Source organism: Leopardus geoffroyi, chromosome B3 (genome assembly GCF_018350155.1).
Source record: "Leopardus geoffroyi isolate Oge1 chromosome B3, O.geoffroyi_Oge1_pat1.0, whole genome shotgun sequence".
Lineage (NCBI taxonomy): Eukaryota > Metazoa > Chordata > Mammalia > Carnivora > Felidae > Leopardus > Leopardus geoffroyi.
Window position 1 is genome coordinate 109745001 of NC_059337.1, and position 112153 is coordinate 109857153.

At 41.9% G+C, this 112153-nt stretch overlaps 1 protein-coding gene and 1 long non-coding RNA gene across 2 annotated transcripts; both read left to right on the forward strand.

The window, feature by feature from the left end:
* The first annotated feature begins 25705 nt into the window (after positions 1-25705).
* RHOJ (ras homolog family member J) lies at positions 25706-111621 on the forward strand. The gene is made up of 5 exons (XM_045451191.1): positions 25706-26607; positions 85726-85784; positions 96466-96630; positions 98961-99056; positions 109437-111621. Exons 1-5 carry the CDS (start codon positions 26364-26366, stop codon positions 109581-109583), a joined length of 711 nt encoding a protein of 236 aa, XP_045307147.1. The 5' UTR covers positions 25706-26363; the 3' UTR covers positions 109584-111621.
* Positions 86281-91766, forward strand: LOC123583965. The gene is made up of 2 exons (XR_006705083.1): positions 86281-90329; positions 90564-91766. It is a non-coding gene; the product is annotated as an uncharacterized LOC123583965 (long non-coding RNA).
* Positions 111622-112153: the final 532 nt, after the last annotated feature.

Here is a 112153-nt window from a genome sequence, read left to right on the forward strand (position 1 = left end):
CACAAAATCTCCCTGACCAGAATGGAGAAACAAATTCAGATTCCTGGGCAGAGTCCTATAAGCTCTCTGGTTTGCAGTCAGGATAGAGATGTGGATGTTGTTAGCTCAGCAACTGAGAGGGTGGTGGTCTCAGTTTGAAGGTCTGAGATGGCGTCAGGTTGGGCTCTATGCCCATGTAATGCTTTATGCTAACTAGGAAACAGTATCCTGTCCACGCAGAGGTAAATATGCGGATACAGTGCTTGGGAAGTGCACAGCATCTTTGTGTTATCTATAAAAATATACGCCTCCCAGTTGGACACAGATCTGTGCAGGGCACAGCCTGGTGTGTGGAACACAGGCTACATTCTAGCCTCTGCTTGTTCCTCAATCAGGCATCCTTGGGCAGTAAACAACTCATCCAACCAGACCCAGCAGTTCTGGAAAGCACAGTGGCTTAATATAGAAGATTTGTTCCAGAAAGTCTAGAATCAAGGGCACTGCAAGTGGTTTCCTTCTCTCCTCTAAGGTATAACCAAGCCTCCTCCTCATACCCCTTGGGACATAAAAGGTAGAATCAAGCAGAATGTGTATCAGCGACTGATTGACAGACTTTTTCTGCCAGAGAAGACATTTCAATATGAATTCAAGCTAAGAAATAGGAGAAACTCCAAAATAAGTGCTTTGGCAAAAACATATTTCATGACTTTCTTTTCATAGTCAAGTTATGCTTCTTCCTTGTTTTTTTCCAGGCTCCCTAGCAGAGTTTTCATCATCTATGACCAATGGAGATAAGTTGGACAGATGCACCATTCAGGGGCCAAGTTCCATAGCAATTTTTTTTTCTAGAAATAACATCTGGCTCTATGGCTCTTTTCCCCTTGGAGACTCAGTGACTGTGGACGTGGCTGGCTGCTTGACTTGCTTCACAGCTGTGGCACTGCATCCCAAGTCACTTCTGACATCAGCTACAGATGGGCACGTGGCTTTGTCCTTCCACGTCCTCCCCTGTCCTTTTACGTGGAGCAGAGGCCAAAGGAGTCAGGGCAAGAGATTCTGGATGGTGTCTGCACTCTGGCCCTGGGCCCTGGTAGCCATTGGAAGTGAGACCTGGCTCACGCCCTAGTGTGGGGACTGGTGCTCTGTACCACGTTATGGTTTAGGAAAGAGGCTAATCTCTTCCTTCAGGCAGAACCTGGGGTGGAGGGTAGGGGTAGTAGGAGGGATGAATTTCCACTCACAGAGGAGCTGAAATGAAGAGTGGGGAGGGTGTGGCCTTTTCTGTCAGTGAAGCCCAAAGATGAAGAATGAGGAGAAAGAAAAGCTATAAAGGGATTGTTGTAGTCCCTAAAGGTTCCAGAAATACCTTTGAATTGGAAGGACTCTGGTCCAACAATTCTTTGAAAACAATGTTTTCATTTTCCAAATACTACATGTTCATTAAAGGAACTATAGAAAAAAAATAATGCATACCTAGAGAGAACCATATTTCTACCATCCAAACTCAGCCCATTTGGGTTATTTCCTTCCTGCCCTTTTTCCTCTGTATGTAGAATGCTGGGGGCACGGTGGGGGGGGCGGGGGATAGATTTAATCATACACGATGTATGTTTTTATATTCATGATATTAAATTATATAAATTTTGCCATGTTAATATTCTTAACAATTTTAGTGGCTACATTAATCACGTAGTTACATCAATTTTCTAAATCATTCTATCCTAATTTAGGCTCAGTGAACACAGAAGAGACATTTTAAAAGATGAACAGAATCAGTAAAAAAAAAAAAAAAAAAAAGATTGGACTAGGCAATGAGAAGGAAGAAAAAGTTAAAGGGAACTGCAAGATATATAGATAGCCTGGGAAACTAGAAGGTTGGTAATAGAAACAGCAGAGATATTGAAACTAGAAGGAGGCTTACAGGTTGTGTGGTTCCTTCCTACTGGAAGTGTGGTCCGTGAACCACCTGAGTCAGCATTTCCTGAGAGCCTGTTGGAATGCAGAATCTCATCCTCCACTCCAGACCTAAGAAATCAGTCAGCATTTTCAAATGATTTACAAGAAGTTCATATGCACATTAAAGACGGAGAATCACTGGTTTAGGACAATTCTTTTTCCTGACCAGAGATGCAAAGTTTGTCCACAGTCACACAGCTAAATAGTGGCAGACCTGGTCTCTGCTTCTTTCCATTAAAACAAAATTTATCTTATTCAACAAATAATAATAGATAATATTATCAGTGACGATGTACCAGCAATTATGTCTAATTGATTTACATCTCATCCTCACAATAACCCTATTAGTGTCCCTACTTTACAGATCGAAAAACCAAGTTTTAAGTAACTTGCTCAAGGTTATATAGTAACTGGCAGAGCTAAGACTGAACCCTGGTTCCACCACTTGTGTTTCTAACCACTGACCTGGACCAGGTGGATGGATGGATGGATAGATGGGTCATGGATAAATACATGCATAGATGGAGTCTTTTGCTGTATTTAGCCCAGCTTATCTAACAAGTATCACATTTAAATACCCTAGGGACATACTTAAATATGCTAGGGACAGTATGTATCAAAGAAATCTAGTTTCCCACCTGCTCTTTTTAATTTCTTTTAATGTTTATTTTTGAAAGAGACAGAGTGTGAGTGGGGGAGGGGCAGAGAGAGCAGGAGACAGAATCCACAGCAGGTTCCAGGCTCCATGCTGTCAGCACAGAGCCTGATTGGGGGGGGGGGGGGGGGGGGGAGGGGGAGGGCTCAAACTCACAAACCATGAGATCATGACCTAAGCCAAAGTCAGACATTTAACCAACTAAGCCACCCAGGGGCCCCTTCCCACCTGCTCTTAATCAATCAGTATGCCTGTAGATCTGCATCAGTCAGTATGCCGTTTACATCTACAAGAAGTTGACTATAGGTTAGGCCTCCCTCCTGATCGGATTTTCTATTTTCTATTTGCCCAGGGGCTCTCTCCCCCAATCCACTCGTGGAGGTTAATCTTTATGATGTTCATTTGTTCCTTATTAGTTATTACAGCCCTGCTCAGGAGATTATGATGGTCAAAACAGGCAGTTTGTGCCCTCATACAGTCTGCGTTCTAGAGGGAAAGATCAGGATCAAATGAATAATTGCACATATATATGAATCCGTGCTAGGACGGAAAATTACAAAGTGCTGAGAAAACCTAGTATGGGGCCATGACCTCATCTTGGAGTCACTCTCTTTCTGCTCTGCCCCTCCCTGCAGTTCTCACATATCATACCTTTCTCCATCAGCATCTCTCCACCCAAACATCAAACTCATTTTTCTAACTCCACCCTTACATTCAGCACCTGCCTAACTTTCCTAGTGCTGCTGTAACTAATTGCCACAATCTTAAAATTGTGACTTAAAATAATTTATTACCTTAAAGTTCTGGAGGTAAGAAATTCAAAATGGATCACCCCTGGCTAAAACCAGAGGGTTGGAGGTGTTGCATTCTGTTTGGAGGCCCCAAGGGAGACTCGGTTTCCTTGCCTCTTCCAGTTTCTAGGGGCTACCCCCTTCTTGCCTGCAACTACACCACTCTGACCTCTAATTCTGTTGTCACTTCTTCTCTGACTCTGATTCTCCTGCTTTCTTCTTTCACATAAAGGTCCCTATGAGTATTTTAAACCCACTGGACAATCCAGGATAATCTCTACCTCAAGTCCCATAACTTAATCACATCTGCAAAGTCCCCTTTGCCACACCTATTAGGGAATTAGGATGTGGATGTCTTTTGGGAGCTATTCTGCCTCCCATATCAGGCTCATTCTATCTCCCCTGCCCTGTTCCTAGATTCTGTCTTTATCTATTCCCTTCATCTTATTACCCATCACCTCCCTCTCATTCTTTCCCCTCATAATACAACCGCGTAATGATTCCAGTAACACATCGACCAAACAGGAAGAAGGAAGCATAATGGGTCAACCTGTGAGCCACGATTTTTCCACTGGACCATAACCTTTCTTCTTTTTTTTCAAAAAAAAAAAAAAAAAACTTTTGTCTTGGGTTTGATTTTCTAAAAACGAAAACAGCACATTTCCTGGTTCAGAATGTGCCTACAAAACAATAGAAAGACTATCATTTTTTCCAGGTAGATTTTGTAAAGGAAAAAGTTACACTGAGGTAGTTTATTGTATTGTTACTGACACTGGGAATGCCAATTAGTGTATATCAGAAGGAACAATTCCAAAAATCTATCCTAAAAATAATTAGGGATAAGTACAAAGATGCACAATTGTTTATCATGATGAATAGAAAACAACCTAAATATTCAAGATTACAGGATTATAATATTGCAACAGTTTACTATGTAACCTATCAGATAATACTATAACACATATTAAGTGACATGGAAATAGTGATTTCAATTTTCAGCTCAAATATCACCTACTTGGAGGGCATCCTTCACCACCTGATCTAATCTATTTCTCCTCTTATCCCTCCTCCCAGGCAGTTTTCCTTATGGCATATATCTGAAATAATTGTATCCGTTAAATCATTTATTTATAGTTTTCTTCTCCCTCCTGCACACAAACACATCCTTTTACCTTGCATAAAATGTAAAGCATATACAAGCCAGGCTCATCTTTGCCCTGTTCACCAATTCCCAGGACATGCTTCATACACAGCAGGTACTCAATACGGTTTTGTTGAATGAAATAATTACCAGCCCAGGTTAATTTTGAAGAAATTTTATCAAAAAAAAAAAGAAGAAGAAATTTTATCCATGGCATTATAGAACATGGGCTACAATGCCTTTTCCTTTTTCTCTGGAACATTCAATTCCTTATCATGATTCTGGGTTCTTTAACTGAATTATCATTTACATACAGTGAAATGCACAGATCTGGTATTTAACTCTCGTAGAACCATGGAACCCACTCCTATAAGAATATGTGAAACAATATGATTTCTCTCTGCTTTTCAGCTCCTTGCACACTGTAGTTTTCTCAACAATCTTCAAGGAGAGTGGGAAAGGGAGGATTTTTGGATCATGCAATTTGCTTTTGTCTCTAGAGCTTTTCCAAATTTCAGTCCACCCCACCAGCCCACACAGTCATCTAAAGCTTGGCCAATTTCTCCTCATCCTACAAGATTTCTACATCTACGCCAGGTCTGCAACTCCATCTGCCCAAACCTGGCATGGGGACCTGCCTCACGTATGGAAGCTGCCACACTTCTCTGTTGTCCACAAAAGGCTGTCTGCTGGCTTACTTTCATTCTTTCTTTCTCTATCTCTTTCTTTTTACATAGAATTAGGTTCTTCAAGGCTTCCTGTGTTCACCTTTCTTCCCTAGCCCCATACAAAAGAATAATTTTTTTTTTAATTTTTTTTTCAACGTTTATTTATTTTTGGGATAGAGAGAGACAGAGCATGAACGGGGGAGGGGCAGAGAGAGAGGGAGACATAGAATCAGAAACAGGCTCCAGGCTCTGAGCCATCAGCCCAGAGCCCGACGCGGGGCTCGAACTCACGGACCGCGAGATCATGACCTGGCTGAAGTCGGACGCTTAACCGACTGCGCCACCCAGGCGCCCCCAAAAGAATAATTTTAATGTATCTGAGTTTTTAGTTGTTATCAAGGGAATAAATAAATATTTTTCCTAGTCTTCTATATCATAACCAAAAGTAGAAAGTTTTTCACTCTTATTTGGACATATGCCCTTGTAAGATAGCATATAGGAACTCCAAAAATATTTTATTCAAAAACTCAGGAGCTGCATTCTTGGCTATGTGTCCAAATTCAGCTCAAACATACAGAAATTTTGGATATGATCAACAAATCTTAAACAGTAACAATTATAGTTAAGAGACAACTAACAGTTGCTGGCATTGCTACTGACTAAAACCCATGGAAATTTTTACTTTGCCTAGAATGATAAACCTCGGTGACAAAAAAAAAGAAATTTACAAGTTAGATTTGATTTCATGCTTGAAACCAAGGACAGAAAAGAACTACGGAATTAATGTTAAGAAAAAGCCTTTTTAATATTGCCATAATGAAAGAGACTTTAAAATGTTGAACTAGTTGGAAATCAACAATTTAGCACAATTAGGATCATCCATCTTCAAGATTTGGGAATTTAGCTGTACAATTTAGGAAAACCTCTTTAAAATTCTCCACTATTTCATGAATTTGTTTTTTATTGGAAGTCAAAGTATGTCCTACAACTATAGGCATATAGGGATTGTATTTCCCATCAAATCAGAGGCCAGAGCACAAAAGTACCATGGCTCTTTTAAGAACCCCTTCCCACCAAATGGGCAGAGACAAATCCCATGTCGATTTTCAAAATCACAAATTCTGAGCATCTACTACTGGCCTTTTTGTTGGCATCCACTACTGCTTGACTTTATTAGGAATTTTCTCACTTCTGCTTGGGTCTAAAATTATTTCATTCAAATATACATTTAAGAGTACCTACCGCGTGTTTAACACCAAGTCCGGCTAGGGATATGAGGATGAATGGGATGCACTTACCACCCTTGAAGATTTCAGGACTAATTATCTCAGGTTTCCATCTGAAGTTTTAGTTTGGTTCAATCTCCTTCTCTTCCATGTTCCCAACCCTAATTAATCCCCTCACGCATCATCCCAGTGAACTTTATTTCCCACTATCGACTGCCTTGTAGATCCCTCACTCCTACTTGAAGCAACTCTGGCCCCTTTACTTTGCCCTACAGAGCTTAGATACCCTACTTCTCAGACTGTCCCTCTAAATTCAGAGACATTATAGCCCCAGGATCCAGGTCTTTTCATTCAGAGAACATCTCCTCCTGATTTTACCCCAGATGAAGTCATTCCCCACCTCAAGTGCCCTCTGTGTATATCCACACATCAAGCCTCCTAGTTCCTTGAACACACCCCAAAATGTAATACATTACACCATAGAAAGCTAATGGTGTGTATCACCCATTCAGAACCAGACATATTTTCATAATCTCTTAGTTCCATCCTAGTATGCTTCCTATCCTGATTGTCCCTTAGGGCAGAATGAAAATAGGAGACCACAAATTCCGTATATCTATATCTCTTACATGAATTTCAGACCTGGATCAGAGGATCTCTCAGATTTCCCCAGGTGCTCTTCAATCTAGATTATTAGAAGTAGAATTGCCTAGTATTTGCGGTAAATTGTTTAGAAAGATGGACACAACAGTTCTCATCCCATACACCCTTTGCAGTTAGAGTTTCCCACCCTTTTCATAAAGCTATGGAGGTTCTCCTTAAATCTACACTGGCCCTCTGACTTGATTTTACCAAAAGAATGCAGTAGAAGTAAGGATGTGTGGTTTCTAACGCTAGGCTTTCAGGGACCTTGTAGCTTCTATTTCTATGTTCCTAGAACAATCCCCGTTGGAATGCTGCCTTGAGAATGCAGTGTTGTCAGGAAGCCCAAGCTAGTCATGTGGAAAAGCTACAAGAAGAAGAAGCAAGGTGCCCCACTTGCAGCTCCAGTTGAAACCAGTCTTGAGCCAATCTGCCAGCCGAATGTATTCACATGAGTGACTCCAGGCAACAGAAGAACCACTCAGCCAACCCACAGAAGCATAAAAAATAACTACACTGGGGATGGCAACAAAAACTAAAATAATATTCAAGGGCAATATTTATAGAACAAGATTGCCTGGGTATGGCTCCCACTTACTCTTCCACTTACTAGCTATGTGGCCTTCGGCAAATTATCCAGCCTCTTGGTGGAGCTAACTATCTACCCGTTCTTCCATAGTAACACAATATTCACTGGGTACATGACTGCTCAGCTAGGTTACATTTCCCAGCCTCCCCTACACTTAGCAACCATGTGACTAAGGAACATGAACTATTTGTATATCATTTCTTGATCTTAAGACATTGGATATGCACTCTTACATGCTCCCTTCCCTTCCTGAGGAACCAGAAGATGCATGTGCCCACAACCAAGCTTCAACAAAAGACAACATTGCCTTTTTAAAAAATGTATAACTTATTGTCAAATTGGCTTACATGCAACACCCAGTGCTCATCCCAACCAGTGCCTTCCTCAATGCCCATCACCCATTTTCCCTCTCCCCCACTGCCCGCCCCCCCATCCAATGCAACCTAGCTTCATGACTTAGCCCACAACCTAGCTTTAACTTCTAGACAAAGACAACATCTGAGAAAGTAGAGGAGAAACAAGATGAAAGGAATGTGGTTCCCTGAATCAATCCATGGAGCCCACTGCCCCCCTGCCTAGACTCATTAGACTACAGCACAAGAGAAGTAAGCTTCCCTACTCTTACAAGCTACAGTATTCTTCACTTTATTATAGCATCTTAGCTTTTATCCTAATATACCCTCTGTGCCTTAGCTTTAAATAATGCTTGAGGTCAATTTGAAATTGTTTGGTATTCTTTTCATGGAGAAAAGATGATAGGAATGTCATAATAAAATTATTAGGGTCTTTCAATATTCCTTTACAGGAAAAGTGTCTTGCTGCAATTGAACACACTGTAAGACAGTCTGAAAAATGCTATTCAATAAAATGTCTTATAACTTATTATAAAGCACAATGTACTGAAGGCTACAAAAAACTTTTCTGGCAATTTTGACTTTAGTTGAAAAGTATTCTAAGTGCATTCAAAGTATTCAGTCTCTTATTGGGCTAAGACAGGTTGCTCATGTTAGCAATGCATATTTTTGAAGTACCCAATCTCAATACCTGACCAAATGAGGAGAGATTCCTGTTTCAACTTGGATTTTCATAGTTTTAAATTTATTAATGGTAAATGAGGAAATTGATTTTTACCAGATTTGATACACTACTTAACAGCATGACACATGCTTTCCTTTCTATTTTGTGGCCCACTCCATTACCTAGGGGGTCAATCATGGAAATAACATGATTGAACGGAACCAATTTTTCCTTATTGTTTTTAACCCAGTGGAACTTATTGGTGTGTTAAATAACTGGAAACAAGGCTAAGAAGCCAATTTTCACGGGAGGGTATTAAGGACAAATGTCTTATTTAAATATTCATGCTTGAAAGGAATTATTCTCTAAAATCTCTTTCAGTTAGAACAGTCCTTATACAGCAGGAATTTTGATAAATTTGTTACAAGCTTTGAGCAGATGTGGAACAAAGGCAAAATGTGACCCAATGTTACCAGGGTCTGAAAAATCACGGAATTGTACTATTTTACACTAGTCTGCCAAAATTCATACTGGATGACTCATTAGAAGTTTATAAAATGTGCATAAAGCCTTACCACAAGTATGTAGTTTTTTCATGTTTTCATGGTTGTTGCAGAATTTGTGTTAAAACTAATGATTGCAGGGGCGCCTGGGTGGCGCAGTCGGTTAAGCGTCCGACTTCAGCCAGGTCACGATCTCCCGGTCTGGGAGTTCGAGCCCCGCGTCAGGCTCTGGGCTGATGGCTCAGAGCCTGGAGCCTGTTTCCGATTCTGTGTCTCCCTCTCTCTCTGCCCCTCCCCTGTTCATGCTCTGTCTCTCTCTGTCCCAAAAATAAATAAAATAAACGTTGAAAAAAAAAATTAAAACTAATGATTGCAGGCTTGAGAGAATAACCATTTAAGAATAAAATGAAAATAATTTCAGTGTACATTTCTTCATATTTATATGAGTAGATTCTTAGTGTTTTAAGGTTCGTTTTGGCATCCTAAAGTTGATAAGTGCAGGAAACAAAAGACAAGGAAAAAAGCCAATACCCAATACCAGGATTTAGGAATATTGAAATCCTTAAGGGGGAAGATAATCCAATGGTAGTTTATGTAAAATAATTCGGATGTATATTTTGAATAATCGTCTGGCAACTCTCTTTAGTGCTGGGTTGTGAGCCAAAGTAGGTACTACTTTGGGTAGTAGAGTAGTACTTACTTTGCCTCACAGTAGGGAGGAGGTAGGACACCAGATGTTTTCATCCATCTACCAGAATGGGCTGGAACCACATCACGAATATGATCACATACCAACCCTTTTCTAACTTAGCCCTATGGTGTGATTAGGAGGGCTAATTTCTTTAAATTTTTTTTTTTCAACGTTTATTTATTTTTGGGACAGAGAGAGACAGAGCATGAACGGGGGAGGGGCAGCGAGAGAGGGAGACACAGAATCGGAAACAGGCTCCAGGCTCTGAGCCATCAGCCCAGAGCCCGATGCGGGGCTCGAACTCACGGACCACAAGATCGTGACCTGGCTGAAGTCGGACGCTTAACCGACTGCGCCACCCAGGCGCCCCAGGAGGGCTAATTTCTAACAATATTAGAAGCTGCATGTTAGAAACTAAACAAATTCACAGGGATCCCCATGGCAGATTCAGTTAGCTGGCTCCCAGATTCCTAAAGGCACCTCCCTCCTAGGGATGTGGCAATTAGAAAACCAAGTTTTGGGGGCGCCTGGGTGGCACAGTCGGTTAAGCGTCCGACTTCAGCCAGGTCACGATCTCGCGGTCCGTGAGTTCGAGCCCCGCGTCAGGCTCTGGGCTGATGGCTCAGAGCCTGGAGCCTGTTTCCGATTCTGTGTCTCCCTCTCTCTCTGCCCCTCCCCCGTTCATGCTCTGTCTCTCTCTGTCCCAAAAATAAATAAACGTTGAAAAAGAAAAATTAAAAAAAAGAAAACCAAGTTTTGAGTTGTGGATTTAGTTAACTATCACCTTAACATTTAATTCTTTCAGATTACTTGATATTATAAAGGAACAACTGATAATTTTATTATGAGGGAATCTTAAAGTGGTTAAATACCACTTTAACCAAGAGACCAAAGTTAACACCACCAATAATCAGGTAAACTGGCATCATTTGCTTCCTGACATGGTACACAGAACACAACCCTAACTTTTATAGTATCCCTACCCAAAACACATAACCTGAATCTGATCCTTAGGGAACATCAGATTAACACAAAGTGAGGAGTATTTTACAAAACATCAGTGTATATTCTTCAAAAATCCCATCTTGAAAGACAAAGGCTGAGTAACTGTCCAAACTAAAGAAGACTTAAAGAGACATAATGACTAAAAGAAATGCATGATCTTCGGTTGGATCTTCTATTGGAGGGAAAATTGCTATGAAGAACGTTGAATACAGACTGCAAATAACAAAGTGGTATTACAAAGATGATATATTATTTTCTGGATTTGATAATTAGACTGTGGCTATCAATGAGAATGAGCTCAGTCTCAGGAAACACGTTTAAATATTTAGAAGTAAAGGAATATGATGTCTGCACTATAGTCTCAAAGATTCAGGAAAGACTATATATGTATAAAGGGAGAAGTCATGATAAAGCAAATGTGGCAAAAATGTTACTAATTGGTGATTCTGGATTAAGGATTTGTGGGAGATCTTTGTACTATTCTTGCAACTTCTCTTTAAATTTATAGTTATTTTAAATTTTAGAATGTTTAAACTTAACTCTTAAAATATGAGGTTATTAAGACTTGAAAGATGAGAAAACTTGTCATTGTTTTCAATATGCACCAGCTTGGTTAATAATGCTGGTGAGTTCTAGAACTAAAAAAGAAAAGTTTATCTCTTAACAAACTAAGAATGTAGATCATTAGAGCTATTCATTAAACAGATAGTTTTAAGTATTCATGTACAAGTTCAAAACAGATATTTTTTCAGAGCCCCCTTCTTTCCCACTCACTTCATGGGAAATACCTGAGAATGTTTTGAGTGAACACTCTTAACCATCTAACAGCCAGAAAGCAAACTTCGTGAGCCAGTACTATGTGTGGTACGTTCCAAATCCAAAGATCCATGGCTGCTCTACAAATCCATGCCTTCAGCATTGCTGGCCCACGTTATGCATCAGATACTGTGTTGTTTGTGGGTCAACTCAGAGCACAACCATAGTTTCCAATGAACCACCAGTCCTCAGATATCTCCAGCCCAGACCTCCCCTGAGCTGCCATTCCACATGGAGCACAGCCTACTGTACATCTTCACTTGGATATCTCACAGGCATCTTAACCTGTACCTGCCAAACAGCACACTTGACATTCTCCTCCAAATCTACGTATCCTCCATTCTTTCTCTGTTCAATAAATGTTTAATAAATGTTGTCACCTCTGCATCTTCCATCTTATCTTCCACCTTCTACCAACAGCCAATCAGTTATCAAGTCCTGCTAGCTCTCACCTCTAAATGTCTTCATCTACTTCCTCATGTCCATCCAAGAGAGGCAAGTTAGCTTACTAATTAAGATCATGAATGATGGAATCAGAATACTTGGATTGAAATCCAAGTTCCAAACTCATAACTGCGTAGCCTTGGACACGTTACGTTGCCTCATTGTGCCTCAGTTTCCTCATCTATAAAATTGCGACAAATAATAGTATCTACTCCATATGATTCTTATAGTAATTACTCAATAAATATTAAGTATTACTGTCTCCTTTGCCACCACTCCAGTCTAAATCACCATCACCACTCACATAGACCAGCCTTTTGTTGATCTCCCTAATTCCACATTTGTACCTCTGTAACCAATACAAGAGCTAGGTGATCTTTATTAAAAACACTTGTAAGTATCTCACTCCTCCGTTTAATGTGTTCCAGTAGCTTCCCATTGCCCTTGAAGACAATTCAAACATTTTTCCAAAGCCTACATGTTTCTGCATGACATAGCCTAAGGTTTCTCCAACCTTTGACAGCTGAAGACCACATAATGGGCAGTCAGCTGACACAGTGCTACAAATTTTAGGTCAAAAAAAAAAAAAAAGAAGAAGAAGTGAGGGCATCTGGTTGGTTCAGTTGGTTGAGGGTCTGACTCTTGATTTCAGCTCAGGTCATGATCCCAGTCATGATCCCCATGGGATCAAGCCCCGCATCGGGCTCTGTGCTATGCATGGAGTCTACTTCAGATTCTGTCCCTTTCTCCCTATGCCCCTCTCCCCTGCTCATGCTCTTTCTCTAAAATTAAAAAAATTTAAAATTTTTTAAAAATTAAAAATAAAAAAGCAAAGACTTAATCCAATATTAAAAAATAAAAATACAGTTTAAAAATAAAAATGAAAGTGGTTACACGTAAGCAAGAGGTAGTATAATTGTTTGCAATTTTTCACCAAAGCATCTAGCTCTATGTCAACTTACATCAGTTTCTATCCACATGGAAATAAGATGGGGTTTTTTCCTATTTTCTATTTCTAAGAAATTTTAAAATTCCAAAATACAAGTGTAAACATCAGGAATGGCAATCTAGGATGGATCTTCAGATGGCTCATAACTGAATTAAGGAGATGATCCAAAAAATTATAGGATGATTTTTCACCAAAGATTCCTTTAAAGCTCTGTCAGATGCTGAGTCAAGGAACACAGCACACACAAAAGCAGAAAGGTTAGCAACTTGATCCAGTTCTCTCAACTAACTCTGACAGCATCCAATTCTAACAGCATTTCTTCAGGTAGCATTTAGATATGTTTTTCAGATATACCCCTATAACACATAATTAGTTTTTCCTGGGACTAGTGAAGAATATTATCATGTGCTGGGAAAAAATTCAAATTCTCAGCAACAGAGCTCTTTTCACTGTAGGTCAGTCTTAGAGCAAACTCTGTCATTTTACCTTCAACATTTAAAATCTTGATATGCCAGCTTTCAAATAATGGATCAGACTGTTTAAGATTCTGTTATCAGTAATATGTACCATTTGAGCAAACCACTTGAAAACGTATGTCAATGACATAAAGCTGTCATTATCAGATCATCATGAAGAAATATTTTTATCTCTTCCCTCATTGCAAATGCTTGTGAACACCTTCCTTCTCACCAACAATTCTCCCTCTATCTCCTGTATCATTTTTCCCCTTTTTATTAGGTCATTCACATTAGCATAAAAACTATGCTGGTATTCCTTCCTTTCAAAGACAAAAATCTGATTTCTCTTTGAAACCTCTCCAGTCAGGTCCAGTAATGTTTATTTACTTTTGAGAGAGAGAGAGAGAGAGAGAGAGAGAATGAGCAGGGGAGGGGTAAAGAGAGAAGGAGACACAGAATCCAAAGCAGGCTCCAGGCTCTGAGCTGTCAGCACTGAGCCCAATGCGGGGCTCGAACTCAGCAAACCTCGAGATCATGACCTGAGCTGAAGTTGGACGTTTAACCAACTGAGCCACCCAGGCACTTCCAAGTGTGCAAAATTTCTCAGCACAGCGCCTAACATATAAAAAGATCAATGTCTCTTTTCTTCTTCCTCCTTGATCACAGGAAGAGTTACTTGCTCAATCTGGTAAAGGTTGAGCAGGGCTGGAAAAGGATTTTACTTCACATGCTACCCAGTTTGTGGTAGATGGCTGGAGCACTGGGTTGAGAAGGTTTTGATGGCCATGTTGTCAGCTAGAACTTGCACCATGATGACATCTACCCTGGCATTGGGTGGGGGAGGGGTGGGGATGGTGGTGTCTGAGCAGAACCTACCTTCTTGGTTTTAATGGCTTACTCTACTGCCTCATGGAAGAACCCTCTATTTCTCAAAATGCTTGTGTGATTTTTCTAGCATAACTGTGAGAGGAGCTATGTTATACCTGCATCAATTGTAGAATTATTTCTGAGCTTAAGGAAAGACATAAGGAAAGACAGCAGAAACCCTATATTTCTACAAAGGCTTATCAAGACAATTGAGCTGTCACTCCATTTTATGGAGTCTGCCTCTTTCAGCATATTTCAGTATATTCAGGGTCTAAAACCATGGAAGGTTAGCTAATCAGGCTTCACAAATACCATCTCCTCAAGCAGATTTTGAAGGCCTACATTTACTCTAAGGGAGCTTTTTCCAACGACATAGAAAAAATTTCAACATTTTTTTAAAAAGATCTTCAATCCAGAATAATTTAGGATTAAGCATTGTATTGGTTCCAGTTGGGTAAAAGAAATACTAAGAAAAGTGCAGGAGACAGATGTTAACTGAAGAAAAGAACATTAGAAATGAATATAATTATTCTCCCAAGATACTAGGTTATTCATCAAGTTGACTTGGCCTAGTAACAGTATCTTACATTTTCATGGCATAGAGAATGTGATATCTAATTTTTTTAAAATATGTATTATGCCCAAAATATATTTTGGAGGAAAGAAAGAGGGGGAAAACGGTACATAGTTCTTTTTTTTTTTTAAGTTGGTATCAAAGACAGCAACTTATCTGACAATAAGCTTTTATATCCAGAGTAGAAGGAAATAAATGTTTCCTATTATGTGCCAAATTTATCTACTGGAAAAAAGAAAATGAAAATTAAACCAAATAAAGTGTTACATGGCTCCTGTTCTATATCAAATCATGAAACATGTAGCTAAAGATATCATCACAACACCCAAGTGGTTTTCCAGTTTTACCCACAGTCCTGGTCCTGCTGTGGTTATACGAACAATAAGCATGAACACATACAGGGGAGAAGGGTATTTAACAGTCATCTGGATTCAGGAATCATTGAAAACAGCTGCAGAGATGATACACCAAGAGGTATGGTGCTTTATCAATACCTTCAGTAAGAACAAGGAAGTATTGATAATGACCTAAAGTGCGAGAGTTCAGAGACTGATAGGCTACTCCACATGGTTCACAGGATCACCACAAACAACCTAAAGGAGGCTTGGATTGGAGGGCAGAGCACTGAACATCACTACAGCTTTACAAACTCTTAAATGAAAAGCCAAAGATTATCATTGGAGGGTGGAAATCGGGTGTAGGACACTCCTTGTTTGTGACTCACCATGATTCTAAACACATCCAGGTAAACAGTGTGGGTTCTATGGCCAGAGTGCTAGTGTGAATCACAGTTCTGCCACTTCCCAGCTGTGCCAACTTTATCTCTCTGTGTCTTGGTGGCCTCATCTGCAAGATGATAATTTAATGGTACTTATCTCATACCGTTGTGGTAAGGATGAAATATGCTAACATATGCCAATATATAATATGTACTGGATTATTAGCCATTATGATTATTGTCATTACAACTATAAGTAGTAATATTACTATTACTATTTTTTTTACTCCCCTTCCTAACCAGGTATGGAGCCCAACTGGCTTAAGCCCATCAGCATACCTCACTTAACCCAAGTCAGAGAGAAGCTTGGGCCCTTGTATAGGAAATACTGAGGTATACACTCTCTTCCCTACCAGGCTAGGTAGCTGAAGAAGTCAAATTCATATCCCTTGTGGCTGGAGAGTGTCCTGGAGATGCTAGAGGTCAACTTATAGGCCCTGAGGATAGAGCCCACCAGAAGTAGGAAGCCAAGAGTGAATCCTAGTGGCAACATTAAGTGCTAGGTCAACCAAACCCAAAACCAGCTTCCCTAGAATATTGGGTTACATAACTGTAAATCTTTTGTAGCATACACTAATTTGGATCGAATTTTGTTTCTTAGATCTTGTATATACCTATGATCAAATTTATAGAGATGTTATTAATACATCTTTATTTAGGGGTACCTGGGTGGCTCAGTTGGTTAAGCGTCTGACTTCGGCTCGGGTCATGATCTCATGGTTCGTGGGTTCAAGCCCTGCATCGGGCTCTGTGCAGACATGCTCAATGTCTGGAGCCTGCTTCCGATTCTATGTCTTCCTCTCTCTCTGCCCTCCCCTGCTCATGCTCTGTCTCTGTCTCTGTCTCTCTGGGGAGGGGAGGGGGAACATTTAAAAGACAAAGAGCTATTATTTGATGAGGATTCTCTCAGAGTCTACACAAATGGGGGCTTCGTGACTTGCATCTAGTTCTTAACCATATATCTTAGTCCATTTGGGCTGCTATTACAGGATACCATAGACTGTTACAAACAACAGAAATGTATTCCTCACAGTCCTGGAGATTGGGAAGTCCAAGATTTAGGCACCGGCAGATTTGGTATCTGGTGGAAACCTGTTTCCTGGTTCATGGACCGCTGTCTTCTCTCTTCACAAGGTAGAAGGGTCAAGGGAACTCTGCGGGGCCTCTTTTATAAGGTACTAATCTCACTTATGAGGGCTCCACCCTCATGACCTAATCACCTCTTAAAGGCCCCACTTCTTAATACCATCACATTGAGTTTCTACCTGTAAATTGGGGGTGGGCGGGTGGTAATAAACACTTAGTCTGTACTTAATGTAAACATGGAAAAAGGCACAAATTTGAAGAGCAACTTTAACTCAAATTATAATCACATGTGCCCCGAATGCTACTCCAGCATTTCACAGCTTTGTTAAACAAGTCTTCTCTACATGCATTGTCTGAAATATCACGTGCCAGTTTATCCAAGACTTCCCCACTGCTTTCAGGCCCTAGTCAGGGCTCTTGCAAGTACAAGTAATAAAAATCTATCCCAAGTCAATTTAAACCAAAAAGATAATGCAATGGCTTGTTCAAAAGGGAAATTCAGAGCTATGCTAGGAATAGTTACATCCAAGAGCTCAAGTTATGTGATCAGGAATCTGTTTTTCTCTCTTTCACCCATATTTTTCTTTAGTATAATGGCAAAAAGCATGAGCTCTAGAAGCAGTCTGCCATATTTAGAATCCTGGATCCACCACTAACCAAATCAGCTGAGTTCACTTTGCCTCTGCTTTTTTATCATAAAAATGGAGAAAATAATAATATTCACCTCATAGATTTGGGAGGAGGATTAAATGAGTTAAAAATATAAACTACTTTATCATCATCATTATTGTCAGCATCAGGTGGGATCTTTCCACCTGGTAATCCTTATGTGATGATTAGTGAGAGAAATTCCAGAGGAGAAGAGCACCTATTTCCAGAAAGCATCCATCAGTGACAGCCCCAGAGATCATTCTTATTTGCCACACCTGGATCGTGTACCCACTCCTACACTAGATGGTGGGGTTAGCCTGAGCTGAACAACTTGGACTGAAGGTAGAAGGTAGAAGGAAAATTGGAGTGCCATTACCAAAAAAGGAAAGAGACATTAGATTGGCAAAAGCAACAAATGTCCACTACAATGTCAGCTACACCCTAATTATTCAAATAGTAAATAATAGTAGTTGCTGTTTTATACAGTGAACAATAGCACTCATGAAAAGGGCACAGCCTCTGAGCCATGTTGTGAAGAAAATTCCTTTATTGTTGAAAAAGTTGGATTTGATAATGATAAAAAGCCCCTTCCAGGCTCGAGATTGAGGTCTTGAAAGATTTTGAGACATAATAAAAAATAAAAGTAAGACAGAAATAAATCTTCGGGCATCTACAGAACGGGCAGCAATTATCACGAAGTCTCCACTTTTGAAATAACAAATAAAGGACGGTATTGAGTGTTTGCTTTAATTGGAATTAACCATGAATGCTTTAGAGATGTGGGCAGTTTTGAAGGATCACCTTCTTTTCAATATGAAAGAACAAAATAAGGTTGGATAAAGGCTTGCATATGTGAAATTTACAAAAACAAAACCATTTTAAGCATATTACCGATTTTCTCATTATAAAGTCGGTCAAGATTATATTCTTTTATCATCAAAATTGCAGTATAAAGAAGTTACCTTTAGACTTTCAGAGTAGACAAAAGAGATATACATCTCACGAAATGGATTAAAAATTTTTTAATTTTCCCAAAAGTGAGGTAAAGTACAAAATAATTTCCAAACATAATATGATCGAAAACAATTGAAGCAAATTAAAACCCACTAACATTGTTGAAAATACCCACAGTGCTTTTAATAAAGTCAGCACAATAGTGAATAGAAAATTCACAAAGAAGAAAATTTCATAAAATTGTCCGGAAGATAAACACTTTGCAAGAATCTCCATCTTGACAATAAGAAGGGAGTCTTTTCCAGGGCACTCAACCTGAAAGCCCTGTGTCTTCTCACATAATGACTCTGCCTACCTTCTTCTGCCCCTGGTTGCTGGGGTAACAATCACAGAAGACATTGTCTTCCTTCCTTGGTCCTGGGGGTTTTCACAGATTTGTTTGAAGCTGTCTTCTTTCTCCTGTCTCTTCCACTTATCCTACTGGGATTTGGTTTCCAGATCTTTCCTCCCAGGCCCTATCACGCACAAACACCAAATCTGAGATCTGAGCTGAGGTCTCATTTAAGCACTGGTAGTCTTTCTGTCTCTCTTTATTGATGCAGGTGATTTCTAGATGCAAATTAATTAGCCAAGGAGCTGTTGAGGAAGTGTGATCAGACACATTAAATACACAGAGTAGAATCACATTTCCCTCTGTATTTAGTGTCTCACCCACAAGGAGTTGATCGGTAACCTGCAGGCTCTCAGGAGGATTCATTTATGGGTTTAATTCAGTCACAACAACCAAAACACCTCCTTGTATACAGCAGAGTCCCATGTCCCCTGCTGTTGTTGAGGTGCCCTTCAAGTCCTCAATCTTTGTGTTACTTTTTCATGTAATAACAATGCATCCTAAGTGGAGGGCAAATTTGGAGTTGTTTTTCTAGCAGAGGTGAAGATTTACACGAATCTTTCTCGCTTTGCTCAATAGATCCCACATGTAAAAGGGCAATAAGATGTGGCAGGGCCCCAAGCACACAAAAGTTCAGCCTGTGGCAGTGACACTGATGCTTTCCCACTCAGACAATGACCAATCCAATGACCTTGGGCATCTTGGGCCTGTATCGCTAACAAATTGAAATAATCATCAAAGATCTTTGAAGAGGTAGAAGATCTGTATGCTTGAAAACTATAGAAAGCTTATGAAAGAAATTGAAGAAGACACAAAGAAATGGAAAAACATTCCATGCTCCTGGATAGGAAGAGCAAGTATTCTTAAAATGTCAACATTACCCAGAACAATCTACACATTCAGTGCAATGCCTATCAAAATAACACCAGCATTCTTCACAGAGCTAGAACAAACAATTCTAAAATTTGAATGAAACAATAAAAGACCCCAAATAGCAAAAGCAACCCAGAAAAAAGAAAACCAAAGCCAGAGGCATCACAATCCCAGACTTCAAGCCGTATTACAAAGCTGTAATCATCCAGACAGGATGGTACTGGCACAAAAATGGACACATAGATCAATGGAACAGAATAGAGAGCCCAGAAATGGACCCACAAACGTATGGCCAATTAATCTTTGACAAAGCAGGAAGGAATATCCAAAGGAAAAAAAGACAGTCTCTTCAGCAAATGGTGTTGAGAAAACTGGACAGCAACATGCAGAAGAATGAACCTGGACCACTTTCTTACATCATGCACAAAAATAAACTCAAAATGGATGAAAGACCTAACTGTGAGACAGGAAACCATCAAAATCCTAGAGGAGAAAACAGGCAACAACCTCTTCCACCTCGGCCGCAGCAACTTCTTACTCAATGCGTCTCCAGAGGCAAGGGGAACAAAAGCAAAAATGAACTATTGGAACCTCATCAAGATAAAAAGCTTCTGCACAGCAAAGGAAGCATTCAACAAAACTAAAAGGCAACCTGCGGAATGAGAGAAGATATTTATAAATGACATATCAGACAATGGGTTAGTATCCAAAATCTATAAAGAACTTACCAAATTCAACACCCAAAAAACAAATAATCCAGTGAAGAAATGGGCAGAAGACATAAACAGCCACTCTTTCAAAGAAGACATCCAGATGGCTAACAGACACATGAAAAAATGCTCAACATCACTCATCATCAAGGAAATCCAAATCAAAACCACAATGAGATACCACCTCACACATGTCAGAATGGCTGAAATTAGCAACTCAGGCAACGACAGATGTTGGTGAGGATGCGGAGAAAGAGGAACCCTCTTGCACTGTTGGTGGGAATGCGAGCTGGTGCAGCCACTCTGGAAAACAGTATGGAGGTTCTCAAAAAATTAAAACTAGAACTACCCTATGACCCAGAAATTGCACTACTAGTTATTTATCCAAAGGATACAAAAATGCTGATCCAAAGGGGCACATGTACCCCAATGTTTATGGCAGTGCTATCAACAATAGCCAGACTGTGGAAAGAGCCCAAATGTCCATCGACTGATGAATGCATAAAGATGTGGTATCTATATTTACAAGGAATATTACTTGGTGATCAAAAAGAATGAAATCTTGCCATTTGCAACAGTGAGGTTGGAACTAGAATGTATTATGGTAAGTGAAATAAGTCGGTCAGAAAAAGATAAATATTATATGATTTCACTCATGTGGAATTTAAGAAACAAAACAGATGAACATAGGGGAAGAGAAGGAAAAATAAGATAAAAACACAGAGGGAGGCAAACCATAAAAGACTCTTAAATACAGAGAACAAATTGAGAGCTTCTAGAGGGGTGTTGGGTGGGAGGATGGGCTAAATGGGTGATGGGCATTAAGGAGGGCACCTGTTGGGATGAGTAGTAGGTGTTATATGTAAGTGATGAATCACTGAATTCTATTCCTGAAACTATTATTTCACTACATATTAACTACTTTGAATTTAAATAAAATTTAAAAAAATAATTAATTGAGGGGCATCTGGGTGGCTCAGTCAGTTAAGCATCCAACTTCGGCTCAGGTCATGATCTCACGGTCCGTGAGTTCGAGCCCCGCGTTGGGGTCTGTGCTGACAGCTCAGAGCCTGGAGCCTGTTTCAGATTCTATGTCTCCCTCTCTCTCTGCCCCTCCCCTATTCATGCTCTGTCTCTCTCTGTCTCAAAAATAAATAAACGTTAAAAAAAATTTAAAAATAAATAAATAAAAAATAATTAATTGAAATTAAAAAAAAAAAAAGATCTTTGTTTGACTCCAAGATGGCTATTTCTACAAGCTATTCCTGCTCCATGGCCTTAACAGAGAGACAACTCAGCACCACCTCAACCTTAAACTTGTCTACCTTCCAAGACATACCTCTTCAATCAGGAAAAGCAGGAATCAAAAAGGAAATTTCTTTCCAAACTTAACTGTCTCTAGATTTTCCAGTTAGTAGGAATTTGAAAGATTCCTAACCTCTGGGCTTCCGTGGAGGGAGGCCAAATTTTTTTTCTAATAATCAGAGCATCCATAAGCCTGGGACAAAGCTTTGTATTCAGAATTAGGGTATGCAATAGTGAAATACAGAACACACACACACACACACACACACGCACCTATACCATTACTGACCAAATCAGCCTCTTCTGGGACAGAAAGAAGTCTCTACCTGCCTGATATTCACAAGTAACTACTTCTATCAGAATTAAGAGATTTGGCAAAGAAAGAAAAATCCTCCAAGCAAGAAAAAAGGAAGCCATTTCTAGAACTCTAAAAAGATCATATCCAAGAAAATGTGGCTGATAAATGATTATGATACCATATCACACGATATATGATTATAAAACGGGCAATAGCCAGAGGCTGAGTACAGGTGGTCTGACAAAAAAAAAAAAAAAAAAAGGCACAGTTACATGAGGGTTCCTGATAATAATGACTCACCTTTCTTGGGAGCAGCTGTTCCAGTCCAGGTCAGTCCTAGGACAATCTGTTAAGTTTTAGCAGTGCTCCAACTGATGTTAAGGGTTAGGTCCTGTGGGAGATTTGGGTCAGAACTCCAAGAACTACACAGCCCCTTTCTGTCTCCCACCTGCCCACCACTAGAGTCCTGATTTCCACATTAGCCCTAGAGAGGGCTTCCTGTGGACCAGAGGGTGACTCGAGACTGGGCTGGACATCTCAGAATCACCATAACCACAGCACATCTCACATTCCCGAGACTGGAGTCAAAACACTCTCCTACGTAGAGTCTAATCCAGAATCAGAATATCTGATCCAATAGGGGCGCCTGGATGGCTCAGTCGGTTAAGCATTTGGCTCAGGTCATGATCTCACAGTTTGTGAGTTCAAGTCCCGCATCAGGCTCTTTGCCATCGGTTCAGAGCATGGAGACTGCTCCGGATTCTGTGTCTCCCTCTCTCTCTGCTCCTGTCCTGCTCACACTCTCTGTCTCTCAAAAAGTGAATAAATGTTAAAAAAAAAAAAAAAAAAAGAATATCTGCTCCGATTGCCTTATTTCCCTGTGCAACTTGTAGTTTCAAGCACAAAAGAAAAAAAAAATAGGCAGGGGAGAAAATTCTGGCCAGTTTTATTAAAGTCATACTAAAACTGAAAGCAATCAGAAGAGTCAGAAATTTTGGCAAAAGTGCTCTGTTGGCACTTGGGAAAATTCATGTGAAGCCAAAGCCCGGAGTACAAGAGGGAGCCAAGGAATTGAGATCTCAGAAAAAGCAGGAAATATCGCCCAACAAAATTTCACCACGTACTGGTAAGTTTGTGTGAACTTGGTGCTGGAGGTAAACCAATAATTAATGGCTATGAAACCACCACTCCATCATTCAAACGGCCCAAGATCCTTAGAGCACAGGCATCTGGTTGAGAACGTGTCAGCAAATCGTTTTCATACCACTTGTAAATTCATAACTATAAATTTTGGAATTAAAGTATGTTCTTGACCATTCTACCTGGACAAGGAAGGAGTCACAGTTCTGTGGACTCATGGACCCTAGAAGAATGAGGCTAAATTGTCTTTTCTTTCTTTAAATTCTGTTACTCTGGCTCAGGTCTGTCTTTCGATATTTAAAAAGATTTATTCTCACATGCACAGTGTGATCCGTATAATCATCAGACTAGTAAATTTTTAACTTTTTTGCCATTTTCCATAGGATGTCTCAAACATTTTTTTTAATAAATATTCAATTTGGGAGCAGCAAACAGTGAAGAAACAAGTTGTTTTGAGAAACACAGCCAACATTCTCAATAGCCATGCCCCATCCTTGCATACAATTGGATCTGACAGATGTACCCATCCCTTGAGTTAAAGGACCACAACTGGCAGCTTCCAGTCTCTTAAATGTCCCAATTTGTAGTCACATAGCAATTGGCATGAAGTTAAATATCTGTGTCTGATGGCATAAGGTTTAGGTTATACACAGATGTGACTAAATTTCACCCAATCCAACTTCTCAGTTTTCTCTTAGGCCACATGTTCAGTGGGCCAAGGCCTATCTGTAGCATAAGAATGCAGGCTGGGCAGCCGTTGTTCGAGAACTCCATATTTGAAGGGAATATTTACTCCATGCCATATTTACTGCCTGATCTCAGGGACGAGCTCAGAGTCAGAACCCCTTCAAAGTTCTGCCAAACACACATCAGCACAGTGTGTGCTCAAGTGGCCTTGTTCATCTTCAGTTTGGGGTTCTTAACACTGTCAATCACTCCTTTACCTGCATAGATTCGTTTGGAGGCCACCCTCACACTTGAGGGTTTTTTTCTGGAAGAAAAACATAAGTTTTCAAGTTGCCCTTTTATTATCCCATATGCCAGATGTTTCCAGTAGAACAATGAAAATAAAATTATATAAATCACATGCAGTCACAGGTGCCTTCAAATGCTCCCGCACAACACTCAACACAAAGAATTCAGCTTTCGTGCTGCTAGCATAACCTCAACCAACTAAACTATCTCTCTTACCTAAAACTACTTCTAAACTCTTCAGGCTGTTCACCAGTATTTGGCTCCCTCCTTCCTGGCACATGGTAGGATTATACTTCTGACCCTGTTGAACCTAGCAAGGGTACGTGACTTGCTTTGGTCAACAAATGCGAGCAGAAATGTCACCTTGAGAAGGAAGTTTTAGGAGCCAATGCCACTTGACCACATTAATTTCTTCCTCTGCCAAGGTGATCATCAATGTTCTCAATGTGGCTGCTCCACCAGTCTAGCTCCCTGAATGAGCATGACAAAAATATGCAAAATAGATAACAATGCGAGCAAGAAATATACGTGTTACTTTAAATAATTGAGGTTTGGGAGTTGTTTGTTATGGCAACACAGCCTAGGAAAAAACTATCGGGATCCTGAACACTATGGCGAATGTTACTATAATCCAAAACAGAAGAAATTTGCAGCTATATCTGTTACACTGCAGCATATATATGTGTATGTAAAATTATATACACATATATATTTACACACACACTATAATGCTACATATTCTATATGATATATTATTGCATTATATATATTATAGTTAGCCACCAATTAAAGTAGACTTCTCTCCCATCTCCTCCATAAAATAACAAAAAAACCTCCCCAAATCAATTGGATGATCTAAATTGCTTGAAAATAAGTGCTCACGAATCTCAAAGAAACCAATTCCCCCATAAAAAAAAGCACTTGATCCATTTGTCAAAATCATTTACAGAGTTCCACATCTTCTCTAAGACCAAGTACATTAATCAAACACAGGGCTTCAAAGGGGCTTCATTCTGAGCAACCCGATAGACAAATAAATTAGCTGCCAATGGCTCCTTTATAATGGAAGAGAGCCAAGCTGACCCAAGGGGAAAGGAGTAAATCACAGAGGGAACCTTCCAAGCAAAAGCAGCATTTGGGGACCCGAAGCAAACCAATAAAGCCTTCCCATATACTCTTGTTTCCAAGAGTGTGAGCCAAGCACATGTGTGTTTATTCGCTAATAAGAAGATGCAAACGTCTCACATCTGGTTGATTTCTTAGGTGCTACAACCATAAAGATGTCTGTCTGGAATACCCGCTGGAGCGTTGTGCTCAAATGTGGCAGCTCATAAACCTGATCGCACACATCATAGCTATGATCCATAAGAACGTTTCCCTCTGAAACAATGCACTTCTGGAAGGTTTTCTTCTCTGTCACCGGGATGAAATGCTTGAGGTTTCTCCTGTAGGTACGTGAAGAACTGTCCATTTTTAATTTGCAGAGCTTTTCACTGGTGACTCAGTGAGGGATGATGTCATATGTTATCCCACAACGGCTGGTGTGGTTCTCTCTGCTCACTTAAACCATTCCCTCTGTTTCTGTGGCAGACAGCGCTCTCCAGTTTCCATCTTTCGTCAGCTTCTTCCCAGCCAGCCCCAGGCAAACAGCCTCCCCAGCAGCAGATGAAACAGGAAGTCTGACAGCTTGAGTCTGCAGTGGGACCCCTAGTGTTTTCCCCGCTCCATGCCCTGGCCGCGTTCCCCGCAAGTACAAACACACACACACAGAGCTCCCATTGTTGCAGCCTTCCCCAGCCCACTGAGCCTAATATGGAATGCAGCAGGAAACCCATGATTTCCTGATACTCCGCAAGCTGGAGGAAGCAAGGGGAAAACTCCATTAAAAAGCCCAGCTTTCCTCCATGTTAGATGTAAAGTGGAAAAGGGGTGGGGGGGTAGATTAGCAGAACTGCGGCCGTCTGGAAGAGCACAGCGAAACCCTCGGGCTGTTGAAATTTCTAGACTGCCAGGAAGCCCCTAGAATTCAGAGAAAATGAGGGTTTCTTAACTCAAACTGTAGGGAAAGGGGACACGTGCTTTTAATCGTTCTCCCCAACGTGCGCCACCTTTCTTGGCCAGTATGGTAAGCACGAGGGCAGGTGCCAGCCGCCTGGGACAGGTCTGTGGAATCCAAGGCAACCTAAGGAAGGCAGCGTGATCTGGAGCCTGCCACTCGCTTCCCGCGCTCCATGGGCTCTGGGAGAGGCAGGAGAAGGAACAGCAGCTGCAGGGTCACAGCAGCTGGAGCCGCCAGAATGAACTGCGAGGAGGGAGATGACAGCGGCTGCGGCTGCAGGAGCACGGAGGAGAAGAAGATGTTGAAGTGCGTGGTGGTGGGCGACGGCGCCGTGGGGAAGACCTGCCTGCTCATGAGCTACGCCAACGACGCCTTCCCAGAGGAATATGTGCCCACTGTGTTCGACCACTATGCAGGTAAGAGGAGGGGGGGGAGCCTGTCCCTGCACACGCGGGGAAGATGCGGGCGGCGACACCCTAACCGCAGAGGGGCCTGCTTGATTTCCAGGGGCACTGGTGGGCGCGGGCCCAGAGGTGGCCCCACAGCGGGGCGGAACCCACGGCCAAGGGCTTTGCTGCAACTCTTAGGACACTTTGTGCATCCCTTCGTATCCAAAACTTTTCCCCCCACTTCAATCAAATGAGCAACACTGGGAAACTAACCCTGAACTGCTCCTCCAGGCTTTGGGGCGGGAGATCTTACTCAACGTTGGCCTGAAGAGTTAATAACTTTTTATGTGAACGTTCTAAAATGTAGTGCAATCGCAGCACAACTTTTTCACCAAAAGAAAGAAAGAAAGAAAGAAAGAAAGAAAGAAAAGAAAAGAAAAACGTAGGCTACTGTAAACTTGAAGAATTTCATGAACTTGCTTTTGAGAAACAAGATTTGTTTTGGAAATTAAGAGAAAAGGTAAGAAAATGGAAAAATTGAGATCAGTTAGCACATTGACAAGTACACCTACAAACTTTAGAACATTCAAAAAAAAAAAAACCGATGAAGTTGTGGCTACAGTATTTTAACTGTCATGCCTTAAAATGTTTTTTGTCCGATTTGATTGAAAAAAGAAAGTTACTAACCACACAACTGGTGAGAGAGGTATTTTTGCCACTTTTCATATATTTACCTCATGCCATTTCATAAATGAAATGGTAAGATTAACAAACATTAGAACACTCATTTTTCTAATGAATTCATTTGGTGATGTACTATTGTACTTTTATGTTCCTAGGGTTATAGATGGGGGGAGTATTAAAAGATTTTAAATATCTATTAGGCAATCTGTATCTTGAATTAAAAGAAACATCTTTAATGAATATGTTTTTAAAGTAAAAATGAAGATAAAAATAAAATTTGAATCATTTTAAAGTATATCCAGAAAGGATCAAATCGGACACAAAATATTTGAAGGCAGGACAGTTAAAATACTGTAGCCACAACTTAACTGTTTGGTGTTTTTTTTTTAATGTTCTAAAGTCTGTAGGTGTATTTGTCAATGTGATAACTGATCTCAATTTTTCTGTTTTCTTTTTCTCTTAATTTCCAAAACAAATCTTATTGTTTCTCAAAAGCAAGATCATGAAATTCTTCAAGTTTACAGTAGCCTAATTTTACAACTTTTTTCAACAGAGTGATCAGGTTGGTGAGTTATCAAAGATTTGAGATTTCACAAGAGGAAAATTTCCCTTCCTTCACCTTGGCTTTGGGTCAGGTTCAGCAGGGGGGAAGTGACACAGGAAACCTGTGTGAATGTTGGCTTTGCTATGTGGCCATTTGAAATCCTCTTTCTAGAGGAAGTAGCTTCTTTTCCACAGCTAAACAATCACCTAAGTCCCACCCTTCGCCTATATTTACATGATTTATGACAATACTACATAGCAGATAGAGAATCACAGTGAAAATAGTATCCACTTCCCAGAAGGTTTTTCTATATTTGTAAAAATTAAGAGCAAATTTTCATGCTGATCCCCTTAAGTTTTTCTGAAAATATGACTATGCCAAGAGAAGAACACTTTAATGAGAACAGAATAAAGAGAATAGGAAAACTTTTATGCGGAGAAAAAAGAAACTAATAAAATTAAGAGGTCTGGGATTTAAGTAAGTTACTAAGATGTGAACTTCTTAGCAAAGGTTTTTTTATTCGACACCCTCTTTCTGCCAGGAAAGAAAAACTGGCTTCTACCTAATTTCAACAACTTTTAGATCAAAGGAAGGGCCCAAAATATACTAAAGGGAGAGGCTTAAGTGCTTTTGAGAATGATGCATCCTGATCCCCATCTATTGGTTGAACTAATTATCAGTCCAGTATAAGGAAGAGAGAAGACAAAACCAACTTTAGAGATAAAGTCAATTTATAAAAAAAATATTAGAGATCAAGCGAAGGCTGAACTACCACCAGGTTCCACTAGGACCAAGTTATTTTATATTTCAATTGTGTATATACTTACTGCTATGTGAGCATCAAAGCATCTTTTTTCTTTTTTTTAATTTACATCCAAGTTAGTTAGCATATAGTGCAACAATGATTTCAGGAGTAGATTCCAGTGACTCATCCCCTATGTATAACACCCAGTTGAACATCAAGGCATCTTAAAGATTTTGGCTACTCTATGAATTCACCTCTCAGGAAATCAGTCACTTTACCCAAAGCCATACTTTGCACATAGTAGACATTCCCAAACATTGTTACTTTGATTTACACTCTGTACCTTTCTAGGTACACAATCATCTCACAGGCTTTCAGTTAGGTTATAAAGGAAATGAAGACGTAAGCCTCATACATCTAGGGTCACAATGAAGTGAACATTTCCATTCATAAAGAAATCTTCCCCATCATAAAGACACTCTCCTTTTACCACTGCCCTTCCCATCTATGAGCTAATTGAATGTAAATCCTTATGCAGTTATATGAAAACCTTCAGTCAATTGTCAAAGAACTAATGCTGTCTTCCCCATGTGGAAAAGTATCCAGTACCCTGTCCCTGGGTCCTACTGGCCCATTCTGAAAGGACAAGCAGCAACTGAATTACCGAGTCTTTAAAATACTGCAGTTCAAGGGACACCTGGGTGGCTTAGCTGGTTAAGCGTCCAACTCTTGATTTCGGCTCAGGTCATGATCTTAGGGTTGGTAAGTTCGAGTCCCGTGTGCCAGTGCAGAGCCTGATTGGGATTCTTTCTCTCTCTCTCTCTCCCTGCCTCTCTGCCCCTTCCCTGTTCATGTGCGTTCTCTCTCTCTCCCTCTCTCTCCCTCTCTCTCTCTCTCTCTCTCAAAATAAATAAACTTAAAAAAAAGAAAAAAAAGTAAAGAGAAGAAAAACGCAGTTCAAGTCAAAGAGAGCCTGTCCCTTGAAGATTTTTCCATAACAGTGGCCCATCCCAGGAAAGTGGAGATATAACAAGAAGGGTATGAAGCATACCACTCAGGATGGGGGGCGTTGAAGCCAGACAGCCCACTTCCAACACGGGCACTGCCATTGCTGTGCGGCCTTGAACAAGTGATTTAACCTTTCTGTGCCTTAATTATCACAAATGGACAAAAAAAGGACCATAAAGGCATTAGGAGTGTTGGTGAGGCAAAATAAATAATACATGCGAAGTTCTTAGAACAGTGCCTCACACATGATAAGTGTTAGGTACCTAGCAGCTACTATTATTAAGAATAAGTTCTCGGGGCGCCTGGGTGGCTCAGTCGGTTGAGTGTCCAACTTCAGCTCAGGTCATGATCTCACAGTCTGTGAGTTCGAGCCCCACATCGGGCTCTGTGCTGACAGCTCGGAGCCTGGAGCCTGCTTCGGATTCTGTGTCTCCCTCTCTCTCTGCCCCTCCCCTGCTCATGCTCTGTCTCTCTCTGTCTCAAAAATAAAGTTATTAAAAAAAAAAGAAAGAATAAGTTTTCTACACTTGCACACAGTTATGAAAGGAAATTAAAATGTAACTAAGAGGTAAAGACTCCAACAAAGAAAACTATAATTCTAAGGGTATTCGTCAAATGGAGTAGGATGTGATAAATGCATGTGTTGTCTTATAATACAGTTATCACATGTATTGATAATTGACAAATATGCATAGAGTAATAGTAGCGGGATATTAAATTGGGAGGGGAAATCTCAGTTTTGCATGAGTCCTTATGAAAAAAGTTAACAACCAGATAGAAAAAAAAATTTTTTTTTACGTTTTCTGAATCTTAGTTGTTTTCCCTCCACCCAAATGTACGTCTCCTCCAGGCTTCTTTCCTTGACTGCATAAGGAGAGCTCCTTGTTCCATCTTCAACCTATCTCCAGAAATGTGTTTACTTTGTAGAAGACGAACGACTTCAACCATGCAGAGCAATTTGTCTGTTTCCTTGTGTTTCCCACTCCCACCGTGCTCCGAGCTCCTGAGAGAGAGGGTAGTGTCTTGCCAAATCCCACGGTCAGTTCTCAGTCATCATCTACTGGATGGCTTGGAGGCTTTTTTTTATGGCTAATTACTATCTCTCTGCTTGGTTTCTGGGATAACAGGTTCTCCTGGCTTTTATTCCCCTCACTTGGCAAATCTCTGTCCATCTCCTCTGCCGCCTGCCCCATCTCCTCCCCCCCATTATATGTTGGCACACCTCAGTGTTCGGTCCCTCAGTTCCCTTCCCTATTTTGCTCATGCCTAAGTTGGTTGTATCTAGTCTCATGGCTTTGAATATTATTTATATGCCACCGACTCCCCAGTTTATATCTCTGGCCCTGAGACTCAGATTTATATATCCAGCTGCCCATTTGAATATATAATAACATCTAATTTCTCAAACTGTTAAAACAAAATTCTTTAACTCCTCCCATCTATTTCTCCCCTAGTCTTCCCCATGCAAGTACACGACCACTACCTTCCACCCAGTTGCTTAGAACAAAAACTTTGGTATTACACTTGACTCCTTTCATCCTATGACAATACCCCCCACCCTCTCCATTCAAACCGTTTGTTATTACTCTGTAACTACTGTTATTACTTTGTTACTACTGCCGATCAGCGCAACATTCAAAATACACCTCAAGCGCCATCACTTCTCGCCACCTACGTTGCTTCACTCTTGTCCAACTCACCTCATTTCCCATCTAAGCTAGTGTGCTCACCTCTCACTTCCCTGCTTCCAAACTTGCCCTCCTCTCGTCAGTTCCCCACACAGCGGGAAGGGGGGCTATCCATGGCCCAAATCCTCCAATCCCTTCACACTCAGACCCCATCAGTTATCATGGTCTACAAGGCACTCCGTGACTTGGTCCCTGTTACCGCCACACTCTCCTCTTCAGTATTTCTGCTCTAGCCACACTAGCCATCTTGGCATCCCTCAAACACACCGATATCCCACTTTCCTTGAAGACCTCACACTTGCCCTTCCCCCAGCCTAACACTATTCCCCCAGATCCTCTTCAGCTTCAATTGACCACATTATTGAATACATTCACACACAAACATACACACACACACACACACACACACAGAGTCGCTCTTTAAACACTTATCCTGCTACATCTTTATTCATAACATTTCACACCACCTGGCATCACCCTTACATTTATTTGGTTGCCATTTTTATCCCACACTGGAATGTAAACTCCATGAGGGCAAGGACTTTGTCTTGTTCACTGCTCTGTCTCCAGCTTTTAAAGCAGAGCCCAACATACAGTAGATTCTCAATAGAGAGTTATTGCATAAATGAATTAGTATGTCTTAGTCATCTTTGTCCCTCCAGTGCTTAGGTAATTTCTGGCCCATTGAAACGTGGCTGAATAAACGAATAAACTGCTTGTCCGATCTTTAGGAATGAACGTGTTTGGAAATTAATTACATTTATTCTATTTTTGAACTATTTTGTTCACATTTTAAGGATCATTTCATCTCTACTGGAATTGTAACATAGTGTTGAGTTTTCTTGACCTAAGCGGCCATTGTCACAGCTGTTGAATAATGTAACTCTGCAATGTGTACATTTCATTTGGAAGCAGATGAGCTGAAAATTGTTCCATATGCATTATAGTTAAAAGCCTACCTAAATTTTGGGTGGCTCCCTCCAAGACTTATAGTTCTTATATACAGAACATGTTTCAGAGTAACCCCAAGTTCAACTAAGGGCTAGGACTAAAAATTGGGAGCAGTGGGATGAAGGTAGGTAGGACCACTCATACTTTCTACAAGTGAGCCTGAGAAACATCTCTGGGCCTTGCTTCCTACTCCCTTCTAGGATGACTCAAGACTTCCTAACAACATTTAGAGCTTTCACAGCTCACCATGGAACAATCACATTTCTTCTTCCCTCATATCCTTATCTTATCTTGAACTTTGAGTTTTGCAACAGACCGCACCCTCCCTCCCCACCCCCCCCCCCCCGCCCCACCCTCACTGGTAAATTATTATCAAGTGATGTTTCACATAACATATGACATAGGGATAACACTTCCATTTTGCATTTAGTTAGATTGTATGTTGAGTTAGATTATGTCCATGGTTTGTATGTTTATCTACATGGGTGTGTCAAATAAGCCTGATCGGGTTGAAGCCTGTGCACAGTGTACCTCGTTCACCATTTCTATCATCCTCTGGCTTAGAATTGATTTTGTCTGTGGCTCTTTCTTCTGTCGCCCACCCCTCCTAGAGTTTGTCAAAAACTACCTGTGTTTCAAGACTCATTTTTGAAGTCACTATTTCCAAATCCAGGCACCTCTGCAGGAAATTAACATGATTTATGGAAAGAAGGGAAAATCTCATTGCTCTATCAGCTGAGTAAGATGTAAAAGAAAGTTGTTTTCACAGAAGGCTGGAAGTCCAGTCTAATTTTTCCACAAATTAAATGGTGAGCAGTCCAAGGTAGACTCAGTCACCACCTGGCCTTAATGGCCAGATCAAGAGGGGAAGCTATGTCCAATCCACAGAGGGGCAGGAAGGAGTAACATAAAATAATAGAGAGTGAATGAAAGCAAAGCCCCAGGCCTATAAAGGTTTGTGACATAGTTCTGCCCATTTGTGAATATTTACTCAGGAGTCTCTCTTTTGTTTTTTCTGAAGACACCTGAGAGTCTCTAGAGAACGGATGAGATTCATTCTCTGTAAGCCAAAAGGAAGCCTGAAACAACTCTCATGGGACTATGAAATGAATTACCAGGATCTTAACCTTAGACGAAAACATAAAAGACGTTTGTGTAAGAGGAGACATGAATGGACCAGTGGAATCACTCACTCTGTTCCTTCTAAATGCAGTGATGCTCAAAAACATGAAGTCTTGGGGCGCCTGGGTGGCTAAGTCAGTTGAGCAGCCGAGTCTTGATTTCGGCTCAGGTTATGATCTCACAGTTCCTGAGATTGAGCCCCAGGCTGGTTTCTGCACTGACAGCACAGAGTCTGCCTGGGATTCTCTCTCTCTCTCTCTCTCTCTCTCTCTCTCTCTTTCTCTCTCTTTCTCTGCCCCCACTTGTGCTCACTTGTGCTGTCTCCCTCTCTGTCAACATAAATAAATAAACGTAGAAAAAACCCCCACAAAGTCTTATAGATATCCAACCCCCCAAGGTCTCTTTTTGAGGTGGTGTAATGTATAGCTGATGCTTTTTCTGGACCCTTGGAGGCCACACCAAAGGCGCAGTGGCAGGAATTATATAGACAGTTCCTCCCGCAGTCTACACTGAGATGCTTATGAAAGCAAGCACATTCAGAGGCTTCAGGGGTGCAAATTACACTCCGAAAGGCAAAGCATGCTGCAGAGATGGTCAATTATGAGCCGCATGCTCTTTGGCATAAGAAAAGATAGAAGAGGGATAAAGAAAATTAAGTTTCTGTGACCCAAGAAAAACCATGCCCTCAGCATTGGACACCACATCTGCCATTCCCAGCCCTCCCGCATTCCAGTTTTAGCTGGCAACAAGCCAAGGAGGGAGACCAGTCCAGGCTTCAGCGGACAGGCTCCCTGCGACCAAGACATTTCGTTCCACATAGCCTGGCCTCACTCCCTTCACTTCCAGGCTAGGAAACCCTTCATAAATTTTACTACCTACCTGCCCATTGAGGTTGGGCTTCAGGTAAACGGTATTTTATTTCTGGAATAGCTTTTCCAACATCTGCCATTTCTCCCACTTCGTGTGGGCCAAATAGCGAATTTGGCTCAGGGATGGCCCAGCACATTGGACGTTTATGTTTTGGAGACACTTAGCCTGTTTTACAAAGGCAGCATGAAGGTGGGTGACAAATATAAGGCCTCTCGGGAAAGGACAGGAAAGAAAAGTCAACAGAAACAGTCTCCCTCATCAATCCTGACCACAAGATTGCAAGGGTCTATGATGGAGGCTCTCAGTGTAAGGATACAGCTTCTGATATTATGCTGAAAATTGACTTCCCCACATACAGAAATCCATGGAGGCTCTTGGTGTAAGGATACAGCTTCTGATATGCTGAAAATTGACTTCCCCACATACAGAAATCCATGGCACCCCTTAGGTGAGTCAGCAGAATCCCAACAGTTAACTCTCTGGCCGTAACGCAGTCAGGATAATTCCATCATGAATTCAATAGAGACCAACTGTGAGTCACAGAGTGGCCTGGCACTGTTCCTGAAAGCTCTGAAGTCTACCAGCTTCTTGGAAGTGTCCAATTTTCATGAAACAAAAGGACCTGATTCCTGTGTATTCGCTCGGTTTCATCTTGGTTGTGAAATACAGCTTTTATTTCTGGCACTCTTTATTCCCAGGGTGAGCATGAATCTCATTATAGCCATGTGTGACCCAACAAGAAGGGTGGTAGTGTTATTTATGAAACTGAAATGCCACTAGTATATGTATTAACGACAATAACAGTCGCTATGCACTTCCATAGTCTTTGCTATGATTCAGGCATATTTGGGATATTTTTACACATCAGTTTATTGCTTCCTCACAATGACCCTGGGAGGTGTATTATTTTCCCAATTTTACTGATGAGAAAATCCAGGCATGGAGACACTAACCAATGTTCCCAAAGTTGAATAACTTGTAATGGAGGAAGTGGAGGTCATGAAGCAGTAAACAAACAACACAGGCAGTGTAGAGTTCGGTAGCTAATAACATCAATCTAAAAGCCACTGTTAGTTAGGGTATGCTAACCCAAAAATGTAAGGGATTAACACCGTGGCAGGATGTTTCTTGCTAATGTGATGGTCCTGGGCAAGTAATCCAAGTCAGTGAGGCTGCTTTCCTCTGTTTAGTCATTTAGACACCCAGGCTCCATCCATCTTGTGACCCTGCCATCCCTTGGGATCTCATCGCTATCTGCATCCAACCAGCCTAATGAGAAAGAACATGGACAGACTCAGTGGAAAGTTTTCTGGGCCAAGACTGGAAGTGACAGACATCATTTCCAGTCACACTCCATAGGCCTTGTAACTTAGTCACCAGGTCACACTTCGGGCTGAAAGAGGCTGGGCTATGAAGCCTTCCTACATGCCCAAGAGCGGAAAGAATAGATTTCGGTAGAAACCAGCTATCTCCACTTGTATCAGCCTCTCCATCCACGAAATATCCTTTCACGCTGTTTCCCACACGTAAAACAAGCTTGCCCTTTTCCAAAGAAGGACTGCCCAGAGTCCCACGCTGTCACTGCACCAGGTCAAAGCCCAGTGTTTGCGGATGATACACAACTCTTTTTTTTTTTTTTTTTACAGCTCTTTGCATTCGATGGAGATGTGGCTCCTTGTGATCCAATAGGAAATTCAGTATCTGTCCCATTTATACAATCACCCCTTAAACAATGGTGGAACAGGGATGAAATAACCAAAATATTCAAAACCCCTTCAAAAAAGGAAAAAATGGCAGCGGGTGGGGGGGTGCCTGGGTGGCTCAGTCGGTTAAGCATCTGACTTCAGCTCAGGTCATGATCTCACGATTTGTGAGTTTGAGTCCCGCATCGGGCTCTGTGCTAACAGCTCAGAGCCTAGAGCCTGCTTCAGATTCTGTGTGTCTCTCTCTCCTCTCTCTCTCTCTCTCAAAAATAAACATTTTTAAAAAAGGGAAAAAGAAAAGGAAAAAATGGGAGGCACATAGCAATAACAGAATACTGATGGCAAACATTGGGAAGACTCCCTGTGCTGGCAGTGGAAGAAGTTTCTTGAATTGACCCTGATGCTATTCTCCGGGAGGAATTCCTTCATCCCTCAGTCTCCGCTTTTCCTGGCTCAGGTCTGGGAGGTTCTTCTTCCTCATCCATTGTCCTCTGTGATACACATCTGAATTAGACCTTTAGGCGCATGTGTTTCTTGGGGACTGTAACACTTTCACAGCCTGCTTCTTGCTTGTACAGTTTTGGGGGGCTCAGTGTTGTTTCACAGCTGTAAGCATATCTAGTCCACGTTTGGCATTTCTTTGGACATACAACTCTTTCAAAAATTTACCAGGTTTCTGGTAATTTCTGTGTACCAGTAACCATATCCAAGACCAAAGTATGTCTTTCTTAGATGTCATTCTTAAACAGTCTTCATTTGTCTGCTTCTGGTAGCCAATGCCCTTTTTTCTCAAATTAACAATAGCTACTGGGAGGCCATATGAAGCAGCAGGCTTAGATGCAAGGGACCTGATCTTTGACACATAGCTGATTCTCTTGCTTAAACAGAGAAATGGACATTTATGGCTCAAATCCTTTTTTTTTTTTTAACGTTTATTTTTGAGAGAGCGCAAGCAGGGGAGGGGTAGGGGGAGGGGTGTACATTGGGAAGACCCCCTGTGCTGGCAGTGAAAGAAGTTTGCACCCTCTGTAGAGGATCCAAAGCAGAAGTCGCTCTGACAGCAGCGAGCCCCATGTGGGACTCGAGCTCATGAACCAGAAGATCATTAACTGAGCCAAAGTCAGACACTCAACTGACTGAGCCACCCAGGTGCCCCCAAATCCTTTTTGAATTGTATCTTCTATTTGTGGAATCCAAAAATAATCAGTTTTACTCGAGGGGCTCTGTAAGTCCATTAATATTTGTGTTCTATCAAACTCTGCTTAAAAAAAAACAACCAATGCAGCTCTTTTCTTTCTTGTAACACCTTGCTAAACACAGTAAGTAACAATTAACATACAAGAACGTTCTGGTTTTTCCCAATTTTTTCTTCACATGCTACAAGCTCTGTAGGAACTGTTCACCTTTCAGGCTTCACAGACAATAGTTTTTCAAAAATACAGTTTTGCCACAGGATAACTTAGATCTCTGTCTTTCCAGCCTATCCTGTTTTCTTACCACCTGCCACTTAACAGCTCAGCCAACAACACACTATTTGTTTTAGGTTTTTGTAATGATGACACCACACTCAATAGACTAGGATGCTGTAACAAACAGACCCAAACATCAAATGATTCAAACTATGAGAATTCTGTGTCTTGCTCAGATAACAGATTGGGCAAGTGTTCAGGTTGATGAGATGGTTCTGCTCCATGGGGCCATTAAGGATTAACTTTTTTCTGTCTTGTGACTCTGCTGGTACCCAGAATACAGAGGAGTGAAGGCAAGGAGTGGCGGTGTGGGCCAGATCCACAAGTGGAATGCGCCACTTCTGTTCACATCTCATTGGAGAGAAGCCAAACCCTCGGCCACACATTATTACGAGAGAGGTTAGCTTTATGCCCAAAGAAAAAGTGAGCAGATGCTAATGGACACTTAGTAATCTTTGCCATAATCACGAAGTTGACATTTCTCGCGTCAACTACAATAGGCCAGGCACCTGGGGGGCTCAATCAGTTAAGCATCTGACTCTTGATTTCATTTCAACCCAGGTCACAATCTCATGGTTCGTGAGTTTGAGCCCTGCATCAGGCTCTGTGTGGACATCAGGGAGCCTGCTTGGAATTCTCTCTCTCTCCCTCTCTCTCTGCCCCTCCCCTGCTTGTGCATGCCCTCTCTCTCTCTCTCTCTCTCAAAATTAAAAAAAAAATACTTTAAGTAAAAAAATACATGGGGCGCTTGGGTGGCTCAGTCGGTTGAGCGTCTGACTCTCAGTTTCAGCTCAGGTCATGATCTCACCAGTTTGTGGGTTCGAGCCCCACATCAGGCTCTGTGCTGACAGTGCAGAGCCTGCTTGGGACTCTCTCTCTCTCCCTCTCTCTCTGCCCCTCCCCCCCAAACAGTAAATAAAGTTCAAAAAAAACTTTTTTTAAATACAGTAGACCCACATGAACAATATGAATTGCCCTAAGCACCATATTTAATTAGGTGTTTATTCAGCTACAGATGACATACCTGTATTTCCCAAACGTACCTGCACATCGGAAAAACCTGCTTGTTGAAAATGCAGATTCTTTAGTCCATGCCATAGTTTTAGTCTGCTGTATGAGACCCACTGAGAGAAAGAGCTGTCGATATAAATTTCAACAAGCATCCTAAGTGTTTCTTATTAGATGGACTCTATTAAACTGCCATTTTACAGTTCAAAATCTTTTGGATTTCCTAAGTTCATGTAGTTCAATCTAATGTAATTTAGCAAGTTCAGAAAACCTTTCTTCATACTGTAAAGATGCCTATAAATCCAGTTTAAGAGGAATAACTCCATGATAATACATCAATCATTAAAAAGCAACTTAAAAATAGATATCCACATATACAATTTCTTGACTTGGGAGTTTCTAACAGGGAAAATTGTGTAAAACAGAAGAGGCCCTTAGAGCCTCTCAGAAACAAGTAGCAAATTCCTAAATGAGGACTAGAGTGTTCTCATCAAAGATATGCCCTCAGAATTCAGGCTGGGGCCCGGAGAGCCCCTGGAAGAAAGAGAATGTACAAGGCTGAGAATCAGAAGGACTGATGGGAAAGGGCTGGGGTGAGGAGCGGAGCCTCCGAGCTCAGAACAGAGATGAGTAGAAATTGTAAAACAGCAGAAAGGGGGCTGACTAAGCAAACTGAGGCGCCCCAGCGCCAGCTGCTGGGAGAAAAGCCTGGGCTGTGACCGATGTGGCCCCACAACCGTGAACCTCTGTTCGTAGAGCCTGCTGTCTGTTAAACAACCATCAGCCTGGAAGACGTTCAGTGGCCTCATCGAGGGAAAATTAGAGAACACTTCCTCTCGTGGGAAGAAGCAAAGGGGTCTTGAAAAACAGGAAGGAGCCTGGGACCCTTGGGGTGGTTTTTGGTGCAGCTCTGCATGTCTTGGACACTATTTATTGTTCTTCCATATCCACCCAGCCCTACGATTATGAAATGAACATAAACATCTGTTTCCCCTTGGCCAATCCTTCTGTTCTTCATGCTTTGACCTACATTTGGGAAAAAGGAGAAAAAACAAAAATGGAAAACCTCCTAAACTGCAATCACTGAGAGTCCAGAAAGGCTACTTCTTGGGCTAGAATCTGGTTCCTGAAAGAGATAGCATGTCAATTATGGGGGAGGCAGAAATTTCAGAACTGGGGCTCAGGCACCCTTCCTGGGTCAACCAGTTGACAAACAGTGCTGCTAGTGGGGACCAAGTCTTCCTTTGGAGTTTCTCCAGCTGTTTTAATACACATTCGTAAGCCAAGCCTCAGAATGCGATTCTCCTCGCCAACAGGGGAGAAACGATGTTCTGTGAGGCCTGAGCAGAATGCAACATAGGGAGCAAAACTGCCTCCAGATCCTTTTGCAATCATGTCTACAGTTGATTAATAAAAACAGCAACTCACTAATGCTATTCAGCTAAGTATGTAATATGTGCCAAGCAAGCCCTGTGTTATTTTGCTATCTTCTTTGGGCCTCACGTCATCTCTAGGTAGTGAAAGTCTCCTTTCACCTGGCAGAAAGGATTCCAACCTATCAGCTCGAAGGTTATCTCTTCAGTGAGGCCAAACCACTCTGATTCAATTGGGCTTCCTTTCGAGACCTACTTATTTCCTCTGTAGTTACTATCTCATTTATTTAATTGTCCATTTCTTGTCTCCCTCTAGAATGTACACTTCACAATGGCAAGCTTCCTTCTGTCTTGTTTACTCTATGTCTCAATGCTGGGGAATGAGCCTAGGACACAACAGACACTCAGAAATGTCTACTGAATGATTGCTTGAATGAATGAATGAATGAATGACACCTGAGAGTCTCACAGTGCACGTACACTAAGGTTAGCATTCTGTGCGAATAGTCAGGATAATTTTCTGTGTTGAAATTTGATCCTCTCACATCTTAAAAGGATGTATCCTAAGCATCATAAACACACATTCAGAAATGTTGTATTGGCTTCGTTTAGAACTTATAAAGCAATTTTATTTTTCTTGGGGAAAAAAAATCCAAAAGATTTTGTTCTAGTCAAATTTCAATCTTGTGAGTTCTGAGTGATTTAACTAGGCAAAAAGTTGTTTTCCTATTTATATAAAGCATTTCCGTTTTATCTCTGTTTTTCAGGATGTTATGTACTAGAGGCAAAAAGAAAAACTTAATTCCTTAAAGTATGTGCTGTTTAACTTTCTTTTCAGATAGGAGATTAGTTATGAGGAAAAACAGTGAGTCAATCATCTCCTAAATGTATAACAGGTGTAAAACTCCTAGGAATTATGATTGATACTTATAAAATGTAATCATTCAGTAGCTAGAAAGTATACTAATTTTCAGCTGATATGCTTGCAAGAAATGCAATGAACATGTTCGTATACATTAATAATGAGGCTTTTTAATGATCTCACAGTTCATGAGATCCAGCCCCACATTGGGCTCTGCACTGACAACACGGAGCCTGCTTGGGATTCTCTCTCTCCCTCTCTCTCTGCCCCTTCCCTGCTCATGTGTGCACTCTGTCTTTCCCAAAGTAAGTAAATAGACCTTTAAAAAAATAATGAGGCATTTTATACTTGTCAAAGTGAGAGTTATTAGAAGAAAACTGGCTATGGCCTCTCTCTCTCTCTCTTTCTCTCTCTCTCTCTCTCCCCCCCCCCCCCCCGCCAAGACTCCTTTCTGCTCATGTTGGATACACATGTACTGTGAGCCCTACATGCTTCTTTCCTCAACCAAAATGAATTTCGCATGACACTTGCCACCGTTCAAGCTGGTAAATACGAACCTTAAGAATGTTCAACAGTAAATGTGTTTTTAACCGAACTTTCCAAAAGAGAGGATTAATGTTAAATCTTAAGTGTCAATATTAGGCACAAACTTTACTGTAGAGGTTTAATGCTATTCATTCCGTTCATTTACCCTCTTAATAATTCTCCCTATCAAGTCCTTCCTTGTAGATAAACTGAATCCATCAGGCAGCAGATCGAAGCTACTTTCACTCAAGCTCAGCAAAGATGGAAAAATCCTTAGTAGTATCATCCTCAGAATGATGGCTCTTAATGTATTTGAAAGTGGAGGAAATTTTCATATAATACACCCAGCTCTTTCCAGCTCCTTTCAGAGAGACCTGACCTTGTATTTCCCCATTTTTCATGGGTAGCTTCTCACAAATTCAGTTTACATCAATCGCGAATAACTTGCATTTCAAATCCATAGCTGACACACAGTAGCTTGTGTAATGGTTTGGTAGGAGTGGAGATCTCACCAAAATAGTTAGGTACAGTCCTAACAGGATATAAAAGTCTAAACTAAATCTTTTCAAGGACTTCTATCTTGTTTCCTTTTTCACCTGTTATTTAAATGAAGTTAGGTCAATCGGACTAATGTAAAGGACTGAAGTCACCAATATGAGAGTACTACATTTCTCTCCCAGCATTTTAATAAACCTCTATTAAGTTATTCCCAGGTTTATCTGCATTATAATATTGTGTTAAGAGTTTCAAAATAACAGATTTCTTCAAATCCCCAAATTAATCTCGGCTCCATAGGTTTAAACATGTTTTGGTATTACAGGAGACCTTTGGTTCCCCGTGGTTACCAGAGATCACTGTGTTTTACAGTACTGAATACCCTCTCCTTGTAATAGATCCACCAGTCTTACTAGGATTTAGTATGTAATAGACTACAAATCATCCTGAATGACTTTTATGCTTCATTTAGTTCCTACCAGTTAACACATTAAAAGCTTCTTTAGCCAGACATCCTATTTGGCAACCTCAGCAATTACTATAGATTGAATTTCAGTTTCACAAAAGACATCCTATTCCAGGGTAGTCTAGCACTCAGTGGATTTTTCTGGATCCTGGGAGAATCTTAGGCTCTCAGCTATAGGAGTCCTGGAATACTTACAAGAGATCATGAGTTATTTCGGACCCTACTGCATCATCAACTAACCTTAACTATAGTAATCTACACAGGAAAAGAAATCACTTCACATCACGCCTAGTTCTGTATGTGAGTCCTCAAATGATTTCCAAGCTTTCAAGGGTTAGATGTCCAAGTGTTAGAGCTTACTGTGGTGAAGGAGTGAAGGAGGTCAGAAACAAACAGAAACATGACTTTCAAAGCATCTACACAACATTTGAGAACCCATTTTGTTTGCTTTCAGTGTCACAAGGAGCTAGTAAACTCTCCGTGGTTTTCCTTTCTGATGACATCACTGCCTCAGCTTTTCCATCTTTTACCACCTCGTGAACAGTTTCAATGCCTGTTCCCTGTGACAGGAGGAAAAGAGTTTCTATTCTACTGACAGTGACACTTAGCTCCAATTTTCAGCCAATGTCTGCTTACTCCCACAAACCCTACAATTAACTCAGAGCCCAGAGAAAAAGCACCAAATAAAGCATATTGAGGGTGAGAAGGATCAGCCCGCAGAGTGATCTATTTGTCCGTTAAAAGTTGTTACTATTTTTCTATTTCTTTGTAAGTGGACACCCTACAACCTTTAAGCAAAGTATCTGAAAATGGTGACTTCAGAGGGTTTAATGCACATTTTTTTTTCTTTTCAAGGTTCTTAAAATCAATAATCTGCTGTTGAAAGATATATGACATTCTCAAGAAAGAGCCTCAGGAAAATTGTTTTCGTTCTTATTTAGTCTTCCCATGTTCTTCTACTTTTTAAAAAATTTCTTAACGTTTATTTTTAAGAGAGAGAGGAAGAGAGGGGGGGAGGGGCAGAGAAAGAGGAAGACACAGAATCTGAAGCAGGCTCCAGGCTCTAAGCTGTCAGCACAGAGCCCAATGCAGGGCTTGAACCCACGAACCATGAGATCGTGACCTGAGCCTAAGTCAGACGCTTAACTGACTGAGCCACTCAGTCTCCTATTCTTCTTTAAGGATCCTTCTTTAAGGATCCTACTTCTTCTTTAAAGGATTTCAAACTTTTCTTTGGTACGTGCATGAAGGTTTCCTCCCCCTCTGCGGAACCTCCATACAGTGACTTCTACATGAAAGGGAATGTACATCTTCTAAGAGAAAGGCAGTGGTATATGAACTTGACAAGCTGCCAAATTTCATGCTAATACTATTTAAATTTAGTCCTTTATTAGGGGAAGAAAAAGACTTTAGAAATACTTTAATGGTATATGTGAGAATCATAGAAATTCAGTTATGGTAATTATAGCGTGATGTAAAAGAACTCAGAAAAGACTGCATATTTCTGCCTCGGTGAATGAATCAGCGATTCAGAAGGAATAATGCAAGTCTGCCCCTGAGCAATGTCTGTCCAATCTTTGGAAAGAGAAAATTGAGCAAAATTTTTCTCCATAATTCTCCCAGGACAGAGTTCTTTCAGCCCCAAACTCTTGGTACTTTTTCCACTAAGATCCACTGGGATCCTTTCTTCAGGACAGATGGTGATCCTCCCCTGTTACTCCCCAAATTCCTGCTTTTCTCTCATTTGAACATCAAGTCTCAGAAACATAATATTTCTTGTATTCTAGGGATGAAGACAAGCACAGGAATACCTGGTCCCTGGAGTCTCTGACTGGGTAACTCCATCCCACTCCCCAGGGAAGGTGCTGTTTGAAAGTAGGGGCTGGAGTTCTGTTCCGTTAAATCAGAGTAGGCTCTTTTCATGAGAACCACATGTTCTCAGAAAACATCCAAGTGTGTCCTGAATTACAAAAGGCTGCCAAACTCCTTCCTCCTTCATGCACACTGTCCCTCAAGGACCAAAGATGTAGGCATTCAAAAGGCAGAAGTGGAATTTTTTTACTAAAGAATCTAGCCTTACGCCTATCTCTAAGTATCTATATTGTTGTGCTTGGTCTCTTGAAGCAGTAAAATCCCCCAAGCTTTCCTCATCCATCTCTGCTGTCTCTCGGTGCTGTGAATACCCTCCTTAAAATAGCTGCTTTTCTCCCCTCTGCCAAGTTGCTTCTCCTAATAAGCAAGGCTTTTTCCTCCATCACATTTGGGCTTATAGTAGGCACTGGCTTATAAATGCTAATTATATTTCTAACACCAAAGAAAGGAGGGAGCACCTTTTCCAGGGTGAGGAACACAGTGGATGCCCTACTGATGAGAAGTGCTTCACATGTCTCCACGGACGCCCAAGATGATTGTCTTAAAACGTAAATGAAGGAGTTAGACTAGACAGGTTTAAAAATGACATTGCTGTACAATTTCCAAAGTGGTTTTGGCATCTCCCCCTTCAAAGGATCTGAGATGATTTGGGTGTGAATGGACCCACTTCATAATGGGAGCAGCCTGGTATTGTGTTGGGTCTGAAGGTCAAGAGAACAAAGGCGGAGGAATGCATGTTCCTCAAAACGGGTTTTATTTCTTGCTCTCCTCACCTCTGTGTATCTGGAGAACAAAAAAAGGAGCTAGGGAGGAGAGAAGGAAGGACATGGAGTAGCCCCTCCTGCTCTAAGCTCACCTATCATTGTTGACGATCAGTGCCAAGAATGAGTAAGAACAAAATTTGGGGCTCGGGGGCAGATAAATGGACCTTAAATTTGCTTCTCCTGGAATTCAGAGCTGAAAGCCATTTGTGAAGATGTTGGAGGCACCTCTAAGTGTTAGCCATACTGCTGCATACAGTGGAAAAATAGGAAATTGTGATCAATCATGCGGACTATTGCTAGAGTAGGACCTATTAGTCTAAGAAAGAGATCTTATGGTCTGCCTGTCTCTAGATCCCCACCACATCTCTCTGCAGTGAACTCCCAGCATCGACAGATGCCCTTCCTTGGAGTTACGGATGTCTTTTCTCTCATTTCTATCCAAGTTCTGCATTTACGCATGATATTTTTATCAAATGCCCTACTCTACCATCATCCTAGGTGATCCACAGAGGTGCACAGAATGGGGGAGCACATTCAGTGAGTTGATTATTGCCCAAAAGCTTCATTCTATCACCCACGAATCAGTGTTTTCCTCCCAGGGAGGTTACTGTCTGCAATTCCATGAGAAACTTGTGAATTAGTCATAGAGGCTAACTTTCATACCAATTTTATCAACTGAAGGCTGGCAGCAATGTTTTCAATATGAGCATTCCAACCTTGAACTTCATGGACATCTCTGGAAGACTGAAATAAGTGCAATCCAACTCATTGTTGATAATCTGCGTGTCTCTGCGTGTGTGTGAGAGAGAGAGAGAGAGAAAGACAGAGACAGAGACAGAAACAGATGTAGAAGACAAAGGGAGAGAAACCCCAACTCTCTTGGTAGAAAAAAGACGGAAGGATATATATTAACATATTCCTTGTGTATTGCCATTACATAGGTAACGCTGTTTTTCCAGATTATGGTTCATCCCAACAAGATAGCTCCAATATATTTGTTTTTAAGAAAAGATGGTATTAGGGACAGCTAGCTGGCTCAGTTGGTCAAGCATCAAACTTCAGCCCAGGTCATGATCTCATGGTTCGTGAGTTCAAGCCCTGCATCAGGCTCTGTGCTGACAGCTCGGAGCCTGGAGCCTGCTTCAGATTCTGTGTCTCCCTCTCTCTCTGCCCCTCCCCCGCACTCGCATACATGCACACATGCACACATCCTCTCTACCAAAAAGAAACAGTTTTAAAAAAGAAAGAAAAGATGGTATTATACTTAAAACTCTTTAAAAGTGTCTATAGTCCCATTTCATAGTCCAATTTCATTCCACCAGGAAAGCCGCTAAAAATAGCTTGTTGAGCAAATTTATTACCACCATAACTCTCTCTAACACATAATTTTGCATTGAAACCAGGTGTCTAGGAAGTAACCTGTCTTCTTAATAACACAGCATTGTAGTGGTCCCGAGGCAACTAATCTATATTAGCCAAACATCCCCAAGAAATCACAAATCGTATAATGCACATGAACATATTTTGTGTGTTGGAAAACACTATCAAATGTTACTGTTTCCTACTAGTAATAAATCACTTTATTTATTAAATGCACCACAAGTGTAGAATGACATAAAATGTCACTAGCCACAAAGTACAGCAATAGCATAAAAGCAAATGCGTCTTCTATCCCCAGCACTGCATCTCTAAGAACGCAGTTAATCCTGATTTGTTCCTTCACACATTCATAAGCAATATGGATGTGTGAGTGCCAGAAATAGGGCTCAGAACCGGAGATAAATGCTTCATGTACTGTAACTTGTACATACAGCCTGCCTGTTCCTTTTATGGGTGGAAATGCCTCAAGACTGTTGGCATTATCTCAGCAGCAGGTGTGAGGAGGGGCTGAGAGAGGGTCTCCACGGCCCAGATCACCCAGCTGTAGCACCAGAAGAATCGTTTCTAATCAAGAATGTAAATCCATTTTTACGATCTTAAAAAGACTCACAATAAGAACATTTGGATATTAAAACACTCTATTCTAAAGACATAATTGTAATTGTGCTGTTTACTCTTGATAATATACCTCAAACAACCTATTGCCTAGTGAAGGTTCCAGGCCTACTTTATACCAAATGCACAGAGTACTTAATAAATACAATTAGTCCCTACTAGGGTAGATCCAGAATTTGGCTGTTTGGAAGATTGTGTTAGTTTCTTTCTTGATTTCCTAGAATTCTCTGACTTCTAAGCTAAGGCTCACCGTTTTCCTGTACCCCCATCCTGGAGCCTCTTGCCAGCTCCCAGGATTGTTCCTCACACCCTCAACCCATCACAATTTGGGAAGTGATGGAGGTCGATCTTCAAGGAAAGGCATTTTCCCCAACTGCATCCAACTATCACTTAAACAATTGTTATCACTTTTACACCTAATTAAGATACAGTTGGAAGTTGATGGTGGAGAGAAATTTTCCATGGAAGCCACATAAGTTGCCTCTAGTTTTCCACAAGAGGGTTGTATTTGCTACCAAAAAAAGGAAGACAAACAATTAACTTGTAATAATCTCATCCCTGTTTTCACAAATAATGACATCTTTAACTTCTCAATTTTAACTCTAAAATGCCTATTGAGAGTTTGGGAAAATCATTTTAATATTTGTATATTCTGTAAAAGCTTTATATTTACATATTGGGGCTTCTGACATGACCATGATGCTAGTTTTCTCCTCTTCCTGAAAACCATCCAAAAGGAAAAAAAAAATGGTAAACAAAAATATAAACTATATTTCCAGTAAAACTAGGACATAAATTCCGAAATATTTTTTAAAGCGTGCCCCAAACATCAGAATTCACTGAAGAAAAAAGGAAGGAGGGAGAAAGAAGTTGAGGAGATAGAGCCCAGTGGTGACCGGTCTCAAAAACCACAAACAAAAATACACTTTTTAAGGTGAGAGACACATGTAGAAGAGAAAAAATGATATACCATGTATGTAAAGGAGTGCGTGCAGAAAAGAGAAGAAACTGAGGGTTTTACAAGCCTCCATAGACCTAGTTCAGATTGTGGAAGCTAGTCATGAAGAATCATACGGATAAAGCCATATGCAAGAGATATTTATTCCAAGTATTTAAGGACACTTCAATATTAGAAAATCTATTCATAAAATTCATCATATTAATAGGTCTAAGGAGAAGAACAGTATAGTCATCTTCACAAAGATTGACAAAGCATTATAAAAATTAATATTAAAATTTGATGTAATAACAACAGCAAAATAGGGAATTGATGGTGTGATAGCCTCCAAAGATAACCATTGCCAATTCCTCCCCACTTTCTATAAATATGTCACTCCACCATCATGAGGTAAAATTTATTCCCCAGCCCACAGATCTCAACTGGACCTGTGACTGCCTTGCCCAAAGGCATGAAGAGAAATTGATTTTCTAACACATTGGAGCCTAGGATTTCCTTCCTCATAGAACCCAATTGTCAATGCGGTGAAGCCCAAGCTATATGGAAAAAAGAAGAACTAAGGCACTCTGGTCAATAGCTCTAGCTGAGCCTCCTTACAATGTAGCACCAACTGATACACATGTGCATGAGCCACCTTGGTAGCTCCACCCTAGTCAAGCCTCCAGGCAAGCTGAGGTATGATAAAGCAGAAAAACTGACCAACCAAGCCCAGTTAGGCCATAGAAGCATGAGATAATAAAGTGATTATTATTTTAAGTGTCTAAATTTTGGTGTGTCTTCTTATGCAGCAATAGGCAACTTAAACACACAGGGATTTTGTTTATATATCTATCTTAGTCTAAAAGCCATCATCATGCTTAATAGGGAAAGGTGAAAAATATTTCCACTGAAGTCAGGATTAAGGCAAACATTCCCATATTACCATTATTATTTAACATCTTATGGGAGGTACAGGATGATGCACTTGGATGAGAGAAAAATATTAGAGGTATTTTCCAAAAAAAAGGTTTATTCTCTCACATCCATCCATTCTGGCCTCTTTGCTATTCCTTGAATGCACATTTCCCCTTTAGAGATCTTGTTCTTGCTGTTCCCCCTGTCTGGTCTTTGTGCCCCAATAACCATGTGACTGGTTTGCTCACTTCCCTCAGGAATCCACTCAAATGTTACTTTATCAGCAAGGTCTTTCTCATTCACACTGTATAATAATGAACTACTCTCCACTCACCTTGCATTTATAACCACCTAGAATACTGCACGCACATATGTGTGCACTCACACATCACATTCTTGTATCATTTGTCTAGTAAGATGAGGGGCTATACCTCTAGCATTTAGAAGAATGCTTGGCACTCAATAAATATCTTCTGAATGAATGAATGAACATTTACAATAGTATGGGGTTTTTTTGTTTGTTTTTTGATGTTTTATTTATTTTTGAGAGAGAGAGAGAAAGATTGTGTGTGTGTGTGTGTGTGTGTGTGTGTGTGTGTGTGAATGGGGGATGGGAAGAGAGAATGGGAGACACAGAATTCAAAGCAGGCTCCTGGCTCTTAGTTGTCAGCACAGAGCCCGACGCGGGGCTCAAACCCACGAACTGTGATCATGACCTGAGCCGAAGTTGGATGCTTAACCGATTGAGCCACCCAGGCACCCCACAAGGATATGTTGTTTTGTAATTGTTTTTATATGTTGGTTCTTCCTTAATTCCAAAATTATTTGTATCCATCTCTACCTTTTTCCTGTGATTTTATGGGTCCTTTATAGTGGATATTAGAGCATGTTTATGAAAAAGCACAGAAAATTGACCGGTTGCATAATTCAGTGAACCCAACCATCTTGCTGGGTGACATTAACAGCTAGTCAAATAAATCAAAATCACTCTCTTTATAACATGCCATGCTTGAGCTGTCATTTTTCCTGGCTATATGGGCAAAGAACTAGCCATGCTTTTGCAAACTTTTATCATATAATTATCTTGCATAGCCATGTTAGGAATGGATGCATAGGTACGTAGAATAGTCAAGAAGATGTGCTTTTGGAGCACCTGTCTGACTTGGTCAGTGAAGCATGCTACTCTTGATCTCAGGGTTGTGGGTTCATGCCCCATGTTGGGTGTAGAGATGACTTAAAAATAAAATCTTTAAAGAAGAAAAAGAAGAAGAAGAAGAAGAAGAAGAAGATGCTTTTTATCAGACATACCTAAATTAGACACACAGTTCTGTCATTCACTGGTAATTTTGATTTCGGTCAAGTCATTTAACTCTCTAGTTTGTAGTGGTTTGGGGGTGGGAGGGGAGTTGATTTTGTTTTTTTGTTTTTAAGTAGGCTTCACATCCAGCATGCAGCCCAAAGTAGGGCTTGAACTCATGACCCTGAGATCGAGACTTGAGCTGAGATCAAGAGTTGGACACTTAACCAACTGAGCCATCCACATGCCCCATTAAATTTTATTTATTTATTTTGAGAGAGAGAGAGAGAGAGAGAACATGTATGTGTGAGTGGGGAAGGGGACAGAGAGAGAGAAGGAGAGAGAGAATCCCAAGTAGTCTCTGTGCTATCAGCACACAGCCCAGTGTGGGCTCAATCTCACGAAACATGAGATCATGACCTGAGCTGAAACCAAGAGTCAGACCCTCAACCAACTGAGCCACCCAGGTGCCCTTAGTCTGTAGTTTCTTTACGTGTAAAATGAAGATATAATGGGACTTACTTCATCTAGGACATATGAAGATTAACTGAGCCAATGCGTCAATATATTTAACAGTGTTGAGTAAATGTCAGTAGCTTTTGCTCTTGTTGTTTTTGTTGATGTGGGAGAGAGACTTGATCCAACTTCTTTGTCCTGTAACATCTGACATACTAGACTGTGTTTTCCCTAACTGTGGTCAGTTTCCACCTTTCAGGGAAGAGTAAACAACACAAAATGTCCCATAGAGTAACTCAATTTAGATTAATGTTAGTCGGTTTGGTTCATAAGAGACTACAGTGAGGATGGGAGTTATGAAATATACCTATATGAAGATTTCTTCATAAAGAGAACAGACTCATGGTACTTGGGGGTTTGGACACTGACATGCCTAAAGCAGTGGATCACGTGAAAACAACTTTCTGGGGTCCCTTCTAGACCTGCGTTTTGTTTTCCTTGGTAAAGCCGCCCCCACGCTGTGGGTTTTATCAAATCATCTTCGACTAGAGAATCCTAACTGACAATCTCAAGTAAATTCTTACATTCTTGGGCATTCAGGCATACTTTCTTCCCTTCTGAGACTTGAAAAGATTAATTTTCACAAGGGCTTATTAAATTTAAATCCAAGATAGGAAAAGCTGTCTTACTCTCCCAAAACTACACTTTGCTGATACAATAATCCCAAGGAAGATTTAGACAACAGCACAAGGGAGGAAGGTGAATTAGGGTACCTGGAGAGTGGGAAAGAAAGAAAATAAACACAGTCTATTTCTTAGTGCCACTTCCCTCAAGGAAGTTTGCCAGAATATGGAGCTGACAGCTGACACATGGTTGACCCCCCCATGGGCAGCTCTCCATGGCACAGTCCATATCCAAACAGTAAACCATAGTTGGTTTAACATTAAATCAGATTATCATGTTTCTCATAAAACATTGAGAAGAAATAATAAACAAAATGTGATTTCTGTAGTCATAATAATTATATAAATGCCTCTATCTTTCAAGTAGTGAGTCTTACCCATTTGGCTAAGTGATTAATCAGGAATTACCCCAACCCACTTTCACAATGGCGTTTTCCCCCAACCCCATCTAAGGATGGGGAAACAGTGAGATTCTACATCCTATCATCTCTTAGGAAAGACATATTTTCATGAGTTCTCTTTCTTATTGCTTGTTGCAATATTTATTCCATAGTCGTCTGTGGAGATTTTATGCTTCTCTGATACGCTATGCCCACTGTGTTTATTTAAAAGTCTTAGTATCTTTGGTTGCTATTATTTTCCTTTTTAATTGAAGTGTAGTTGACACACAACATTACATTGGTTTCAGGTATACAACATAGTGACTGGACAAATCTGTACGTGATGCCTTGTTCACCACAAGTGTAGCTACCGCCTGTCACTATACAACACTATTACAAGACAATTGACTGTATTCCCTATGCTATACCTTTCATCCCCATGACTTATTCATCCCATAACTGGAAGCCTGTATCTCCCACTTTATGTTTGTTCATCTGTTTTATTAGCTTCCACATATAAGTGAAATCGTATGGCACTAGTCTTTCTCTATCTGACTTATTTCACTTAGCATAATACCCTCTAGGTCCATCCATGTTGTCATGAATGACAAGATATTCTTTTTATGACTGAGTAATATTCCATTGTATGTATGTTTGTGTGTGTGTGTGTGTGTGTGTGTGTGTGTGTATATATATATATATATATATATATATATATATATATATGACATCTTCTTTATCCATTCATCTATCATGAGTTTCCTTAATGCTTTAAAAGGTGAGGTCAGTGGCCAGTAGTCAAAGGATAGGTGAGCCATTCCAAGTTGAGGAAAATGTGAAGGTCATGAAAAGTAGCATATAAAAAATAAATGGAAAGGTTACCTGGGAATTAAAAAGTTAGAATGCCTTGTATTCTCAAATGGTAATCAAAAACATGGCTTTTGAGCTCATTCAAAGTGAGATATGAAATAAGCAAGCTCTTGCCCAATCCTTAGTTTGCTCACCTGTAAAAGAGTTAAATACCGACCTCACAGATACGTTGTAAGGAATAAATGAGCTGAAGTACATAAAGCATCTAACAAGCATTGAATGCATGGAAATATTATTATATATTTTTGTGATAATTTAGAAGTAGCATCATTACTGAAAAAGTATTTTTTTATCTCCATCTGGCCTCTTACAGAGCTCTAAGTAACTAACTGTACCTTCTCTGAACTTGATATTCTTGTTGGGGGTAGGAAGAATCTCAAACGATTTCTCCATTTTTTAGTCCACTCCCAATTTCCTGGCTCCGACGATGAGCAGAAGTGAAGGTAATAGCCAGTTACAAAAGATAACGTACTGTAGGATTTTGTTTATATGGAGTGCCCAGCACAGGCAAATCCATAGGGATGGAGAGTAATTTAGTGGTTTCCAGGGATTGGAGAAATGGGTAAATGGGGAGGGACTGTTAACGGTTACAAGGTTTCTTTTGGAAGTGATTAAAATAATCTAACATTGATTGTGGGGGTGGTTGCACAACTCTGTGATTGCACTAAAAAACCACAGATTGTACACATTAAATGGATGGATTATATTTATGCATATGAATTATATCTCAATTTTAAAAGCTGTGAAAAAATAATCGGGAACAGGAAAAAAGTGAAGATACTAATGTGACCTCTTTGCTTATAAAAGTTAAACTGAAACTGGGTAGTAACTAAAGACTGAAATAACGTGAGGGAAATTTTCATTTCTAGCCCTTACAAAGATGTATCAAAGTTCTCGATTCCTGAATGCATATTCAGGACAGCCAGAATTTGACAGCTAGAGTAACAACTGGTTACTTGGCAAAATCACTCTTCAGTCTGCCCTCATCCCTATTTCTTCTATCACTGCTTTATTCATTGTTCTTTCCCTGAATCATTATAACAGCCTCTTAATCAGCTTGTCTTCTCTCCTTCGATTCATCCTCTCTACCACCACCAGAAAGGTTTTCCAAACAAACACAAAAAAATCCAAGCATGTCAGTATTCCACTCAATATGATTCACTGGCTCCCAACCATTTCCAGCATAGAATTGTCTGTCCTTAATTGTTCATGCTCCGACTCCTCCCACCCACCCCCCACCACCCCACGTGGACCCTGACACTGGGCCAGACTGAACAATATGTGTTCCCCACACTCTCGCTTCCACGTTTGTACAAGCCACCTGGTACATCCCACCGTCCTTACCCACTTGGAAAACTCCTGCACATCCTTTAAAACACAGCTTAAACCTCACCTCCTTCTTACAATCGTTGCTTCTCCAGTTCTACTAGATGATTCCTCTTCTATGATTCCTTCATTCATCCACTCGTTCACCAAAAATATTTTGAGTGTCTGCTGTAGGTCAGGCACATAGCACCTTGTACATAGCACCCTTTATTATACCAGATCTCATACAGCTGTCACTTTTTACATTGCAGGCCCCTCCCAATAGACTATGATCCCTCAACAGGAGGCATCGTGTTCTTTTGTCCATCCTTGCATCCCTGCCTCAAGTATCCTGCCTGGTACATTGTAAATGCTTAATAATTCCATGGATAAATGAAAAAAGGAAACTACAGAGATTATTTGAACATTGCCAACATTACTTATAAACCCCTCCCCCTTTCACTTCAATATAAAATGCCTGATATATAAGAGATATGTTTTATTGGTATTAGTAACAATAATGCCGTGTTTTGGTTGTTCAGATCTAAACAATACGGAAATGCAATACACGTACACACATATAATTATATATACTTTCATATTTGAACGATGAAATAGACCATTAAAATAAGGTGGTTTTGGGGCGCCTAGGTGGCTCAGTTGGTTAGGCTTCCGACTTCGGCTCAGGTCATGATCTCACAGCTTGTGGGTTCCAGCCCTGTGTCAGACTCTGTACTGAGAGCTCAGAGCCTAGAGCCTGCTTCGGATTCTGTGTGTGTGTCTCTCTCTCTCTCTCTCTCTCTCTCTCTCTGCCCCTCCCCCACTCATGCTCTCTCTCTCCTTCAAAATAAATAAACATTAAAAAAAAATAATAAGATGGTTTTTCTGGGGCATCTGGGTGGCTCGCTTGGTTGAGCACAGGACTCTTGATTTCTGCTCAGGTCATGATCTCACAATTTGTGAGATCGAGCCCCGCATCAGGCTCTGCCCTGACAACAGGAGTCTTCTTGGGATTCTCTCTCTCCCTCTCTCTCTCTGCCCCTCCCCCGCTCCTCATGTGCCCCCACTCTTTCTCTCAAAATAAATATTTTTTGAAATAATAAAAATAAAATAAGATAGCTTTCTCACATTTGACTTTTCAGGTCTTTTTTTAAAAAAAAAAAAACATATATAAACTTGTACTTATGGAAAGATAGGTGAATTTTCCTGTCCCCACAGTTCCCAGTCTACAATGTTACACAAAACTTTGTTTTCTTTAACGTCAGTTTCACCTGCAAACTGCAAACTGCATTCCCTGCCATTTACTAAATGTATCCACTGAAGAATGATGACCCCCGAAAGACATCAGTTCCCTTTCTTTTGACTATGGAATATTTAAAAAACAGTAAACTTGGAAACATTGTGATCCCAAAATACTCCTAGGTTTCCTGCCAAATTTATTCCATCTAATCTAAATCTCCTGAGGCTTCTATATTAATATAAAAGCACTCACCACTTTGGTAACTCTCTCTTTACTAATATATTAAACTAAGTTCTTAGGCTGCTTGCTTCTTTTGTGATTCTAAATTAGCCAAAGGCATGTCAAAACTACTAGTAGTTTCAAAATATGATACATTCCACCAGAAAACTGGTCTGGACTCTTCAAAAAAATAAAAGCAACATAGAGAGGGAAAAGGTAAGGAGACGACTCTAGATTAAATACTATGTTTTAACCTGATTGGATCCTGACTTTAAAAAAAAAACTACTGAAGACATGTTGTGGGCAATTAATATGCAATGCATATGTTTAATATGCAATAATTTAGGTTATATTATAACTTAAGGTTAATTTTCTTGCATATAATAATAGTATTGTGGTTTGGGGGAGAACGTCCTTATTTTTCGCTGATGCTGCTAAAGTACTTACGGCTAAAATGTCACCCGCATGTCTGCAAATCACTTTCAAATGGTTCAGAGGGAAAATCTGTACTCCATATACATGAAGTTATAGAGCATATGCATGTGCACCAAAATGTTGACATCATTGAATCTAGGTTCGGGGGGTAGGGTGTTCTAATCATTCTTTCAACTTTTCAGTATGTTTCAAAGTTTTCAAAACAAAAAAAATTAGGATAAAATCTACTTCAAAAAAAGTTTTTTTAAAAAAAAATAATAGTTGTGCCCTGTGCTGCAACACACGTTTTTCAAATTGAAGTGGTCACTTGGTATTAGAGTTAAATAAATCTGTCATTGGAACTGATACAGAGAAGGGAGTGCTTGTTTCCGATTATTAATTCTGGACCTGTGTTTCAGTCAGAAGATTAAATTATCTGATCCTACTCTAGAACCATCCAAAAGACCTGGAGTTAGAATTCTTTTCTTCCAGAGAGGAAATTTCAAAACGCAAATGTATTACTTTCTTTAACAAATATTTTTTTTTTTGCTTGGATAAATATTTCCCCAGGGGAAAAATATGCACATAGGACACAGGGAAGAAATTCTCCTTCAAAACACATTTCATGATTTCAATGTTCTAAAAGCTAAATGCAGCTCTCACAAAGACTGTAAGTGGTTTCTGAAATTTTCTACATATGTCAAATCTCCCTTTCTATATCCATTCTCTTTCCTCTGACTCCAGAAAGTCTTTTAAGTGGCCAGCACGTTCTAGAAGAGGCTGCAGATGTCATGAATCACTTGGCATAGTCCCTTTGCTTTAAACAGAGTCTTGTCAACAAAACCCTCCATGTAAACCAAAAATGATGGTAGGTGACCCAGCTGAATGCCTTTTGAGATATTCTTTCCAGCATCCGTATGGGCTCTGTAGGAAGAAGTCTGAAACACACACACACACACACACACACACGCACACAGTCTATGGGCCTTGAGTTGAGAAGAGAGGATATTTCGTGAGATATAGTTTGCCGGTTGAAATAAGAGAATATAGCAAGAGAAAAAAAATCAGAGTTTCTCTGTTATGAAAAAATAGAGCTAGACGCTAGCAGGCAACAAGATGACATAGCCTAGAAAGCATGATTTGACAAAACATTAACCAGCTCAGTTTATCTCGTGAGAAAAAAAACTTCAAAACATGAAAAGATAACTTTCTTCAGGTTCCAAAGTGTTCTACACAGCACTTGAAACAGTATAAATGTTTCAATATCAGTCCCTGGCATCCAACACCAGTCAGATCAATACCAATCGCTGGAAGAATTTAATTTTAAACACTAAAGCATATCTGCTCTTGAGAGGCTGTGTGATTTCTGAAATCCTCCTGGTTTCCCTTAGGCCAGTGGCAGGAGAGTAGTGTGTGACACGACATTCTGTTAGCTGTTAGTCAAAAACGCCAATTCCACTCTTGTTAAGTTTCAGTTTAATTATGGCTCCAAAGGGTAATGTCTTGTTCAGTTTTCCCAATAGTATCTGAATATAGAAAAAACAAGAGCTATAATTGAGAAACGCTGACGAAAATTTAGATATTCGTTGTGTAAGTCAGATTGTATTGTGAAGTTCTACTGAATTTGAAGGTTAGGCTGAATTAACTGATGTGTCTCATCGGACCATCTCCATCACACCCAGTCCTGCTATCTCAGCGCAGGGAGATCAAGGGATTTCTCACATGCTTCTCCTTCTTTTGCAAGTACAGCTTAGCTGTGAGAGGAATTTTCCTTGCCACTTAAACTAGCTGTTCTCCCACCCTTCTCTGTCCTGCTAGTCCTATAACTGCTAAGCATTGACAAGATTCGAACCATATTCAACACACTTTAGAGTCATGATAATGGCCTAGATTTCCACCAGAAAATCATTGGCCTAACATGGCAAATTTTTCATGGGAAAATTTTTTTCTTAATAACTCCTAAGTGAAAGCTGAAGGGGGGAGGGGGGGTGGGGAATATAGAGTTAAGGTATATTGAGAAAGCTAAAGTCAGATTCATCTTAGAAGTATTAAAGACAGCTGCCATATTCTGCTTGCTTTCTTGTTTGCTTGTTTCTTGGTTTTGCTCAGGCATAGTTAAAAATAGAGTTTAGACTGGGCCACGTTTAGGAAGTTGTGGAAATAGTTAAAGCAACAGTCATCATCAGCACGGTATAAAGTTACTTTGCCAAAAAGCAGGGTCAGGGAAAGTCTCAAGCTATGTCCTTTTAGTCGTGCTTAGGGTGATAACACAGTAGCATGGAGTTTATGGCGTGCCATTCGTACTTCGGGAACTATGAGGAGGACTTTCATATACATCAGCACGTTTGCGTGGTGATGCTGGGAGTTGACAGTGATTTCTCCATTTTTGGAGAGGAGGACCATGCAACACAATCAAGAAACCTGCCCATAGTCATGCCCTGTATGAGCAAGTGACGCAGTTGACATCCCATCCCATGCTCATAACCATGAAACCACACTGCCTTATCACACCGTAGGCTGAAGTGCTGGGTAAATGAGGGGCCCAAACTCAGCCTGTGGTCTTTCTAGATCATTACACACTGCTAAACACAACTTATTTGAATGAAAGACAAATCATTTTTAAAGTGGAAATTGAAATGAGAGTTCACCCAACGAATTTGACCCATATTACCAGAGAAACTTCAAGGGAGCCTCATAGAATCTTTGTGGTCCCAAGTCATTCTAGAACATTAGAAGTCAGCAGTCCAAATACTTTTTTTAAGTTTATTTGTTTATTTTGAAAGAGAGCGTGCATGCAAGCAGGGTATGGGCAGAGAGAGGGGGTAGGGGGAGAGAGAATCCCAAGCAGACTCCACACTATCAGCACAGAGCCCAACATGGGGCTCAATCTCACAAACTGTGAGATCATGACCTGAGCCAAAATCAAGAGTCAGACGCTTAATTGACTGAGCCACCCAGATGCCCCAGCAGTCCAAGTACTTTTACTAATGTTTTTGGGAAATTAAAATGGCCTCAAATTGTTTCTGAAGGTTGCTTTGCCCAGAACCTCTAATTTAGCTGTCGGAACCTGATATGACTTACCCACTACACCAGTCAAGGGCTTCTTCTGCATTTCAGGGGTTAAGAGAAACAGGTCAGGATGTCTTGGCTGTAATTTTGTGATGGTCATGGCTGTCCACTTTCAGGACAGAAATACACAAAAGCAGACTTCTCTCAAGACAAGTAGAGGAAGGGAAACAGAAGGTTCTTTACCAATCCGTTTGTGATATTTTCTGGAGAAGGGCAGTGGAAAGTGTCATCATGCAAGTTAGCTCCAGGCTAAAAGACCAGAGATAAAATTCTGAAAAACTAAAATAGCAACCTTTGTGGCTATCTGAATCTCACTATTTCTAATGCTCAGGACCAATGGCCCTGACCTGCACTACCTTTATAAAGTGTCATGGCATTTTATATTTGATTCCATACAGTAAATACTCTGTGAATATGGTGGAATGAGAAAAGTGAATAATTTATAATATTGAAAATAGGACCCATGAGAAAACCCTAAAGGACTTGGATTTGGTTAATAGGAAGAAGCAAAGCCTGGGAGGTGACTCACAGTCAAACAAAAACATAAGAAGTTTTAATAATATGAGTATGTGACTCTACTTTCTTTCTGGAATAGTCTAAGTTTTCTTGTGTTTAAAAGAAAGAAAGTAAAGATCCCATCCTTTTCTAATGTATTTATTTATTACTGTCATCAAAACCATTAGGTACTCTTTGGCATGAAATATTACTCTATTAGTTGCTGTGTCGAGCAGTTTGGACAGAAATCTTCCACAGTCCTTTAGGAATTATAGCTTAATTCCTGCAAAGCCTGTTACAGCAACAATATAACAAATACTTGCTGGTTGATTGATCTCAGAGGAAAAAACTGATAAGGCTGAAGATGTGAAGGGCTCTGGGCAGCAGAAGAGAAATAGTGAGTAGACAGAAAGATACTGGAATATTTACATTGTATACATGGCAGAAGCAATAAGGGAGGAGGAGATGATAAATGCCAAGCTCAAAATGTCAAGAAAAACCACCAAGCCCACAAACTGTAGGACCACCTTATAATCCTATGATTAAGCCTCACAATGGATACTGCATAAATACCTCCTGGCTTTGTAGAACCAATAAGAACATAATGAAATCAAGTTGTATCAGGATTTTCATGAAATTAGATTTTTGAAAGAAAATTTTCAACTCATTTAATGTAACTAAGCTATTTAAGAGGCATCTGACTGACTCAGTTGGTAGAACATGTGACTCTTGATCTCAGGACTGTGAGTTTGAGGCCCAAATTGGGGGTAGAGTTTACTTTAAAGAAATCAAAATAAAAAAGACCAGAGGCACCTGTGTGGCTCAGTCGGTTAAATGTCTGATCGGCTCAGGTCATGATCTCAGGCTTTGTGGGATCGAGCCCCACATAGGGCTCTGCGCTGACAGTGTGGAGTACATAGGGCTCTGTGCTGACAGTGTGGAGTCTGCTTGGGATTCTCTCTCCTTCTCTCTCTCTCTCCCCTCACCCTCACTCTCTCTCTTTCAAAATAAAGATTTTTTTAAAGATAATCTAAGACATTTATAACAGGATTCCAATGTATTTGTTTTCTCATTTGTGATGAGGGTTCCACGAGATGAAAACTGTATTTTAAGAATGTGTTCAACAGTAGACTGTCTAAAAGCTTTTGATTTCAAATTCAACCCATGGCAAATCCTTTGCCAATATTTCACTTGCTTTCTTCCCAGAGCACTCATGAGAAATAATGACTAATATAAATCCCAGATATCAAAGACTACCCAGGAAAGTTCCCTTGAAGTTAGTATCAGTTCCCTAGAGTGGCTCACAAATGCTACTTGGGGACAGCTCTTACACAGTGGGAGACCACACCATACATGCATTCATTCCATGGTCATCGGAGGTCTGCATTTTAAAAAAAAATGTTAATTTTAAACAGCAAGTCAGAAATGCAATGCCATCCCAATAGTACTGGTCATCCATCCTTGAAGCTTTCTGGGAAGGCAAGGACCAAAAGTTGTTTGCCTCCTCCCACGTCTTAGATACAGCCATAATCACTAAAGAAAAAGAAAGAGGCAGAGAGGAAGAGCTTTCTAGCCCAAGCAACAATTTGCAGGCTTTATTTTTATATTTTAAACAAATATGTATTCCCTTCGTCTCTGGGCATACATTCAGAAGAATGACTTGCCAGTCGTTTTTGGTGACTTCAAGGGAAAGTTAAGGATTTACTGATATAAAGAAAAGCAAATATAAGCAAAAGACACTCGCATTAACTACCTTTATGTGTTTTCTGAGGCTTTGCCGATGACAAGGGCATCAATATCCAGTTAACTTTGCAGAGCAGTTAATTATGTTGTTAAGAACTTACAAGGAGAGAGCACAGGCTGGCACCCAGGGCACCCTGTGTCTGAGGAAGCACAGCCCCTGTCGATGCTGCTTGATTTGGTAGCCAAATGTCAAGCTAATATATATTCTGGTCAGGAGACTCCATGGTATGAAGATAAATGAATAAATGGTATAAATATTCCATTTTTGAAGACCAAATTACCCTCAAGAGAATTAAAAGGTCCTGGTGGAATCACCGGTGCCTCTCAAAGGTTTCTACCAAATGGCATCTCTTGGTAGAAAAGACTGCCAAGTAAATCCTTTGGGGGTAAGCCCAGAGGAGGGTGAGCAAGGTGGAAACGGCGGGAGCAAGAGGCAGAGAGCACTGCAGGGCAAGCACCTAGCAGTGACAAGCAGAAAATTTCTTTAGAGCGCCATGTTTTGTCTTTAATACCCTTCTGAAATTGGCATTCTCTCCCATCGTATATCTTTCTTTGTTTTCATGTGAAAATGAAGTGTTGTCATTTGGCTGTTTTACTGGAAGTTGATATTGCAGGAAGAAGCACACCTTTTCTCTCTGTGCCATAGCACTCAAACCCAGTTTCAGAAGCTGAGTCCTGATGAAAAGGCACACATTAGTAATCACCGTAAGTTTCTTTGCCATAATTCTCTTTAAATAAGCCATTCTCCACCACCATTTTGAGAGAAAAATCCATAAGCTCTTATCCAAACCAAATACAACTGTCAACAGACCTATACAAGCAGTTATGTTTTATAGTTATACAAGAGAGGTAAGTCAGAGTTTTAAAATTAAATGGCCACAATTATTTGCTACATGCAATATTTTTATACAAATAAAAAACTCTGCCAAATAATTCAAACTCATTTGAATTTAATTCATCGCCTATTGAGTTTTGCAGTCAAATCAATAGAAGGCATGCGCTGTGTCATCCATATCACCAAATACAAGGAATCCACTGGATTCTAGGGGGTATTGGAATATATATTGTGGGCATAGAAGTATTCAAAATGATAGGGTGGCCAAATGGAGAACTAAACAAAAAACTAACTGAAGAAAAACTCCCAGGGGAAAAAAGTGATAAAATACACCTTCAGACTCTCCCCACTTTCTACCTGAACAAACCCTTCTAAAAGCCAGAGAAAGAAAAGAATTTCTCCCTCTGTATATCTCAAGGTACCCAGATAGCATCATTAACTGGTCTGTCAATTACAGTGACCCACCCATAAGCACCAAAGCTAGTTGCTTTTATTCTCCTGCTCTTTGCAGTGACATGCCTGTGCATAACTTGGTATTTCTGATGCACCAGCAAAGGATTTGACCTAATGACCCACACAGTGACCCACCCACCATATTTCACCTAAATGGCAAGAATAGCCTGAAAAATATTGCCATCAAACAACTCCTCAGCAACTGAGGAAGGCTTAACTCATGACTCCTTTGGACAGTGACTACTCTCAAATGGTGGCCTTCTTTTGAATTAGGCTGTCAGAGTCATAGACTTTTCCAAGACAACTAGCAGTCATTGACACACTTGTGCAAAAGGCACTATCTCTGATATGCTGCTAAAAGGATAGCATCATGGCTAGCATATTTTACAGTTGAACTCCTACAACTGACCAATATCGATTGGTCAACAGCACCTATTCCCACCCACAACATGTACCGCATTCATTTCTGAAAGAGATGGTTCTATTAACTCCGCATCTCCAGGTTCATCATCTCTAAGGTGGGAACCATAGAGCTCTGTCTTCACGGGCTCTTGGGGAAGAATAGGTGAGATACAGTATGCTCAGAAAAAGTGCTTGGCAGTTCACACATTGCAAGAGGGCAAGAAATGTTAGCGTTTTAGTTTGTGACACTATTGGGGAAAGGCCTGGTCAAAAACAAGCCACTTTGGAAATTGATAATGGCTCCCATCTTTGAACACCTGTCAAATCTCAAGCATTATATTAGTGGTATGTCTACACATTATCGCTAATCCTTACAAGAATTGCACAAAAGTGTTAACATCCCAGTTTCAAGGAGTATTACATAAAAATTAATTTTCAACAATTAAGGGAGTTTTCAAGGAAGCAAAGCTTTCCCTTTGATGTCATTATACTGGTCTCTGATTGAGTCCACTCACACATGGGTATTTGTGTACATAAAAGCATCACAGCTTACTGAAAACGGCATGAGCTTGAAGCCACACTGGCATGAATTTAAATACAATGTCCAGGGTTTACCGGCTGGGTGACCCTCTCTGCACCTCAGTGTCCTTAACTATCAGATGGACTCACATGGACATTGTGAGTCATCCCATGGCCTTCTTCATACTGGCTGCAGAAATTAGAGGACCAAATTTGTGTTCTGCTTCTCACAAGTCCAGCTTAGACTGTGCATTTTGTGTAAGAGCATCTTTGTCCTCACTTAAGTTTTCCTGCATTAATTTTTTTTCTTCCTGATTTCCTCACTTATATTATATTTGTTTTAAAAATCTTATATTTGTTTTAACAACCCCCTTTAAACAGGTCCTGGAAAAGCATAATATTGAATGCATAAAGAACAAAATTGAATCGTGTCAATTCTTGATAAATAACCAGTAATATCAAGTCACTGACTAACTAAAAACCAAAATTTTCCTCAATCATGTCTATGGAAATATTAAGCCCAAAGTGTTTCCATCTAGTTCTAAATAGTTCTGTATGCACTAAGGTAGTAAAGCAGCTCTTTCAGTGGTGTTTCTCAGCATCACTTTGTCTTACCTTTGAGTGATCACAGTATGGACTCAAGAGTAGGAAAAAGTGCAAGATTGTTTTGTTCCATTGAAAAGAAAGGCAGAATACTCAATTGGCTGCATTAATATACAGGTTATGCCTAGAAAAATATATATGTCTTAAACAGTCCAAATCTGACCTAAGTGTAGACCAGTATAAATCTGGGACTATGATGTCTTTGTGGGGAAATGCTTACAAACTGAAGCATCTGGAAAACTTCTAAAATCCATAACCACCAATGGTAGGGACGTCATAGAAGACGTCCACAGCCACCCACAGTAGCTCAGACCATTGGAAACGTCAAAAAGAGGAAGTGATTAAGGCTTTGAATTTGAACAGACTTGGATTCTAATTCTTGTTTTGTCACCTGTTACCCGTGCAGCTGCTGTTACTATTAGATGCTTGATGACTTTTCCTAAACCCAGAGAAGCTTCCATAGTTTGTGCAAGGACTCCCAGTGTTCCAAAGACCCAGCTTTGGAGTTCCTCTCCCTTCTCTCCCCACACCCCATCTCCCTCCTGGCAACGATCAAGGGAATTGGGCCAAACCCCATGTCTGTTTCCCATCACCTTCTCAACTACTCACTCCTCTTTCCTTCTTGTCATGTCTTTGCTTCTCTCTGCTCATCTCTAACACCCACCTTACACCTTAGGCCTCAAAATACTTCTGTCTCAGGCTCTCCTCTCTCATCTCATGTGTAAACTAAAAGCATGACATGCAATTTTAAAAATCAAGAGTCTTGACTGTTTAGGAAAATTGCCTTAATAATAAGCCAGTGACATCAAGAGCCTGGTAAGTTTCCAGAAGCTTTCTTCAGAATCTCTGCAAAAACCACATAGTGGGTAAAGTCTGGACTTTGAAACAAGGCAAGCCTACATTCTTTTTTTTTTTAAGAGACAGAGAGGGAGAGAGAGAATCTTAAGCAGACTCCATGCTCAGCGCTGAGCCCAGCATGGGGCTCAATCCCACAACCCTGGGATCATGACTGGAGCTGAAATCAAGAGCCAGACACTCAACCAACTGAGCCACCCAGGCACCCCAAGACAAGCTTCCATTCTATACCCAAATCTGACTCTTACTACTAGTGTGTTCTTGGAGAAATCATATAACCTGAGACTTTTTTTTTCCTTAACTGTTAAAGTGACAAATTAGATGAGATGATTCACGTAAAGCACTTAGCACAGTGCACACATGGCAAGTATGCAGTGACTGTCAGCTATTATTAATCCTGTTAGCTCCCTCCTCCTATTTCTTGCACCTAGCTTTCCTTTGCCCACTAGGATTCAAGATATAGTTTTAACAATTTTTTTTCTGTTTAACAGTGTGTAGAATAGGAATACTTCCTACTACTGTTTTTATATACATTTATAAGAGTTCAGCTGTAGTATGTGCTATTGTGGCTAGCCTAGAAACCTAAACATTGAGGGCGCGGGGAGACTATATTCCAAGTTGCAAATTCATCTTGACAAACTTCAGATCACGACCCGTTTACCACCTTGTAAGAGATCTCAGAGTCAGTCCTTAGTGGAAATAGACTCATTAATTTCTTTTAACTACTCCCTGTGTTCCTGCCCAGATCCATGTCACAGGTCTGGAGACAGAATTGGAAGGCAATGTAGAACAAAGCTAAGATCAGAAAGTAGAGCCAATCAGGGAGGTTCCCAAGAGACATACAGATCTTGGCCTTTATTGTTACATGAAGTGAAGAATGGAGTAGGCAGATCAAAGAGTAAGTTTGTGTAGATTGTAGTGAAATAATACACTGAGGTTTTCTCAGTGTAGACACTCAGGGTTACAGTGGCTCTGTAGACCCTCAACAAGTCTCTTCAGCAGAAGACTTGGAAGGGTATGTCCTACGGGCAGTACACAGTTCTACAGCAGCAACCCCAGTGGCAGGTCCCTGTTCACCAAATGTATCTGGATTTCCAAAGCATGAAATTGGAAATTAAAACCTTTTCCCCTTGGCAGACTCTATCCCCTGTTTATCATTTTCCCTATCTACTTCCTCCTTTCCTGTAGGCCCAGGATCTAGTGCGGTCTAGTGAGTAGGGGGAAAAATAGAGAAGGGAAGAAATTATGAAAATTTTCATTGTATCTTGTGCTGGAAGAGACTGTATAAGTTTCTACTGGCATATGCAAAACTGTCTTTATTCTCATTTATAAAAGTGAATCGTCTCTTTCTCATATTTGACTATGTCCTCAGGTAAAAATCATCATGGGGGTCACTGGTCTGACCACTGGTCATCATAGAGATCTTGTTCCTTTTGCCTTCTTCTCACCTACGTGTTAGGGGTGAGATGAGATAGATTCCTTATATAAAGTATCCTTATAGCCCCCAATAAGGTAACGAATTAGGATGTGGACCGTTGACCAGGTATGTTTATCTTTTGATTAGTGTATTGAAACACATGAATATATTTTCTTTCATGATATAGTGATTCTACAAATTCATATGTGGGCAAAATTTTGGTAATTTATGTCAAGGTAAATGTGATTAAATGAAGTAAGCCATTTTTAAATCTAAGGAATTAAAATACTTTGGTTTGGGAACTCATCAACTTACATGACTTAAATCTGAGTCAGATTTCCCTCGATACTAGTGTTAAGGAAAAAGGATTTGTTCCCTCCCATCCACCCCATGGCCAGATTATTATTTATTACTACTCTTTTCCATTTCAGTTCCCTTTGTTGTTGTAAGGTAATCAGAAGGAAATTCCATATTTTGCTAATCCAAGAAGATTTCAGAGTCAGAAAAATGATGGGATTTGGTCTCTTAGAAAATGATCTTTTCTTCTGTAATTACATAAATTCAATATTGATTTCTATCTCCTAACATTGCTCTCTTTCCTCAGTTTACCATTCATTCATTCAACAAACATTTATTGTCATGTTGGAACCACAGTGCATAAAGGACATGGTGTCTGCATCATTACAAGTTACAGGGGTGGTTCTAGCTTTAGATGAAGACTTTAACACGACTCAAACAACATCTTTCAGCCCTGCCTTCTCAACCCTGGTTCCGCTGTCAGATTTCTTTTCATAGTTACAAATGGCTACCAATAGCTCCTGGAGGTACGTCCTTATCCACTCACTTCCAGCCAGAAGGAAGTCCATTCCCCTATAGCTCAAATAAAGGACCTGGAATTGAGACTTATTGGTCCCAATTGGTCTGACTTGGGTTATATGCCAGTTTCCAACCAATTAACAAGATAAGGGATATAGAACATGTGATAGGCTTATAGTAATCACAGCTCACTCTTACAACCAGTCAGAGCCCACTGCATAATGCTGAGAAGCTCGGGGCACTTTTAGAAAACAGAGGAAGGTATGAAATTGGTGCCGGAAGAAACAAGACACATCCACCACACTCCCTGTCCCTACAGAGCTAAGAGCGTCTGAAGAATTGGCAGGATGACGGGAACTCACAACTCAGTGCATGCATGAATCATTTCTGATACATGAGGGCTAACAAGTGTGAGGCCCTGGAAATTTTCCCCTAGCAACAGAATTCAGGCTGATTTTTCTGTTAAAAACTACCACTAAGCAGCCGCCATATGCTCAAAATTGCTGGCCTCTGGCAGCAATTTAGAGGTGAAACCTTTCATGTCCAATTAGCCTACACTTTGATTCATGCAGTGCCTAAGAATTCACCTTTATGTATAAGCTCGAGGCCTCAGATAAATTTAACAAGAGCTACTGAAAGTTAAAGTGTTTGCATGGATGTCAGTTTCCTCAGTTGATCACGACTTAATTTTCCCCTTGTAGCGCTGGTTACAGAAAACTGAATAGTTGGTTCCATTCAAACCTCACATTAGTAGAAATATTTGTTCTCCCCCTTGTTTACAGCCTTATATATTGAATTTAATTCTCATCTCACTGTTACACCTCATCTTCAATCCTCTAAGTCAGTGGCCCTTCGTCTTGGCCACACATTGTGATCACTTGGGGAGGTCTCTGATGTACCCATGCCTAGGTCTCAGCCCCAGAGATTCTGTTAGCACTGGTCCAGAGCACAGCCAAGGTTGAGAACCACTGCTCTAAGTAGAACCTTGTTAGAGATGAAGTGTCTCCTAGGAAACATGTCCAATTTGCACCTGTAACTAACTTAAATGCTATAGTCGATCAGGTAAAGAGTTAACATTGATATAGGATTAAATAAAGTTTAGAAATAGGGAGACATGTCCATCTATTGGTGCATACTTTTTCCCCCACCACCACAGACACACCACGTCTGTGCTGCCATCGCCTGGGCTAAGGCATCGTCATCTTCCTGGACCACTACAATAGGTTCCTAATTCTCTCTTGCCAGCTGTCACAAAGCAGCCAGACTGAGCTTCTTAAAATATAAATAAGAACATGTCACTTCCTTCCTCAAAAACCTTCAAAGGCTTCCTACTGCTCATGCTACAAAATACACAAGCTCTCCAGGCCATTGTCTGCTCCCTCCCTTCATTTACTGCACATTGGCCACCTGGACCTTTCATTTCCTCCACATCTTTTCCATCTCAGGGCTTCTGTATATGTTGTTCTTTCTCCCTTAAACACACACACACACACACACACACACACACACACCTGATCTCTTCGCACTACACACACACATATTTTTGCCTTGATCACTTTGCTTATTGCTAAGATCTCAGCTTAAAGTCACCTCCTCAAAGAGGTTGTCCCTGACCCCTAATCTAAAGTGAGTCCCGTGTTTTACACTAAGTGCCCCATTTTATACCTTTCTAATGTGGGGTTAGTTTTACAGTCTCTGGATCCCGTCCTAGACTCTAAGCTCCCTGGAGACAAGGACAATTCTGTTTTGGTCACCTGTTATGCCCCAGCACCACTTTCTCTGACCCATAGTAGATGCTCAATAAATATTCACTGTAAAGAAAAGAAGTGTGTTTTATTGTACCATTGTACCGTTTACTTACACTGAGGTAAGAAATGGATCATGAAGTATATAGCCACATTTACTCAACATAGTGTTTAGAATCCTGGTCACTACATTCTATAAGCATTCCCATTATGAAGACCCAGGACAAAGTTTTCCACAGTTTCAGTCCTCAGGATAGTTGTGTTTCTCTTGACTAACCAATTTTGCTGCCATATTCCATAAATAATTCCATTTTGTTTCTGTAATGATTCTATAAATCATTAACTAGTTAGGCCTCCCTCTTCACTTTGACTGGGTCAAATTTGTGAGCTTCCCCATCCTCAACCCCTGCCAGCATTAGAGGAGACTCTCGTGATATGTATTTTGCATTCTAACCTCATTCTGGTGTCATCTAATCAACCCTCCCTTCATTTTCCCTCTGCTCCTCATTTTTAATTATAATGTATTTATAAGCCATCTTAAATACTGTCTGGAACTAAGCAAGACATAATAAATAAATTAAATAATGACAAATAAGTTATTCAAGGAAAAGAGAAAGCTTATCTATGTGATGAGTCGTGTTTCCGGGGAGTTGATACATAAGACCTTGTTTCCCTGCTTGAGAGAGAGAAGGAAGAATCCAACAGAAAAAGACCAGAATGGGTTTAGGCATGTAGGTAACAGTGGGCTTCCTAATCCATCACCAAAAGCATTGGAAGACCAAGAACTCCGTATCCAAAGAGACCTCTGAACTTTTACAATTCTGGACAGACAGATCCCAAAGGGAAAATGGGAGGGCTGAGCACACCCAGTTATCACTCCCGGATTTACCAATCAGAACATCCTAATTCTCTCCTCTCCTCGGAGAGGTCACGCCAAGAGTGTTAACAGTAGTTGAGACCCTTCCCATGGAAACTTTAAGCCGAGGCAAAGAAAATCCTCTCTCCCCAAACATCATTGACTTCCAAACATTTATTTTAACTAGTAGATATTTTACAATATACAGTTTACTATATTCATTTTCTATTGCTGCTGTAACAAATTACAAACTTTTCATTTTACATTTCCGATGGTCCAAAATGTGTCTCACTAGGCTGCAATCAACATGCCAACAGGACTGTATTCCTACCAGCTCTAGGGGCAAGCCCATTCCCTGCCTTCTCCAGCTTCTATGGACCTCTTCATATCACTCCAACCTCTGTTCCCATTCTGACATGTCTGATCTTGACACTCCTGCGTCTCTCTTTCCCTTATGAGGACACATGCGACTACTTCGGGCCCACCAACTAATCCAGGAAAATCTCCCCAACTCAGATCCTTAATTTAATCACATTAACCAAGTCCCTTTTGCCACATGAGGTAACATATTCACAGGTTTTCGGAATCAGGAGGTGGATATCTTTGGGGGACCATTATTCTGCTTACCATTTTTACACTAAATAATTAGGCATCTGTGGATATGCCAAGATATGAATTTGAGATATAATTAAAACCATATTAAAGAACTGTCTCCAGTATCTGGAAACATCCATTCAAATCAATTCCTTCCTTGTACCAACAGTTTAGTCCAAAGAATGATATAAAATACTTTTTCGCCCTGGGAAAGTAGTCCAGGAATATTTCTAAAGCTGATTTTGACCCTAACAAAAATATCACTGCCTCCTAATCAATAACCCTCTAGCATGCAGGTGTGATAAAAGAACTGTTTTTTTTATCCACTCCCCCCACACACACACCAGGGTCTGTGTCCTCCAAACCCTCCCACCCCTTCCACCCCACATACACACCCCCACACCCCCCACACCCCCACACCCCCACACCCATGCACCCTCACACCTCCACACCCCCTTACCTCACACACACCGCACCCCCTACATTCCCCCCCCACCCACACACACCCCACACTCCACCCCACACACACTTGCCCACCCCACACAACCCCACACCCCCTCACCCCCAGCCTGGAACTCAACCGGTCTCTGTGGTCCTCTAAACCTTCCCGCCCCTTCCACCCCCACTCCTGGGATTTCCTGCCCTCCGGTCACTCCTCACTCAGACAGCCCTCTTCCCAGAAATGCAGCAGCATCAGAACAGGGACACGAAGATGGGGTAAGAAGCATCTCCTAAGAACGGGAATGTGAACGTGACATATTTGACAGAGAAATTAGGAAATTCCCACAACTCTTCAAAAGAATTGGCAGGATTTTTGGACAATGTTCCTAGCCCTGCTGCTAGCTCTAGATTTGTTATGCATATTGTTTATTCCTCTCGCCTTTCCTTACGCTTGAACAAAAGGTCAAGGCCTCTGTGATTCTCAAGGTGAAAACCCTTCAGAATTCAGGGTGGTGACGTGCAAAGGGACATTCGATAGATACTTGTTTGTCATTAATCATGAGCATCCGGCTGTCATGTGCCTGCAAGTGCCAATTCCTAATTCCCTCACCTGCTAAAAATACACTCACCTGAATGCTTCAAAAGCACGTAGGTTTTAGACTGTCTCGTAAGGGATTTGTTCGGTATTTTCTCTCACTGGTTTAGACCACTGCCCTCTTCTTGCCTAACCTCTGCTTTCCTGCAGCCATCTCTATTTTCAGGTGGGTCAGCACCTACTGGCCTGTAAGGCTGCTCTCTTCTCACTCTTCCGCGGGATCATTTAACCACAGCCAGTCACGGAAAGCCAGAAGACCTGATCTTTGGATCTAAAGTCTAAAAGAGAAAACCTTTTGCTGACCGTTGAAGGGTCAGCCAATGGGACGATTCTTGTTTTAAAGCGTGAATTTGTCTCAAGAAGTATGGTTAATGCTCATTCATCCCTCACCAATTCTATATTTTCAAAAAACTATCTGGAGCATCGTTAGCACATGCGCTTTGCTATTTTTCTCTCGGCTTCCTGGCTGGGGAGTGAGATTTGGAAGCAGGGTCCGCAGCACCAGCACCATCCCCCTCAGGGCTCCCAGGCAGCATGGTGGTTGGAGTGATGGTGGGGCCGGTCCCTGGCAGAGGCTGGGGTCAAGGGTTTGGGCTGCTCCCCCCGGGCCCTGATATTGACAACCTCAAGGGCCTGCCTTTGTGTCACACAAGACCAGATCAGGGTTGTCTCAAGTGGCAATGCTGGGAACTAGGCAAACACTCCATCGTTGTCTGTCTTGGAGTGTGCCCAAGCCTTGGGCTCAATAGCTTTCCTTGTTTTCTAGAATTGATCGGCTTCAATTCGACTATTGTGTTTCCTGGCGCCCACACCAGAAATTATCACCAGGACCTCTGCTGTGATTTCCTGAGTGTGAGGAAAGCTGCAAGTCTCCACAAACTCCCCTCCAACCTATCAGATGCTCTTGAGATCCCTAATAGAGTTTTATCAGTTGCATGATCATCTTTAAAATGTGGGGCGCCCTGGGTGGCTCAGTCGGTGAAGCCTCCGACTTCAGCTCAGGTCATGATCTCATGGTTTGTGGGTTCAAGACTTGCATCCGGCTCTGTGCTGACAGCTCAGAGCCTGGAGCCTACTTCAGATTCTGTGTCTCCCTCTCTCTCTGCCCCTCCCCCACTTGTGCTGTGTCTCTCTCTCTCAAAAATAAATAAATATTAAAAAAAATTTTAATGTATACCCTCCTGGGGGGGTGGATTTTAGGCTATCCATTCATTCAACCAGTACCCATTTATTGAATATAAAGACACTGCTGGACCCTAGAAGTTTGTCTTTGTCTGTAAAGAATTCACAATCTAGTCAGTTAATCATTTATAGAACGTCAATGGGGGAGGGAGGAGAGATCCATAGGTATTGATAAGGGAGCAGGGGAAAGGAACATACCAATTACTAGGCCAGAGACCAAAAAAAAACAAAAACAAAAACAAAAAAACCCACAGGGTGAGGGGAGCTCACCCAGGGAAATGAAATTTGTCTGACATCACCAGCTGCTCCTAAAGCCACAACTGCACAGGCCCTTACACTGGACAGACAGACAGACAGACAGCAATAATAGATACTTCCACAGATTCAGAAGCACACTTCTTAAAATAGGTCACAGAGGAGCGCCTGGGTGGCTCAGTCGGTTAAGCATCGACTTTGGCTCAGGTCATGATCTCATGGTTCGTGAGTTGGAGCCCCGCGTCCGGCTCTGTGCTGTCAGCCCGGAGCCTGGAGCCTGTGTCTCCCTCTCTCTCTCTCTCTCTCTGCCCTTCCCCCGCTCACACTCTTGTCTCTCTCTCTCTCTCTCAAAAATAAATAACAAACATTAATTTAAAAAATTTTAAAAAACAGGTCACAGAACTTCAAAAAGATGCTCAGAAATCCCCATATACAAAAAAAGCACATTGGTTTTTATTACGCTCCATGCTGCCGGGTACAATCTACTGAAATATTGAAATAAATTACTGAGGAAATCAGCCCTTTTCATGGTCTCATATGCCCAAGTCACTTGTCTCCCTCCCTTTACTCAGGCTCTCACATTTTGCGGTCAATTTCCTCTCAGTGATGACCCAGGGGAATGAGACAACATTTTCCAAACCTCAAGATTACTTGTTTATAATTTCCTCTTTTTACAGTCCTCGTTTTTGGCACAAGCTCCTTCCAGGCCTCGAATTCCCACTGAGAAAACTAGCAGGCATCTCCAGAGGCTTTGCTCTTATTTGGACCAATGATGTGATTATGTCCCCGGCCCCTTAGTTCCTGAAGACCAGTGAAGGGGCAGGTGAGAGTGAGCTGTCTAGCTGCTGTCCCACCCGGCTCCTTCCTGCATTTCTTTTATGGAGTATACCTCCCTGCCCACTTATATCTGTCAACCACCTGGTCCTGTGTCCACGTGACTTTCACTGGCAGGCTCATTTTGCTTCTGACCAATTAGTGATGACTCAGGAGGACCATCATCTTATCTCTAATTCCCCTTTCAACCCTTGAGTCTGCAACCTTCTGGTCTAGTAGAAACTGCAATTCCAATTACCCTTGGTATCCTTGGCAATGTAGTAGTTTCAACTACTGAGTATCTATGGGTTCCAAGAGAAAGACATGATGTTGGTACCATACGAGAGCTTGGCAGGTGACCCCCTGAGCTGTAAAAACAAATATCTGCATTATAAATGTGTCAGGGATACAAGAAAGTATATTAAATTAAAAACGTGTATTATCTTCACCTTTCCCCCCATTCCTGCCTCCACCCCCACTGCTATGGAAGAGAGAAAATACCTTTGACTATTCAGCGTCCCTCCCCTCCAAAGCCCAAAGGAGAGTGCCAGGCAAACCCTGGGCTTTCCTGTGTTGGCAGAAAGAAAAGTAAAGTATTTAAAGAAGGTGTGCTGGTAAAGAATGAGGATGGGGCAGATCTTCGAGGCTGTTGGTAGACTATGAAAAATACTGAGAAGATGAATTTAGGATGTGGTGCTACAATTTTTTATTTAGAAACCCCTTCGGTGTCTTTGTCTTTCACTTATGGTCAGAAAAGCATCAGCAAACCAAGAATAAGAATTCAAAGCCTTAGATGGCCAATCTGCTGACCCAGGTACCCTGAGGCACCAAGCCTTGTACAAGGTTTCTTTCTAGCTTCGAGTGACAGTGCAAATCACAAAGCCTGATGGTAGCCTCACTGAGTGCATCCCTCTACTATTTATGAATGTGTCCTTAACAGAAGTGGCTAGCATCCTTCAAAACTCCATTTTATTGTTAGATCGTTTGAGGAAAAATAGTTGGGGAAAAACATGTGAACAGGGACATATAAGTGGTAGACGTTACCTTATACAAACTGAGAAAATACTTAAAAATTACAAGATGATCTCACAGACATTTATTGCAGAAAGCTTCCAAGAACTGCCTTATCTCAAATTGCCACACATACATCCTCTTTTGATCATAACTAACCAGAAAGTATTAATATTTCTGGACAGTTGTTAACAGGTAAAAAATAAAACTGTAAAGAACCCCTATTTTGTTGGGGATACTAGACTACAATAAATGAAATAGAGGAAAAAACTCAAGCGCATAAAACTCTAGGCTTCTGAATAACAAAGAGGCAGACGAGTAAATATAATCTGGGGCAACAACCATGCACAAAAGTATAAAACAGAAGAATTGCTTAATGTTCTCCAAATTATCTAGTAATTCTTTGGTAGAGAAGTTATTGAGAGCAGAAACACACACTCTAACTGTTTGCTGGGCTGGCGTATTTCACTACACCTAGACATTGTCAGTAAAAGGCTATATTTGGAACCAATTTACTGCTGTTGTCTTTACAGCTCATACACTTGTTGTGTTTTACAACTAATACATTTCAGCAGATTCCAGCATCCTTAAATGTACAATATTTTCTTGGTACCTTTGAAAAGCAAGGATAGAGCATTAGTGGCTCATCATAATTCTCTGAAGATGATGAGGGGCTCCACAATATAGTTTATAACCTTCCGCTGCCACAGGGATATCACAGGTGCCTTCTTGTAAAAATATGAGCTTGCGCCCACAGCCTAAAATAAATCTGCATAAGCCTAAGACAAAATCATAGAGTGAACCTGGAAGAAATGGTAGAATGTAAGTGACGGGAAACAACCCAGATGACATTTAATCTAATCCATATAGAACAGTGATAATCACAACAGGATGAAACTGTTAGGCACCCAAATGTCATTTTTTTCTGACTTACATGTTCATGGTAACAAAGTATGGAAAACATGAAGAGTCTTTTCTATAAATATTTTTACAGATGCAATGCAGAATTTTACCTCCTCCTATCTAGACATTATATCCTCAATATTTTGTCTCATTTCTCCATATTCTTTAAAAGGTTGCATTGCCAGGTTGCTCCATAACTGAACTGAATCCCCAATGAACATTTAGATTGTTTCCAGCTGTTAGCAATTATAAAATCTTTGGTGATAAATTGTCATAATGTGTGTGTGTGTGTGTGTGTGTGTGTGTGTGTGTGTGTGTGTTATTGTGCACAGATATGCTGGGGAGATACGATGCAGAGGTAGACCCATGTTCAGGCTTTTGATCTATATTGACAAATGACTCACCAGAAAACATGAACCAACTTACATTTCTTCCATCAGTGTATGAGTGTCCACATCTCATGTATTCACCAATACTGGGTGCCATTCCGTTCATCTTTGGCAGTCTGATAATCCAGAAATTGTATCTTGTTTAACTTGAATATTTCTCACTCCAATATTTATTGGCCCGGGTCTTTATTTCTTTTCTTTTGGATTAATTATTATTCTTATTGATTAGAATGTACCCTATGTATCAAAGATAACCTTCTCTAAACTTCATATATTGTGACCATTTTTTTCCCAGTACACTTACTTTTCTTTCTTTTTTTATTTTTTTTAAATGTTTATTTACTTTTGAGACAGAGAGAGACAGAGACACAGAATCCGAAGCAGGCTCCAGGCTCTGAGCTGTCAGCACAGAGACCGACGCGGGGCTCGAACTCACAGACCATGAGATCATGACCTGAGCCGAAGTTGGATGCTTAACCGACTGAGCCACCCAGGCGCCCCTCTTTTTTTAAAATTCAAATACATCAGAGGTGCCTGGCTGGCTCAGTTGGTAGAGCTTGCAACTCTTAATCTCAGGGTCATGAGTTCAAGCCCCACTTTTAGGTGTAGAAATTGCTCAAAAAAGAAACTTTTCTAAAAAATGTTTTTAAATCCAGTATTGTTGTTGAGAAAAGAACACGCAGGTTTCAAGTCAAGAGAGCATGCTGAAATAAAATTAAATATGTCAATCATTTTCTTCATAGTGTTCTTCATGTGCTCTTTTATTTCCAAATAGTAACCAACTGTCTAAACACAATATATTGAATACTTCATCTTTTTCCAATATATTGAATACTTCATCTTTTTCCATTGCCACTTAGATCCTAACTCCTTGCACATGTAGCAACAGCTCTGTGGCTGAGATTCCTGTTCTGTTTCATTCATTCTTATGCTGGCGTCATGCTTCTCTCATAACTTTAAAATACATGTTAACATATATTAATATGGCTATCCTGTCATTTTTTTAATTAGTTGCTATTCTCACTAGTTTAATTTTTTGTATGACTACTGTAATCACTCTGTTGTGTTCCCAATTCAAAAATCCCATTGGAATCACTTTACACTTATTAAATAGAGGATGCCTACATGTTATCTTTATAATACAGAGCTTCCCACCCAAATCCATGAGTGTTTCTCCATGTCCATCTTTTAGGTAGCTCAACAGAGTGCTTTGTTCCAGAAAGGTCTTGCACATTACTAGGCAGTTTATAGTTTTTGCTGTTATTGTGGAAAGGATGTTTTCCATCATATTTTCTAACTAGTTATGGCTGGCACCTGATAGAATTTTATGAGCCTAATAACTCTTTGAAAATTCTTGACAGGAACACACTATTCCACTTTTATCATCACCAGGTGTTTGCATTTCCAAAGTGACTACTTCTAGACAAGGAGGGGAGCGTGCTGTTGCTACTTTCAAACTCCCTTCTTCCTGGATTGTGGGTCAGGTATTGCCAAAAAGATAATATCTGCCCAGCATTCTGTAAGTTTTACATTTTTCCCACATGTTACCTCACCTAATTTCACAACGCCCGTCTAAAGCGGATAGGATTCTCTACAGTAATCGAGTTATTAGTCTCATCTTAAAGATGAGGAAACAGAGGCTCAGATCTGACTCACTCTCCTGGAGAGCTGGTTTAAAATGCAGATATGTGGGTCCCACCTGGGACCTATTCCTCAAAATCTTAGGGGTGGGTGTGAAACCAGGGAATCTGTTTATTTTTTTTTTTCACTAGCTTCCCCTGGTGGCTACTATGAGACATTTAGATCACGGAGTCAAAAGGCTAAAATTGAAAAGTTTCCTCCTCCATCTTAGGCATTTATTCTACCATACCTCAGTGGAAACTTAATAATTGTGAGGGGGTTTTAGCAATTTATGAAGAATCTGGCATTTTTTGAAGTATCTCTTTATATAGGGGATTCTGCAAAAGGCATGCTCTGGTTTGCCACCACAAGCCTGTGTGCAGGCTTCACTTATAATTCAGTCACTTCCTCTCAAAGTCTTAATTAGAAGACGGCTCTCCTGTACTCTGTGGCTAATGCCAAGCTGCCTGGCTACAATGGCTTCCACAGCCTTAGTGAACCTCAGGACGCCTTGGCAGTGGTCCTGCCCCAGTGGCCTAGAATCTGGCAATTCTGTAGCTAATGATGGTTGCCTGGAAAAGTGGCAGAGTGCCCCAAGCACAGATCCCACCCAGGGGACCCCCATTGCCGAGGCATCCTCTTACAACAAGTAGGCCAGCTCTCATGCAGGACAACATTGCTGGTGACCCCATCTTGCTAGTGTATTGAAAAACTCGTGGTGACTCTTTGGGAAATGCCAAAGATTCATCTGCAGAAAATAGGTGTCTCAGAGAAAACCTTCATTTTGGGTTGAGTTTAATATGCTTTTCGGGGGCGCCTGGGTGGCTGAGTTGGTTAAGTGTCCAACTTTGGCTCAGGTCATGATCTTATGGTTCATGGGTTTAAGCCCCACGTCAGGCTCTGTTCTGACAGCTCGGAGCCTGGAGCCTGCTTCGGATTTTGTGTCTGCCTCTCTCTATGCCTCTCCCCCACTCACATATTCTCTCTCTCTCTCTCTCTCTCTCAAAAATAAATAAACATTTCAATTTTTTTTAAATGGTAATAATACACTTTTCAGTTACCCAACCAATATTTATGGAGTTACATGGAAGGTCCATGCTAGACTCTGAGATGTGCGAATAAAGAATACACAACGCTTTATGGCCCACTGAGCAAAAGAGCATGGAAAGAAGCTTAATGTTATTTGGGGGAATCAAGAAAAAATTATGGAAGTGTGTTTATGACTGTGGGAGTTTCCCAGACTGACAAGTGTGGGGAAAGCATTCCAGAATTTCTTTTCCCAGAATTCCAGGGGGAAGAGCCTAAGCAAAGGCGTCGTGAGTGTTGGATCCTTGGAGGGTAAGAAATAAAAGAGAGCTGGAATGGCAAGCCAGGGCCAGACTACAAGGACTTTGTACACTCTTGGAAGGTGTTTGAAGTTTATCTTGGAGCTGTTCAGGAGCCACAGCTGCATGAACTCTGATGGCAGGAAGGAAAACCAGCAGATGAGCCTGGGAGAACCGGATGTGGATCAGGAGGCCACTGACAAGGCTGGGAGTGAGGGACTGCACGGGAACAGCTACAAAAAGGCTAAAGAAGAGTCCCATTCCTGAGGTACCTAGCAGGTGGAATTGGCAGGATGTGGCGACCAAATGAATGCTGTGGAAAGAAAAGCGAGGCCAAGCAGGACTCTGAAATTCCAGGATGTGGACGTCATGGAATCACAGCTCTTTGAAATTCCTTGAAAACCCTTGATGGGAACACACCATTAATGTGAGCCTCCCCAGTTGGTTCCAAAAGCCCTGGAACTAAACAAGCTCTTCCCCCTCCTCCTCCTCCTTCTCTTCCATCATCAAACAAGTACTGGCGGGGGCAGACCTTTCCGAAACACACACCCCAACCCAGAACCAAGGCAGCTTCATTCCCACAAGCTCTGTTCTCAAAAGAACTGTTATTTCAGAAGCCATTTGTTCAGTGATGCCACCTGACATCTGCATAAGTCTTGCTCTACAAAATCATCCTGCTCACGCTCCCTTTTGCTCCTCACACTTCCAAGAAGAAAATCGAGACTTCGGGAAGCTGCGGCTTGCTCGAGCTCCCCCAGGGTTCCTTCAGAGTGAGTTCACAGTTCCAACCAGTTCTTCTGCCTTCAAATCCAGGGCAGGTACAACCCGAAACAACTACAAACCAAATCTCCTTCATAATACCTAAATACTTAAAGGAGAAAGGAGTAGGACCGGAGATGGGAGACGTATAGCGGATATGTTACCCTGTTCCAATGGAACTCTCATTCTTGTAGGACATACCTGCAGACCTAACCCCCAAAAGAGCCCTCAGTTCAGAGTCCTAACAGATTCTCGGGAAGGCTGTTTGGTTTTCTGCACAGTCTATGTTCTGCAGGAACAACACCTCAGGCTTACACATCGAGTGAGAGACTTCCCCAGGCAACTTTTATTTCAGGGGGGATGGGAGGGAATGAGGGTGGGGAGAGTCTGCAACTCAGCAAACAAGAAGCATTCCTTGCAAAGAAGGGGGTAGAGCTGGCTGGGATAGGCCAGCGTAGATGGGTGAGAAAGGTTTCAAGCCACATGAAGAGAAATACATACGATAGAAGTTTGCAACCCACCAGGAAGGAATTCATGACCAACTCATATTTAGGAAAATGTATTGTTTATTTTTAGTTTCATACAGTTTTCTAACTTATTTTAACTTGAAGGAAATCTCAGATGCCTCTGAGTTTGTCCCTTAAAAAATGAACATGCACACTTTGAGGCTTCAACCAGGTCACAAACGCACATAAGCAGCGCCTGAGAGCAGCTAGTGGAGCTAGGTAAATCATTGTCCCAGACACATTCTTCCAGAAAAGAAGAGCAGGGGATGAGGGTCAGAAAAGTTCAGAGTGGGAAAAGGTCAGTGGCTGATGCTGAAGGTGTCCAGTCAGCAAGCATGATGAGAGTCAGAATAGAGTTTTCATTTAAATCTCCCTTTCTTGCAGCCCCCTGGACACAAGACAAGCCATTGTGATGATTACCCCTAGCTATGAACAGCTTAGAAAGAGTTTTGTTTTGTTTTGTTTTTTTATTTTACATCCTAACTAGTTAGCATCTAGTGCAACAATGATTTCAGGAGTAGATTCCTTAGTGCCCCTTACCCATTTAGCCCATCTCCCCTCCCGCAACCCCTCCAGCAACCCTCAGTTTGTTCTCCATATTTGTGAGTCTCTTCTGTTTTGTCCCCCTCCCTGTTGTTAGATTATTTTTGTTTCCCTTCCCTTATGTTCATCTGTTTTGCCTCTTGAAGTCCTCCTATGAGTGAAGTCATATGATTTTTGTCTTTCTCTGACTGACTAATTTCACTTAGCATAATACCCTCCAGTTCCATCCACGTAGTTGCAAATGGCAAGATTTCATTCTTTTTAATTGCCGAGTATGTATTCCGAGTACTGCATTGTATGTATGTATGTGTATATATATGTGTATGTATGCACACATATATACACACACACACACACACCCCATCTTCTTTACCCATTCATCCATTGATGGACATTTGGGCTCTTTCCATGCTTTGGCTACTGATGATAGTGCTGCTATAAACATGGGGGTGCAAGTGTCCCTTCGAAACAGCACACTTGTATCCCGTGGATAAATGCCTAGTAGTGCAACTGCTGGGTTGTAGGGTAGATCTATTTTTAGTTTTTTGAAGAACCTCCATACTGTTTTCCAGAGTGGCTGCACCAGCTTGCATTCCCAAGAAAGAGTTTTTATACCCCTTTAGGGTAAACACAATTTGTTCATTTCCAGGTGATAGAGACCTACCGGCTTGCCCCACATCTCACCAAATGAGTCACAAAGTATGAACTTGAACTCAGACCTGAGCAGAACTCCTCTGAAGGTTGGATATAAGGCCAAGAGCATGAAACTGTCCTTCTGCTGTCATGCCGGGACAGTGGTTAGCACCCTCCCCCCAGGCATTAATAATCCAGGGGAATGTACCTTTGTTTGATTCCGCTATTAACTAAAAGTTGAGATGGTCTGAAGGTGCATGTTAACTTGTAAATCTTGTCAGGTAGACATGCAAATAATTCCTGTTCAGTAGAAAAGAGAACACCCCAGGTTATCTTTTCCATAGGACAATAGCCAGTCTCCTAGTGAAGCTAGTCACCTCATGTCAACATTTTGCTTTTTAAGTACCTATAAATGTCAGCTCTTCAAAACTCTCCTTGTACAAGATTTATCATCTTACTAGTTCTCTCATCAATGAGTTAATAAAACTTTGACATATCTTCATCCTATATTTAGCTGAGAGCCATGTTTTTAACTTGCCTAAAATTCTGTTTCCTGCCATGTATATCCTCTAGTGTTTCTTCCTCTGAAACAGCACCTTTAAGGTATCACATCCACACACCTCTTCAGATCTGGCTTATCCTACCTCCTCCAAGAGAGCACGCTCAACATGAGCGATGCAGAGAGCAGGGCATGTGCTGGGAAAGGAACGGAAGCTCCCTCCTGACCTGGAATTTTCACCATTCCAGTCCTTTGGATTCATCGTATATTCATCACATTGACTTCAAAAGACTGCTCTTGGCAGATGAGAACTTCCAGTCCACCACGTAGCAGGGGGAGGGACGTTGGATCAGATTCCTAGTGCTGGGCTGGGCTGGCAGTTTGAGCTGGTTTACAGGGAATGGCCAACACTTCCTCATCCACTCGGTGCCAGGAGGTGACTAAATGTCAAGAGGAGAAGTCTCAGAGCCTGCCTGGGTGAAGCTAGCCGACCCTCCAGAGAGCAAACCCCTGACTTAGACTTTATTAGCACCTCTTCCAGCTCACAAAATTAACCACTCCGATCTGCATAGAGGAACACAAGGAAGCAAAGAGTTTAATGGATCTGGAGAAGACAGCCTTCATTTTACATACTTAACAGGTCACTGACAACTTTTCACACTCTACTGAGAGAACCATCTGAGCCCTTAGCAGGTCCTTTGACCCATTCTCTTGAAAGCCTCTCTAAGCTCAGTAAACAACTCTAATAGCTCCAAGAATAGAAGGTGGTCTGGGATTTTAGCCTGACGTTGTCTGCCAGGCAGATTTGCTGGCTGCAGGCGCTTCCCAGCATTAGTGTCTTGCCAGAGAGCTTCTAGCCGCGCGCGGCTCTGCACATTTTGAAGGACTTTCTTTTGCCTGAGTCACCTCTGGTGCTCCATTCCTGTACCGTGTGTTAAGCATCTGTTGCATATAGCAGCAACTGTGCTGTGTGTTCTGCAGGATGTGAAGCATGGAGAGTCTGTCCTCAAGGGTCTTCTGATCCAGTGGGAGATACAAGACACAGATCTAAACAGCTATCATCTGGGGTAGAAAGTGACCAGTAATTCACAAATATCATGGAATTTTGTGCCAGTTAATATGCACTGCGTATACAGTGGAGAGCAGCGCAGACTGGCTCTTGTCGTTACTAAAGGTTCAGGAAAGATCTGTCGAGGAGGGAAGGTAACAACTGTGGAGCCCTCACTATGGGCCAGCCTGTGTACCAGGCATTTTCTCATTCAATTTGCTCTCTTTGGGAAGTGATGTTATTCCCATTTTTAACAAATGAGAAAGGAGAGGCTCAGAGATGTTAGGTGGCTTTCCGAAGGGCACTCAGGTAGTGAATGGCAGAGGCAGGTGTCGAACACAGAACCATCTGACTTAAAAGATCCTGCTCCTTCAGCCTCACTACATTTACTATTAGCATTTTGGGGCATGTCTTCCTTCTGTGCTGTTGTGACTGATTTGTTTCCAAATCAAGGAACTTTGTAGGATACAGGATAGCAAGCAATAAGGCATCTACTACTACGTTGAGTTACGGACTCACAAAGCCATTTGCAATCTCCACAAGGCGTGGTTAATGCTCGGATCTGTCCCTCGGTCTTCCCTAGAATCATCTGTGTGATCCACTCATCTTCCTTCCAATAGAATAGGAGAATGGGAGGGCAGAAAAGAGAGAATAACAGCGCCTTCCAGGGGCTCTGCCCCTTTCTTTAGGTTTCTTTCTACCAGGGCTCACCAAACACACAGACTAGACAGTCCCTACACAGCAAAGCCGAAAGCCAACACGGCTTCCGCCCAAAAAATGCCACCCTCTCTCCTCCCACCACTTTGCCTTAACACAAGGAAATTATTTCAGTTCCTTCTCTTTCATTTTCTCTGGAGAAAAAAACTCTGGATTTCATAGCTTAACAAAGCCTTCAGCAAAAATGTCTAAATTAGTGAGTCGGGACAGCCCTCCATGCTCACCTATGGGGCCCCATCTCCCCCAGTGCACCCTGGGTAGCAGGTGAACCACCCCTTGCCCCTCCCCAGTGCACCCTGGGCAACTCTTGGCCATTCGTGGGACTCAGCTTAGACATGTCCTCCAGAAAGCCTTCTCTGATGAAGCTCCAGCAGAGAGGGTGCGTGGGGGTGTGTGCACGCACACATCACACACACACGCACACACATGCAGTAGGGCCCCCTGCATGTTCCCACACGCCGCGAGCACCCACACACATGCACACATGCATAGTGATACAGAAATACCCCCGCCGTGTGCTCCCACACCCTTCCATGCTACCTCTGACATAGCATTTACTACACTGCGCGGTGCCCAGGCTTTGCCACTAAACCCCTCCTCCCCAGGCCCCATGACAGGAGGAACTGTATCTGGTCTTTCCACACCCAACACTGAGCATGGTCTAGGAACCCGATCAACTCTTGAGTGAGAGAAGGACAGACAGAAGGGAAAACTACGCCCAGACTCTCATTCCACAGTCCAAACTCACTGGGCTGGCACTCACGCAGGCCTGGTACAAGTCCCTGCAGTCAAAGGTACCCAGAGAGAGAAGGGTGGGGCCTGAGGGAAAGCAGCCTGGAGGGAAACCCCAACAGCGCCCCCATGACAAAGGTCAGTGCCATTGCTTGGGAATATATGCAGGGCCCAAAGGGGCCATGAGGGTAACTAGGCATCTGGGCCTCACTCCACAGATGGCTCTGGGCCTGGAGGTCGTGGGAGGCTCCGAGAGGGTCTCCAGAACAGCTGGCCCTGACCTGCATGTACTGGGCTCACCAGAGGCAGGAAATTCCATGTTGTAATGGCTGGATTTGTTCCATTCATTCCTGATCCATGACTAGGTAGTGACTTGGTCATTAAAGAAACCATGTAGGCAGATTTCAGGAACATCTGACTGGGCTCCACGCATACAGGAAGAGGAAAATATAACAGAACAAAGCTCTGGAAATATGAAAGGAAATAAAAATGTTTGAATGCCCCCTCTTCTGTCAGCATCGGCACCAGGGATGCACGGAACGGGGTTCACTGCTTAAAAACACAATCTGAAAGCTCGTCACAGTGGCTACAGCCATGTTATCAAGCTGAACCCATGTTGATCTGGGTAGATTAGAAAAATCGTTCCTGGGGTCTAGGGAGGCAGCACTTTTAAACAAGTGCTTTTCAAAGAATGAGCCATTGAGAAGTACTTAGCATACATGTAGTCCGGGAACCTGAAAACAAATAAAAGTAACAGCATAACGGAATCAGCAACTCTGAGCAGACTGGAGAATCTGGCCAGCCTCTATAGGAGATACAGTGATAAAGGTTGTTATGCAGTCTGTCTGTCTTTCCTATACAGCTAAGGGTAGAAGGAGCCAAAAATCATCTTTCCCTGCATTTGCACATTTTTTGATCAAGTAGGGGGAAAAAATCACATTCTCCCACATACTTTACTTTCTTTTTCTAAAAAGAGATTAAACGGGGGGGGGGGGGGTGGAGGGGAGAGGGGCTGGAATTTAAATTGGCTCTTTTCATTCATCATGAGAATTGTATTACTTTTGCATTGCATGTGTTCAATCTGAGTTGAGTTTCAAGATGAGACTTTATTTCATTTCCAGACACGTACAGAGTAGTGGGTGTCCCTATATCACTTCTCACTTTTGGCCACAATTGCTTGGCAAGGCAGTGAACCTGCTGGGTAAATCAAACTGCCCACTTTTCCCTCTATATGCACCCTTTAGGTATGTGAAAGCGAACCCGTGCAACATCTCCTCTGGCAACTGAGGTTCAAAATCGTAATAAATCAGTTGGGCTAACGCACTGGACTATTCAATTTAAAAACAAACCAAACCAAAAAAACCTTTTTAAAATGAAGGTGGAGCCCTTCTCGTTTCATTATTAGCTTTGCCTTATAGACTCTAAACTATGTCAGTGGGCTACTATTCTGTGCTTTTGTGGCTTAATCAATATTTCAGGGACAGACAGAAGCAGAGAGAGTTCAAACGGAGAAGTTGCTTACATGATTCTGTATACTGAAAGGTGGCTCCAACAAAAAAAAAAAAAAAAAAAGGAAAAAATACCCTAACCAAGAAAGGGTCCAGCATCCTTTTGCTTCAGGATCTTGATATTCCAGGGCCTAATGGGGATCAATGAGTAGCCTACAGAGTGTCCTAGTGGCACAAGTGATATTCATCTCAGTTGAGAAATTTGAACTTGGCTGAGCTCATCTGCTCTCACTGCAGGCCAAGGTTGCCTTTCACTTGCAAATCATGCTGTCGGCTCGGTTTAGAATATACATGGGTGAGGCATATGCTTATCCTTGCCTCCCAGGAAGATGTTGGCATGGAGACATGTGAACCCTCTGATGGAAGCTCGCATTTATGGACTCTCTTCTTCTTTTCTCCCCTAGTGACTGTGACAGTGGGAGGCAAGCAACATTTGCTCGGACTGTATGACACGGCAGGACAGGTACGTTTTTGCTGTTTCGATTCATCAAGGGTTTGGGAGTGGGGAGAATGATCCATTTGGCTAGGCACAGGGGGACTAGCAGTACAGATATTACATTTTCTGATCATTCGGGGCAAATTTATGGTCTGTCTAAGTGAAACTAAAGGCACATTCTTCATATTGTAAAAACATTTATAATCACAAAAAAACTAACTCAAAGAAACGTTACTCGAGGTGTTGATAGGCAAGTAACAATTCATTGATGGACGGTTATCAGTAACCAAAATAACACATTTGCCAAGAGTCTCAATTTCTTCCTGCCCATACCGATGCCAGATTCAGGATTAATGAGTCAATTTTATACATATTAGTTTCACTCATTATTTTTTTTTCATGCTATACTCTTTGCCCAGCCGTTATTTGAATTGCCTAACAAGCTGTGGAAAGGTCCAAAAAGAGATGGGGGGTGGGTGGGTTGTGGAGGGGTGGGGGGGGGGAGCACGGGAGAGGGATTAAGTGCTGGAAAGAAGAAAAACCAGGATCCTGAATGGTTTCCAGAAGTGAGGGTCAACCCCTGCACAACTGGAGGTTGACTCTAGATTCTCTGAGATTCTTGAAATATTCTCACTCTGTCAGAGATGCCTTCAGGTTGGAGAATGTAACCACCAATTATGTAAGGCCATAGACTAGAAAGAACCCTCAACACTGATTCAGTCAGCATGTGCCCTACTTAGATGAAAATGCCACCTTACCTTTCTTTCCTCACACCCCACACTCCACTCTGAAAGGCTTCTAATGTTATAAATTCATGGGTTGGAGGCAAAGTGGTTAAGCAATTGATGGCCGTGGCCCAATTTCTTTCATAGAGCTCTTGTTACCATTGGGTCATTTATTTAGGTCAAAATCAGCGGGTTGTTCAGTCTGTCCAAATTCATACATCTTAAGTCCTTTGGAGTGAACGTTGACCAGGCTCTTTCCCACTGTGAGTTTCCTGCTAATTGTTCTTTGTAGTTATGCATTTGTCTGGGCCTTTTTCCCACAATTATCTGGAGATAGGTCTTTTTGCTCAACTTGAAAACTCTCCACTAGGAAAACTAAGAATAAATGGAATTCTCTTTGGGATTTCTGTGTGCATTTGCAAGGACCACGTATAAATGTCTGTGGGACACCAGAGGCTGATGCTGGGCAGGCCCGGGCAGTGGGGAACTGGAAAATCTTGCACCAGACTCAAGACTCCTAAGAGTGTCCAGTTTCCCTTTGTTTGCAGATGGCTGTTGTAGCCAGCTACTCTCAGGAACTGGGTGGGGAAAGAGACTTCTCACCTCAATATCAAGACACTCAACTAAGAAAGGATGCTCCAAATGCCCAAATGGGAAAATTGGTTTGGCTCCTCTAGTCAAAGTACAAGGGTCTCCGGGCACCTCCTGCTTAACTGTGCCTCCACCAGAAAGCCTCCTGGCAATAGAGGTACACTGCTGTTTGGACTGGACTTGCCTACTTTCATTCAGTCGTAGAGTCATTAGGCTGTCCCCATTCATCAGAAACTCACAGCCTGAAAGAGAGAGGAGTTTACGCCCTTCACTCCCGTAGTCAGAGTTTATGAATATAATCTAGTTTGAAAAGTTCCGTGCAGCAAGGATTATTGCCTGACTCTGAAGCCTCTTGCCTTCTGAAAAGCTCCCTGTGCCCCCACGCTCCCCTCTTCTATAGCAACCCCTGACAATTGTTAGCTTCTGTGCATTCACTGTCCCCGGAGCAACCTCCCCAGGCCTCTGTTTAATTTCAAATCCAATAAAACTGTTTAAAAGCGCCTATAGAGTTTAATTATTCTTTCCCACTGCTGTCCTTTTTAGAAAAAAATTTTAAATAACACGAGTATAGGGGTTGAAGCTCTAAGGCAGTATAGAAATATCTTTAAACTCCAAATTGAAGGAAGTAGAATGATCCAAACCTCTGAGAGAGGTGAAGTGATGAGCACTGATAAAATATCACAACAAGTGGGTTGTAGATACTTCTTCAACTTGACTTTGACTCTAATGCTTTCCATCAGTTCCTTTGAAAGCTCAAAGGTGGACAAGGTTCACAGAGGAGCGTGCAGCATGGGGAAAAGGAGTCAGGACACATCTTAAAGTTCCTTCTAGGCCCTAAAATTCTATGATTAGGACTTTTAATAGACGACTTCAAGAAGGCCTAAAAGATCTGGAGTAATTAAGCTACATGATGGGAGGCTAGACTCAAGGGAGACCTCCCAGCAGTAAAGCAGTGTTAAATATTGGAGTGTGTTACACTAAAGGGTGACGTGCAATTCATTTTGCAGTGGTGGTTTTCAAACTTGAACAGATGTCAGAATCACCTGTGAACCCTGTTAAAACCCAGCCCCTGAGCCCCACTTTCAGAATTTCTGATTCTACGGGTCTGGAATGGGGCCCAAGAATTTGCACGTCTAACAGATTTCCTGGTGCTGCTGCTGCTGGTCGGAACACCGTATTGTCAGAATCACTGTTCTGGAACCTTGCCACTCAAAGTGCGGCCCACCCACCAGCAGCATCGGCATCACCAGGAAGCTTGTTAGAAATGCAGATTCTCAGGTCCCACCCCCCAGCCTACTGAGTCTGAAAATTCATCTTAAGATCCCCACATGATCCGTACGCAATAAAAATTTGAGAAACACGACTCTGGAAGTCTTTGGTGGTCGAAGCATGGCTCCTCACCCTTCAGAGGCTGCAGCAGAAAACAACCCTAACCTGAGTGGATTCCCATGGTCCTACAACTCTGCCAATAAGGCTTTGTAACAGCTTTAACTTACAAGCATGATCCCCAAATTTCCATTCCCAGCCTCAGGCAGGATAATCCATCATCCTGAGTTATATTCTAGCAAATGTCGCTGAGGTCACATGCTCAAGGAACATTTAACTAATTCAAACATACTCATATGGCCAGAGTTACTAAGAAGAAAGAGAGGTGATCTCAAAACCAACTGATTCATTCCCGAACCGCACAAAAGGAAATAAGTCTCTGAAACCAACTATAGAGTTCTGTCTTGCTGTGAATCATTCGATTTTCCTACATGAGTAAACCAAGGAGTAGTGTCCCTCCTCTGTGCCTTGAGCTCACTGTGGGTCAGCGTTGATGAAAACAACCGCAAGAGGCACAGGTTCGGAATGGAAAAGTGATAGGAACTCAGTACTTCTGCCTTCAGAGTCAGCCCAAGACAAAAACGGTCGCACCCGGCTCCGTCCACATTGCTATGTCCAGTCTGCCCCGGACACCACTGCAGCCCCACCAGGCCCTCCTCGGACATGCTCCTGGCCCTTCACGAGCCTGCCAAGCATTCGCCACAGATGGCCTATAATGAAGCCACGTGCATACACGGCCAGCACATGGCAGCTGCTATTAAAATTAGCTCCCGCCCCGAATCCCTGAAGCAAACAAATATGGGGACTTCAAGTGGAATCCTTTGAAAACAAAGAGTTCCTCTATTAGGTGGAATCCCAAACACGAAGTGAGGCAACGTGAGGGATTGTTCGCAGGCTGACTCTGCAGGTTACCCCCTAGCTGACGCTGGAGAGGCAAGAAGGCCAGGCCCATAAAGCCAAACCTATCTAGGTGTCGCCAGGTCGTGCTGCACGGCCCATCTTTGGCTCAGATCTTTGGCTCAGCTACAAAGAATCCCAGAGCCAACTTTTCCATGACGTACTTGCAGGCCAGTCCGTTTCGAGTGCGTCATTAGAGACTAAGGGGACGACAGGGTGCCGGGGTGGCGACGCTGCGGCAAAGCCCGGGCATTTGCCAGCTGAGGAATGCCGGACCGGTGTGTCCCGGGTCATGGCTCAGAGCCAGGCGTCTTCCCACCCTGCTGCCGGCCACATGGAGCGGAACCAGCCACCGCAGTGAGGCGTCTTGCCTCCCGCTCTCGGTGGGCACACGAGCCACGCGGGTGAAGGTCTGCTCAGATTGTGGCCTCTCAGACCCAACTCCAGGATAGACATATCTCAAAGGCAGCACTTCCAGGGAGGAATGAGGATCTCCTGGTGTCAGGAGCCCCGTTTCTCAGCAGGGTGAACCCCCAGGTTCTCTGCACACAGGCCCCACACGATGCAGTGCTATTTGTCAGAAAGCACAGGATGACGCGGAGAAACCACAGCCCCCAGCAGCTCAGCTGTCACCCGTGACCGTGGAAGTATGGGAACAGAAGACCATCAGTCACACCCCTCCCTCAGCTGAGACTACACACTGCTTGTCTTCACCTGCCCAGATTTCTGAAGCCCCTCGGCCCCCAAGGGCTTAAAGAGGCAAGTGGCCAGGCAGGGAGGCAAGTACACCTGGGCTCCATTAATGGCAACCCAGGGTCCACTTGGCAGGACACGAGCCTTCCCTTTTGCTATCGGCTGACCCAATGGGGCCATCAAGAGCACAGAACCTGGCATCCTCCATGGATCCTCCATGGAAAGTTTGCCTAAAACAAACTCTAGGCTTTGCCTAAAGCCTCAACACAAATGTTTCTCCTCAATAAGCAACCCAACCTTCTTGCTCACATGCATCTTAACGTGGTTTTAGAAGTGTGCAGTTTGGGGCGCCTGGGTGGCGCAGTCGGTTGGGCGTCCGACTTCAGCCAGGTCACGATCTCGCGGTCCGTGAGTTCGAGCCCCGCGTCGGGCTCTGGGCTGATGGCTCAGAGCCTGGAGCCTGTTTCCGATTCTGTGTCTCCCTCTCTCTCTGCCCCTCCCCCGTTCATGCTCTGTCTCTCTCTGTCCCAAAAATAAATAAACGTTGAAAAAAAAAAAATTTAGAAGTGTGCAGTTTGGAGGATGTGAAAGAAGTTTGCTCACGTGACGAGTTATTGGTAAAAGTAACCTTAGGACACAAACTGATTTCTTCTCAAATTATAAAAAAAATAGAGCCGTAGAGACATCGATTCAGAGGCGCAATCGGAGTATGCAAGCCCTTGGGTCTCTTTACTACTCAGTTTAGAAAAAGTTAATTTCGGGTTCAGCCCCGGGAGCCAACGAGGGTAGGGACACTACAGCCGTTGTTGACAAGACGGACTCTTGACCACCAAAGAACTTAATACATCCAAGACACTGCTGTAAGCGGTCTACACATACTAACACGTTTTATTCTCAAACAACCCTATGGGGCAAGCACTATTATCGATCTCATTTTACAGGCGAAGAAACTGAGAAAGAGAGAACTCACCCAGCGTCACAGAGTAGTCACAGGCAGTACTGGGATTGGAACCCAAAGAATGCGTCCCCCTAGCCCATGCTCCTAAGTACTATGCTACACTCCCACCCTCTGGATGTTACCCCCATTTCCCAAACCAAGCCTGACAGATAGGAGTGTACTTGATGGGAGAATCCGAAAACGAGACGTGTGCTAAAATCTGGGATAAATGTCACTAAGCCCAGGAGGACTTTGAAGCCGAATTCTACATCCAATTTAATGTGGGTGTGGGCTGCGGTGGGGTTAGGGGAGACTCAGTGCAACTCTCCTGTCCCTCAACATGTGGTCCCTGGACCAGCGACATCGGCGTCACCTGGAAGCTCGTCAGAAATAAATCGGTGGCCTTCGCCCCAGACCTGCTGCTGCATGAGAAGCTGCACATTAACACGACTCGAGTGTGCCTAAGGTCTGAGGAGGACTGGTCAAATCATTTCACTTTGCTCCCCACCTGGGCCATCATGCCGTGGCTCTTCCAGACACATGTGGAGGGCGTTTGGCCATCTGATGAGGCTGTCCCTGAACTGTAGTTTCTTAATAGTTGCCCAATCCAAGAGCACCAGATCTGCCTTCAAACCAGTCTCCCGCCTTTGGGGTAAAGTTGATGGAAAGTACTCAAGAGCCCACCTTGCCCCAAATCCTTCCCTATCCCCTGAGACCCCCAGCCAGCCAGCCAGCCTCCTTGCCCATTTTAGCCCTCCAGAGCCCCACTCAAGTCGCAAGTTTAGAGTAACACCTTGTCTCCTCAAGAAGCCTTCAAGACTGGTCTTCCATTCTCAGCTTCGACATGAGAATGGGGGGGGGGGGGGGGGGGCGTGAAATACCAGCTAGACCATCGATTCATTTCCCAGAGCCCCTTCCCATCATCCCAACATGTGGTCATCCAACCCAGGCTCGGAATGTGCCCTGTTGAGAAAAACTCATCAGCTGATACAAATTCAAATCCCCCAGCCTCCCAGCACCCAGCCCTCCATCTCACGAGGACACTTGCCTTTATTAATGCTGAACGCTCAGCCACATTTCATCGCCACAGCCTGTGGCAAATGGGGGCCGACGGGAGTCCTGCCGGTCCAGGTGTGAACCTCCTTCAAAGGGGCTCCAACTCATGACCGGTGAGATCATGACCTGAGCCAAAGTCGATGCTCAACCAACTAAGCCACCCTGGCACCCCAGAGTTACACAGCTGGACTAAGCTTTCCACAGGAGAGATATCCAGAACACAGAGCAAGATAAAGCCCACTAAAGGCGAAGGTCAGAAGTCACTCAGCTGAGGGCCTTGGCTACCCTGCCAGGAGGGTAAATGATCAAAAACACCCAAACTCCTCTCCCATGCCCACCCACAGTCCCACAGGCAAACCCTGGTCTTCCTAACTTTTCCAGAATGTAAGCGGAATTCCTTTGATGGCTTCTGGGTAAAAAATCAGATAAACATGACCCTTTCAGACCACCAGTTATTTGTTCCTACCTGATCCAGTAGTGACCCTTCTGAACGTGCAATTTTGTCGGTTGGCGTTGAGGGTTTAAATATACAGTGTCTGCTGCCATCTGCTGGTAACTTCTAGCAAGTGCAGGCCATGAAATAGATCTATATCCGAAGGTCCAACATTTCTTAGATTCCTAGGTCAAGATATATATCCGTATTAAGATATCCAGATAACTGAATTTTCAAAAAAAAAATGCTTAATCTGCTGCTTAAAATTCTGAGCTGAAACAAATAATGGGGTCACAATGAAGAGCTGGAGCTGGATTCGGGCTAAAGAGCCCATCCCAGTATCTAATAGCTCTGAGACATTCGTTCACTACTGAACTTCTCTGAACTTACGTTCCTCTTCTCTGAAATATGAATGTTGATGCTGCCATGTCTCCGGTGCTAGTGAGGACTCAAGACACGTAAGTGCCTGAAACAATGCCTGGCCCTTCGTAATAAGCCCTTGATCCATCCTCAGTGACGAAGATAAAGATAATGCAAATCATTTGCTCTCAACTCCATGCCAGTTCCAACCAATTATATCAGAATGCCCAGCTACCCAGGCCCACTCTCCACAAATCGTGATTTAATTGGTCCCGGAGTGTGGGGAGAGAGGCAGCAGCGTGTCAGGATGGTCTTAAAGCTCCCCAGGTGATTCTAAAGAAAACCCTGCAATCAATGCCCCACAGAAAAGCCATGTGTTCGTTGGCAATTCACTGCGGAGAACCTGGTGTCATCCAATCAGTCAACGGCATTTATGGAATGTTCGCTGTGGACAGAGTAGAAATAAGGCATGAGGAAAAAAACAAAAACAAAAACAAAAACCAGGATGGTCCCTGCTCCATTTATCACAATCCAGATGCGAAGATGAAGTGGCAAAGGGCAGGTGGGGTACCATGAGCAGCTGTAGATTGTGGCCTGGGAAGGAGAGTTCTTAGCTTGTCAGCCTCACAGCTCCCCTCTAACAGAAAGCCCCAGAGAGAAGGGAAAGCAGTGCAGAGACCAGGGGCAAGAAGTTTTGGTTACAGGGCTCGTTGTGTAAAGAGAAGGGGAGAGTGACAAGAAATGAGCTGTCCACTTCCCCACTGCCCTGTCACCACCACCCCCCCCCCCCCCACCATCACCACCACCACATACACGACACACACGCACGGGCACAATTCAGCTGCTATGCAGCCAGTAGGCCGGGCCCAGCTGTCCACTGTGACCAGTGTTTATTCAGCAATGCACCCAGCTCCTACTTATTTGCTTTAATAGAAAAGTGATAAATGAGCCACGATCCGTGATTTTTTTTATATTCTTTTAGTTTATTTTCTAGGGCTTGGATTTTTCGGCATCCTTGCCATCTTATGCTGCATTTTGTTTGGGTAACTAAAAATCTTTGCTTAGGAGCGGCGGGGTGGCTCAATCGGTTAAGCGTCCGACTTCGGTTCACATTAGGATCTCGAGGTTCATGAGTTCGAGCCCCACATCGGGCTCTGTGCTGACAGCTCAGAGCCTGGAGCCTGCTTCAGATTCTGGGTCTCCCTCTCTGCCTCTCCCCATTTGCACTCTGTCTCTCTCTCAAAAATAAATAAACATTAAAAATAAATAAGTAAATAAACACCTCTGCTTAGGTTTTAGTAGTGTTAGCAAGAGTGATGGCTGCGGCCATGTGTACTGATTCCCTGTGGGCTGGGTACTTGGAGTATCTAAACAGAATCAGAGATCAGCACATGCTCATTGACCAGAGATGCCACATAACCCACTAAAGGACTTCCTTCTAGTCACACGTGTACATATATATGTGTACTCCCTTTTTATAAAGACATCATGAGACTCAGTAGAAAGATAGCAAGGTTGATATTTTTAAATATCCATGACCTATTAAGGTTAAAAAAATCAAGGGACACAAGGGGCACCTGGGTGGCTCAGAACCATGATCAGGTCATGATCTCATGGTTTGTGGGTTCGAGTCCTGTGTCGGGCTCTGCTGACAGCTCAGAGCCTGGAGCCTGCTTCAGATTCTATGTCTCCCTCTCTCTCTCTCTGACCCTCCCCTGCTCACACTCTCTTTCTCACTCTCCCTCAAAAAAAAAATAAACATTATATATATATATATATATATATATATATATATATATATATATACACATATATATGTATACACACACACATATAATCAAAGGATACAACAATATGAACTATGTAATCAATTTATCTTTTTTAAAATGAACACATGTCTGGGGCGCCTGGGTGGCGCAGTCGGTTAAGCGTCCGACTTCAGTCAGGTCACGATCTCGCGGTCCGTGAGTTCGAGCCCCGCGTCGGGCTCTGGGCTGATGGCTCAGAGCCTGGAGGCTGTTTCCGATTCTGTGTCTCCCTCTCTCTCTGCCCCTCCCCCGATCATGCTCTGTCTCTCTCTGTCCCAAAAATAAATAAACGTTGAAAAAAAAATTAAAAAAAAATAAAAAATAAAAAAAAATAAAATGAACACATGTCTTTTACATATGTAAATAAATATAAAATATTCAAAAGGATACGGTTAAACCATGGCTTCCTCTAGGAAGAGAGGAAAAACTATTAGAGATTACATATTTGAATTGCAATGAGCATATATGAGTCTAATAATGTTTTTTCATGTTAAGAAGAGGAGTCAGGACCCTAGTAAATGAATCGCTATGTTGCACATGCCTATGCGTATGTGGTAAGCGTGAACATACAGATTTGGTTGCCCTATGCATGTACGTAGTGTGCATATATATATGAACGATCCATGGTGTGTATGACAAGTATGTCATATTGTGGTGTGTGCAGATATGTATGTATACATAGTGTATACTTATGTAATATCAAGTATACACACACATAAAATTACTTTTGGCTTATGTGTTACTAAATTCTACGAAAATATAAACGTTATATTGAAATAGCAGATTTACCTCGGAACCTCCTAGAACATTTCACATACGGTGAAAGTTACTTGCTGACACTTTCCCAAAGGTGAGATGTTCCAATGTTTTACTTTGTCTTTATCTTCTTCTGCTCTGACAGCATATACATAAACAACCTACATAAGCCAGAACTCTCCAACCAGAACATATTCTGGTTTGAAACCTGGGGAAAGAAGAATCAATCTGGTATTTTATTATTTAGGCCACGCTATGGCCTCTAGGTAGACTTCACAGGAAACCCCGAATTCTGAACTCTCAACCCTCACCCAATATATTTCTACAAAATTGTGCCGTCTGATTTGGCAGCAACTCTTTGCTTTACATTTACAGCTAGCTTATTCTAAATCAAATTTGCATGGAATTTTTAAAAATTGTGTAAGAAGAGAACTGCTGTGCCTTAGCCGATTGCGCACTAATTTAAATCCACATTCAATACAACACAACTCCATTCAATACAGCACAATGCAACGGGGAACTGTAATAATCCTTATTGAATTATACACATTAAATGGGTGAACTTTATAGTATGTAAATTATCTCACTAAAGCTCCTTAAAAGATTGCTTCCTAAGTTTTTCCTAATGGAAGATATTTACGGGACACCTGAGTGGCTCAGTCAGTTATGCATCTAACTCTTGATTTGGCTCAGGTCATGATCTCACAGTTTGTGAGTTTGAGCCCGTGTCAGGCTCTGTCCTGACAGCATGGAGCCTGCTTGGGATTCTCTCTCTCCTTCTCGCTCTTCTCTCCTTCTCCCTCTCTATCCTTCTCTCATCCCCCGCTGGTGCACACGCACGTGAGCGTGTGCATTCTCTCTCTCACAAAATAAATAAATAAATTTTAATTTTGAAACTGTGTGTGTGTGGGGGGGGGATGCTATTTACAATCTCTATACACAGCAAAAAGGTGTTTTTCTGACTGATGGCTCCTTTATTTCTAGCAATGCCTATAGGGAACCACCAGATCCCAGGACGGGAGCAGGAGCAGGTCACGGGGAGCTGTGGTGGAGTCTTGCCCAGAACACTCAAGCACGTAGGGCCCGCCTTCCCGAGTCTGTACAAACTCTTTGCTCTACCTTGCAGGAGGACTACAACCAGCTGAGGCCGCTCTCCTACCCCAACACAGATGTGTTTTTGATCTGCTTCTCTGTCGTAAATCCTGCCTCTTACCACAACGTCCAGGAGGAATGGGTCCCGGAGCTGAAGGACTGCATGCCTCACGTGCCTTACGTCCTCATAGGGACCCAGGTTAGAGGCGGGTGATGGCAAGGTGTGGTGGGCAGGGCAGGAGGGCAGCAAAAAAGGAAAGACCAGGCTTCTCTTGAACAGCCTATTTCACCAACACTAGGGAAGAGTGTGTCTAATGTATCAACCCCAGAAGTAGCCGTGCCTAAGATCTGCATGATAATTTAGCTCGTGGTCGAAAGAACAATAGAGCTATTTACACGAAGAGGAGGTTTTGATGTGATCTTTAAAAATTAATCCCTCTGCTCTTTATTTTTAAGTAACAAAGTACTTTTTGAAGTAGACACCCTTCTCCAGTCCTGAACCAGAGGAACGAGGTGCAGACATCGATTGCGCTAATTACCTAATCTTTTTTTTTTTTATATCTGAAACCTACAATTGTTTGAAAGTCACAGAATAGGTATGGATGTCAAAGTGACCCCAAAAGTCCAAATGGGCACATTACTCCAGGAGCTCAATAACACCACTGGAGAAAGACAGAAATTCACTCTTCTCTGTTCCCTTTAAACCTCTTGGTCTTTTAGATCTTAGGAAAGAAGTTAAAAACAGATGTATTAGATAAACAAACCTGTGGCTGTAAAGGGCCTTAAAATGTTTTGAAAGCTAATAAAGTTCTATAATTTGAATTACCAACAGGAAGCCAATTGCACAAATGTGTTCAAGATTGTTCCTACTTCTTATAATTTTGAAAGGATTTTGTTCTTTGCTAAATTACTATCCAAAGACACAGAAATGTAATAATATGGAAGGGTTTTATTATTATCTGTTTCATATGTTCCTGTTTTCTATTTCTCCTTTTATATTCTGACTGAAAAGAGAAATTTTTAAAAATAGTAAAAGCATTTCCTAGAGAAGATATGGACAGAAGATTAACACATCCAAAAATCAGAGTATAGTTAATGCTTCTACTCTGAAAGAGAATTGTTTAAAAGCAGGCTTTTACCCTAATTCCAGATGATAATGTTTGACCATACTGACAGAGCCCAGATCCCTGCTGCCAAAATATGTGACAGGACATAAACCTCTCTGTGCGATTTGCACCTCTTTTATAACTGGTGGCACTACATTGGACAATCAAGACCAAAAAAGAGGGGCACGAGGGTGGCTCAGTCAGTTTAGCATCCAACTCTTGGTTTGGGCTCAGGTCATGGTCAGATCGAGCCCCACACTGGGCTCTGTGCTGACAGCACGGAGCCTGATGGGGATTCCCTCTCTCTCTGCCCCCTCTCTACCCCTTCCCCACGAGCATGTACTCTCTCTCAAAATAAATTTAAAAATTTTTTTAAATAAATAAATAGACCAAAAAGAAAAAACCCACAGATCGCTAAAGCAGAGCAATGTGCTTATAAATGGTACTCTAATGTATAAATATTTCGGTTTTTCTTTAAAAGTCACACTTATACCCATTCATGTGTGCATAGGTTCACATACACATTGAGATCTTTTTAAGTTTATTTATTTATTTATTTTGAGAGAGAGAGAGAGAGACAGAGAGGGAGTGGGGGAGGAGCAGAGAGAGAATCCCAAGCAGATTCCACACTGTCAGTGCAGATCCCGAGGTGGGGCTCGAACTCAGAAACCGTGAGATCACAACCTGAGCCAAAGTCACATGCTTAGCCAACCGAGCCACCCAACACCCCAACACAGTGAGATTGTAAAGCAACTAAAATATTTAATTAAATTATGAAAACTAATCCCAACATACAGGCTGTTTTCAAAGTAGTTCTACCTTTGAAAAGATTAATGCTCGTTCCTTAGGTAGACCTTTGGAAATTCCTCTTTAGGATATGCCTTCCAAGTCTGCATCAACATTCCTTAAAATATCCTCATAGGAGACAAATCTTTATCCCCATGAGGGTAAAGACAAAGATGTATTCAGAGCCAGGAAATAGACTATTAAGAAATGAGTAATATAATTTGGGATCAAATGAGCCATCACTGCAAGGTAATAAGACTGATCAATCATTGTAAGATCCTGTAAGTGGGATCTAAAAATAAGTAGGAAATTTCAAAAACGCCTGAAACAACCACAGAATTATTAGCGTGAGTCTAGCCCCCGGGGGAATTGCTTTTGGAGAAGAAAGCACATGGAAAACCTGATGTTGACATTTACAAAGAAATCCCTTTATTTTTTCGATGTAATATGGGCATGTGTATGTATGCACCTCCTTAAAGAAAAGTCAGTCGGCAACTTCACAGATGTAAAGTGGTGGGGGGGAGAATCTCTACCATATCACGGTTTAAAATATCTACTTAGCCTGAAAAAATAAGTAAGTTTATCACGCGTGGGTGTTTGTTTGTTTGTTTGTTTGTTTGTTTGTTTGTTTTGCCAGATTGATCTCCGCGATGACCCCAAAACCTTGGCCCGTTTGCTGTATATGAAAGAGAAACCTCTCACTTACGAGCACGGTGTGAAGCTTGCAAAAGCGGTACAGTTAGATTTGGATTTAATTTGAAATATATGCTGACGGAAGAATTTGGTACATGGTTTGGAATGAGTGAGCTACGTGGACTTTTGCTTTAAAGTGCAGTGTGTTCAAGGATCCTGTGTCTGCTTCATACTGTCCCCTGTGTTCTAGTGACACTGGAAGGGACCATTTGGTTGGCGTCTTCCCAGCCACCATTGTCTGTTTTTCTTTTAGAAAAAAACGGTGAATTTCAACTCCTGAAGCACTTGTCATTTGATTTAGCAACATTTAGAATATCCAGTTCTGTATTTAGTGTGAATAAAGGGACTCATCTCACTACTTATTATCAATGTAATTTATTTAAATGACCCCATAAAAGGTATTTAGTGATTTTCTTGGGGAAAACTTAGATTAGCATCTGGCAGGGTTATATTTGTTCAATATTTCTCACCATATAATGAATAGCCACTTAGAGAAGCCAGATTATCTCACAAACAGCATCTAGAGCACTCACGTGGACCAGAAAGAAGGTAACTAGTTGGAGAATCCAAGTGGCTAAGGACAGATAATAGCAACTAACTCACAGCTGAAACTGTCATCACAGACCTTTCTGCATTCTTGAGAGCTTAACACGAATGGTGATTTTGATGGGGAATTTTTTTAGACCAAATCTTTGTCTCCCAATGACCACCAAGATGTGTGCAAAAACAGACACTAAAATGGACACTAGAGGAGGTGTTTTATGCAAGAGGAGGCTTTTAAATCGTATTTCCATAACCTGAGTCACTTCCTCATTGATAGAGTCACAAACCCATAGACTGAAACTAGAAGTTTCAGAAATTGCTTCTACTTTCTTTTTTTTTAAACCAGTATTATTTTTTGTTTGTTTCTTTCATTTGTTTCTGAGAGAGAGCAAAAGCGCAAGCAGGGGAGGAATAGAGAGAGAGGAGACGGCAAGAATCCAAAGCAGGCTCCACACTGTGAGCCCAGAGCCCAGCATCAGGCTCGATTCACAAACTGAGATCATGACCTGAGCCGAAGTCAGACTCTTACCCGACTGAGCCACCCAGGCGCCCCTCTTTTACTTCCTAAAGTAACTAACCCTGCAAAACTGCGTGCCCTGGGCAGAATAGGAGTCACCCTTTTAAACTGGCCAAGAAAAATATTATGTACAAATTCTTCATAAATAAAAATGTGTGTGTTTCTCTTCTGGAAATTTTCTTATAGGCACCAAAACTAAGGGATACACTCGAATAGAAATGAACTAAGTAGAATTATGTTTATATGGACACAATACATGAGGATATTTCACAAGTACTTGAGACAACACTTCCTACTTCTGTGAATGTCATTTTAAAACTACTAGTATGAGCCATTCGTCGAGTTCTTGGGATACTAAGCCCTTTACAGGCTCTGTCTCATTTCAGCCTCACGGTAACCCGCTGAAGCAGATAGTGTTTGTCTCATCATACAGGCAAGGAAACAGAGTCTTAGGGAGATGAAAATGTTGGATTCACACAGCTGATAATGACACAAGCAACTCTAATCCAGATCTGTGGATGTCACCGCTGTGTACCTGACCATGATGTAAACTGTCTCCTCCAACCATTTAGTCTTGCCTTCTGTAAAATGGGTGCATGTCTGGAGGTTCTTCTACCTATTCCTCAAACATTCAGCTTAACTTCTCTCACTAAAGGTACATAAACATCAAGCCACGAAAACAATCGTATGTGATTCCCAGCTATCCGTTTTTCACGAGCAGGTTCCAGAGGCTCAGCACCAGCTTTCTGCGTGAACTTGGTTTCCGCTTCCCCTGCTTCCGTCCTATCTCCACCATCGTGTTGTCAGTGTCCTAGCCTGACTTCTCATTTAGGAAATTGTTTTTCCCTCTGAAAAGAAGTCACTCCAAAGCCTCCCATCTCGTCTCGTACTTATTTTAGGAACAATGGCTGAGTTCACCACTTTATTGCCTTTTGCCAGTTTCTCCTAGCAACTGCTCTCGGATACGGAGAGAATCGTGTTTAGCTTATGAAACCCAATTTAGAAGAAATCCAAGCAAGAGTTTAACTTGTTTCATCACAATTCATGTAATTATAGAGATGCTTTAAGTCTCTCTGCTCCCTGACTTTCCTGTCAAGTAGTTGATAATAACAGCTAGCATTTACGGAGTGTTTGCAGTGTGCCAGGCTTTCTGCCAAGCGCTTCACATGCCATGTCTTAATTAATTCTCACAGCAACCCCCCGAGGTGTGTCTATTATTATTTCCACTTTCCTAGAGGAAACTGAGGCTCAGAGAGGCTGAGGTCACACCGCTAGAAAGCAGCAGAGCTGGGGTATGACGCTGCTTTAACCCACATGTTCCTCTGCTCCCTCCTGTAGTCTGTAAAGAAACCTAGAGTCTTGGGGCTTCTTTTCTATACACTGAAGCCCTGTACTTTAATGTGCATCTTCTCCCCGTAGTTCAAGTGCTTTGCAAGTTCAGGTCTTTCATATTCAATTCCTTTGGGTCAGTACCTTTCCATTTCCAGAGCATTTTTCTTCTATCACCTCTCTTTGGCCGCAAAGGGCGTTTTGTTTTCAAAGGCCACTTTCATACCATACATAGTTACCATTCTTTACACTTGTCAAAAGTCTACCACATTTACATAAATATTTTTGCATCCATTGGTAATAAATATTCATCGTTACGCCTCTGCTTGTTTTATCCTCCCTCTCCTTGTCGTTATTGCATTTGTTCATCCCCAGCCAGCTTCCTCATGGGCGCGTGTCCACACTACTACTGGCCGCACTTGTCAATAACTCACTGAACACCTCACATGCGCCAGCCACCCTGCTGCACTTGAGCTCTAAGATTATAATTCACTGGGCATTCGCTTTCCCAATTCCATCTGATTCAACCTGACCATGATTTTCTAAGTTCAGACTTCCTACGGTATGTCTTGACAAAACGCTTTGCCATTTTCCCTTTTTTCAGCCTTTGGCCCCTTTTTCGCCTCCTTCTGCTATCTTCTTCACCCCGCACCTTCCTTATGATTGTTCTCACTCTTTGTCTTGGTACCCGTTTCCTGCTGGCTTTGTAACATGTATGCACCAGTGGGTTTAAAGTGGCAAAATTGCTGGGATGCCTGGATGGCTCAGTCGGTTAAGCATCCGACTGTGGCTCAGGTCATGATCTTGCGGTCAGTGAGTTCGAGCCCCGTGTCAGGCTCTGTGCTGAACCTGGAGCCTGTTTCAGATCCTGTGTCTCCCTCTCTCTCTGCCCCTCCTCCGCTCATACTCTGTCTCTGTCTTTGTCTCTCTCTCTCTCTCTCTCTCTCTCTCAAAAATAAATAAACATTAAAAATAAATTAAAAATAAATAAACATTAAAAATTTTTTTTAAAGCAGCCAAATCACTGTAGAAATCCTGGAATCAATGTTTAGTCATCTTTTTTAAAAAAAATGTCTATGTACTTTACCGACAGAGAAAAACAGAGCGTGAGTTGGGGAGGGTCAGAGAGAAAGGGAGACAGAATCTGAAGCAGTTTCCAGGCTCCAAGCTGTCAGCACAGAGCCCGATGTGAGGCTTGAACTCACAAACTGTGAGATCATGGCCTGAGCTGAAGTCAGAAGCTTAACCGACTGAGCCACCCAGGTGCCCCAATGTTCAGTCGTCTTAATCAACTGGAGTGTTGCATTCCTGCCTACAGACTGCAAAAGTCACCGTTACCCTCCTTGTTTTGTGTGCTGGCCGTTTCTTCCTTCTCTCACGGTCTTTGAAACTCGGTCACTCCACAACTGGGCTCTGGGTCACAGAAATGAAGGAGAGACAGCTCCTTGCCTCAAGGGGCTCATAGGCCAAAAGAAGAGGGTGACTGCAGACAACAGCACGTCACCTGAATGAATACTGTTAATTTTTTTTTTAACGTTTATTTTTGAGACAGAGAGAGACAGAGCATGAACAGGTGAGGGTCACAGAGAGAGGGAGACACAGAATCCGAAACAGGCTCCAGGCTCTGAGCCGTCAGCACAGAGCCCGACACGGGGCTCGAACTCACAGACCGTGAGATCATGACCTGAGCCGAAGTCGGACGCTTAACTGACTGAGCCACCCAGGCGCCCCAAGAATACTTTTAATACTGAGGTAGCAGAGAGCGGGGAGTGATGGACACATTCAGGGAAGGAGGACTCAGAGACAATTTCTTGAAGCAATTGACATCTGAGACAAGTATGAGGGATAAAGGCAAGTTTATCAGGGGGACAAACTTAGGGACGAGGGAGGAAAAACTTCCAAATAGAGAAATTAGTACCTGCAAAAGGCGTCCTTTAAAGCATAGGGAGTACAGGGGCACCTGGGTGGCTCAGTCAGTTAAGCATCCAACTCTTGATTTCAGCTCAGGTCATGATCTCACTCTTCATGGGATCAAGCCCCGCCTTAGACTCTGCACTGGAAGCATGGAGCCTGCTTGGGATTCTCTCTCTCCCTGCCTCTCTGTCCCTCCCATGCTCGCTCTCTCGCTCTGTCTCTCTCTCTCTCTCTCAATATAAATAAACTTTTTTTTTAAAAAGCATAGGGACTACATTGGCAAGTGATGAACCAAGTGTCACCCACAAATGCTTTGATCAGTCCACATGTGTAGTTTTTTTTTTTTTTTATTTTTTATTTTATTTTTAATTTATATCCAAATTAGTTAGCATCTAGTGCAACAATGATTTCAGGAGTAGATTCCTTAATGCCCCTTACCCATTTAGCCCATCCCACCTCCCACAACCCCTCCCATAACCCTCAGTTTGTTCTCCATATTTATGAGTCTCTTCTGTTTTGTCCCCCTCCCTGTTTTTAGATTATTTTTGTTTCCCTTCCCTTATGTTCATCTGTTTTGTCTCTTAAAGTCCTCATACGAGTGAAGTCATATGATTTTTGTCTTTCTCTAACTGACTAATTTCACTTAGCATAATACCCTCCAGTTCCATCCATGTAGTTGCAAATGGCAAAATCTAATTCTTTTTGATTGCCGAGTAATACTCCATGGTGTATGTATATACCCCATCTTCTTTACCCATTCATCCATCGATGGGCATTTGGGCTCTTTCCATACTTTGGCTATTGTGGATAGTGCTGCTATAAACATTGGGGTGTATGTGCCCCTTTGAAACAGCATACCTGTATCCCTTGGGTAAATACCTACTAGTGCAATTGCTGGGTCATAGGGTAGTTCTATTTTTAGTTTTTTGAGGAACCTCCAGACTGTTTTCCAGAGTGGCTGCACCAGCTTGCATTCCCACACATGTGTGTTTTTAATGTGATTTAGAGGGCAACACTGAACAATGGACACTTTACATAAAGATACACATTTCTGACTTCTTAAACACACACACACACACACACACACGCACACACCCCAAAAGCTCTGGCAACACAAGGCTAGCATTTCCTCATCAACTGCAACGTTGAAACAGTCTTTCGGACAAGGGATGTATCCTTCAGTTTTTCACAATCCCCACCCCTCCATACTAACCTTCACTGAAGCGGTGCACTACATTATCTATCCACCCTTGAGTTGGCAATCTCTGCCTTATAGTCTTTTAAAAAAATCAGCTGAAAAAAAAAAAAAATTAAAAAAAAAAAAAAAAGAAAGGGACGCCTGGGTGGCGCAGTCGGTTAAGCGTCCGACTTCAGCCAGGTCACGATCTCACGGTCCGTGAGTTCGAGCCCCTCGTCAGGCTCTGGGCTGATGGCTCGGAGCCTGGAACCTGTTTCCGATTCTGTGTTTCCCTCTCTCTCTGCCCCTCCCCCGTTCATGCTCTGTCTCTCTCTGTCCCAAAAAAAAATAAACGTTGAAAAAAAAAAATTTTTTTTTTTAAATAAAAATGGTAGGGGCGCCTGGGTGGCGCAGTGGGTTAGGCGTCCGACTTCAGCCAGGTCACGATCTCGCGGTCCGTGAGTTCGAGCCCCGCGTCGGGCTCTGGGCTGATAGCTCAGAGCCTGGAGCCTGTTTCCGATTCTGTGTCTCCCTCTCTCTCTGCCCCTCCCCCGTTCATGCTCTGTCTCTCTCTGTCCCAAAAATAAATAAACGTTGAAAAAAAAAAATTAAAAAAAAAAATCAGGTGCAAATCCATCCAGCCTAGAAACATTTTGCCTCTTTCAGCAACTTGTTACGATAAAATTTCTCTCACAAGTCACTAGGTTCCTTTTTTTTTTTCTTGGCTTTCGTGTTGCCTGTACCTCTCCTAATTCTTAAGTAAGAAATAGAGAACTTCTCCGTTATTAGCTGGTTCTTTAGATACCACCTTACTGTGTATATTCCATTCGTATTTGCTCCCCTCTCCATTTAGAGGAAATGGCTTACTTTTTCTTTCTTTCCTCTCTTATCACCTTCACTGCCTCCAAAACAACGTCTCTTTTGTTCATTAGTTTTACTCTTTCGGACACATTTCTTTTTTTTTGCTAGCGTCATCCCCACAGTGTTAAGACTCTGGGTCAGGGGACAGACAGATTCAAACCTCTGACACTTCTTTAGCTGCATGACCTTACGGAAGTAACTTATCGTCTCTAGCATCACTTTTCTGAACTGCAAACGAGGTGACAGACCTACCTTGCAAAGTTCTTACAACGATTTAGTGACCCAGTGACACCTGAGGTTTGCTCAGGAAACTCTAATTGTTGTTAAATTTGTGTGCCTCTCAGGTGCGTCTACAGCCGGGAAGACTTCATGGTCTTTACTCTTTCAGGGTATGCTCTATCTTACTCTGTAACATGTCCCACCTCCACAAAGACAACCTGGAAGAAGTAGTTGGTTTTCTTTCACTTGATTGGTCACCGTGGGTTTTGTTTGTCTGTTGGTTTGTTTAATTTCTTCTTGTCGGACTCTTGTATGTTCTGTGCACGTCTGATAAATTTCCCAGCCTTGGGATGATAAATTTGAGCTATTATAAAGCTATTAGGAAAGTGTTCTCTCAGTTTACATTCCTCAGTCTCTATTTTTTTTCTGGAAAATAAATCGTTTTGGCAAAGCACGTCACAGATAACATGTGGCTCTAAACAAGGATCCACAAATCCTGCGTTCTTACAGATTGTTCTAAATATTTGGCTGTGTAGGTCACTTTGTTCCAAAGGGTAGATGAAACTGTAAGGAAAGTCATGCTTCTTTGGGACAGTTTTCCATTTCACATTGTTGAGGTCATAAATGGTTTCTTTTTAGCAATTTCTCTAACACGGCTGTACCTTCTTCTGCGAATTCTTCTCTCTGACCCTCAGACCACTGATACATGGTTAACAAAATACTCACCTCTTTTTTCTTTAAGTTTATTCATTTATTTGAGAGAGAGAGAGACACCGTGAGCCAGGGAGGAGCAGAGAGAGAGGAGAGAGAATCCCAAGCAAACTCCGTGCTGCCACCGCAGAACCAGACATGGGGCTCAAACCCACGAAACTATGAGATCATGACCTGAAATGAAACCAAGAGTCGGACGCTTAACCTACTGAGCCACCCAGGCGCCCCACGAAACACTCACCTCTTAACTGAGTTCTGTTTCTCACACTTTCTTCCCAAATCACACCCTGTTTGCTACTTTTCCTGGGACTATCAGTCCAAAACCATGTTGTATTAACACGGCTACCCAATAATGTCTTGATCTACTGTTTCACTATCTTCCAAAATATCTGAACTAGGACAGACAAGTGTGGGCTCTTCCTCCACCTTCAAAAGGCAAGCCCTGCCATGCTGTCAGCTGCACTCTGGGAGGTGAGGCAGGGGGATAGAATGCCCCTGCCCATCTTGCAGGATCAGAGGGCCCAGAACCCCATGTGTGAGCTGAGCCCAGGTCTCCCATGATTTCCAGGATCAAGTGAGGCTCGTGATCTTAGCAGGGAGGTATTCCAGGTAGGACGGCCCCACAGCACGCTCTGCATATTTTTTCAGGATGACAGAGAAGGACTAGCACGTTGCAAGCAGCCATTCAGTTGACATCTTCACTAGAGTAAGGTGCATTTCACATGTTCATATCAAGCACTGGCCACAATCCCAAAATGTAAGATATTTCATGACATTATTAAGAAAATGTTCTCTACTTTTCATTCCTCTTTTGCATCTAACTAGTTTTAATGATTCCAAAAGCCATTCTTTAATCCAAAGGGCAAACCTTAAAATGAACCCACAAAATAGGTTTTTAATAGCCAACATCTTTTCTTTGGGTATTTTCCTTTAGCTCATACAGTATCTATTCTTTATAGGGGGAAAAAAGTGCATTATATCCGGACACAGCCAGAAAAACTTTACTTTATGCGTGGTTTTCATGTATGTGGGCTGGCTAATCGTCAACTTGAGCAACTTCCTGCAGAGTTGAGGGATAAGGATGATCATCGCAGAACAAAGAAAAGAACACACACCAAGAGACCCAGATTCTAGTCCAGTTCTTCCGCTTTCTGGCTGGGTGCCCTTAAACAGTTCATTTTACCTTCTGGGGCTGTTCCCACTCTATCCTAAGCTAAACCACAAATTCCTTTATTCCACAAGTTGCAAGACGACTGGCCGCTGACAAAGAAATCCCACATTCCTGCCTTGGTTGGCCCACAGAGCATGTTTTAAGTTGGTAATTATTAACTAAAAATCCAAAAGTCCAACTCATCTTGGGGCACCTGGGTGGTTCCGTCGGTTAAGCGTGCAACTTCGACTCAGGTCGCGAACTCACTTTCGTGGGTTCAAGCCCCATGTCGGGCTCTGTGCTGACAGCTCAGAGCCTGGAGCCTGCTTCGGATTCTGTGTCTCCCTCCCCTCTCTGCCCTTCCCCTGCTCACACTCTGTCTCTCTATCTCAAAAATAAAGAAAGATTAAAAAGAATTTTTTTCCAAAAGTCCATCTCATCTTGAAAAATACAAAGATGGGCACCAGTGAGTGAACCGTGGCAACAGTGGTCTAAAACTAAGACTGCCAGCTCTAGAGGGGGTATGTGCTTCACAGCTCACTGCATTCCTTACCTCTCCCTATGGTCTGGCACCAGCCCTGCCTCCCTTATCGACATAAGCTACTGGAATAGGCATGTAATTTTGCTATCCTGATTTAGTCACGTATCTGCTATGGTTTCCAGGGGCTCACCATCATCCAACTATCCTCTTCCGCATCTGCTTTAATTCTTCAGTTTTTCTCTTTTTTTTTTTTAAGTTTATTTATTTATTTTGAGAGACACAGAGAGCAGGCAGGAGAGGGGCAGAGAGGAAGAGGGAGAGAGAGAGAATCCCAAGCAGTTCTCCGCACTCAGCACGGAGCGCCATCTGGGGAGATCACGACCTGAACCGACATCAGGAGTTGGACATTTAACCAACTGAGCCAAGCAGGCCTCCCTCTGGCGTGCTATTTTTTAAATAAGAAGCTATAGTTCTGGACTGAATTTCTGTATTTCTCAAAGAGATTTTGTGATTGCCAAATACACCACAGTATGAAATCATCAACAGCTTTGAAATAAAGCCCTAAGCAAGAACAAAATATTTAATCACTTAAATACACATAGAATGTATACCAACTAGGAGGGTGTCTTTGTCAGTAAATGTATTTTATGATTTTTATTTGTACATGTTTTGGGTTTTTCAGCTCCTTAAAGTATGCCTTTAGAGTATGTTAAACCTGGGGCTCCTGGGTGGCTCAGTCGGTTGAGCGTCCAACTTCAGCTTAGGTCGTGATCTCATGGTTTGTGGGTTCGAGCCACGTGTCAGACTCTGTGCTCACAGCTCAGAGCCTGGAGCCTGCTTCGGATTCTGTGTCTCCCTCTCTGTCTGGCCCTCCCCAGCTTGTGTTCTGTCTGTCTCTCTCAAAAATAAATAAAAATTTTAAAAATGAGTATGTTAAAACCAAATAATAATATCAATTGGATATTACCTTGCTGAGAGAGACCTCATCGGCAGTGCGTGTTAGTGAAGAATGACCTAGCAAACCTCATCCCCCACTCTTCCTATGTGCTTTACCAACCAAGCTGACACTGCCTTCTCACATACAGAAGGAGATACATTTCACTTGTACCAGATTTACACATTCTGCATGCATACGAAAGGGTGCTAAAAACAACATCATGTAGCCCTGTTGTTCACAAAGTATATTTAAACCATATCACTGGCTTTGAATCCTCTCTCAATTTGTACATTTGTTGTGTTCTTACATTCGGGATGAGTGGTTACGGATCACTTTCAGAACTTGCTGCTTACCAAAGGCAATCCATGGCCATTTATTGCTAATACCAGAGAGTAAAAAATACAAAAATTAGAATAGCCGATGCAAATGGAAATGTAAAAGAGAAAAAAAAAAAAATCCAACCCAACCCCCGGCCGTCTGTGGGACCCGGAGCGGTAGCACTTGGCAGGGCAGGGGGCTGAAACCACTCTGCTGTTCTCTCTCCTTTCCCCCTCACGCGTTTCTCTCTTTTTGTGTTTAAGATCGGAGCGCAGTGCTACCTGGAGTGCTCAGCCCTAACTCAGAAAGGTCTCAAAGCAGTTTTTGATGAAGCAATCCTCACCATTTTCCACCCCAAGAAAAAGAAGAAACGCTGCTGCGAGTGTCACAGCTGCTGTTCAGTTCTCTGAGGCTGCTGGGGACCGGCCTCCACCCGCATCCAAGGGTGAGACCAGGCTCAAACCACGAAGGAGGGCACGACCAGAGAGGAAGTCCCTTCGCACGCACGAAGGCTTGCCCTTGCACGCCAGGAAGACCCCCCCACACACACACCGCCCTCCAGGAGCACAGTAGAGCACTCGTCAGCCACCTGCCCGTCCTCTCTACCAGCCAGAAGCATCCAAATCGGAGAATGCGGAGCCCGGATTTCAGCCAGTGCCGCTGCTGACCATGCTGAAAACAAAGGCAAAGACCATGTTGCATTTTGCATCCCCCTGCACCCCCACCCATGAACGTGAAGCTGATGGAAAATCATCACCAAAAAAAAAAAAAAAAAAAAGGAACTTGGTTCCTATATTAGTGGCCTTACCCGGTGTCTTCTACAAAACACGGGAATACCATACTAACCCTTCCTCCTGAATCTGTTGTTCCCCCTATGTGTCTTGCATTTATTTGTATTGTTCTAAGAAGTTTACTAATATACCAATTTACTCAGGCCTTACAAATCCATACCAAGTTAGCCTAAAGACAATGTATTTTATATGCATTTCCATATTCAGCCTGTTTCTACCAAAGCTATTAGAACCAATATGTACCTCTGAATGCCTGCCTAACTGTAAGAAGAAAACAAGAAAATGTTTAAACTTTTGGAAATTTACAAAGCCAAGATTTTTGAACCCGGTTGAATTGTTGTGGGTCCACATTTTTGCCAAAGATTCACCCTGGAAATGCTTTCGCTGATGGGTAGCGTTATTTTTTTTTTCCATATTTATATTGTGGCAAGCTACAAATGAACTGTGTTTAAGAAAGTAGTTTCTCTGCTTTTCAATCAAACTGACCAGGGGGGGAACATACAGACCTTTTAAAAATCTTTTAAAATATTCTTTATTCAGCAAAGTGAACTTTCCTGCTCCCTCCCTTCCCCATGGCAGACCTGTTTCCTCCCTTGAATTCACACTTACTCCCATGCCCAAGGATAACCTGATCTAAAAGAAAGACCTGGCCACAGGGCACGAAAAAGCAAATGTTTAAAAGTCTCCAAAGGTTAAGCAAAGTGCCTCAATTTTTTCACTTGCATCAACCCGAAGTGCTTCTCAGCTTACCTCATGCACGCTCCCAGTTCTATTTAAACGACATTTTCCAAGTACAGCTGGTACTAAAATATTGCCTCTCCCTATTTCCTACACTCATTATCCCAAATGTATATTTAGGGGATGGATCTGTGTATACTCAGCTCTGGATCTGTTTATCCCCTGCTTCCAGAATGATGTGCTCTGTAGAACAGGAATTTCGGTCTCGGGAAGTAAAAGCCCCCAGAAAGTAATTATGTGCCCTTTCTATATGCTTCTTCCAAACATCCTGGGATTCTTGTTTCACAGAGTGAGTTTTTTCCTAGCTTTTAATTAGAGACTATAAAGTCTCCTAATTAGTCTTATTTGCTTACAATTACCCTGGAAACACCCAGGTAGGCACTTTACTTTTTATTTCAATTGCATAAGCCAAGTGCCTCTTTGCAACATCAAATGACACCAATTTCAGCAGAAGAATCTCTGCATTCACACTCCTTCTGTTGGAAAAATCCAGTCTTTCTAGTCCCTTCTGCTCTTGGAGGAAGCACATAAAAAAGAAGCATATGATGTAGGTCTTTTCTGTTAGGACTTTCCATGACACCCCCTCAGTTGTTTAGGTTTTGTTTGTTTGTTTGTTTGTTTGTTTAGAATTTCTGAAATGTGTTTCCCTTCTTCCACATTGCAAGTTCTATTTCTCTTCCCTCCCATCTAGTTGCTAAACGTTTTCTTAAACACACACACACACACACACACACACACCCCAAACTGAAAGAAAACGGGAGTTTTGTAAGTCAAAGCTTGACAGAGAAGACAAGGACTTTCTGCCTCTGTAAATGAAAACCAACTGTGCATAAACTATAACCCTGCAGAGGTTATGGATTCATTCTTCACAAACAACAATGAGCATTTAGTCCTGTAATAAATGAAGTGCTGTTAGCCACTTTTGTTTCATGATTGCATAGTTACATCTTGCTAAGGGGCCACTCCTCACTTCCCATTGATGTGGATGAAAAATCCAATGCTGTATATTTGCTCCACCAAGGAGGATTTTCCAGATGTGTGCATTCAACAGGCAAATGGTTGCCCAAGCCATCATCTCCCTACTGGAACACAGAGATTAACTTGTCCACAGTGGGAAGATCATTCTCTCCTCTAGAACGAGAACCCGGAGAGAGACCGTTAGTGTCTGGGTGGAGAGGCTCCAGCCCTTAGGTGCTTAGGAGCTAATTATTAAATAAAATAACAAAGAACAAAGCAACCTAAATGAGTTAATGTCATTCCACCAAATTAACCATGTATTCCCTGTTTCAAGGCAAAAGGTAGTTCACTGAAAAGTGTTTCGTGCCTTAAGATTAAACAAAACTATATCCTGATGCCAAAGATAAGAAGACATCTGAAAGAAGGATCTGAAGAAGGATCCTTTAATGGTCTACACAATCTTCCAAAGTCAAGAAGGGGCAGCCGATCTCCAT

Bases quoted from the DNA above. Each gene is read 5' to 3' on its own strand.
- RHOJ (XM_045451191.1), top strand. From the start codon at position 26,364: ATGGGCTCTGGGAGAGGCAGGAGAAGGAACAGCAGCTGCAGGGTCACA. The intron at 96,631-98,960 runs GTTAGAGGCGGG...TTGTTTTGCCAG, and splicing joins ACGTCCTCATAGGGACCCAG to ATTGATCTCCGCGATGACCC. The intron at 99,057-109,436 runs GTACAGTTAGAT...TTTGTGTTTAAG, and splicing joins GTGTGAAGCTTGCAAAAGCG to ATCGGAGCGCAGTGCTACCT.